General features: G+C 36.5%; 4 protein-coding genes across 6 annotated transcripts; 2 read left to right on the forward strand and 2 right to left on the reverse strand.

The window, feature by feature from the left end:
• The first annotated feature begins 5,302 nt into the window (after window positions 1–5,302).
• LOC121319885 (F-actin-capping protein subunit alpha-2) lies at window positions 5,303–23,683 on the forward strand. The gene is made up of 10 exons (XM_041257810.1): window positions 5,303–5,383; window positions 14,459–14,522; window positions 17,466–17,517; window positions 17,998–18,061; window positions 18,635–18,841; window positions 19,431–19,510; window positions 19,979–20,057; window positions 21,064–21,135; window positions 21,837–21,899; window positions 22,498–23,683. Exons 1-10 carry the CDS (start codon window positions 5,345–5,347, stop codon window positions 22,636–22,638), a joined length of 861 nt encoding a protein of 286 aa, XP_041113744.1. The 5' UTR covers window positions 5,303–5,344; the 3' UTR covers window positions 22,639–23,683.
• A 3,142-nt stretch (window positions 23,684–26,825) lies between these two features.
• Window positions 26,826–61,008, forward strand: LOC121319886 (suppressor of tumorigenicity 7 protein homolog). 3 transcript variants are annotated; one of them, XM_041257814.1, is made up of 15 exons: window positions 26,826–26,987; window positions 42,250–42,332; window positions 48,386–48,545; window positions 49,604–49,658; window positions 49,805–49,920; window positions 51,831–51,906; window positions 52,113–52,267; window positions 52,596–52,693; window positions 53,303–53,417; window positions 53,543–53,615; window positions 53,886–53,988; window positions 54,364–54,514; window positions 55,339–55,431; window positions 57,182–57,321; window positions 60,827–61,008. In XM_041257814.1, exons 2-15 carry the CDS (start codon window positions 42,255–42,257, stop codon window positions 60,920–60,922), a joined length of 1,509 nt encoding a protein of 502 aa, XP_041113748.1. In that variant the 5' UTR covers window positions 26,826–26,987; window positions 42,250–42,254; the 3' UTR covers window positions 60,923–61,008. The 3 variants fall into 3 exon arrangements, with proteins under 3 accessions (XP_041113748.1, XP_041113745.1, XP_041113747.1); XM_041257811.1 differs by lacking the exon at window positions 26,826–26,987 and adding an exon at window positions 34,647–34,832; XM_041257813.1 differs by lacking the exon at window positions 26,826–26,987 and adding an exon at window positions 34,869–35,160.
• A 181-nt stretch (window positions 61,009–61,189) lies between these two features.
• LOC121319887 (protein Wnt-2-like) lies at window positions 61,190–70,541 on the reverse strand. The gene is made up of 5 exons (XM_041257815.1): window positions 70,180–70,541; window positions 69,143–69,369; window positions 67,207–67,484; window positions 66,514–66,778; window positions 61,190–63,175 (listed from the first exon to the last, which is right to left on the reverse strand). The coding sequence occupies exons 1-5, from the start codon at window positions 70,260–70,262 to the stop codon at window positions 62,961–62,963; spliced, it is 1,068 nt and encodes a 355-aa protein (XP_041113749.1). The 5' UTR covers window positions 70,263–70,541; the 3' UTR covers window positions 61,190–62,960.
• A 4,450-nt stretch (window positions 70,542–74,991) lies between these two features.
• asz1 (ankyrin repeat, SAM and basic leucine zipper domain containing 1) lies at window positions 74,992–103,735 on the reverse strand. Its single transcript, XM_041256309.1, has 13 exons — window positions 103,634–103,735; window positions 100,737–100,833; window positions 99,989–100,111; window positions 97,707–97,818; window positions 86,917–87,028; window positions 83,344–83,478; window positions 82,971–83,092; window positions 81,235–81,310; window positions 79,675–79,731; window positions 79,048–79,160; window positions 77,101–77,206; window positions 76,767–76,880; window positions 74,992–75,126 (listed from the first exon to the last, which is right to left on the reverse strand). The coding sequence occupies exons 1-13, from the start codon at window positions 103,733–103,735 to the stop codon at window positions 74,992–74,994; spliced, it is 1,404 nt and encodes a 467-aa protein (XP_041112243.1).
• Between the last annotated feature and the right edge of the window lie 505 nt (window positions 103,736–104,240).

The raw sequence follows: 104,240 nt of genomic DNA on the forward strand, positions 1-104,240 counted from the left end.
AAGCCACTAGCTTTTTCAGAAGACTGTAATAACAATATTTGAGAGCACAATGGGATAATTATTTTAGTACCATGATAAACAGTGCACTTGCCTATATCTAATTACAATGCCAAGTTTATGGCTTTGAACACTGGTCATTGACTTGATTTACAATTATCTGGCCCCTAGATTAATAAAATAAACTAATATAAAATCTACCTCCTTTTCAATGTATGAGCTGTTGCAAAACATGGAATTCTGTCAAGCTCATCAACAGGTCTGGAACAGATTGTGTTTTAAACATTCCTAGTTGAATAAGTCACTGTCTCTACCACTTGTACTTTTTCAAATGGAAAAGGGCAAGGCTGCATGCACTAGATAGCACACGGCCTGTAAATGCCTATCCGTTATGAGTAAGCCATGTGTGTTTTTGGCAGGCAACAAAGACTGACCCTTGTACTATTCTGCTGAATACTGGGGTGTGTCCCAACCTCAATTGTAATGTGGAGAAAATAAATACCTGTAGGTTTCCATAATAGTATGACTAGAATATGCCAGGATTTTCAGCCTTTTAATGAAGAACAAAATGTAGTGCCGTTACCTGATCAAAGAATATATAAATTATTAAAGAACTGAGGAGCTCGATAGGGTATGAAATATAAGAGTTTTATCTTTGTACTGTATTCTGTGTACCTGGGTAACTGACACTTGCCAAAGCTATGGTAGGGCAAGGAGGACAATATTGTGACATACAATTTATTCTCATTAAAAAGTGTTCTAGACTCAAGCTGTTTATACAAATGGTGAATAAGGGACATTTTGAAACAGTGAATTAATTTCTCAAACATGTCTGCCCCCATTTGGCCTGGATCACATCCTGCTGTTTGGACAACATGGACAAAGTGTTGTTGCATGTAATAATCACAATCTGCACACTACTACTTCTGACTGCAGCATTTCAAATGGGGTAAAATTTGAATCTCTTAGAACGTTTTTTGTCCCTTTTTTTTGGTGAATTTAGTTGTTTGTGAAAGTCAAGGAAGAGGCACTGACAACAAACAATTATATTGTTGGCAAGTCCAATGATTATTAAAGAAGGGTGAACTATCCTGCTGCTAGCTGTTCATACATTGGAATAATGTATGCATGTTCTTAGTGAAATCAGTTGAGTGTTATACCATATATGTCTTACATTTAGATTTGTTATCCCTATTTTAAAGTGTAATCCTGTATCCTGTATTCCTGTATTATGTACATCCAGAGCTAATAGCATTGTGGTTATTGAAGCTCAAACTCAAGACAATAATTATGGGAGGTAATTTTGATGCCACTAGAACAGAAAAGTAATGTGCAGAAGTTTTAATAATAGGACACATAAGCATCCGTGCCTCAGGGGTTTCTGTTTAATGAAATGGGGGAGGTGATGATTAGATCCCCAGAGAAAGATTTATTGTCTTCTAGACTACAGCATTTTTATTTATTTATTTATTTTTTTAAATGAAAATGATGATTAAAAACCCCAATGGTATGGGGTTGGAATGTTTTTTAATTGTGACTAATAAAGCCCCTTATCTATCCAGATGATTTTTTTAGGTTGGTAAGTGTATTAAGGCTAATTTGTAAAGAATAAAAATAAATGACTAGTACTGTAGAATCCCACAAAGTTATTAACATATACATATATGTGTGTGTGTTAATTGTATACATGTCTGCTATGTCTGTTAGTTGTAGACATGTCTGCTATGTCTGTTAGTTGTATACATGTCTGCTATGTCTGTTAGTTGTAGACATGTCTGCTATGTCTGTTAGTTGTAGACATGTCTGCTATGCTTTTGCATCAATACTGTTTTGCTTGGTAAGTTATGTCACCAAGGTAAATATGGAAAAGGTTAGTTGCTTTTTAGATAAAAGGTTTCACTCAACATCCATTACCAAGCTTTGAAAATCAGGCTCAGACGACAGGTAGAATGAAACGTTCAATGACATTGCTGGGATGCCATGAGGATAGTGATCTTGTGAACAGTGTGTCTTGAATGTGAAAGCAATGGATATTTCTTATACCTGCCCTTATGTTTAATAGTACTGCAGTGCCCAAACTATATGAAGTTGTTATGTACTGTATCACGTTACAAAAGCAAACAGCAAATACAAAGTTGCTTATTGCTTCGCATATATTTAACTGTAAAAAAACATTAAAATCACAAACATATGTATAGATTAGAAGATACATAGAAGACACTGAAAGAAGCAGCTATTAGAACAATATACTGATTGACTGAAGGATGGACTTTCATATGCAGATTAAACACGCAGCTTCTGCACTCCTGCGAGCTGTAAACTTTGAACAGATAGCTAACTAGGGACATCTACTGGTAAGAACATTTTCTGCAATGCATTATTTTGGGAACTAAAAGAGTCTCAATTGAACAGGTCTAGACTTGGTACTAAAGGTGTTTTTCTTTGGCGGCTCTAGCAACAGTTCACTTAAGCAACATTTTCCATACCCCTGGGCTATCTTTTCAAGTGCAGGCTTGGAAAATGAGACTCTAATCTCTAAAAGGGGTTTATGAACAAAACATTGATTTCATCAGCCAGGGTAATTAAAATAAATATGAAACAAGACACAATTGACAGTGCATGTAACATGTACAGTATGTTTACAACATTTCTGTCAGCTTTTACCCATATTCAGAATCAGTCTAGTGTTCATATCAAAAGAATAAGAACAATATAGTTAAAAACAGGTAGTGATTGTATTATATTGTATTGGGTTCATTAAAAAAATGTCGAGTGCTGGCTGGTATTACACCGTGTAACAATTTTTTTTTTGTTCCTGGGTAGTAAGTGTTATTTGCTTATGCCTCAAAAGTATAGAAAATGGCTATTATTCCCCATAAACTTTGCTTTTGTGACCAGGACAGGTAAATTTCAAAACATCACTATTTTACCAAAATGCTTTTATATATATATATATAGCTCGTTGGTCAAGTATTTTTTATTTATGTGTTTGTCCTATGTTCGTTCTGTTGCTAGAAAGACACTCTGGGTATATTTGTAGAGAACCACGCAGTTTCTGAAAACTGAATTGCAGCACCAAAGCACAAACATGTTAAAAAGCGTTTACGTCCCACCGCTATTGGTTACAAGAAAGCAAGATATGGCTGCCAAGAGTGCCTCTAGCAACACACAGATTGGCTTGTTCAAATTTAAGGTGCTATTTATGGAGGTCATTTGTGCCCAAACTGCCCAGCTTTGTCAATTTTTTGCCACTTCGTTAATTTCTCAAATCGACAAACTAACGGCCAGATAGTTTTGGCACAAATGGCGCTCGATAATTATTTCCTTGAAGCAGTTTTGAGTGACGCATTATTTTCATTGATTAAAATATTAGTGTGTGCTCCCAATGGCTAGAAAGGTTGCCGTGTTTTCGGTACATTGCGAGATTGACAATTTAAAGTTTATCTGGTTGTTGGGAAGTTTGTCTAGTTGGTTGGAAAGTTGCAGGTCCGTACAGCCTTTCATATTAATGAATTGACAAATTAATTAATGAATTATTAGATTAATTAACAAATACGTTTATAAATTATCGTATGAATTGACAAGTTTTTGAGAGAGAGAGAGAGAGAGAGAGAGAGAGAGAGAGAGAGAGAGAGAGAGAGAGAGAGACACACACAGACAGACAGACAGACAGACAGACACACACACACACACACACACACACACACACACACACACTCTGATTGTCTGTCTGTCTGTCTGTCTGTCCTGTGCAATGTGATGCTTAGCTGCGATTCGTTTTCATAAATCGGTGTTTTTCTCGAGCAGTGGCAAAGCCTTTCCGATCCCCGGCGGTATAACGATTTATAGCTGTTAGTTTTTAGTACATTTCATGTATTGTATTTGATGCCATGCTAGAAGAATTGGTAATTCTATTTATAAATTAACTTTTTGGCAACAGCAGTTTTAAAAAAAATATATATTTTCCTAATGTTAACATTAGAGAAAAACAATCCAAGGAAGTACTGTTTTAATACCGGTGATTGTTGGGAGGGAGGGGGGGGGGGGGCGTTTGTGCTTGTTTCTTTTTTTCTAAATCGTTTTTGGCATCTTTAAACAGATTGTACAGTGGTAACAAGATACTGAAGTAAACTTCAGCTACGTTCCAGCATGAATGTGACAGCGCGGCTCCTCGTTCAACCTTGAGTCTGAACACTAGAAGCAATTTAAAGTATATTCACGTAAATTTAAAGCGACGTTGAATGAATGACAACGATGAATATATATGATAAGTGTATTGGTTTGGTTATCAGACAAACAAAAAGAAGCCTTTCATGTTTTTTTGCCCCGCCCCAAGTGTAAAACTAAGAGTTCGCCAACAGTATATGGACAATCTGTGTTTTCTGCAGCCAACAGATTCCTCTGGTCGCTGTTCATGACTAGGAAGTGTTTAACTGAGCGCATCCTTTTGATATGTTTGATTGCTCTCGCTGCAGTATGGGTAATGCCATGGCCTTGCCCTGCTATATGTGCACAGAAACATGTCCGAGAAGGAAGTGTAACAGCGTTTTGGTAGATCAGGCCATGTTAAGATGGACAAGTTTATTTATTTATCTATTTTTTTTTTAATTGCACACCCCTGTAACTAGCATCACTATGATAAAGAGACGATCTGCTACTACTTCATTTGCTTAAAATAAACAAAAGCAATAAAAAAAAAATACTGAAAATAATAAAAAGAGGAGCATTTTTATTTTAAAGCTAGTCTTTTTATAAGGGAGTTCAGCTTTAAGTACCATGAGCAACACTATAACTTACTGGAATCTTCGTAACATAGACGGTTTGCTTGCTTCACTAGTTAATTTTGTACTTAATTATGTGTGGTGTATATTTTTGTGTCGTAAATATGATACTGCAAAGGTGTGTACTAGTGGTTATCTATGTTGAAGACTAGATATTTAATAAACACATTATTATCATCATTATTTATAATAATAATAATAATAATAATAATAATAATAATAATAATAATAATAATAATAATAATAATAATAATGCATTATAGAACTTGGTTTATACAACACTTTATACGGAGCATGTTTTACATTTACAAAGTGGAAACAGCACAGAGTACTGTTTCAGGTTTGAATACAGACTGGCTTTTCCTTAAGACTGGAACAATGACAACTCCACACGGGATTGGGAACTGCACAAGGAAAGCGTGTCAGTTTTTGGCAGAATTTTTTTTTTACGTGGATACGCACGTCCCGTTCACTGTTCGCGTGGCTCCCGCGCGTGCCCGTGCGGGTAACCTCCCTTCTGATGACGTCGTACTCGGCTTCAATGAGCTGTCGTGCCGGAAGGAAAGATGGCGGATCAAGAGGAGCAGTTGTCTGAGGGGGAGAAGGTAGGGGATGCTAAGCGTCTTATATGAGAGCAATGCTTGCGAAAAACTTGACGTTTAGCAGTATTGCACCCTGGTTTGTTGTGACCTACAGCATGTCATTTAGAAAATACTTATGTTTGCAGCAGTTAGCGATTAAACGGAAGGCCGGTGGGCTTGGACATCAACTGTTATTATTTTTAGCTACTCGGTCCCTGCCCAACTTCCGTTCCTGTCTATCTGGGTCAGAGACGCCTCTCCTTGTATGGTCCGATCTTAACAAATAGGACCCGGGCTGCATATATAGCCGCCTAGTCTATTTGCAGCCCCCGACTGGGTCAGAGAACGTCGTTATGTTCGCTTTATGGGGTTTCAAATGAATCGATATGTTACAATGTACGCGTTTTGATTTAATGCTAGGTCGTGAAGCTGTATTTTTTTCAATGAACTAGATAGGCTGTGTATTTAAACGCGCCTATTTGCCAGTGGCACTGATTGTGACCGTATATGTACATTGAAAATACCTGAGCAAGGTGAAATTCTTAAATGTGCCTGTTGATTGCACAGAGACTCATTTGCTTAACCGCACAGGCCCATTTAGTACTCTCTCTGGCACTGCCTGTACTCAACTACAGAGAAAGTCGATCAGACACGAGCAAGGGAAAGGGGATTTTAAATAGCACAGATCTGATAAGAACTATCTGAAATAGGGTTGTAAGGAGCTTGTGTGCCAGTAGGAGGAAATAAGTTTTCTTGCGTTGTGAGGGTGGGAGTAGGGGTGGGGTAACAATGCAGCCTTGAATCACACCAACAGTCTCCACTCCGGATTACAGACCGGTTAGAGATGATTTGATAACAGTATAATCAGGACACCATGTGTTGCCATTGTGTATCAGTGGAAGTATGATAGTGTGTTAAAAACTTAACATACTCCAATATGCTTCATGAAATGAGGGTTATTTTAAGTAGGTCTTTCTGCTTTGTGGCTGCACGTTTCCAGTATATAGACGTGAAAGGGCTGCATCCTTAGTTGACGTGTTTTTATTTTAAGTCATTGAGCCATTAATAATATACAGCAAGAATAGGAGACTTGTTTTAGATTTTAGTCTTTGCTCAGAATGCCAAATAATTTAATTCTCATAGGAAAGTGAACACAACAAGAACAGTGACCAATTTAAAACTACAGCTTTTTTTTCCATTTATGGAGTATTTGAAATACTCCCAAAATGACACAACTACTCTGCCAGTATTATCTTAATTAGTGTGTGTGTGTGTTTTTATATCTGTTTCCTACCAGGTAATTTGAACTATTTAAGATATATTTGTCTAATGATGCTTTTTTAGAAAATCTAGACTGAAACATGTTAAACTAAAAGCTGTGGCACATAAGCCATACAAACAAATGACTTAGTTCTTGTTGCATAAATTGCTGGTATGAATTCTTCTCTTACAATAAAATAGTGTTAATAATCTTTGATCATTTTAACACTAACATTTTTATACATAGCATTTATCTTGATAGTTTGATATGCACCATTACTGTGGCCTGCATAGTGATATTGTACATATCCTTACCCAGTGTCCAACACCAACTGTAGCAATCAGGTAAAGATTCTGCCAATTTAATTTAGAGGGTTTGTCTTGGAAGGACATTGTTAGAGTAATCTAGGTAGTTGCAAACTTTAAGACTACATCATTGATAGATCCGAGCATTAGGTGAAAATAAGTTATAATCAAATAAATATTGATTACTGTGTTGCTGTGCAGTTTCATATTGACAGTGACTGCATGACTATAGACATTAAATTCTTACTAAGTATAATATTGGAAAAAGGTTATTTTTTACTGTTCTCTCAGCAGATTCAATGTAACTGGGCCTACGGAATTTAATCAAGGTCACGCTAGCAGTGCAAGAGGGAGTCTTTTTAGTGCCATGGTTCTGAGAATAATTGCTACTCCTGCTACCATGTGTTTGATGGACACATGCAGCCTACTGAACTTATTCAGAGTCACTCAGCTGAATTGATTTAAATTGCTCTCTGAAATTCTTATATGTGGGTTTCAGTGCGTATTGTTATGCTGTCTGGACAGCTGAAAATTCTTATAAAACATTGAGGAACATATTTCCAAAACCAGAGTACACAGCCAGTATTATACAGCAGTGTTGGGTCATCATTTGTTAGCTTAGTCTTTCTATTTTTTCATTATGGTAAATGTTTTCTCATACACTAAGTGGAGAAAACATTTAAACCAAGACCAGTGTGGCTTTCATAGGGAACAATAGTTTTAGACTAAAAAGTAAACCCCTAAAACGTTTATTGAATGAAAACAGAGGAGATCTCATACATTTAGGTTTGGATATTTGGGTTAAACCAAGATACAGCACAAGTTCTACTCCATAAATGGAATATTTTTTAAAGTCAGGGTTAAAACCGTGTTTAAACTGAAAATGCACTAAGAAAAGTAGATTTTCACTGTTAACTGTTGTGAAAATAACTCTAGTGCTCCATTGTATCTGCAACATAGGATTTCTTTTTTAATTCATATATTTGTTTATTATTGATTTACGAATAATATTGTTCATTTCTTATGTTTTGTCAAGTTAGTCACTCGCTTTAAATCAACTTGCTCTTTCAGCCTGATATCTGCTATTAACTGCTGTGTTGCTGCTACAGTTTCACATTATGCTACTATCCTGTGTTATGCACTTTCCACTGTATTTAATGTACTATTTCATGTATTATGCTACTATCATGTATTATGCACTTTCCACTGTATTTAATGTAGTATTTCATGTATTATGCTACTGTCATGTATTCTGCACTTTCCACTGTATTTAATGTATTATGCATTTTCTTTAACTTACTGTATATTATGTATTATGCATTTCTTTGTATTTGAAGTATTATGGATTTTCTTCTTGTTGCTGCATCTTTTTTTGGCAGCTAAATGTTGTAGCTGTTTTAGCAGCAGAAGATGTGTGCGCAATACACCACACAATTCATCACATGGTTACAGGTGCATTCAGTTGATTAGACAGTACGGTTGATCAAAGATCGGATATTAGGGCTGCTGCAATGGACCAATTTTTTTTTTTTTGGCTGGGCATTTTGAACTCCATTTCCCCAACATCCTCTGCAGAGAAAGAATGCGCATGACAAGGCTTCCTGCGTCAGTTCGTATCTGGTTTGTTGTTACATACACACACTTCGTACATCTTCTACAATGTCCAGAACGAACCTCAATGTCTGCTGCCAGCTTGGAAAAATATGTCTGCCTTTAGTGCAGTCAAAACAGACTTTATTCATTTTAAACTATGTTGGTTAAAAGGGAGTTTTTATGTTTAAGTTGGATGTACAAAGTTCATTTCAACAGAGTTGACTGTGCAGTGCAGCATTTATTTTTCACAATTCCTTCATTTGACCTGGCATGGTTTTAGCGAGTAAATGTCTTTTACTAGTGTCACAAGCTGTGACTATAATATTTTGTTTTATTGATGATAGTACTGTTAATATTACATTACTGTTCATGTTGTTTATGTACACTGATTTTTACTAGTTTATATTGTGGAGTACAAGTAGGAGAGTTGTTTTAACCAATGTTTAGATGTTTCATGGTCCTGAAAAGTGTTTTTTTTTTTTTTTTTTTTTTTAAATGCCGAAAACCCGGAAGCCCTAAGTATAATGTGAAAAATAAAGTAAAGGTTGTTCATAAGGAGCCATAAGTGTTATATACAGTATGTTTGCATCAAAACCAAAAAGATCCATATATAGATACAAGATCTATATTTTGCTGTTAGTCTTTTGTGGATAAAAAAAAAATAAAAAAAAAAAAAAAATAAAAAAAAAAAAAAATTAAATAAAATAAAAAAAAAATAAAAAAAAAAAAAGACATTTCTGTTTTTAAGAACAGTACCGGCATTTCATTAAAAACTAAACAGGGAAAGAAACACTTCTGTAAGACGAAAAATTCTTGTCATGGCGTAAAGGTAATTTTTATATATATTTCTATCTTTATATATATATATATATATATCTATATTAGTTTAATATATTATTAATATAGCTATATATATATATAAGATGTCAACATTATAACTCACCAGCTTTATTGTTTACAAATGTATGAAAAAAAATACAATTAAAAATCAAATAAACCTTGAACATAATGTGTTTCAAATAGGAACTATTAATGACCTTCAAAGTGATGGTAATATTGAATAGATTTTACTGGAATTCTTTTGTTAGTTAATTGTACTTTAACCATGACCTGGTCTGCTCTTGTTATTGTACTGTAACTGTAACATCTGTCAGTGGTGGCTTAATGGTTTATGTTGTTGTTTAGTTTTTTTTCTTCTCACAGAGGTGCCACTAGGAGTGTGATAATGAAGTCAGGGCTTGAATTTCATTCCTGTGTGCCAGTGGGATTTCCCTCCTATGCTGCAGCCAATGGGGGGGGGGGGGGGATTCCAAAATTTTAGGGGGGAATGGCAAAAAAGACACTTTTGCATATAAAAAACAGTATATATTTTACTGCATCATCATTTACACTGGTGCTGCTTTAAAATAAACTGCTTTCAGGAGACCTAACAGCTGTTCATCACTGTGAGACAGAGCTCTCTCCATTGATTTTGCCATTGCCTGACAGAGTTTTTGGTGCAGCAGAAGGAGGTGCTTTTCTAATTAACCATTAATTCTTTACACTTAGCCCTATATCATTTATGTATGTTTAACTACTGAGTAGTTTGTACTGCATGCATGTAACATATAAAATGAATGGCCACAAAGTCTCCTTTCATATTATGTAAGTTGCTACAGGATCAGGTATATTATGTGGTAGAGATGAGAATATATGTAAATAAATAAATGCTTTTAACCAAACAAACAAAATTTACAAACCAGTATATATATATAGATATCTATATCTATATCTCTATATATATATATCTCTATTATCTATCTAATCACTAATCATAGATAGCAAATAAATAAATAAATAAAACACTGTACAATTGAACCTCAATACTATACAGATAGGTGACTGAAAAGTAAAAAACACATTGTTTTGCTTTTCAATTGCTACAGTACTATCTTTTATCTTTTTTTCTGTCTTTAAAAAATAAAACAAATCAAAATCAATCAAGAAGGGATTTGTGACTATTTACTTGGTCTAATCCAACAAAACACACTCAAACATTTTAAATAGCTGTTGTCTTTAAAAGTTTTAAATACCGTATTCCTTCAAGTTTAAGACGTCCCTCGAATTGGTTGGTCTTCTCAGCAGTAAGTCACGTTGCTGCTTGTGTATTCGGTTATGATGTCATTGTTAGTCTTTTATCGGCAGTCAGCCACGTTGTTTGTTTACTCGGGTAGTCTTTTGTTGTCAATTTTAATACATTTATCACTACGGTATTCAGATTTAAGACGCAGGCTATTTTTGGTTTAAAAAGTGCATCAAATTTGAAGAAATACTACTTTTTTTCTAATCCCATTTGTCTTTTATTTCCTTTTCTGTGTCCTGTATTTCTCCCCAACATTGTCTAAAATGAACATTCTGTGATATTGCCACCCCTATCAAACATTGCCATTATCTAATTATTATAAAGGAAAAAGATAGTACAATTGAAATAATTGTATATACAGTCAAAATGAAATACTTACAAAGAAGGGAGTATTTCTCTTAAAGAAATGACTAAGAGCTTCTGAAATAGTAAAAGGGGCAATTGATACATTATTGAGAAATTCCTCTACCCTGTGGAGTTTTAATTAAGCATTGTTGAACAGGACAAAACAACTGTATGGATAAGGGCTGTTTCATTGTACAGTATTATCTTGTGGTTGGAAATCAATGTATGATCTGCAGTGTGTGTGCGGTTCTACTGGAGATGAAAATGCTGATGGTAGGCTTTGGTCTTTTAGGATAGTCTGTTTTACTGTGGGACTGCCACTATCAGGTCTGCACTGTCCATCATAGGAACCTTACACTGCAGTGTTTAATATGCATGGTTACAGTAACAAATGCCACCTGGTCTGAGCATACCAATAGACTGCTTTCTATACCTGCCTGACCAGAGATGCAGTGATTTGAACTTTGTAACTTTGAAACTTTTTTTTTTTAAACGTGATGATTTTGTTCAATTAAAAAAAATCATCTTTATACATAGTTTATTATTATTAATTCTGTATTACTCATTTAGCAGACACTTTTATCCAAAATGACTTAGAGACTAGGGGGTGAACTATGCTTTTAATTTACTTTTTCTTGCCTGTAGCCTATTGTACAGTATGACTCTGTATTTAGCCAGATGTGACCTACCAGGGCAATGAATTGTATTTCAGAGATTTTTTGTTATCAAGATAATCATTACAATAATCAGTTATATTGAAATATCATACCTTATACCTAGTGAATTACAGGTATGTTCAGGCTAAGACACCAGTCTGTCCTTTCCTATGTATCAGTTTGCTTACAGGGCTAAAGAGTTAACATGCTTCTGCACCAGTTTCACATGGTTTATATATATATATATATATATATATATATATATATATATATATACACACACACACACACACACACACACACACACACACACACACAGTACTGTGCAAAAGTTTTAGGCAGGTGTGAAAAGATGCTGTAAAGTAAGAATGCTTTCAAAAATAGACATGTTAATAGATTATATTTATCAATTAACTAAATGCAAAGTGAGTGAACAGAAGAAAAATCTACATCAAATCCATATTTGGTGTGACCACCCTTTGCCTTCAAAACAGCATCAGTTCTTCTAGGTACACTTGCACAAAGTCAGGGATTTTGTACGAATATAGTCAGGTGTATGATTAAACAATTATACCAAACAGGTACTAAGGATCATCAATTCAATATGTAGGTTGAAACACAATCATTAACTGAAACAGAAACAGCTGTGTAGGAGGAATAAAACTGGGTGAGGAACAGCCAAACTCAGCTAACAAGGTGAGGTTGCTGAAGATGCAGTGGTCGGCCAAGGAAACTTACTACAGCAGATGAAAGACACATCATGCTTACTTCCCTTTGCAATCGGAAGATGTCCAGCAATGCCATCAGCTCAGAATTGGCAGAAACCAGTGGGACCCTGGTACACCCATCTACTGTCCGGAGAAGTCTGGTCAGAAGTGGCCATCATGGAAGACTTGCGGCCAAAAAGCCATACCTCCGACGTGGAAACAAGGCCAAGCGATTCAACTGTACACGAAAACACAGGAACTGGGGTGCAGAAAAATAGCAGCAGGTGCTCTGGACTGATGAGTCAAAATTTGAAATATTTGGCTGTAGCAGAAGGCAGTTTGTTCGCCGAAGGGCTGGAGAGCGGTACACGAATGAGTGTCTGCAGGCAACAGTGAAGCATGGTGGAGGTTCCTTGCAAGTTTGGGGCTGCATTTTTGCAAATGTAGTTGGGGATTTGGTCAGAGTTAATGGTCTCCTCAATGCTGAGAAGTACAGGCAGATACTTATCCATCATGCAATACCATCAGGGAGGCATCTGATTGGCCCCAAATTTATTCTGCAGCATGACAACGACCCCAAACATACAACAAAAGTCATTAAGAACTATCTTCAGCATAAAGAAGAACAAGGAGTCCTGGAAGTGATGGTATGGCCCCCACAGAGCCCTGATCTCAACATTATCGAGTCTGTCTGGGATTACATGAAGAGAGAGAAGCAAACTGAGGCTGCCTAAATCCACAGAAGAACTGTGGTTAGTTCTCCAGGATGTTTGGGCCAACCTACCTGCAGAGTTCCTTCAAAAACGGTGTGCAAGTGTACCTAGAAGAATTGATGCTGTTTTGAAGGCAAAGGGTGGTCACACCAAATATTGATTTGATGTAGATTTTTCTTCTGTTCACTCACTTTGCATTTTGTTAATTGATAAAATATAAACTATTAACATGTCTATTTTTGAAAAGCATTCTTACTTTACAGCATTTTTTCACACCTGCCTAAAACTTTTGCACAGTACTGTGTGTGTGTGTGTGTGTGTGTGTGTATATATATATATATATATATATATATATATATATATAATATATATATAATATATATATATATGTGTATAATATATATGTATGTATGTTGTACATATCTTTCTCAAGAGAGCCTGTGTCAACAGCATGGGAACTTGAAGAGCATTAGTGTAGTTGCCATAGCCGACACTATGAGCAAGTACTTCACTCAGCTGCCAAAGTATGCATGTGCTTTTCACAGAAGTTACATCATGTAAGAGTCATCAGTATGTTATCACAAGGATCAGCAAATAAAAAAATAAGGACAGGACTTCTGACAGTGCAGAATGGACATGTATGCTATCTTAGTGTCTCTCAAGCCAGTCAGCAGTGTCAGTCTGTCTGCCCTCAGGCTCCAGCTACACAGGGGATTTTCTTACACATTTGTATGCCCATCTATGGGCAGAACAGAACAGGCTACACTGCAACAGTGACTTCACTTTCAGACTGCAAACAGGACTTGCTACAAAATTTCACAGCAATAAATACAGAGCTGTAGACTACGCCAATGTATGAAAGGCGTTAGCCCCCAGCTGAGGTTGGTGATATTTTGGTTTTGTATCTGCCCCCACAAGAACAATCTGAAATAGTTTATCCTTTGTCTCTCTTTAAACTATGTTGTTGTTTTGTATACTTGTATTGTGCATCTTGTTTAATTAATAAAATTGAACATTTTAAAAAGAATTCAACAAAAGCATAAAATATGCTGCAAGTGGCAAAAATAAGTGATGAAGAAAAATGGTGATTTTTTTTTTTTTTTTTTTTTTTTTTTTATTGTTTAAATCAAGTATTCACATTTTATAGTAGATTTATACATTGCCCAGAGGATAGGGTTACATTATTAAGCAATGGTTACTTGTAAAAGAAACCTTTATTTCTGCAGTATAATGTACAAAAGCTACTTGAAGGATGCATTTTTTTAATTTGAACTACACTATTGGACAATTTTGTTTATTGTATTTCTCTGGATTCTATAAACCAATTTAGGAAAAAAAGAGTTCATGAAAAGGGGTCAGTATGCTAATCAATTTCTCTTAATGTTGTCTAATTGCAGGTACGCATAGCAGCTAACTTTGTCATTCATGCTCCCCCTGGAGAGTTTAATGAAGTTTTCAATGGTAAGTTCTGAATATACATATTTTACATTTTTGTTGTTCATTTAATGTACACTTTCATTAACTGTACCATATCCTCTAAATTTGAACCTCACATCTAAGACGGGGTTGTCAAGCAGTGCTATACTGTAGGGCAAGTTCCTACAGAGATTTTTTGATGTATTTACAGAAGCAGAACGACATCTAAGCTTGCTTTTTGATAAACTAACTGCTATTTTTTTTGATGGAGAATATGATTGTGCTGGAAATGTAGCAGTGAGATTAAACATGAAACAGCCCAGAGACTTGTTGTAAGACAACAGGCCTCAGAATGGACTTTGACAGGAAGTGTTTTAGGAGATTCCGCGTTGTAATGCTTGTTCGACTGAATGAGTGGCTACCCCTTGAGGTTCGTGCTGAAAAGTTATTGGAGATCTATCAGCAGACAAATCCATCACAATAGGGAGCGATCACTACCTCTAGCAACGTCTTTGGAGACAAAATTGGGAATACTTCCATACCAAAGTGAAGAACACAACTATTTTGTATTAAGGACGAATACAAAAAAATTACCAGTTATAATATAACCACTGTTTGCCTTATTGATGCTTCCCTGGGCTAGACTTGCTGTTGTTTGCCTTAACACTCCATGTGTGAAATCAGGGAACAAGTTCACCTAACTTCTAGGTCCCAAAATAAGGTGGTTGTATTGAAATTAGTGTATGCTCAGTAAACATAATGTAAACCATATGTTAACAGTGGCAATTTACATTTTGGTTCTACAGTGTATTGCAGATAGACAGTTTATGTTTAAAATCAAATTGTCTTTGTGGTGGATCAGTTTGAGTGGTATGCTTCATCACATTCCAATACAATCAAGTAGAAAAGTAAAGTACCAAAACCTTTCCCTAATGGTTGATAACACAGAAAAATAAATTGCACTCCTGTAACACAGCTTAAAACATCAATGATCAGTTTTGTTTCATTTGTGCATAACAACTGATTTGAATGTATACTGCAGCGCTAATGTTTATAGTTAAATGCAGTATTAACCTGAATGTGAATAGTACATTTCTTTTCAACAGAGTGCCTCAGTTGAAATCTGGCCAGGTCATGCAACTGAAATTATTAAAATGGTCTCAGTTCAGTTGCTATATTGCTAGTGTTTTAGAAAGAGAGGGTCAGGAATTAATATTACCCTTAATAACCACCATACTAGGATCTAATCATCTTAGTGTGATGGCCCTTAGAGGAAACAGTGTAGCCATCGCTGCCCTGCTCTTTGGATAAGTAGAATTAAAAGCTGATTTTTGCCTTATTACAATACATGGATTTTCCTGACTGTTCTTGGTCACATTTTGCACTTCTGATACTTTTTTTTTCTTAATAAGATATACAGTGGCTATCAAAAGTATTCACCCCCTTGGACTTTTCCACCTTTTGTTTTGTTACAACCTGGAATCAAAATGGATTTAATTAGGAGTTTTTGCCACTGATCAACACAAAAAAGTCCAGAATGTCAGTGAAAAATAAGATCTACAGATTGTTCTAAATTAATTACAAATACAAAACAGAAACTAATTGATTGCATAAGTATTCATCCCCTTTGCTATGACACACCTAAATAAGCTCTGGTGCAACCAATTGTCTTTAGAAGTCACATAATTAGTTGAATGGAGTCCACCTGTGTGCAATTAAGGTGTTTCACATGATTTCACAAAAACTACATCATGAAGACATAAGAGCATTCAACGCAATTCCGGAATAAGGTTCTTCAAAAGCACCAATCAGTGGTAGGATATAAGAACGTTTCCAAGGCATTGAATGTACCCCGGAGCATAGTAAAGTTCATTATTAAGAAATGGAGAGAATGTGACACAACTGTGAATCTGTCTAAAACAGGCCTTCCTCAAAAACTGAGTATCCGGTCGAGAAGGGCAATAGTCAGGGAGGCTAACAAGAGGCCTGTGGCAACTCTAAAGGAGTTGCAGTCTTCCACAGCTGAGCTGGGAGACACTGTGCATACGGCAACAATAGCCCAGGTGCTAAACAAAACTGGCCTTTATGGGAGAGTGGCAAAAAGAAAGCCATTGTTGAAAAAAACTCACATCAGATCTCAGCTAGAGATCTAGGCATGTGGGAGACTCTGAGACCAAGTGGAAAAAGATTCTATGGTCTGATGAGACCAAAATGGAGCTTTTTGGCCTCAACGCTAAGCGCTATGTTTGGCGCAAGCCTAACACCGCACATCATCCTGAGAACACCATCCCTACCGTAAAGCATGGTGGTGGCAGCATCATGCTATGGGGATGCTTCTCTGCGTCAGGGCCTGGAAAGTTTGTGAAGATAGAGGGCAAAATGGATGCAGCAAAGTACAGAGAAATCCTGGAGGAAAACCTGCTGAAGTCTGTAAGAGACCTGGGACTTGGGAGAAGATTCATCTTCCAGCAGGACAATGACCCCAAACATACAGCCAAAGCCACACTGGAGTGGCTTAAAAACAAAAAGGTCAGTGTCCTTGAGTGGCCCAGTCAAAGCCCGGCCCTCAATCCAATTGAGAATATGTGGAAAGAGTTGAAAATTGCTGTTCATCAAAGGTCTCCATCCAACGTGATGGAGCTTGAGCAATTTTGCAAAGAAGAATGGGCAAAAATTGCAGTGTCCAGATGTGCAAAGCTGCCTCTACCAAATATTGGTTCAAGGGGGTGAATACTTATGCAATCAATTATTTTCTGATTTGTGTTTGTAACTAATTTAGAACAATTTGTAGATTTTATTTTTCACTAACTTTTTTTGTGTTGATCAGTGGCAAAAACTCCTAGTTAAATCCATTTTGATTCCTCCTTGTAACACAATAAAATGTGGAAAAGGGGGGTTGAATACTTTTGAGAGCCACTGTAGCAATACATCCTATCCTTTTGTACTAGTTTGTATACCTTTCTAACAGATTGTCTTTTAACATTTCAGATGTGCGATTGCTGCTCAACGATGACAATCTTCTCAGGGAAGGTGCAGCTCAGTAAGTGTTTTACCATTTTTGTATTTTTCACTATCTTAATGTGGACATTTTAATGTATATAAAATTAGACTTTATTTTTATTAGGTATATTGCCAAATTGTTGTAGCGAACAGTTTGAGTGGCCTGGGACAAGAATGTTGCTGATGTTAACCTAAAATATCTTCTACTGAAGGACATTAGTAAGGAAAAGAGGTTCCACCGAATTGTTTGGATTCATTTTTAGTACAGTATAAGGACTTTAACTGTAATAATGTTATGACCACAGAAACGTGGAGTTCTATTACTCTTCATATTCATTCTTTATATTTCCTATACATTTAATATTTGTTTCATGTGTTCAAGCTATATCAAGCGCAACCTTAGCTGAGCTCCTCAAACTGTGCAAAATGATGCATCACATAATGAGACACCCTTAAACACAACATATTGTTAATTTTGCCTTTTGTAAAATACCGTATTCTTTTGTTTTCTTTTTCTTAGTGCATTTGCACAGTACAATGTGGACCAGTTTACACCAGTGAAAGTTGATGGGTATGACGACCAGGTAAGTGATGAAATAGATATAAGACTTCAGTGGTCTTCAGTATTGATCACTAGGGCTGTGTCTGTGTCATTTCATGTGCCTTGATATTACGAGTTTGTTAGAGATTTTTAATGAAAATGAACTTTTTCTTTTAATGGTTAAATGTGATTTAAATAATTTTATGTAGGATTGGTGGGGTGCTCAATGAAGACCACTGCGTTACACCATTAGATTTTATCTTCCATTCTTTTTTTTGAACAATATTGCATAAGGTAGAAAATACAATTTTAATTGGATGCTTGATATGACCTAGAAACATATGTTCTATTAATTTAATAGAATTACTACCGATTTGAGTGTTGAGTTGTACTATATGGACTAGTTTGACTGTACTATCCTACTTTAAAGGAATTCTCTGCTGAAAACTTTTAAACAAATTATCAAAAAATGTTCTAGCAATACAAGTACAGAGTAAAAAAAAACATCATCAATGCAGTCTCAATTTTAGTGAAGTGAATGATTTTAAAAACATTAAAGATATTTTAATATCAGATCTTACTACTTCCTACTAAAATGGTGCTGCTCATTTTGTAGGTCTTAATCACGGAACATGGTGACCTTGGAACTGGAAGATATCTGGATCCAAAGAACAAGATTTCCTTCAAGTTTGACCACTTGCGGAAGGAAGCAAGCGACCCTCGCTCTCAAGATGTGGAGAATGCGCTGGAGTCTTGGAGGAGTGCTGTGGACAGTGCTGTCAGGGCTTATGTCAAGGAGCATTACCCAAATGGTGTCTGCACTGTAAGTATGACGCAGGCTTATTTTAAAGTCTGCACCTTTAAGGGTACTAGCTAGATACTCATCAGGTGTGTATATCGGTGTGTGAGGCGTCTGTTTCCCTTCATTCAAGTGAGCCTGGATTCTCAAAGCTACAAGTACATTTCTACTTTGAGAATACCCACCCACCCACTAAAAAAAATAAAATCTTGCGGTGTTTTGGTTACCATTTGTGTATTTTATGAACTTTGTTTAATGTCAGGTTTCCATGGAACCTATTGTAGGTACATGACTATAAAAAAAAAACCAAAAAAAAAAAAAAAAAAACTTGGAGAATATTCAGTGTAAAATTCTAGTGTAAAACATTTGCACAAACAGACTGCTCAGCCTATTGTAATTCAATCTGTTTTTAACTGCTGAATTATAAAACTAACACTGTGATGCATTTCAGTTTGCAATTAATGTTCATACAGAAATATATACAATATGTATACCTCTCAAAACATTCGAGACAACAATTGACTGTTCTTGCCCTCTGCTCTTATCCATGTTATATGATGTTTATAATTTGATTCCATATACTTATGTAGATGTGCTTTATTTCTCCATCTAGATATATGGGAAGACTATTGACGGACATCAAACCATCATTGTGTGTATTGAGTGCCATCAGTTTCAACCAAAAAATTTCTGGTAAGTTTCAAATGTTAGTTAGACATTGTCTGCTTTAATAGAGGGTTAGATCAGCTGTTCTGTCTCTAAAATACCTGCACAATGTATGCTTTTCTGAAGAATTGTATAACAATGATTATCTGTGATTCTATAATAATGATGAATATCAACATTTAAGCATTTCGGTTTATCAAAGGACAGAAAACAACAGCTTCTATTTAATAGCCAGATAACAGACACATTATGGCTTATCACGTTTAAAAAAAAAACACACGCTTAACCTTATTTTCTTGGTTTGTAGCTTCTTTGTGGCTAATAAATTGTGGCAGTGTTTAATATCATTAATATGGTGTATTGTCCCTTTTAATTGGTTCCATTTGTGTTTCCATTTTAATGTCAAAAGCACTGCTTATAAAGTTTTCAGACTCAACTGCATCATGGTATATGCTTGAACATTAAGCTAAAACAGATTTTACTCCCACATTAAAGGAATGGGCGCTGGAGGTCAGAATGGAAATTTACCATCACCCCAGCAACAACTCAAGTGGTGGGCCTTATGAAAATCCAGGTAAACTTAATGTGCATATATTGCAGATATTGGCTTGTATCGCAGGGCTACACTGGCACACTTTGTAAAGAGGTCATATTTATATGAATTTAGCATTCTCAGGGAACTGGTCCACAAAGATTTCTTTGAAACAGTATAATTGTAAATTGACAGCTGTGCAAAAATGGTAGGAATGCAGCATTTTAGACCACTGTGAATCCTAATAACTTTTTCCAGTAATGCAGACCCCAAAAAAAGAAGGACTAGATGGTCAGTTTGACCATCCTCTTCCCTGTAAAGGTCAGCCACAGCTGGATTTTATTGGAATATTTTACAGCACTGGGGACTCAGCCTGGGTATAGGCCCCAGTGCAGACATTATTGTGGGCCCCCCTCCCCAGACTTTAATGTAACACTTTTTTATGAACATAAAACACACCAAGTCAAGTGTTCATTATTTAACAATATTTTTATTCTCAGAAGGTTAGCATGTATGAAACAGTATACCACTAATAAGATTTTTTACTCGCCTACTTGACTTGCATTTTGCGGCCATCTTTATATCCAGTGCCACACTATTTTAATCATAAGCTAAAAAGTTTAGTCACCAGTCCCTCCAGGATTGTGCGATAGTAGAACAAGTAGAAATTGTTTTGCAATATTGAGCGACCCCTAGGCTAAAGCACAAGTGGCTGCAGAGTTTGAAACAGAGAAGCTGACAAAACATAAAACAGTGTCTCCTACCAGCCTCCATGCAAACACAGTGCTAGGAGGTTCATTTTACATTTTTTTAAACATAATTAAGACAATAGCGATACCTGTGAAATGATGGAGGATCAAATCTTAATTACTGGCAGTGGTAGCTACGATGATATGAATATGAAGGGTGTAACATCTGTAAATATAAATGGAGGATATTTTTGTTAAATAATTTTTTCCCACTTTCAAACTCCTCTGGGGCCCTCTTGAGTGCTTGATAAAGAAAGTATGAACTCAAATGGGTATTTATACAGTAAATTTCATTGTAGGTTCACTACTATGAAGATGGAAATGTTCAGCTTGTGAGTCACAAAGATGTTCAAGATTCTATGTCTCTTTCTGTAAGTATAATATTATTACCAGCAAACCTTTTTTTAAGATTGTCTGTACTTAAGAGTGCCTTTTTTTTTTTTTTCTTTGCACAAAAATGAAACCACAAAAAGCCTTGTCACAGGTGTGGTACTTTTGCCCAGGGTTTATTGAAATGGCATAGTGGTAGGTATTTTTATATTAGGCAAGCTCTGTATACTTGAGTAGATTTTAAGACTGGTCTCAATTGTCATTAGGCATCACAAAAATCTGCATAGCAAGAATTCATCTATTAAAAAAGCAGTCATACAGAGAGGTCCTGTAAACCGTGTCTGTTCTTGTAAGGGTCTGGGCCTGAAACATCCTGAGGAGAATTTTCCTTTTTTTAGTTTTGGAAAGTGAAAGTGGGTGTTTGTTTTATAGTAATAAAACTAAACTAAACAAATGTCACACATGCAGGTCTGCTTGTTTTCTGCTAAAGTGGAAGCTCTTTTGAATAGGTGAATTATGTTGTGGGTTTTAATATTCGCTTTAATATTGCAATTGTGGCAGTCAAATGGAAGATCATCAGGAGTGTTTCATAAAAAAAAAATAACATGAACTGTACATGTATGTGCTTGGTAACCATATTGTTAAGTTAATTCCACAATGTTTTTTTTTTTTGAGTACCATAATCTGATCTAATGTATATATTTGTGTTGTTAATGAATTACTAAATGTAATTTATATTTAGAACGAAGCTCAAACTGCAAAGGAATTCATCAAGATCATGGCGGCTGCAGAAAACGAATACCAGGTCAGTTGATCAAACCCCTTATTTTCACACGCTGAAGAATTCCACTGTAATTCAGTTTACCGCACTACAACTACCCTATAACCTAAAATGGGGGTGTTCCCTCCAGACCAAGGCTGAGGCAAGTTAGTGGGGCAGTGTTGGAAATTGCGGATTGTCACTGCCCATGTTATACCTACTCTGGACTATGATTTTTAGTCAACAGTCCCGCACTAAAAAGAAAGAAAACAGTCTTGGAGCTGTCATCAGATGTTAATGCTTTTCAATAAATTCAAGTTATACAAAGGCAATGACAATTTAATGTATGATCTCCATCAACTCAAGCCTACCCACCATACAGTAAAATGTACAAAAACCCAGGCATTTCAGATATTCCTTGTCAAATCCATAGCTCAGCATTATTAGTTTTTTTTTTTTTTTTATAACTGGCTTCATATTCCTCCGAGAATCTATTAGATTTGAACTTATTTAAGCGTCACTAAGATACTCACCTGACCTGCTCTGTGACTACACTGTGTGATGCATACTATATGTAAGTTTATGTTCTTTTGTTCATTTTTTAATACTATTTACATTTTTTGTTTGTTTGTTTTGTTTTTAGACTGCCATTAATGAGAACTACCAGACCATGTCGGACACTACTTTCAAAGCCTTACGTCGACAGCTACCAGTTACTCGCACCAAGATTGACTGGAATAAGATCCTAAGCTACAAGATCGGAAAAGAGATGCAGAACGCTTAAAAAATGAACATTGCATGACTGGATTATTGTGTTGTCCTTGTGTAAATTAAAAAATACATAAAAGGTTTGGTCTCACACTATGTAAAACATTTATTACACTAAAGATACCTACTTTTAATAAGCAGATTTTATACAGAGGATTTCCATTAAAACTTACTATAACCACAGCATTGGGTTTTCATCATAAATTATTATTTTTTTGTTTCTTAAACATCCGTATTTAATCTTAAATGAAAAAAAGATGTTTTCCTTTTAAAAGAAATATCAATATTGTCACACCTATAGTTTTTAATTAAAGTGGTGGGACCACACCTTTTAAAATATTGTGATATGGAGAGGCAATTTAGATATTAAAAGAAATTATTTTAAATTAACCAATAGCGTAGTTTTTGTTTTTAAAAAGGAAAACAAATAGGAATATTCTGAAATGTATTCTTCATTTAATTTCATTACTGTGAAAAGCAGCCACCCCAGCCATCACATAACGTCTTGTCATCATTTTGTATTCTTCATAGTATGTATGCTGAGCAAAATATAACATCTCTCTCTTTGCTACAAAGATATGCACAGGTTATAATTTTGCTTCATGACATGATCATGTATCCTAGCAAAGAAAGGCAAGGTTTCATTAATGAGGTCTTTTGATCTGTATCTTAATACATCTTACTAAAAACACAAAGAAATATACTGCTTTAATATGTGCTTATGTTAACTGCTTAAAATAAGTTTGTATTACATTTGCCCTTTTAACTGTTTATTTTTATTAAACAGACATGACTGTATTATAGCAAGGCACATTGTAATATATAATACCTGTATTAAAAATCTTGTCTGTCCGTTTGGTGACTTTTCTTTGCACTCTTGAAATGAACTGTAATACAATATCAATTGTGTTGCATTAAATGATGGATTTTCTATTTAATTGAGTAGTAAATGACTCTGTTCACAATGTATATATTTTTTGCTGGAAAATAACATTTTCCACTTTACCCACCCATCCACTGATGTCTTATTGGATCTGTTAATAAATATGATAGTAACTTGATAGCTGTATTTTTTATATTTATTGTTGTTTTGTTTTAGAAATAAAAATTGGTAAAAATGTTTTTTAGTGAATGTTGTAAACTAACTGTAAATCATTTATTAGAATGTGTGGCAACACTGCCTTTTGAAAAGGTCTTTAAACTGTCAAATTACAAATTCACCAAGCCAAGATTCTGCCATGCATAGCACTTTCTTTGCTATACACATGACTTATAATTGTGTAGCGCATTCAAAGCTTGTTGTCTTGTCTTCACTCTGTAATAGAGCTCACAGCCCTGGAGGAAGGTTTCTTGTGATACAGAAAACAAGCACATCTTATCAAGCAACCCCAAAAAGAAGCCCAACCCTAACTAATACAATGTAGTAGCCAATTTGAAATGTTTATATATACACACAAACACAGACACACACACATATATATATATATATATATATATATATATATATATATATATATATATATATATATACACACACACACACACACACACAATGGCTTGCAAAAGTATTCAGACCCCTGACCAATTCTCTCATATTACCGAATTACAAATGGTACATTGAAATTTCATTCTGTTTGATATTTTATTTTTAAATACTGAAACTCTGAATCCATTATTGTAAGGTGACATTGGTTTTATGTTGGGAAATATTTTTAAGAAAAATAAAAAACTGAAATATCTTGCTTGCATAAGTATTCAGCCCCTGCGCTGTGGAAGCTCCCAGTTTGCACCGATGAAAGAAGTTGCCCTAACGAGGACACAATTACCTTACCATTGGCCTCCACCTGTAAACCATTAAAGTTGCTGTCACATATTCTGGATAAAAACTGTTGAAGGATCATTGGTAAGGCTGTGAATCTGAAGGAAAATGAAGACCAAAGAGCATTCTACAGAAGTTAGAGATAAAGTAATACAAATGCATAGATTAGGGAAAGGGTACAAAATAATATCCAAGTGTTTGGATATCCCAGTGAGCACAGCTGGATCAATAATCAGGAAGTGGAAGCTATATCACACCACCCAGGCACTGCCAAGAAAAGGCCGTCCCTCAAAACTCCGCCCTCAAACAAGAAGGAGACTTGTGAGAGAAGCCACATAGAGGCCAACAATCACTTTGAAGGAACTACAGAGTTCAGTGGCTGGGAGTGGAGTAATGGTGCACGAGTCAACCATATCAAGAGCTCTGCATAACACTGGCCTGTATGGGAGGGTGGCAAGAAAGAAGCTGTTACTCAAAAAGTACCATCTGAAAGCACGTCTGGAGTTTGCCAGAAAGCATGAGAGTGACCCAGCTGCGATGTGGGAAAAGGTTTTGTGGTCAGATGAGACCAAGCTAGAGCTTTTTGGCCAAAACTCAAAGTGCAAACTTACTTTGTGTGGCGTAAACCAAACACTACCCATGCCTCAAGACACACCATCCCTACAGTGAAGTATGGTGGTGGTAGCATCATGCTGTGGGGATGCTTCTCATCAGAAGGGACTTGGCATCTTGTTACAATTGAAGAAAGAATGGATGGAACAAAATATAGGAAAATACTACAAGAGGATCTGCTTCAGTCCGCTAAAAAACTGAACCTTGGGAGGAAATTCACTTTCAGCCGGACAATGATCCCAAGCACAAGGCCAAAGCAACATTGGAGTGGCTCAAGAACAAGGTGAATGTCCTACAGTGGCCCAGTGAAAGTCCTGATCTCAATCCCATTGAGAATCTGTGGCACTATTGGAAAACTGTGTTCCACAAGCGTCGTCCAACCAACCTGAACAACCTGGAGCAAATCTGCCAAGAAGAATGGACCAAAATCATTCCGACACTGTGTGCAAAGCTGGTACATACTTACCCCAAAAGACTTAAAGCTGTTATTACAGTGAAAGGTGGCTCTACCAAAGATTAATGTGTGGGGGTTGAAAACTTATGCAAGCAAGATACTTCAGTTTTTTATTTTTCTTAAAAATATTTCCCAACATAAAATCAATGTCACCTTACAATAATTGATTTCGAGTTTAAGTATTTTAAAATAAAATATCGAACAGAACGAAATTTCAATGTACCATTTGTAATTCCCTAATATGAAAGAATTGGTCAGCTGGTGTACTGTAGCTCATGTGTGGGGCAATAAGTGAGTAACTGCTGGACTCCCTGGTTGTAGTATACCTAATAGATGAACACTTTTTTTGTAGACCAATTGTGTTATTTAGGATTCAGTGTAGAATATATTTGGATGCATAGCAACCTCTTGCAGTTGGGATTAATAGGAGTTAAAACAAGACTCAAGATAATCCCAGTTATTGTGAGAAAATAATTGATAACTGAAAATACTCCAGAAATTGGAAAATACATTAACTGTGCCAAATAACTGGTTAACTGTTGCCCTCTTTGATCTGTCACTCTAAAAGACAGAACATTGCATGATTTTCAGCAGCAATTAAAACAATCTATAATGCATACTTGGCAACATTTGAAAACTTAAGTGGGGCATCAGTCTGACCATAGGGACCATTGGCATGAATGATAATGTGTAGTCAATACACATTGTAGTAGCTTCATGGTTCTCGATAGTGGTTATTAATGAAAATATACAAAAACATCAAATCTTCCAAACAAGAATAAACAACCAAGTTACAGATTCAGGTAATACTTAATGCAAATAATAATGTCACATGAAATGTAATATCCTGTTAATTATTATATATTTACAATTCTATATATATATATAATATATATATATATATATATATATATATATATATATATATATATATATATATATATATATATATATATATATATATATATAATTACATTTAAAAAAAATCTTGATAACTACAGCTTTGCCTAAATCCTATTTTAGCACTGTAATAAGTAAATGTGAAAACTAGTTTTTTTTATACATTGGCGTAATTATATTTAATGAGATGTGGCCGACCACATTGTACTGTGTAGGACAACAGAGCCAACATAATGAAATGTTTATAGTATTTAAAATATTATTATTGGTTACATGTGACCGTGCTCATTATTTTGGAGCAAACAGCTGAAACTCCGACTCTCGAGCGATGTTCCTATACGAAAAAAGTAAAATCAGACTCAAGAGTTTGCGTGAATCATACCCATACACTGAGGGCAAGTTGTGGCAGATGGCAGCAAAGAGCACAAAACATGGCTGAAGCTGGGACAAGCTTTTAGAACAGCTCAAATCGTGCATCGTCTGATCTTGGACGTACGTCTGGACTGTTGTTCTTTGTTATGCTTTTTTCTGGTTTACATACTAAGAGTGCCATTAAAAAGCAACTATAATTTAACAGCAGGTAAGCACCAATGTCTTAATGCACGTTGATTTTGCTGTTACGAAAAATGTGTTACCTTTCTCTCAAAATAAAGTGAAAAATAAGAGACACGTCTACAGTTTAAATTTAATTCAGGCAGAGGCAGAAGAGCAGTAATGTTTTCTACAGTTTTGAGGACTTTATAGAGTTTAGTGAAAGTTTACTAATTAACGAAGTCTCATTGTTTAATGTTATATGTATTGTTTTATTTTTAGATATTTTTTGGAGTTTTTTAAAGGAATTATTATTTTTGAACGCAGCTGCCCAAAATACACCCTCTGGGTCCTAAAGTCTGAATAATTGAAGCTTATTATAAGGCCAACAAGAGGGGTGTTGCTGCAGAACGAAGCAAGTGTCATATAGCTGCAGAACAAAGGTGCACACACGGCAGTACTGCGTGCCCAATTTCTGTAGCGATTGATTCACCCTCAACACCACCACCACGTGTTCAGTATAGTTACATATGTGGTTCTGCATGGGCTCAGTATGTATTTAGAACGAAGTACGATGTTTGTTAGCAGTCTAACAATAACCATTTTTGCTTATGTGTATGTAAGCATACTGGAGAGAGTTTCTCAGTATGACATGGATACAGATATTGTAGATTGAAAAATGGTGGGGTGTAGTTCCCTGTCAGGATGTAGGGAATCTGGATAGGTCAAAACTTTCAGAGCTCAATAATGGTTAAACTTACTGAAGGAGGAAGGAATGCAAGCAAGCCACAGTATTGTACATGGAGTCATGAAGGTGTAACTCTTTTGGAAAGAAAGCTCAGAAACTGAAGTTGAAGGATTGTGAGTTAAAAGTAATGTGTTTTTGCTGGAGGAAATTGTGGCTGACCAGTCAAAGGCAGTAGCTGTAAATGTGTCTTCATTTCCCACTGCATTTGTTAAATGGCTCACCAAAACAAGGTGGCACTAGCTTGCACTGGGTGATACATTTTTGCAGCAACCCACAATATAGTTCACCCTGTTTTTCTTTTCTTTTTTGTGTTTTTTTTTATAAACAGAAACCTCATTATTTATGACAAACTGTTTGTCTCCCAACATGTCTGTCTAGCAAGGGAGTAATGTATAAATAAAGAACTGTATAGTATGCAATAAAACAGTAACTGTCCTTGCTAAAATCTGAAATGTGCAGTTTTCCAAGAAACATATTCCAACAAATAAGTAGATCCTAAAAGACTGAAAATCAAACCTATTACTCAACTGTGGTAATGTCATAATAACTTTTTGAGGCTTACATTAGCCAGGTATGTGTGTGCAGGTTTATTGGGCAAGAGGAAAACTGTTGAAAACTGTACCAGTCAAAATATTGTGAACCTTTTATACTTCCTCTGTGGAAATGTTTCTCCATACACAATACCAACAAAACTCTCTGGCTACTGCAGCCTGAAACAATTTACAGCTCTCATCACAGAGGAATGCATTGGAACAGTTTCTCCAGTAATTTTGAATCTTTATTTTTGTAAGCCTGCTTGGTAAGTCTCTTATTTTAAAGGACATAAAACAAATAGAATGTTGTGTTTATTGGAATTTTTTCCTTTTACTGGCCTGTGTAGGTTCGCATCCCTACTTAATGCCTGTTTTCTCAATGTCAAATATATTGGACACTGGGTAGCAAAGGGTTAAGGGCCTTGGGTTTATGTTTGCAACATGGCAATATTTATATGCAAACCATTTCTGTTTACAGTACAATCATTTTTGACATGCAGTTCGCTTCAGCTGTTCAACCTTATTAGTCTGAACTTGGCTTCTGTCTGTTAAAGCTTTCTGGTAAAGCAGCGCGGTGTGCATGTTTAATTAGTGAAGGATATTCTCCCTTTCCAGCTCTCTCACTCCTGAAGGGAGTATCTATCAAAGAGTATGATGACCCCCTGGGCCTGAAGCACAATCTGGAACTGTGCCACGTCCTCAGTATACGTTTAGCGCCCCATGCCAGGACTTGAACTCATGACCCTGCAGTGCAGGGAATGAAAGCACTGAGCCTCAACACTTATTGTGTCGAGCAGCTAAACCTGCTTGCACTGGCTTCCTTCTTTCAAAACTTTTTTACAGAGTGACTCAGAAGTTGCACACAGTAATGCACTTAACTGTGGCTAACCAAAAAAAAAAAAAATTGTGCAAAAATTATTCCAGGCTTCCTGTAAAATGGGCGTGATCAAAAACCAGAACAACAGCGAGTGGGAGAAGTACAGCGTGGAAAAGTACAGAGCAGTTTCGAAGCAGAAAGGAGAAATTGCATCTTGAATTGCTTTAATCAGAAAACAGAGGACATTGGGGAAACACAGCCGCGTGTGTTTTTCTGATAACAAACAAGCTGAAACTCGGAGCAGCTGATTCAAATTCAGCGCCGTTTTGAGACACGGGCGAGGGGAGGAGCCGACAGCACAGCAGAACAACGCAGTTAAACGAGGCAGTCTTCCCAGCGACAGCGAGTGGGAGAAGTACAGCGTGGAAAAGTACAGAGCAGTTTCGAAGCAGTTTGAAAGCAGGTTGACGGCTGCAGAAGAAACTAAACTTCAAAAAAAAAAAAACCCTCAACATGGTCTTCAAGCCAGTAATCTGTGACACCTGCTTGATGTGGGAAATCCGAGAAAACCCAGCGGAGCTAAACCAAGTGTGCGTAAAGTGCCGCGCGATCCAGGATTTGCATAAACTAGTAAGCATGCTAGAAATGGAGCTGGAAGAAGTGAGACAGCAACAAGATCTTGAGGAACTGTCACACCCACAATTCATGGAAGTCTGCATCACCCCTAACAGACTGAAAGCCACCAGGGAGATAGAAGGTCAGAACAGCTGGGTTCAGGTAGGCAGAAGCAGGGAAAAAAAGAAACTTCGTCAAACACAACCACCAGAAATCAAAACAACCAACAGATTTGAGTCACTTCAGAATTGTGATGAGCAGAACCAACAACAAGAGAATGAAAGGAACAACATCCAGGACCCCATTGACAGTGGTGACCAGACAGCAAAAAGAAGGGAGGTCATGATTGTTGGGGACTCCATATTGAGAAACACAGCAAGTTCAATTCGCAGTTTGGACCCCCTTACTACAACAGTGTGCTGCCTTCCGGGAGCCTCGGTCAAGCACATCACTGAAAACGTGGACAGGCTCCTAGAACGAACAGGAGACGACCCGGTAGTAGTCGTCCACATCGGTACAAACAACATTGGAAGAGACAGACCAAAATCCCTGCAAAACAAATTCAGAGAGCTAGGAAGGAAATTAAAAGAGAAAACCAAAACTGTGGTATTTTCTGGTATACTACCCGCACCTTGCAAAGGACCATATGGACAGCTGGAAATAATAAATCAAAACCAATGGTTGAAGACGTGGTGCACACGGGAAGGCTTCACCTATCTTGATCATTGGACCACTTTCTACAACGAGGACTATCTGTATAGACGGGATGGACTGCATTTAAATAACAAGGGAACTAGTCTACTTGGAGAAAAGATCCTCGAGCAGGTTCGGAAGCATTTAAACTAGAAAGGAAGGGGGGAGAAATCAACAAAAAAACAGAAGGGAGACCGCATCAAAACAAGAACAACAACTCAGGTAAGACAACCATTAAATGTATTTATCTAAATGCTAGAAGTATCAGAAACAAAATTCTAGAACTTGAAGCTACTGCACTAACAGGTAACTATGATGTGATAGGTGTTACAGAAACGTGGTTATCTGAGAGTGATGGGGACGAATATAATATTTGTGGGTATACACTGTATAGGAAAGACAGGCAGGACAGAAGAGGAGGAGGGGTAGCGCTATACATAAGAAACAGTCTTGAAGCCCAGGTGTTAAACCTGGACAAAGAAAATAAAACCGAATCAATATGGGTCAGAATAACAGACAAAAATTCAAAAGGCATAATAATAGGAGCATGCTATAGACCGCCAGATTCAGACGGTGAGCAAAATAATCTGTTATACAATGACATTAGAAATGTGTGTAGCAAAGGAGAAGCCATACTAATGGGGGATTTCAACTTCCCCCAAATAAAATGGGAAAACCCGGTGGGTAGCGCGAAGGATGAAATAGAAATGGTGGAAATGACAAATGACTGCTTCCTAACACAATTTGTGAAGGCACCGACTAGAGGGGAGGCATGCCTTGATTTAGTCTTTTCAAATAACGAAGATAGAATAACTAAAACAGAGGTCAGAGAACCACTGGCAAACTCAGACCACAACATGGTCTCATTTGAAGTGTTTTTTAAATCCTCAAAAGTAAAGACTAAAGCTAAGGTTTACAATTTTAGAAAAGCAAACTATGAAGGCATGAAACAGAGACTAACAGAAGTAGATTGGAGTAAAATAGAGAAAACACCCACAGAAGAAGGATGGTTGTTCTTCAAAAACGTAGTACTAGAGGCGCAAAACAATTACATCCCTAAAGTAGACAAATCTAAATGTAAAACTAAATTGCCAAAATGGTTTAATAGATCAATTAAAAAAAATATTCAGCGAAAAAAGGCACTTTACAGAGCATTAAAAAAGGACCAAAAGGAAAGTACACAGAAAGAGTACACAGAACTGCAAATGCAAGTCAAAAAGGAAGTTAGAAAGGCCAAGAGAGAAATAGAAATGAACATTGCTAAGGGAGCTAAAACCAATTCCAAAATGTTTTTCCAATATTACAACAGCAAGAGAACATTCAAAGAGGAGATTAAATGTTTAAGAGATACAAATGGCAAAATCGTAGAGGAAGAAAAAAAAATAGCAAATATGTTAAATGATTACTTTTCACAAGTTTTTACAAAGGAAGATACTGACAACATGCCCCACATGTCATCCAGTTCCTATCCAGTTTTAAATAACTTTAGCATAACTGAGGCAGAAGTGTTAAAGGGACTAGGAGCTCTTAAAATAAACAAATCCCCTGGGCCGGATGAGATCCTCCCAGTAGTACTCAAAGAAATGAAAGAAGTAATTTACAAACCGCTAACCAAGATCATGCAGCAGTCTCTTGACACAGGGGTGGTACCGACAGACTGGAAAATTGCAAACGTAATACCGATCCACAAAAAGGGAAACAAAACTGAACCAGGTAACTACAGACCAGTAAGCCTGACTTCTATTATATGCAAACTTATGGAAACTATAATAAGAGCCAAAATGGAAAATTACCTATATGGTAACAGGGTACTGGGAGACAGTCAACATGGTTTTAGGAAAGGGAGATCGTGCCTAACTAACTTGCTTGATTTTTTTGAGGATGCAACATCGATAATGGATAATTGCAAAGCATATGACATGGTTTATTTAGATTTCCAGAAAGCTTTTGACAAAGTCCCGCACAAAAGATTAATTCTCAAACTGAACGCAGTTGGGATTCAAGGAAACACATGTACATGGATTAGGGAGTGGTTAACATGTAGAAAACAGAAAGTACTGATTAGAGGAAAAACCTCAGAATGGAGTGTGGTAACCAGCGGTGTACCACAGGGATCAGTATTAGGTCCTCTGCTATTCCTAATCTACATTAATGATTTAGATTCTGGTATAGTAAGCAAACTTGTTAAATTTGCAGACGACACAAAAGTAGGAGGAGTGGCAAACACTGTTGCAGCAGCAAAGGTCATTCAAAATGATCTAGACAAGATTCAGAACTGGGCAGATACATGGCAAATGACATTTAATAGAGAAAAGTGTAAGGTACTGCACGCAGGAAATAAAAATGTACATTATAAATATCATATGGGAGATATTGAAATTGGAGAAGGAATCTATGAAAAAGACCTAGGAGTTTTTGTTGACTCAGAAATGTCTTCATCTAGGCAATGTGGGGAAGCTATAAAAAAGGCTAACAAGATACTCGGATACATTGTGAAAAGTGTTGAATTTAAATCAAGGGAAGTAATGTTAAAACTGTACAATGCACTAGTAAGACCTCATCTTGAATACTGTGTGCAGTTCTGGTCACCTCGCTATAAAAAAGATATTGCTGCTCTAGAAAGAGTGCAAAGAAGAGCGACCAGAATTATTCCGGGCTTAAAAGGCATGTCATATGCAGACAGGCTAAAAGAATTGAATCTGTTCAGTCTTGAACAAAGAAGACTACGTGGCGACCTAATTCAAGCATTCAAAATTCTAAAAGGTATTGACAGTGTCGACGCAAGGGACTTTTTCAGCCTGAAAAAAGAAACAAGGACCAGGGGTCACAAATGGAGTTTAGAAAAAGGGGCATTCAGAACAGAAAATAGGAGACACTTTTTTACACAGAGAATTGTGAGGGTCTGGAATCAACTCCCCAGTAATGTTGTTGAAGCTGACACCCTGGGATCCTTCAAGAAGCTGCTTGATGAGATTTTGGGATCAATAAGCTACTAACAACCAAACGAGCAAGATGGGCCGAATGGCCTCCTCTCGTTTGTAAACTTTCTTATGTTCTTATGTTCTTATGTTCTTATGTAACATTTGAACTTCTCAGTCTCTTCTGGTTTCTTCATTAAGTAGTTTGTAGATTTTTTCCATTCCATTTTGTCTCTTCTCTTTTCTGCGGCATGTAAGCCTGCTTCAGACGTCTTCAATTTTTTGTCACAGCGCCCTGTGGGGAGGTGTGATGCTGTGTTTTCTGCAACCTCTCTACTTACTCTTCAGGGTGCTTATTTTGCTTTGACTGTTATCTCCTATAATGATAGAGTGAAAAACACATGCGTGTGCATGAATTTGAAACATAGCGTCTTTGTGTTCTCCTCCATTTTAAATCCTGTGTCTTTGTGTTCTCCTCCATTTTAAATCCGGTGTCGTTTGACTCGAGTTTCAGCAGTAAGGTGCCATAGAAAGCTGTTTGTGTAATATAACTGATAAACTATATTCTACAATGATACTGCACTTAAATTTACCACCTCTGTTTGAAAAACCAAGCAAACCCATTAATAAAAGACTGATCGCTAAAAGATAAGTATTAAATGAATATCCACTATGTACAGTAACAGTTCGGTTACTATATTTAATCTACTAAATGTGCTAGTATTGTAAAGATAAGAAGCTATTTCCATGTCAATGACAGAAGGAACTACAAATTGTAATTTTTAAAACTCAACTCCTCAGGTTTTCAATTTTATTGTTATTATTTCTTTCTAGGTGTATCTAGTTATACAATTATACAGTACATGTATATTTTAATAACATATGTGATAAGTATACTATTAATTGCTGCCCAATTTAAACAATTTAACAATACCTTTACATATATTCTTATGTCTGAGAAAGACTACCACGTTTTTGCTGTACTGTTGACCCCACTGTTATGTGCCCCCTAAATATTGGCCATTTCTTGTTTCAATGTTCCTTGCTGCCAGATGTACGGTTCTAGTATTCCCTGAATTGGCTCCTGTGGGGGTTGTGTGCATTTTCATTTTTTGGAACAATAAAATCCCTCTTTGATTTGCCTGCTCCCATTGAGCCCTGCAAGCTTCTGGTTAACAGCACTCAGTCTTTGCAGTGTCTTTACGTCATTCAGTGTTTGCATAGCTCATGCTATTGTCTTACTTTGGAGCCGGGCTAGTAGATTGCAGTATCTGGTTTCTGCTACCTAGTGCTGCTTCACAGAAAGAGGAGCTAATTCATCCAGTCCTCTGTATCCCCCAGCCCCCCCCCCCCCCCCCCCCCCCCCAAGGAGTATTTATTCATATTGGTTTCAAGCGAAAGCTGTTTGCAGCTTGAAGATTAGGAACAGAGAGAGCATCTGTCAGCCATGGAGCCTGGGCTGCATTGTCTGCTTTGATGACTCCTATTGTGTAGCTGCCTCATCTCCTCCCCCCCTCCCCCCTTTTCACAACAGCATCTGGGCCAGCCATGTTCGGCACTGAATCGTCATGTAAGTACTGCTCTCCAGTTTTGTGTGTGTTAAGTGATGCTGTGTTTTTTGTGGTGGTTCTTTTTGCTTCCTTATGACCGATTGTTCTGCAGGCTCTGAGCTCTGCCGTTTTGTACAAAGAGCCAATGATGCTAGTGGATGGCGCAAAATTGATTTTGCACATCCTCCCCCCACCACCCCCCTCCATCTTTCAGTCTGACAGTCTATCCCAGAGACTGCCTTTCACTAGCTTTCCTCTGCTTTCCAAACACAAGGATGAGAAACTAGCTTTGAATGGTTTTGTTCAAATGAGCTCTGTATGCATTTGATCTAGAAGATATCTTTACAGGTATGTTTTTTTATTATTATGATGTCTCTGCTGTTTATGTCTCTACCTCAAGATAAGTGAACATTTGCCTTGAAAGACAGCATTTTTCCATTAATTTCGGAGTGACGGGCCCCACAGTAAGATTGCTGTAATACCATGATAATATCTAATTGCTAAACTAATAAATCTCCATCAGAAAGGAGAGCAGTCCCTGCTCTGTGGGCTTAAAAAAAAAAACACATTACCAGACAGGAATCGGTACCAGGATGCAAAGTCACAATCTCTTAATGCTGCTTAATGTCAATCACATGTGTGGCCTGTCTGACGAGAGATGCAAAAACAAAGATGAGTTTGAATTTGATTCCAGAACAAACCGTGTAAGATACTGAAAAATCCTGCATACAAGTAACATTCAATCAGAAGCTGGTATTGAATTTGTGTTTTGCTTGACGTGCCATGGTTTCTGTTACGAATTGAATATTTGAGTATAGTATCTCACAAGGCAGTGTGTGTTTTATTTAAAACAATTTTAAGATTAAAATTAAATGTATTCATTGTAGATGAGATGGTACAGGGCAACAATTCATTTCTTGAGTCATGTGCTTTTGTCCTCCTAATACAATTTTTTATTGATGACTAACTGTAATTTTCTTCCGGGGGGGGGGGGGGGGGGGGGGGGGGGGGTTTTTAAGCTGTGTGCAGCTATAATATGCACCATTCTTTAATACTTTCAGATCCGGGTGAACCTGTTGGTCGGAAGCTTTCCAGTTTCTTATCTCCTCTCAAATCTATACTAATGCCCATTTCTTCAAAAGCCTTAGAACACAAACTTGTGTGCCATGTGTTTAGCATGGGTGTGTTGTACTTATCTTAGTCGGGTAGAATGTGATTGTTATTGGGTGCTTTGAATTGAACAAAGGAGTGGTTCCAGCAAGTGATGGGATTTTATAGGCTGACAACTTCAAGTAAGAAACCAAGCGATCTAATCATGGTCCCATATCTGTTTACTTTAGAATGAGTACAGGTTTCTTCACAATAACAAGAGGTGAAGGCAGGGTTTAATACATAGGATTGTAATGTCATGGAAATGTTGAATCCAGTTAGAATTTATATGGTGAAATGTTGATAAGGCTACTAGAATAATGGGGAAAATAATAAAGATGAAGTGATTTATCCAACAATAAATTATTGTCAATGGCCTCCTATTTTTTAAATTTGGTTGGCTGTTTCTGTAGCCCTTGCACATGTATGGCAGTCTATTGTTTGAAGCTCCAGGAATACCACAAAAGCATACACTGTACCCTGACAGCTGATTATAGGTGAAAATGCCTCATAAAACACAAATATTCAGAGAGAAATAGTAAAAAAACAAGCAATATAAAACTACTGTAGCAAGGAACTGCGGTACTATAATTAGATTTTTCCTTCCTGCATGTATTTCCTTTTTACCATTAAAATGTTTATTGTTCTCTGAAAATGTGCCTTGGCTTTGTATGGCAAAGTGTCAAAATAGGGCTCTGTTTAGGCCTGTTAGTTTCACATACAGTAAAGCTCCTTTTTCATACTTCATGTCAGTGAATAAAGGACAGGTATTTCATTGTTATTACTTTGCATGTCGTCTTGGTTTAGCAACCCACGTGGGTGGAGTGCAATAAATAAAGCAGGCTGTTGTTAAATGTAGTGTGCAAATGTATAATGCCACCAATGACAGATGTACAGTACGGTTGATTCACTTCAAATGTACTCTTCAAAAGTGAAACAGAAGGAGCTCAAGCCTACCAATACGTTTCCTTTAATGTTTTGCATACAATAGTATGCATGGTATGAATCTACTGTATGCCACATAGTTATTGACAGCTAAAGAAATAAGGCACAAAAAGATGGCCATATTATACAGAATGGTTTGGAAAGTACAGTGAAATCTGGATCATTTTACTGTTTAGTTTACAATAGGCAGTTGAGTTATTAATCAGTTATGTATTTCTACACAACATGGATCTCTGTTCTTTGGGAGTTTATTTGTTGCAAATTGCATGTACAGTATATGTCAGAAGACTTCATAATGTAACTTCACAACTTTACTACTTATCATAATTATGATATTGGGCAATGTGCCATATTATTTGTTTTTTAGCCACATCTTTTTAGGGACATGCATCCTTTGTTTACTGTATACGGCAGTTTGATAAAGCCACAAATGCTTTCCTTGGTGGAGCCTGACATCAACCAGCTGCTCCTGTTGCCTTGGTTACCAGACTGTCAGAGCTGCAGAATGGTATCAGTATTAGGCTTGCATTGTAACGGCTAGATTCTGGAAATGCAGCAAGGCTGTAAAGAAAAGCCTACAGTCTATTTTAATTATCTTGAAACCTACCGCTGTCCTTTTAACGCCATTTAATCCCATAAGGATTTTTTTTAAATGTAATTGCTTGCTAGCATTTCACTACTGTAAATACAATAAATAACTGTTTCTTTTTGGTTTTTTTGTGTGTGTCAATCAGTTGTTATATTGTTGAAGCTGACACCCTGGGATCCTTCAAGAAGCTGCTTGATGAGATTCTGGGATCAATAAGCTACTAACAACCAAACGAGCAAGATGGGCCGAATGGCCGCCTCCTCATTTTTAAACTTTCTTATGTTCTATGTAATGTTCTGTAATCAAAATCGCCTACTGACCTTTTCCTCATGACACACCTGTGACGTGTGTGGTGATGCACCTATCTTGTGACCACCTGTGCTCATGTTTCTGATCATACCTAAAAAAAAATTTTTAAATCCTACTGTCATGTAATGGAAATCAATATCACTCATGCAAAGGACTCTCCCATTACACAACAGGTTACGAATTTGTGCCATTTCCATCCGTCTGAAAATATTGTTCTAAAAAGTAAAGCTTAAATTAGGCACATGTTTGTTGAACCACAAAGCTAATTGAGGTTATGTTTGTCAAACACAATTAATAAAGAACAATAGCATTTTATAAGTCCCATAGTTCTGCTCAGTGGTACTACAGTATAGCATTGTGCTGTATTACTTTACATGTGTGATTTCTGTGGCATACAAATCGTGCTGGGATGTCATACTGTACCTGTGTGGTTTGGGCACATTCATTTTGTAGGACTATTTGCACTTTTTAAAGTTTCATGCAGTAAGAGCAATGGCATTCAATTGGATACCCACATCATAGAAAGAAATATCTGAAATAGTCTATTTTTTATTATTTGTGTTTTAAGGTAGTTTTAATGCAGTTCATTTCAATTTATCCCTTGACAACTTTTTGTCAGATTTTGCACAACTTGCCATGTTTGTAAATGCTGAAGTGGTTGGTTTTAACCTGAAGGGTATGAATGCTGTCGAGTAAAGAGGGGTTTCTGTGTTTTTGTCTGGATGTGAGTGAGTGTACTGTAGATCAAGGGTTTTCAGCCGGGGGTACATGTACCCCTGGGAGTACTTCTAAAGCTGAGTCCACACCTGAGCGATCAGTTGTGCAACTTAGTTTCATGCAACCGAGTCGCTTATATGTGGACGTCCCTGCAACAAGCGCAACTGCTTGCAACTGGAACAGCCAACTCTTCCTTGTTTATTACTGGACTCATTACCACCTGACAAAAAAGAGTGTCATTTCAGTTGTCAAAAACTAAATAAAACTAGAGTTGCCAGCAACTTTTCGGCTTCCAGTACCAGTACCAAACACTTTAGCTAATAGTGCAGAATGCCTTTTTTACATAGTAACCATGACCCTATGTGCGCACACTCAGGAGTTAAGCCAGTTTTACATTTGACCTTTTTTATAGCACATACACAGGTTACTATATGTGTTCCGTAGTAACCAGGCCCTATCTACTCTTTCAACTGGTCATATCAGTGAAGCACAGTGTTTATGCTTTTTTTAGAAGTAAAAATGCTCTGGTAAACATAAATAGTCATCACAATACTCACACTTTGATGGGTTTTGTTTAATTTATTACCGTGGCTGCATTTTATTAACAGCAATAGCGGCTGGTTGAATATGTTTTTGGTGTTTGACACATTTGGTGCTCTGATGAATGTTTTGCCAACGAAACATTAATTTCTCACTTTTTTTATTCTTTAAAAAAAAAAAATTGATTTGGCAAAATACAGTGTGCAGGAGTGTGTTATTTTTTCATTTTGTTATTTGGTCTCCTATGCACCTTTGGTGAGACTGATGAGTTTTAATTTATTTTACTTGCAGAAGAAAAGCGAAGGAAGAACACGCGAGTACAGCAAGTGCAAAGCAAAGTTATACAGGGTCCCTTTGGATTATTTTTATGCTGGCTTTAATAAAAAGTGTATTGTTAGTAATTATAGTTTTATCTTGAGGTTAATGTTTTCTTATATTCTAAACATTTTAAACGGCACACAATTATGCTGAGGTGGGAAATAAATGATAAACACTTATAGTGCAGACTATTTGTGTTATTTATAATGACTTTGCCCAATAGAAAGTGAATGCAAGTGTTTCCAAAGAAGCGTGTGTTTTTTTTTTAATTCTGTGCCTTCAAAGACATGCAATTAAGTTTTAAGAATGCCTACTGTTTGGGTTTCTGTCTCAGCAGTTTCTCAGTCCCAGACTATTATATTTAAATTATATTTTAAATAAACAGGGGGGGGGGGGGGGGGGGGGGCGTTGACCAGGTTAATCTAAATTTTATTGCAACTGTGATACCATTCAGTGAGCGAAAGTTGTAAAGGGTACTTTGGCTGAAACCTCCCGACAGAAGGGGTACGGTTGAAAAACAGGTTGAAAACCCCTGCTGTAGATCATAAGACATGCCAAACAATGGTTGAGTTAAACATATTGGATCTGCTGCCCTGTTTCTCATAGATATGCAGGCACACAAAACCATTAGAAACTTGCATTGAGAATCTATTTCATGCAACAGCATGTTAAGATTAGTACTGGCATGGTGTTGGTTTTGCAGCTTAAATCCTTGGATGTGGCCAGAATCACAAGAATAAGCTCAATAGTAAATAGAGTGTGTAATTGTACAGAGAGAGGGGCTATTGCATTCAATACATTTACTGTACTATCATGTTACTCTAAATTGTTGAAGATCTTTGGTTTCAAAGCCAAGCGATGACTTGACATGACATTAATTCTATAGACTTGTACTGTAGTTTACAGTAACTTTCAGCGTTTCAATCATTAACCTTTGGGACTAGTATCTATTTTTCTTTAGTGCATGAGAAATTTGAAAGAGCAAAAAGATAACTATTGTAGATGTCCCATTTGTGAATTACACACAGAACTCCTGAAACTATATTCTAGTTTGATGCTGACCTGAACTAGTTCATTCCCCATTTCATTCATATCAACATATATAGACAGATTGGAATGTTGGAGTAGATGGATGGCTTGCATTTTTCCACTTCAGGCTGTTGGCCAGTCAAACTCTACACAGTATTTATGGAAACTTACCCATGCTTCAAATTCCAGGAAATAAAACCGGGCAGTAAAAAGAAAACTTACTGTTCACAGCAGCATCACATGCATTTAATATTTGGCAGATGCAAGCCAAGTTTCCTTTTTAAGCCGTTTGTGGGGAATTGGTTTTTGAGGTGATCAAGCATGCTCAAATGGGTTTAGCTCACAGCATCATATGAATAATCTTGTAAAATACCACATGCCATTTGGCCAAGGCACCCAGTCATAACCCGGGGAGGGGCTTTAACCATTAACAATTATCAATTAAAATAAGCTTTATTTAGCACAGTTTGCAAAGTAATGAAATAATGCTATAAGTTATACCTGGGATGCACTTCCATTTACTATATGCACTTCGGTCACAGTATTTTTTATTATACTTTATAAAAATTTAAAACAATTTGTGTGAACTCTAAGTTGCCCTGCCAAAACTTAAAACAAAAAAAAGAAACCCAAAACATGTATGTATTATAAAATGGATATAGGTAGGAAAATGCATGTGGTATAATTATGCACAGAGCTACTGAGGAGATGTGCCATTTTAAAGAAATGCATGTTAAATAAAGCATGTATCATTCAAATTAAACTACATCTGATACTATACTCGGTTCAAAACAAGGCCTCAGTTTGCTTACCTTACCTTCAGGTAGTCTATGACTTTCACGTCCTGTGCATTCCCTTAGCAATGTCTTCTGGTTCAAAGCATGCCAGTCAAGCAGGGAAGCAGCTTATTGGTTAATGGCAAGAAAGACAAGCATCTGCAAGCCAGACGCATGAACTCAGTTTTATGCTAAATGTAAGGGATTATCAATGGGATTTGTTTTTCAGAGCAACATTGTGATTCTCTTGTCACTTGCTTTAATAGGAGCTTGACAACAAGCTCTCCTGACAGTCGCAGCCTGTTCGTGCACGAAGGGGGCAATGGAGATTGTGAAAACTGTGTGGGTTTCCATGCAATTTACATTCAAATTCAGATATTCTACGATGAGATCTTCCTTGAAGCCAAGTTGTCTGTTTTAATTGTACCATTTTTCTTATTATCATTAGCGTACCTTGTATATTTGGTTTAACAGTAGAATGTTGCTCAAAAGCAATATTGCTCAGAGGTTACAGGACTCCCTAAAAGTTCTGTCCCCTTTGTATAGTATGTTTATGTAATCAAATTCACATGGGCAATTCCATCTCGGTTTCTCTTTTTGTTTTTGCTCTGGTGTGCTTGTAACGTTTCCTTGACTCCTTAGCTTTTAATGGATAAGTGACAGCTTTTCAGCAAGGGGGTGTTAACAATCATAGTTGTATAAAAATGAAATTAAAATCATTAAAAATTGCTTAGTAGTATATCCTGAATATTTAAATGAATGAAGTACTCAATTTATTTATTTAGTCTTTCATTAAATAGCTTCAGCCCAACTTGATTAAGCTAATAATCTTCTAATTACTCATCAAAATGCAAGGAATCTTGGTATATGCTATACATTATTTACCACCAGGGTTGAGGCTTGAGGTTCTCACAATCTAGTTTACACTGATGCAGTGTTGTAAGACCTTTGTTTTAATTTGGTCATGTGTTGCATAGACCGTTATTTGTAAATAAAACACATGTTCAAAGCCATATATATTTTCTATGTCTTATTTGATAGCTTTCCCCTCTTTTTCTGTTTCAGTGAGCATGTTTCTGAACACGTTGACCCCCAAGTTCTACGTTGCCCTGACCGGAACCTCATCTTTAATATCAGGGCTTATATTGGTAAGTCAGTTTTGTTTAGTTGGATTACACTCTGTGCCCACAACCTTCTGAAGTTAATGTAAGGAGATGGCAGTGCTAATGCAGCAGCATTCATTTTAGTGCATTGGTTTGCCAGGTTTCAAAGTATTTTACTGAACATCAGAGTCCAGTTAAAAAAAAAAACAACTTAAGAGTTGCCAATGTTTTATTGCTTACTATTTTGAGAATGCGAAATTTATTTTGGACTGTACAAAAAAAATATATGTCACCATTATGTTCTCACTGTTAGTTACTTAAAATCCAATATGTTTTTGCTCCTCTTTCAAATTCTGAATTATTTATTTCATGACGTAAAACAGTGATGTTTCCAAGTGAAGGAAAAGAGAGAATATTAAGGTGTATACTGGTAGAGACAACATAAAATCAGATGAACGGGTAAATGAGAATCCTGTATTGAAAAGCTTTTACTAGCTCTGAAATGCATGCAGCCAGTCGTTGTTCTGAGTCGCCAGTAAAGATGAAAAGCATGCAAGCTTCTGCATTATCATAAGCAGTGCTGTAGTGCTGACAACCTGGGTTAGTGTCTGGGTGATGTTACCTCAGGACACTTGCCCATTCTCTGTATAATTCAGCTTCCCCTAGTCTATTCCCTGTGTGGTTTGTCTTGATAGGACTGCTTCCTCATTAGCCAAGTAACATTTACATTTAGCATGGAAAACATATAGCAACAGCAAGCCATTCAAAGATGATTATGCTCCCAGAGGTAACCTGGAAGGCTAAATATAACTGAACATTGAATTAGAAAGTATCTAATCCTCAAAACAGAAATAAATGTTCCTCAAGCATCAGTGTTACAGTTTTATTAATGATTTGTTTTGCATTACAAACACATAACCGCATACAGATGAGGTAGTCCTGTCCATACAGTAAAGGTGGTGGACTTGCCTCAAACCCTGTATAAATTCTCTATTAAAGGCCACCCCGTGTATGTAGATGTTCCATGTTAAATCCTGGGTATAGAATACAGAGAACCTGTCTATCAAGACCACTTTTACATGGTTCTGTGAGGCTGGTAAAAACAGGTTTGAGTGCATTAAAGTACTTTATTGATCAAATGATAATGGAGCTCAAATTAAGTTGCCTTGTGATTTACGCAATTTAAGGTCATTTATCACAGACAGGCGGAATCCCTGGATGGGTTTATATAGAATTGTCAGTACATGCATAGCAACCATCTTGCTCCTATACTGAAGCCTGGAAAGTTTTACTAATAGTACTGTTCTTACTAACAGCTGTTTTGTTCCAGTATATTATGGATTAGGAAAGACTAGTCAGTGCCTGCTGCTGATTTCACAGAATATTTTACCTTGACATAAAGCTGCTGTAGTATATAGCACAGCACTGGCACCCAGTGGTCTTCATTCCTAAATTTTGACGCAAAAATACATGATGTTTTTCATATTGTCAAGGATACAATATGCGCATAATTTTTTTGTGGGGCTCTTAACACGTTTCAGTATATTATTCCATTTTGATCCTTTTTAATTTTTTTGCTGGAAAGGTGAGACAATATTCCGCCATTCACTAATGAAATCGGACTCCATCCTTGTATTCCTGCTGAGGCCCTCCCAATTGAAATGTATTTCAATGCTGTGATGCACCGTCTGCAGATAGTGCAGCCCTAAAAGTCACAGACTTCCTGTCTCCTAAATCTTTTTATTTTTATTTTATTTTATCCCGGAATAACATTGTCTTGACTGTAAATCATGACTAGAATAAAAATGCACAAATGAAATATCTCTGAATGACCAGGAGAGTTTTAGTTTGGATGGTAAATTGTTGTTGTGTTCAGATGTTTTTGTTGCTTTTGCCATGCTGTGTGGAAGGAAGTCAGAGCTCTTTGTTTTTTTTAGTTTTTCTACAGAATTTGAATTTCACATTTGATTATCTGTTTTATTTGAATGCCAGTGTCAAAACACTGCCTGTGATGCACACAATTTGTGGAGCTTGCTGCAATGTTGATGTTGATTTTACCCGTGTTAAAGAAATACAGCAGAACAGGGAGCATATATTACAAAAACATCCAGTGTCCACATCCAAGTGATTTATAGGTCTTTCAGAGAAAGGGGTCTTTGTAACTACAGTGGTAGAAATACTATATTTAAAAAGAAATCCTCTTGTCACTAATAAATGGTTGGTCTTTCAGATAGATAGATATGTGTACAGTTGTAGTCAAATGTTTACATACCTCAATGGAAATGTACAATTTCTCGAAAACGGATAATTCGAGGAAAAATCTTTTATAGCAAAAGTTTTGCTTTTGTGGATGAGGAAAAAGTTACAAGAACTTGATGTCTACAATTATTTATTTCAGCAATTTTTTTGGCAAAACTCCAAAAATGCTAATTCAAAAGTATTCATACCTTGACAAGGAAGATGAAATTAATGTTTAGTTGAGGCACCTTTAGCAATAATAACCTTTTTTAAATGATTAGGATATTTGTCAATGAGCTTTTGGCATGATTCATTAGTGATTTCTGACCATTCTTCAACGCAGAATTGTTCCAGTTCATTCAAATTCCAAGGACTTCTCTTGTGTACAGCCTTCTTCAACTCATACCAAAGATTATCAATCAGATTTAGATCTAACTTTGACTATACCGCTGTTCTTCACTAATTTTGAGAAGGGGGCCACTTGTGGCTCACGAGCCTTGCAATGAAGAACACTGGACTAGACCATTCCAGAGCCTTGATTTTATTCTTATTTAATCATTCTGAAGTAGATTCAGATGTGTGCTTTGGATCGTTGTGTGTTGGAACGTGCAGTTGTGCCTTAAACCAAGCTTTGTAGTGAAGGGTTTCATATGATTGGCCCATATCTCTGTGCTATGGAATCCTTTTACCATGTATTGGAACTAAATTTCCTGTGCCATTAAAGTAAAAACAGCCCCATAAACGGATATTACCACCTTTGTGCTTGACATTAGGTATGGTGTTCTTTTCTTCGTACGCCTCACCAGACTTTCTCCTTGTGTAACATAAGAGCATAAGAAAGTTTTCAAACGAGAGGAGGCCATTCGGCCCATCTTGCTCGTTTGGTTGTTAGTAGCTCCCAGTAGGATCCCAGGGTGTCAGCTTCAACAACATTACTGGGGAGTTGATTCCAGACCCTCACAATTCTCTGTGTAAAAAAGTGCCTCCTATTTTCTGTTCTGAATGCCCCTTTGTCTAATCTCCATTTGTGACCCCTGGTCCTTGTTTCTTTTTTCAGGCTGAAAAAGTCCCTTGGGTCGACACTGTCAATACCTTTTAGAATTTTGAATGCTTGAATTAGGTCGCCACGTAGTCTTCTTTGTTCAAGACTGAACAGATTCAATTCTTTTAGCCTGTCTGCATATGACATGCCTTTTAACCCGGAATAATTCTGGTCTCTCTTCTTTAACAAGTTTGCTTACTATTCCAGAATCTAAATCATTAGTGTAGATTAGGAATAGCAGAGGACCTAATACTGATCCCTGTGGTACACCACTGGTTACCACACTCCATTCTGAGGTTTTTCCTCTAATCAGTACTTTCTGTTTTCTACATGTTAACCACTCCCTAATCCATGTACATGTGTTTCCTTGAATCCCAACTGCGTTCAGTTTGAGAATTAATCTTTTGTGTGGGACTTTGTCAAAAGCTTTCTGGAAATCTAAATAAACCATGTCATATGCTTTGCAATTATCCATTATCGATGTTCAGGCTTACTGGTCTGTAGTTACCTTGTTCAGTTTTGTTTCCCTTTTTGTGGATCGGTATTACGTTTGCAATTTTCCAGTCTGTCGGTACCATCCCTGTGTCAAGAGACTGCTGCATGATCTTGGTTAGCGGTTTGTAAATTACTTCTTTCATTTCTTTGAGTACTACTGGGAGGATCTCATCTGGCCCAGGGGATTTGTTTATTTTAAGAGCTCCTAGTCCCTTTAACACTTCTGCCTCAGTTATGCTAAAGTTATTTAAAACTGGATAGGAACTGGATGACATGTGGGGCATGTTGTCGGTATCTTCCTTTGTAAAAACTTGTGAAAAGTAATCATTTAATATATTTGCTATTTTTTTTCTTCATCTACGATTTTGCCATTTGTATCTTTTAAACATTTAATCTCCTCTTTGAATGTTCTCTTGCTGTTGTAATATTGGAAAAACATTTTGGAATTGGTTTTAGCTCCCTTAGCAGTGTTCATTTCTATTTCTCTCTTGGCCTTTCTAACTTCCTTTTTGACTTGCGTTTGCAGTTCCGTGTACTCTTTCTGCGTACTTTCTTTTTGGTCCTTTTTTAATGCTCTATAAAGTGCCTTTTTTCGCTGAATATTTTTTTTAATTGATCTATTAAACCATTTTGGCAATTTAGTTTTACATTTAGATTTGTCTACTTTAGGGATGTAATTGTTTTGCGCCTCTAGTACTACATTTTTGAAGAACAACCATCCTTCTTCTGTGGGTGTTTTCTCTATTTTACTCAAATCTACTTCTGTTAGTCTCTGTTTCATACCTTCATAGTTTGCTTTTCTAAAATTGTAAACCTTAGCTTTAGTCATTACTTTTGGGGTTTTAAAAAACACTTCAAATGAGACCATGTTGTGGTCTGAGTTTGCCAGTGGTTCTCTGACCTCTGTTTTAGTTATTCTGTCTTCGTTATTTGAAAAGACTAAATCAAGGCATGCCTCCCCTCTAGTGGGTGCCTTGACAAATTGTGTTAGGAAGCAGTCATTTGTCATTTCCACCATTTCAATTTCATCCTTCGTGCTACCCACCGGGTTTTCCCATTTTATATGGGGGAAGTTGAAATCCCCCATTAGTATGGCTTCTCCTTTGCTACACGCATTTCTAATGTCATTGAATAACAGATTATTTTGCTCACCGTCTGAATCTGGCTAGCATGCTCCTATTATTATGCCCTTTGAATTTTTGTCCGTTATTCTGACCCATATTGATTTGGCTTTATTTTCTTTGTCCAGGTTTAACACCTGGGCTTCAAGACTGTTTCTTATGTATAGCGCTACCCCTCCTCCTCTTCTGTCCTGCCTGTCTTTCCTATACAGTGTATACCCACAAATATTATATTCGTCCCCATCACGCTCAGACAACCAAGTTTCTGTAACACCTGTCACGTCATAGTTACCTGTTAGTGCAGTAGCTTCAACTGTAGTAACAACTATCAGTGTGACCAAATAGCTCGATTTGTGGTTCATCACTCCTCAAAACCTTTGATCAGAACTCGTATCCATCATTCAAATGTCGTTTTGCAAAGTAAGTGATTTGTCCTTGTGACGTTTTCCTTGGCCTGCGACCATTGAGACCTTCACCATGCAATACTCGACCTATGGTTGAAATGAAAACCCCAGTCCCACTTAGTCAGTTCACTTTGAATATCTTTGGATCTCGGATTGTTATTAACCTTCCTCACAATTCTTCTACTTGTTCTTGGTGAAAGAACCTTATTTATTCCAGGCTGAGGGAGCGTTGTGACAGTACCATGAGTCTTGTACTTCTTGATAATAGAAACAATAGTTGAAATTGGGATACTCAAGTGCTTGGAAATCTTTTTGTATCCTTCACCAGCTTTATGACAAATAATTTTCTGCTCATGGTCTTCAGATAGTGCTTTACTTTTTCCCATATTGATTTATTGAAAGCAATCCTCCTATGCCTCACCCTTTTATACTCGCTAAGAATGTTCACCTACAATCCAGCATTTTCTAGACTTTTCTTGAACTAGGATCTGCATTATCATACTGAAATTTCTAAGGGTATGAATACTTTTGAATTAGCATTTTTGGAGTTTTAGAAAAAAAAAAATGCTGAAATAAACAATTGTAGACATCTATGTCTTAATGCTTTTCCTCATCCACAAAAGCAAAACTTTTGCTACCAAAGACTTTTCCTAAACTTCTTTGTTTTCAAGAATTTTCTAAAAATTCTAAAATTTCCAATAGGGTATGTAAACGTTTGACTACAAGTGTGTGTATTATTATTATTATTATTATTTATTATTATTATTATTATTATTATTATTATTATTATGTCTTCAGATATTTGAATGGTGGTATTTCCGAAAGTATGGAACGTCATTCATTGAGCAGGTCTCTGTGAGTCATCTTCGTCCTCTGCTGGGTGGAGTAGATAACAGCAATCCAAGCAACCCCAGCACCCCTAATGGAGACTCTGATTCAAACAGACAGAGTGTGTCAGGTAAGGGTAATACTGTGAAAAACTAAGTCCTTACTTACTGCACCACTTTGAGAAAAAAAAAGACATTTAGGTATTTATTTTGGAAAGATTTTGTACTTTTTGTCCCCACTTTTCATTTTCTTTTGTCTTCACTGTGTAGTAACAACTCCAAACTGCTTTTACCATCTATCAAGCAACATGCAAGAACACCTGGCTATATTTTACACATATGTAACTGGAAACAGATGTTTTTTTTCTTTTTTATATAAAGGAACCCCTTGTTTGTGGTTTCACCATATTGCACTCCATAAATTCACACAATTCAATGAAAACATTCCATGGAATCAGTTTTTCAGTGCATAAAAAATACAGTATTTTAATTTCATGTTATTTTTACAGTGATAAATGTAACAGTTAAATGAGCTTAACAAGTTTAACAAGATTCCATTGGGTTTAAGAAGCTGTATCCGTTGCATGATCAGCTTCTGTTTGATGTTGGAACTATATGCTGTTTAAAATCTCTCTCAGACCCCAGCATATGACTGTCAGAGCTGGGGTGAGCTTGTGAAAACTTGTGATTCAGTACAGTCCTGCTTTCTGCTATTTGGCCAAGGCAGGTTCTGCTGAAGGGAGTCTTATTTTATTGCGGTCAGTGTTCAGCTCAGGGGGATATGAATCCCTGTGAACTGAGCTTGAACAAATGAGCTCCCCATTATAAAACACCCAGGTGAGCCACTCTGCCGGTGTGCTGCAATTCTTCCATGTTGACTTTCTGAGCTGCTTAAAGCATTATCTATAAGTGTTATGATATGTAGCGCTGGACATCTTCTAATCAGTTCCATCTCTTCACCGCCTTTAATTCCAGATTTGCAAGCTCTTAAAGAATGTGATATCAGCATGCAGAGCCATTAAATCATTTAGAGAGATACAAGTTTGGGGTCATACACATATTCAAGATACATATTGCAAAAAAATAAATAAATGTAGAATTAAAAGCTATAGCCTACCAGAAGAAAGAGGCAACAATGTTGGGAGAATATTACATTCTTTATTACACATTTTTGTTGTTCCTTTTACAGAATGTAAAGTGTGGAGAAATCCGTTAAATTTATTCAGAGGAGCAGAATATAACCGGTAAGTATATTATACAGCACAAGTCTCACAAATTCAAGTCGAATAACATGGAAATAATATCCTGACCTGGCTTTTTTTGCTGCTTTCTAATTTGGGATCTTGTGAAATGTCAAATTCTGACTTCTTCCTGGTATGATTGCTTTCAGATACACGTGGGTAACAGGAAGAGAGCCACTCACATACTATGACATGAATCTTTCGGCGCAGGATCATCAAACGTTCTTTACGTGTGACACGGACCACTTAAGACCACCAGATGCTAGTAAGAAGAAATCCCTGAATGTGACGTTGTTGCTGGTTACAGCATGAGTGGTTCACCATGTATTGTCATTTTTTATTAATTAACAACAATTTAACATTTAGTTAACAAGGAGAATCTCATTCAGGTTATTATTTTTTATTTCAAAGGAGACCTGGTCAAGAAGGTTGCATACAAGACAAAAACACACACATTCAAATGAGCACAACCAATACAAACAAGTTAATCAAATTACAAGGAACAACTTAGGAGCACCTGTCAAAACAAATACATCTCTCAGCTACATACAGTGGGTTTTAATTTTTTGTTTGAACTCCTTTTAAAGAGATCAAGACAGGAAGTTTCAGTTCTTCCTGACGCTTATTCCAAGACCATGGAGCTAGAAAACTGAATGGCTTTTTTCCCAAATTCCCTGTGAACCCAAGGAACTGAAAAACTTAGTCTGAGGTCTAAGATTCGAAGTACTACTAGAGGTAGTTAACAATCTGTTAAGATCATTTAGGGTTTTGCCAAAGAACAATTCTGTACCAGTCAGCGCTGCAGATAAGCTGTGTAAAAGGTGTTTCACACACTGAAAAAAATATGAATTACGTATGATGTTTTGATTTATTTCGTAACGAATATGCATCGCAATTTTCTGCACAGCTTGAGCTCACAATATATCAAGCTTCTTGTACTTCATTGGTTCCTGGCATCTCAATGGCCGATTGTGAATATACTGCATGAGGTAGCTAGAGAAATTACAGGACAGCTTGTAGCTTGCCTGGGAATTGCCAGAAACAGGTGACTAATAACTCTGACTTTTCAATAAAAACTTATATATATATATATTTTTTAAATAAACATATGGTTGAATCCACTCACTCACTTGCAATGCATGCTTGTGACTGGTGAATAAGCAGCTAGATTCTTGATTTTGGATTCTGGATTTCTCCACCTAACATGCCAGTTTATCTAGCTGTCAACTGAAATTTTGGAAGGTAAATTGATATAATAAATGCAATGTTCTGTGTTTGGAGAGAGTTAGGTTGCTTTTATATGCCTGTAGCAAGGTGATCAATCAGGAATCCAATATTATCATTTCTTCAGAAATTTATAGTATGTCCATTCAAGTCTTTTGTTAAGTATATTCCATCTGCAATGCTGGAACACATTTTTCTTTTTTTTTAAAGTTCTGTTTCTGTGTTTATTTGCTTCACAACCATATTATTTATGGGCAATAAAGCAAATTATTGTTTTTATTGTAAGACCAAGTTTTTGTACAGTGGTTCAAAGTAACATTGCAGTTAGAATGTAAGGTTGTTGCTAATACATGTGCCATAAGTTAACATCAAAGTATGTACAGTATTTAATGGAAGTACTCATGACTTCAAGGTAATGGAGAGTAAAGTACTCGATGTCCCAAAACCTTATCTGGAGCACTGGTACCAGTAATATGTAGTGAAGTGCAAGGATTAGAGATTAGGATTAAGCAGCAGGAGACTGCCCTGTTAAAGAAATAGGACCCCACAGAAACACTGCAGTGGCATCTTGATGGGGTTCTGAAGAGCACTGCCTTTAGCATGCCTTCCCTTTGCACTCCAGTGGAATGAGATTAAGCCTCAGTAAAGTTCTTGACCTTGTGAGAGTGCAGCCAGTCTTTGTCTTGATCACACTGTTGATAACTGGGAGTGTGGTTGCTGATCCATTTTTTATTTGTCACGTAACTGATCTAGGCTTGTGATAAGAAACGTTTTGACCAACAGAAGGGTTGTTCCACTGTTTTACAGTATGTGATTTTAATGTGTTAGCTGATTTATTATTTTATTTATTTGTTCATATTTACTATCCTGTAGGGAGTATTCCCAGATTATTGAATTGTACTCGCAGTTTATTCCACAGTTGAGACTGAAGCCATGTGTTTTTGATAACAGTAATGCAGAAAGCGTGGAGAGAGAGAAACCCGCAGGCTCGGATCTCTGCAGCGCACGAAGCCTTGGAGCTAAATGAGTGAGTAGATCTCTGCTGTTCAGGTGGTCTTGTAAAATAAGAAATATCATTAAATATCCTCAGAAATCTTAAGTACCTGCTCAAAAGCAGTCACTGTGTCCAAAACTTGTTTGTCATGTCTGCATCTGGAAGATATACAGTTTTTGCTCAGTTTTGTGTGGAAGGGTTTTTAAATTTTCTCAAGTCTGCTTGTTGTTGTCTCCCAGCTGTGCTACTGCATGCATTCTCCTGGCTGAAGAAGAAGCCACAACGATCGTGGAGGCTGAGAAACTATTTAAACAAGCACTGAAGGCAGGAGAGGGCTGTTACAGACGCAGTCAGCAGCTGCAGCACCATGGAGCCCAATACGAAGCACAGCACAGTGAGTAAATTATTAGCATTGGTGATACTGACCAAGGGCAAAAAACAGGGAGATTCAACATGAACAGCACGTATAGATCAAGGAACTCTCCTACTTGAAAAGTGTAAATCAAGCAATATATTTACTAATGCATTGTACTGCAGTGTTTTCAAAACACACCTGGTGCAGTGACATTTCAACAGGTGTTCTTATTCAGAATGCAGTAATTTAGATCTGAAGTCTGCTCCGCTGAAAACACAGGGTACTGTAAATGGGTCTGTGGGTGCAAAATGATGTTCAAAACCTTAAGAAATAATGTGCAAATTAAGTCATTCGTTTCACTTAATAGGAAGGGACACAAATGTACTGGTTTACATTAAAAGAAGATTAGCAATGTGTGCAAGAAAACTCGGAAGAACGAGGGAAGCAGTGAAAATGTTGAGAGATGTAAGTAATCCTGATGCCTTTACATAAATAACATACTAATGTTCTCACAGATTTGTTGTTCCCTGATCTGCTGTAATGCTTCGTATCCCATTCAGACCTGTCATTCACACACTGTCTCAGCCTTTTCTGAAACAGAGGGTAATTAGGATGGTGAATGCTTATTTATTTATATTTATACAGTAAATGTATGTTTATCATATACTATATCATCTGGCTTGCTGTTTAGACCATGAATATATAATAATAATAATAATAATAATAATAATAATAATAATAATAATAATAATAATAATAAATATCCAAAAATGTCTTGTCTAATCAGCTGTTAACTTAAAAATATTGTTCAACTTTGCCAAAAAGCCTTTACTTTTTCTAAATAATCTCTAGATCTGAAAAACAGTTGAACATGAACTAGCATGACCTGTTCTATTTTAAGGAAATTGGTCATTGTCCATTTTGTTTTTTTACTCATACGCTAATGTATTAATTGTATTTGTTTTTTCAGTGCCATTTGGACAGTCTGCTGTAGATTAAACAGGAGTTGTGTTGCTGTAATACTGAGCTCATCTTCTAAGGTTATACATGTAACAGCAGTTGTATGTTTTCCAGTTAATGAAGGAGTTCCCTCTCCTCAGCATGTTCAATATCCATGAGAATCTACTGGAGGCCTTACTGGAGCTGCAGGCCTATGCTGATGTGCAAGCAGTATTAGCAAAATATGACGGTAAGTCTAGGTACAGTAGGAAGTACTGCAAACATCAGGTCTTTCAAATAATGACCATTGTGCCCCACTGTTACGTGGAATAATACGATACTTTGTATCTATTTTTTTTTTCTTTTTTTTAACAGATATTAGCTTGCCCAAATCGGCAACGATATGCTACACAGCAGCCCTCCTCAAAGCTAGGGCCGTCTCAGATAAGTAAGTACTGAACTCCCTGTGCTTCAGCAGCACCTTTCAATAAAGGGAATAAACGCAATACAATGTAAACTTCATATTAATAAAAGGAACTGATGCTGATTCGAATGAGGGGTAACATTAAAAGAATCACTATAATGACGTTTATGATTACTAAGTACATATATTATTCTATTCTGATTTTCACCAATATAGGTTTCAAATACGAGGTGTGTGGTAATATCTGTTTTGTTGCTGTTGGTGAGCTAATCCAATCCAACCCCACTGTTCCAGATTCTCTCCAGAGGCTGCGTCCAGGCGAGGTCTCAGTACTGCAGAGATGAATGCTGTGGAAGCCATACACAGAGCTGTAGAGTTTAATCCACACGTACCAAAAGTGAGTACCTGACCACTGAGCAAGTTTACTAAAACAAGAACTACTTTCTTTAATGAAACAACTAACTCTGTCTTCATGACTCTTTCATTTCAGATGTTAAATATATTTGTATACAGTACCTGGAATAATATTCGGGATCATGTTCCCAGTCAAATCTGTAAATGCAATCCACACACTTATTATTGGAGTATGATCAGCCTTCTGGTACCTAGAACAGCCAGCTGGTGAAAAGGCTTTAATTTAGTTCTGGGAGTTATTTTTATGATTATTATTTTTAATATGATTTACCAGGCTTCAAGGAAATGTCAAGCATTGGAAGCATAGCATTGGCATACTAGAAACAGTACTAATGTAAGTTTGTTTTCTCCCTTGCAGTACCTCTTAGAAATGAAAAGTTTAATACTGCCCCCAGAACATGTTTTGAAGAGAGGAGACAGTGAAGCGATAGCATATGCATTCTTTCACCTGCAGCACTGGAAACGGGTGGAAGGGGCTTTAAATCTCTTGCACTGTACCTGGGAAGGAAGTAAGTATGCATTTGTTTTTTTCATTTTATACCCTGTGGAGATTTTTAAACAAAATGTGGAGTTTTATTGGGTGTAGAGCTCTCAATCAGTGTTAAGACTGCATTTTCACTTAGCCTCTGCTGCACCATTAATTCTCTACCATGAGTCAAGTTCATACAATTGTAAGTTAATTCATTTGATAATGAAAATTCTAGATAACATTAAACAAAGTGACATTTAACTTCGCAATTACAAATATTAACTTAAGTAGACTACAATTTTTTCCATTCCTATAAAGCCATTCAAAAAAAAAAAAAAAACAATGGACATTGCCTTCCTCCATACTGGGGTGCTCAAAATGATAGAAACGCTACGCACGTAACATTGCTTAAAGCTTGTATTAAGCCAATCGCCCCTTGACAACACCTAACTCTGAATTACTTCATAATCAAGAAGCAAAAAATTACCCTATCAACAATTAAGAAACAGATTTAAATTAATGCCTTTGATTGAATTTAACAAGACCGTTCTAACTAATGCATCCTCCTTGAAACAGCGGTTTTACCTATATTTTGCACGTCTTTTTTTGAGGGCTACACTTCCGCTGATCACCAGATGGAGGGACTGCTAATCTGGTTAAGATTTGCTTTAGGCTGTCCTTTTAAAATACTGTTATAAAGTTATGATCTAATCCCAAAACCATGCAGTTGGTACATTTTGTAAGAGTTATTGTTCAGTGTGTGTGTTGTAAGATACTATATAGTATGTTCCAACTACTGCAATTTTTTTTGTTTCTTACAACATCTGTGGAAAGTTATTCATTTCTCTTAATATTTTCTTCAAGCTTTTCGAATGATTCCTTACCCTCTGGAAAAAGGTCACCTCTTCTACCCTTATCCAGTTTGTACAGAGACAGCCGACAGAGAACTACTACCCAGTAAGACCATTCTTTTATTAAAGACCAGCATGCTATGCTTTGGCGTACAGATCTCGCACACTACGGCAGTCTTCTCAAACCCCTGATTTAGGCTTTTTGACATTTTAATCTGGTGTCTCTACATTAATTGCACTTGCTTTGTCAGTAAGAATGAACAGTCTGTGATGTTGTTCTCAAGTTGTTATGGGTGTTAAATCTACACTGAACAAAAATATAAATGCAACATGCAACAATTTCAAAGATTTTATTGAGTTACAGTTCATATAAGGAAATCAGTCAATTGAAAAAAATATATTAGGCCCTAATCTATGGATTTCATATGACTGGGAATACAGATATGAATCTGTTGATAACAGATACCTTAAAAGGTAGGGGCGTGGATCAGAAAACCAGTCAATATCTGGTGTGACCACCATTTGCCTCATGCAGCGCGACACATCTCCTTTGCATAGAGTTGATCAGGCTGTTGATTGTGGCCTGTGGAATGTTGTCCCACTCCTCTTCAATGGCTGTGCGAAGTTGCTGGATATTGGCGGGAACTGGAACACACTGTGGTACACGTCGATCCAGAGCATCCCAAACATGCTCAATGGGTGACATGTCTGGTGAGTATGCATTTTCAGCTTCCAGGAATTGTGTACAGATCCTTGTGACATGGGGCCGTGCATTATCATGCTGAAACATGAGGTGATGGCGGCGGATGAATGACACGACAATGGGCCTCAGGATCTCATCACGGTATCTCTGTGCATTCAAATTGCCATCGATAAAATGCAATTGTGTTCATTGTCTGTAGCTTATGCCTGCTCATACCAAAACCCCACCGCCACCATGGAGCACTCTGATCACAACGTTGAAATCAGCAAACCGCTCACCCACACAACGCCATACACGCTGTCTGCCGTCTGCCGTCTGCCCCTGCCCGGTACAGTTGAAACCGGGATTCATCTGTGAAGAGCACATTTCTCCAGGGTGCCAGTGGCCATCGAAAGTGAGCATTTGCCCACTGAAGTCGGTTACGATGCCGAACTGCAGTCAGGTCAAGACCCTGGTGAGGACGATGAACACGCAAAGTCGGTTTGTGACAGTTTGTGCAGAAATTCTTCGTTTGTGCAAACCCACAGTTTCATCAGCTGTCCGAGTGGCTGGTCTCAGACTATCCCGCAGGTGAAGAAGCCGTATGTGGAGGTCCTGGGCTGGCGTGGTTACGCGTGGTCTGCGGTTGTGAGGCCGGTTGGACGTACTGCCAAATTCTCTCAAACGATGTTGGAGGCGGCTTATGGTAGAGAAATGAACATTCAATTCTCTGGCAACAGCTCTGTGGGCATTCCGAGAAGTCAGCATGCCAACTGTATGCTCCCTCAAAACTTTAGACATCTGTGGCATTGTGTTATGTGACAAAAATGCACATTTTAGACTGGCCTTTTATTGTCCCCAGCACAAGGTGCACCTGTGTAATGATCATGCTGTTTAATCAGCTTCTTGATATGCCACACCTGTCAAGTGGATGGATTATCTTGGCAAAGGAGAATTGGTCACTAACAGGGATGTAAACAAATTTGTGCACAAAATTTGAAAGAAATAAACTTTTTGTGCATATGGAAAATTTCTGGGATCTTTTACTTCAGCTCATGAAACATGGGACCAACACTTTACGTGTTGCGTTTATATTTTTGTTCAGTGTATATTGGTGTTAATCTATACTTCAGTAACTTTTTTCTTTTTTTCTCTCTCTCTCTTGTGTATTCAGCGTTTCATGAAGTTTCAGTTTATCCAAAGAAAGAACTGCCATTCTTCATCCTGTTCACAGCAGGCTTGTGTTCCTTCACTGCAATGCTCGCACTCCTCACACACCAGTTCCCAGAACTAATGGGGGTCTTTGCTAAAGCTGTAAGTAATATCATTTAATTAACCTTTCTACCTTTTGTATGTACTGGTTTTTAACCTGCTTTATAGACCCAGATTACACCAGCTGAAATGTCACATGCACTTTGTGATGTTCTGCTTGTATCCAGTTATACTTTTAAAGAACTTGAGGGTTAAGGGTTAAAAAAATAAATAAATAAATAAATAGTAAGTGATATTTGCTATGCTTTTTTCAAATGTGTAGTAAAAGGTACCTGGTTGCCTAAACAATTTTCAACTGGGATAACATTTTGCTTGAAAAAGTCAAATGCAAAAGAAACTTTGATCATTCAAACAAGTAGAGTAATAATGAATTTAAATCTGAAATATGTAAACACAAATATAAAAAGAAAATTGAAACATATTGAGCTGCAAAACTGTTGTTTTTTGTAAACACACACACACAGACACACAATGGTTTGCAGAAGTATTCACCCCTGTGCAAAGTTTTGACATTTTGTTGAATTACAAATAATGTATGCACAGTTTTTCAAACAACCTTTTTTATTCAAAGCTGTAGTGGTTAAACTGAACACTGCTATATGAGGAGGAGGTTAAATGTCAGCAAAACTTGCAAAGAAATATGTACAAAATGAAATTTACTGGTTGCATAAGTATTCAGCCCCTTAAGTCAGTTCTTGATAGAATCACCTTTTTGCAGCAATTACTGCTTTGAGTCTTTTTGGATAGGTCTCTACTAGCTTTGCATAGTAGGGTGGTGACATTTTTGCCCATTCTTCATGGGAAAATTGCTCCAGTTCTGATAAGTTTGTTGGGGATCGTCGATGGACTGCAGTCTTCAAGTCTCTCCATACATTTTTGATTGGATTCGAGTCAGGGCTTTGACTGGGCCACTCAAGAACATTAATAATCTTGTTCAACTACTCCAATGTGGCTTTGGCTTTGTGCTTTTGGGTCACTGAATTTCCTCCCCAGTTTCAGAGTCTTGGCTGACTCAAACAGGTTTTCCTCAAGGATTTGCCTATACTTTGCACCATCCATTCTCCCCTCTGTCCTGACAAGCTTCCTAGTCCCTGCTGAAGAGAAGCATCCCCATAACATGATGCTGCCACCACCATGCTTTTTTCTACAGTATCATCGACATGCTTTTTCGCAAACTCCATATGTGCATTAAGATGAGGCTTTTTGAGTAATGGCTTCTTTCTTGCCACCCGTCCATACAGGCCAGCTTTGTGTAGGGACCAGCTTATTGTTGATGTGTGACTCCCATGTTAGACATACAACATTTCAGATCTCTCAAGGTCATTGTTGGCTTCAGAGTGACATCCCGAATTGATTTCCTGCTTGCCTAGCTGCTCAGTTTGGGAGAATGACCTGATCAGGGTAGTGTTTGGGTAGTGAGATGTATCTTCCACTTCTTAATGGTGGGCCACTGTGCTGAAAGGGATAATCAGCACCTTTTAAAATTTTCTTATACCCTTCTCCTGCTCTGTGCCTCTCTGTCATTTTTATCCATGACTTGTTTCAAAAGCTCCTTGGTCTTCGTGGTTGCTTTGTGGGATTACTATGTGAGTTGCACGTGAAAGTCTTTGTACACCTGAGGGGAATTATCTACACGTTAAACCACATTGAGCACACACAGGCTGAAACTATTTCACTAACTTTGAGACCTTTCAAACAAATCATTTGCACCTGAGCTGATTTAGGGTTGCAGTAGCAAAGGGATTGAATACTTATGCAACCGAGATTAATCTGTTTTTCTCTGTAAATCTTATTTATATTCTATATGCATTTTTTAACTATCAATGTGGAGTAGTTTGTGTAGATTCCCAAACAGCCCTGGTCCAAGTTAATGATTACAGTAATTCCAGGAGTTGTATCTTATCTATTTTAAGAAACTTACCTGGAAGCACTGAATCATAAAGTGTATTCAGGAAGTGTATAATGACTTGTTAAATAACTCTGTGTTACTTAATACATAACAATGAGATGGACTTTCTGTAAGATTAAGCACATCTTTCTTAAAATAAGTTTCATATCCAAGTAATTTAATTCCTTCCTTGGCCTTCAAAGCATTGGGACAATATTTCTGTGCACGTGCAAAGTTTTTGCTTTCTTGAGTGGGAATTTCTTGAGTGTTACGATGGTGGGTTGCCTTTTTAACCTACGTGTTTGAGCCTCACCTTTTTATTGCCTCTGGCCACAGCCTCATTTATATCTGAAGGCTGGTTGGCTTGATATTCTTTGCTTTTTGATCCTTGACAATGCTAAAAGGCTCCTTGACCTGCGATTGCAATGCCCATCTTAAACAAGATTTCAAGTACATGGGCCCCTATCCCTCACTGTAGATGTTCCCATAGTATGTCAAAGTATTGGGACTTTAGAGTGACAATAAAACTTAATGTCTGAATAAAGTACTGAACTCTTATGTTTAGAGAAAAGAACATCAGATGTTATTGAGCAGATAACATCTGATGTTAGGGTTAGGGTTAGGGTTATATAGAAAGAAACACCCTTGTGATGAAAGACACTTTGTCAGAAGATACATGAGCAGGATGCTACACACTGAAACACAATTGCAGTAGCACTGGGAATCTGTAGAAAATATTTTTACCACAGACTATTAAATACAGTGGAAGCAGTCATCTGGTAAACGCACTGATGTATTGGTCAAATGCTGTAGCCTGTTAGTCGGCCCTGTTTTCAGGTTATTATACTTGGTTGATGTATCTTCAATTGAGGGGCTGTCACCTCTTCTGTCACCCTGCTCAAGATGTGACGCGTTAAGTCGTGGGGCAAGCTGAAGTGTTCTAACCTTTCATTCTTGACGGGTAAACACATAAAAATAACAGGTGTAAGCCTGACACGCAGTAATGTTTGCTGGAGCTTTGCATACTCCTGTTACTTGAATGAAATTCCAACCTTTTAAATGGGCGGTCTACTGAAGCACAGTATGCCGATTTTTAAGTTTACAGTAGCTAATGTGAATATATTCCTGTGACAGATGTATAATCCAGAGGACTAAATAACAGAAAGTTCTGGGTGTGAATTTATGATCACTGTCTTTCTTTGATAGCTTTGCGCAAATCAACTTTAGTTCAACCCCATGGTAAAACTGGATGCAAGCTCTGTGATGCTTGCAAGATGTGACAATATGAATTCTTCTACTTCTAAATAGAGTCACTGAAATTAATTACATTTATAACTTATTGAAAATAAAAATAAAAACTTTTCACTCAAGGGGTAAAAAAAAAAAAAAGTGCTCTGCATGCTGCTGAGCTAAGGGTAGGCATTGACAGCATCTCAAAGCTGCATTGCCTACAGCTGTTGCTGTTTTTGCCAGTGTCTGAACCAACTAATATTGGTTTTGTGGGGGGAGAAAAAAGGGAAACATTAAACCTAACTAAATACAAATACCATAGTTTGAGTCACTGCATCAAATACAGTACTTTGACCCCCTTTATTAAATGCTTGAGAGAGTTGTATGAAAAGACACACACTTATAAATCTTTTGTGGATTTCTTGGCAGTTTCTCAGCACCCTGTTTGCACCGTTGAACTTTGTAATGGAAAAGGTGGAAAGCATCCTACCCTCCAGCCTGTGGCACCAGCTGACAAGGATCTAGGACTTGAAGGGACTGCTGCCACATGACTGCCATGACGTTTGTGCCAAGATCATGTGTCTTGTGGACCACAAGAAACCATGATGGAGAAGGGGGGGGGGGGGGGGGGGGGGTTACTGTCGATTTGTAAAGACTTTGTTTTGTTTGTTCTCATGTAAATCTGTTTTTGTTGTACAAAAAAGGTGATGTTAAGTTCTATTTTATTTTGCCTTCAGAAAAAAAATGCTCAAAAAGCTAAAAAAAATTAAATAAAGATTTTTGTGTATTGGAGCAACGTAAGTGTGTGCCTTGTTCATTAACTGTTAACCAGGTCCTTAATTTAACCTGTGAAAAAACTAACGCTTGAGAGAAAATCTTTTGTTTTATCAGCGAAAGTAAATTTGCATTGTTTGCTGCCAACAAGTACCAACAATTGGCTGCACATTTGGAAAAGCAGCTAGAGAATGTGCTCCCTGCTCTGTATCAAGGTCACATTTTGAAAGGTAGGGGCTGATCAAAGAAGAGACAGCGACTGTAGGGGATGGGAAACAAAACACATTCAAACTCTTAACTTTTTTGATTCCAAGACGCTTTCTTTAATCACAAAGGTCATTGTTTTAATTAGTTATTTAGCAAAATATAATAAGCGTGTATTGTTTGTGCTGTAAGATTCATAAAGATCTCAAAAGGTTTGCAAAGTATTTAAAGTACATTTTAGGAAGTAGGAATGGATATTCGAACACTAACAAGAAGATATAAGCAAGCTACAATAGGTTTTATGTTTACTAAAAACTATCAAATTAACAACAGCAGCTTTTGTGAGCACAGAAATGCATCAGAATACAAGATAATGATCATTGCAGTACTAATTACCTCTATAGTTTTATGTTGTTTCAAAATCCCTGAATGTCATTAACGTCAAAAGGCACATCTCATCCCAGAAAAGAGCTTTAATTCACTTGTCACCATCACAAGGCCAGTAGACCAAATGTTTGTGTAAAGTTGTCTAAGTATGTGGTATGGATTCAAAGCACAGGGTTATTTTTTTCAAGTGCATGTAGAGTGACTTCATTTGAAGTGTTAATAACCTGCTGTGCGAACATGATACTAATTAAATGTTAATTGGTAACAAAGGATTTTTACATGATTTTAATGTTTTCAGAAAAACTTCCAATAAACCCTAATCAGATAACTGGCGGTGGTATCTGGTCAGTGTCTTAAGATGTTATGAACATATCTACGTTTTTTTTTTTTTTTTTTTAATGTGCAATTAGTCTGCGTACCTATTCTCACATTTAATCCCCAATCTAACCAGACCAAAGCTACAAAACAAATAGTTCATTCCAAGTGTTCCATTTAGTTTATTTTATTTGGCAAAAAAACAAATAAATGTACTGTACATTTCAATTGCCATATTTAAAAAGAACACAGTCTCAGACAAAGACAACATGTTACAAAGACAAAATATGAAAAGTATATATTATGTCTGTTTGCTTTACAAAAGACTTTGTAGAAAATTCAAAGTGAAGGTCATCTTCTCAACATGTTGCAGCTGTACACTGACCTCACATTTGTATGATGGCTTAAGGATGGACATACGCTATGTGGATTGTAATGGTGTGCTTAAATTAGCAGATCCAGTTTGAGAAAACAAAGGTCACTGTATGTATGAACACTGCTTTCTTTTTTTCATTTTCCTACAGTGGTTATAGTTTCAAACAGTTTACATAAACAATGTTTCTAATATTTATTTAAAGTTATGCAGCAAGTATCTTTACACTTTAGAATAGTTTAAAGATATCCTACTCAGATTTGAGCACGATTACTGGTTTAAATAAATAGTCCCATGACATTAGGAAGTTCAGGAAAGTTTCAAAATATATATGTATTTTTTCCTGTTGCTGGTATAACAAATAAAAAAATTAAAAAGTGGTATTTATCTGCAATAATATAATTTCCATATGGCTAAATACCTTCTTTATATCTTCTTTATTATATGCAGTCTACATGGTGCAAAATGTCCAATGTTCTAAGTTCTGCTCTCACGTCATGTTTGATCCAGTCAATCTGTATTCTTTAGAGCTTTGCAAGTCTGCACATCAACCACCTCGTGGCAGTCTTTGCAATGGACAGCACAGCACCAGTGAAATTTGCACTTGCACTGTGTCATCCTCGAGATGCTGGCAGTGTCATATCCCCTGCCACAGCACATCACTTCACAGCTGTCCACGCCACGGGATGTGCGGTTACAGGTCCGGCCAGCAGTGCCCAGAGATCCTAAAGGAAAATACAGAGACTTTAAATTCAGAACTATCTTAATACTGCATAGCTCTTAAGAAACAGATTTCTGGTGTGATTAAACCCCCCCGCTTAAAGGTTGATTTTAAAAAGAATGTAAAGTTGAGGCAGGCGCTACACTCTGTACTACTCAATATATAAGTAGAGCCCCATGTTTTTCGCAGATACGAAATGCAACGTATAAAACAAAATGCAAATATAAAACGAAAAATTATAAAGCAAACCTAAAATGACATTTTTTAAATTGGGAGGTTTATATAAAAAAATACTTTAAATAAATTCTTGCAATCGTAGTTGTGAAGGCTCAGCCGTTAACATAGACAAGGTCTGAAGGGAAACGGAAGCTTAGACAAGAACTTACGCAGATGTATAATTTAGAATGAGTCATTTGGGTATTAAAATTGTGATTGTAAAATGCCTAAACTGCACAGAACAATTAAACAACGCTGCAAAGAATTTCTCCTGACTTCTTTTGGCCAACTGTTTAATCCACTGGAGATAGCTACTCAGGCATCTGTGGATACAAATATGTTGAAAGAATGTATTGTGAACGTGCCACTGCTGAGGGAAATGGAAATAAATTATTTTGTGTGGTGGTACATGAAACTAAGCAACAGTGAAAGATGCAGTTAAGAATACTTTTGACGACTGTAGATATTATTGACATGCTCCTTATGAACACGTGTAAAATTCTTTCAGTAACCTGCTTTTTGAGTTAATGCTGAATTGTACAGCATTCTGAAATAAGCCATTTTTTGAGTTTGTTGATTTACTATCCTTCATGCTGATTTGATTTCCACTGTGAAGTATCATTGTATTTTCATAGAGGGCATGGGCAGTATTGACTGTAAATAGACAGTTAATTAAAAAAAAAAAGTGGGGGACTTCACGTATGCGTTACCATTAATGAGAAATTATGGTAACTAAATTATTTTTCTACACTAGGTGTATTTGTCAAAATGAAATGTTTAATAAAAGAATAGGTGTGTAGTGAAAACATGTTGTATACTTTGTTTTTATTTATATACACCTATTTGAGTTATTTGCATAATGTGTCTCTGTAATAAAATGAAATTAAACATTTTTTTAGTGGATAAAACACATTTCAAGGGGCTACATATGCAATAAAGAAAGGTCATTTTTTTAAATTGCTGTTTTAAATGCAGGAATCCAATGGTTTGGTGTAAATGTATGATTTAAACAATGAATTGTGATAAGAGCCTCTTTGCATATGATCATCCTCCTAAAGTTTTACTTACCTCAATTACCACTTGTCTTGGACACCCTAATGTTACCTTAGGTAAGACAGTTACAGATTAGTGTTACTCAGGGTCTATGAAACCCCACAAAATACAAAGACAACATTTTAAATGATAAATCTTAAATATTTTAAATCTTTCCAAATGCTTTAGCCAGGCAAACCAAGATTGTTGCTTGATGGACATGTACCACTGGGAATACAGCAATTCCCATCCTCAACAGGCGTGACCTTCCCACCAAAATATTCCTGCCTTGTGATGGACGCAAAAGATAAATTATGTTATGACCTTAATATACATTTAATTTACTCTCCAAAGGGCTCATTTATAATGACCATGATTCAGATCATGTTTCATCATCTCCTGTTATGCTACAGGTTGTGCGTTCTATGTGTAATTTGTATGAAACAGTCAGACATTCGATAGTTGATATTATATCTTACCATGCAGCTGTTGGACGTATCTTTCTTTTTTAACTCAAGCAATGGTAATAAAGCTATTCATCTGTGCCTATTGGAAGTGAACTATAATCATGTTTCTTCCTGTGGACATACTGTTGTCATTAGGTATTTGAAAAGCTAATAGAAATGTTAATATTCAATTCTCAGATAAAAAATAAAACCATATAAAAGTCAGGGCATGGTCATCACACTCTAAATGATACAGCAGTGTGTTTGGTCATTTGGATGCCCAATGAAATCTCTTTACTCATGGGGCTGTGTATGTTGCTGTCGAATATTCTAGGATCATACTGTCCATGATAATGACATAGATATCCACCTATAGGGGCAGTCTTTGAGTCTCCAGTGCAGATGTTTTCTCCTCAAGGCGGTAATAATGACAATAAGGATAGCCTGTTAATTTCCTTTTGTTGTTCTTATTGTATTGAGCAACAGTGTTAATAGTCTGAATGTTACAGTTTGAATTAGAAGTCGGCACGGGTACCCAGCATGAAAAATACCCAGATCTTTTTCACTTAGTGATTTAAAAATAAATAAATCACATATTAATTTTTTAAGTGTGTGATACATATTTAAATACTATATAGTGCACATACACTTAGTCCCTTCAGATCTGTTGACTTGTGTAACCTTTTTCAGTACTGGAAACACTGAAGTAATAGTAACAATCTTCATTTAAATACAGTTATTAATGTTAAATGGGCATCATGTTGCAAGATTCTTTGCGACATACATTGGCCATATTCCGTTGTTGTTGTTGTTGTTGTTGTTAACATGGCTGTTATGTTCAGTTTTTAAACTAATGCAGTAGTACAGCACTGCTATTATATTATGGACTATCGCAAAAGCTACCGTAAATTGAGCAGCTGGGTTTTGACGGCAGTTGCAAAAGTGTTAATGGGACATGTGCGTCTGTTTGGTTGTAACAATAAAGTGCCATTCCTGATCACTAAATTCTATCTTGTGAACAATGGCACCCAACCAAAGCAATGTGTGTTTTTTTTTTTTTCCAAGAAGGAGAAAACAGAATTTGCAAACTCTGCCAAGGAAATATTTCATTCAAAGGAGGATGCACACTTACTTAATGTGCTCCACTTTATTTTATTTACATTTTATTTATTTTCTTATTTATTTTTTTAAATAAAGGCTACTTATTTGATCTTTTTGGTACGAAACTATATCTGCGTAATAACTGTAGATAAAGCATTCCGTATTGGAAGCCACACGGTTATTACTAATGGATCACACAGTTATCACGGACATGAACCCAACCGGATGTTATGTTGTTTTCTTTCCGATTTAGTTCCCGAGAAGAACAGTGGCTGCTCGCTGTGTGTTATTGTTTTCTGTAAAACATTGATATCCTGTCAGTTAAGAAACAGCTTAATCATGCAAAGCTTGTTTTAACATTGTCTCTGTTACAACGGCTAGACACCCACGCTTACAACTGTACTGTCATATTTTCTTTAAATTCTCAAATTAATAAATTGGTACCCGGGTAGTAAAAAAAACACAAGGTCGTTCTTCCATAAGCTGTGTTAAATATCACTTCATCAGAAATACCGCAGAACTAAAAACCAATGTTTCTAAGACTCACCTGCTTCACGGTCCCTGACGCAATAATCTGGCGAGTTCTCAAAATAAACCAGATCATGTTCAGTGGGCTGCTTAACCTTCTTGTAGGCAACAGTGAAACCAGTGCCATACTGGTTCATGAGAACCTGGATGGCTCCATTGTACTTTCTCCATAAGTAATCTCCGGTCTTCCGGAAATCTGCCATTGCCAGCCAACAAGTCCTTACTGTACAAGAGCCACTTACGCCATGACACTTGCAGTCTAGTTTCAGAAAGTGTTGCACTGCCTGCCAAAGTTAAGAGCTGAAGTTACTGCATGGCCTTCACATTACACAACATAGTGCATAGTAGATATTTCACCTACTTTCATGCTAATCTTTTCTCCTTTCACAGAGATCTCCCAGTAAAAATAAATAAATAAATAGATAGATAAATATTTAAATTAATAAATTAAAATGTATTATTTTCTTGCTTTCACTTTACAAAATGTTGACTTTAGGTACTTGCAGGCACCGATAGCTTCAACTGTAAGATAAAAATCGTGAAATTCTGAATTCCGACAATGCAGACACTTTCAGTGGTAGACATTCTTGGTTCCACAGCTGATAATGTCAAACTCCTCTTCAATACATCTTTCTTTTTTTAAGATATCTATATAAATGTTACATCACAAGGCTGAGTATATACCACCCTAAATAGAACCCCTCGGACATACCTTCCTCCCAGCTCTATTGTTGTGAAGATTCATCAGGGCCCTGGCATCCCTCCCTTTTCTCTCCCTGGCGTCTACAAAGGCTTGTGCAAACTGGATGCCGTAGTCTATGTTGTCGCTGCAGCCCCCCCAGTCAAAGGTGCCCTTATTGTCGCTGGAGGAGCCTTTCTTCTTGGGATCACAGGAGCAGGATTCCAGTTCCCCCTGACTGCAGGCTCGGGTTAGCGAATACACCACACCCGCGGAGGAGATGGCATAGACAAATGCAGCTTCACGACTACCTTGAACAGGGAAGAAATACAAAATCACTTTATTAGACCGTTAGGACACATGTAGAAATTCTTCTGCAGCACAGAATAAAAGTCTTGGGTTTGCCTGTAGTTTGATATTGCTGGCTTGTCCAATTAAACAAAAATTACATTTTCATGTAACAGCCTTTTATTTTATATATTCATTCACTAATCCTTTATGTATGTTGATTGTCAACAAAACAATGTGCACTGTTATCTTAGCACTCTGACAATGTAATTGATCATAAATGCTAAGATCATAATAAAGATATGCATTTATTTGGTCTAGAAATGCTAGTTTTAAACTTAAACATACATTTGTTCACAGGTAACATATTGAGTTACATATTGAAAACTGGGAACTTCCATTTTGCAGGACTTTAAATATGAATCTTTTCCTTTCTAAAGTCATCGTGCACTGTAAAGTCTGTTAGATACCTTTCTATTCTATTATGTTCCTTTTATTTTTAACCCTGCATGTGATACAGTAAAATGTTAGAGGATAGCACCCTGTACTTTCTTCAGGGTGCCCAAGCATCAAGGCTTTTATAAAACCCAATTAAATGACTCTGTAGAACATCAGCAAACAGTAAAATGCAGGTGTGAGGTTGACTTTGCTATTGTAGTACATTTCACTTGTTCTCCTTGAACTCTTTGTAAGGTCTTTCCAATTATTTTAAATTGCCCAGCTGTTTTTAACCCATTTTTTGTATTATTTAGAAAATGTCTTTCACACGCAATGTAATATTCTGATAAGCCTTGTCTAATATTAATAATAAAGAAAGATCAGAGATATAGGTGTAAGTATACTAGTTGCTGGGATCTCAGGATTCCAAAGATTCAAATCTTCACTTGAGGAAATATATTTAGGGTTTCAGTGAATCCACTTTGATGGTCTTTATCTTGAACAATAATGCTTGTTTTCTGGAAATGATTGTGGTAAGTGTGACAGGATTATAGCCCAATATCACATACACTAGGTTTTACAAGTTTCTGTAAAAAGAAGTGTCATTCTTATCCTTTATAAAACCCAAAACCATAAATGAAAACACCCATCCTGGTGCACTTGCTACAGGCTTGCCATTAATTCCCTGCAATTGCTTTAAATTAGTGTACTGACATTGACACTAAGTACATTCTTATGGCATTGTGGAGTATTGCTGGCAGTCACATCTCTGCTATAAACCACTTTAAAAGGGCTTGTCACTACGGGAGGTCTTAACACTTTGTACAGAAGATACTTGCCACCACATCACCACCACATGCCGCTGTGAAATGCAAGGTTTCCTTCAGCACTGGAACATTGGTGTGTTGTCCTGGCCTATATTTTCACATCAGAATGCATGGAGGGCATTAGCCTCAGAAACAAGCAGATGTATTGCTTTAGGAGAGAAACAACATCAGACAAATTTCCATGAGGTGAATTTAAATTTAAGGGATAATTGAAATGTATGCATCAGGAGACTAAACATAGTGATACATTCACTGCAATTCTGTCTAAAGCTATATATTGTAAATAGGGTTTTTTTGTTTGTTTTGTTTTGTTTAGTTTTTTCTCAATTATACAGAGTTGTTGAATTAAGTGTCTTTAGTGTTTGTACTGTATTACTTGACAACAAAATGCTAAGTAATAAAATGTCTGCACTTACTCCTGAGCAGAACCCTGCCAAAGAGGGTGTGGTCTCGAGGCATCGTGTCACAGTTCCAACGGTGATGCTGGAACTGATGCTGACATTCTCTAATCCATTCAGTAATCCCAACTCCAATTGACTGCATCACATTGGGATGCTGGTAACACAGCTGCCGCTGCTTGTTCACTAATCCGGGAATGTTATCGCACATCACTTGGGAACCCAGAGTAGGCCTACCCATGTACCTGCATAGAAAAGTGAACGTCTGCGTTTACTGTATGTATCACACAATTGTGGCTCAAGTAGCTACAGAAATATAAATTATTAATACAAATTGTTATGTACGGCTATCTACAGCATATTTATATCAATACTCATCACAAGTGAAGTAATTTATTTTATACAATAAACAATTTTGTGTTAATTAGCCTATTGCACCAATCTTTGTAATCTTCTTTATTAAATAAAATACTATAATGTTGGAAATTACTTGGTATTTATAATGATTTAATGTTTATTATAGTATGTATTTTTAAGTAAATTACAATCTAGGTTTTACATTTTAATGAATCCTGAAAAATCAATATGCAAACATATTCTTACTAAATATTACAGGTGCATCACTACATGGTCATCGTTTATTATCATTTTTTATTGTGTGTGTGTGAGATATATATATATATATATATATATATATATATATATATATATATATATATATATATATATATATATATATATATATAGGTTTAGTGTTGTAAGAAGTAAATTCATTTGTGATTTTAGATTACTTGAAATGCAGAATATCTAGCAGAATAGTTACATAGTTATGTTCTCTCTTTCATGTTGTTACAAATAAATAATATGCACAATAATGTAATACATAATGTTATTCTTAGATGTTAAAGATTGTTAATTGAGCTATGTGTGTGATTACTACAGAACAACTATTAGAATTAATTTAGTGTAAAATAACAAGTTGTAATATAGTTGAGATAATGAACGTGTGAAATGACCATATCTTTGCATTTTAAACAAACCACTGAAGTACTCACCACCAAGACGAGCCGACTCTGGATGTGAACCAGCAGATCAATAAAGACAGAAAGAACGAGATCCCACACGGCAGGAAGTTCATATTATATCGCTTGTACCTGGATCAGCATTCGATCACACTCTTGTAATTAATTCCATTGGTCGAAAAATATATCTCATTTAGAAAGATCGCATTAAAGCATCTCCCGCTACCTTCTGAGATACAGTTGTATGTATTTCAGATACCTTGATATTGTCATTAATTCAAATTATTTAATGACCTGTACTATTAGTTATTAAATAATACATAAATTAATTAAATATACGGATTTAACACCCAATTAGTTTCAAGTGACTGTGTGATTTCCCTCACCATTCTAAACGCAAGACGATAATATGCTATCTGAAGACTGGTATACCAACGATCTGGTGTCAGATACAAACTGCTTACACAGGGGGTGGACCCAGTCTTCACCTTGAGTGGAATGAAGTGAAAAAATTAGATGTCTATTAGTATCTGTTTAGGCTAGTTTGACACAGGAAAGTTTGGACGATTTCCAGGCAAATACATTTTTTTTATTGAGGTCCCGTCTAGCATACCGTACCCCCCCCCCCCGACCCCTTTTAAAAAAAAAATACTATAAAGGTATACTGCATTATAACTGTAGATTCATATTTTTACTAATAATCCAAACAAGTGAACATTTGCAAAATATGTATATTTTGTATTGTACAGATACAATTAATAATAAAGTAGTCTATTATGCATGTTATATTTGATTACAATAAACCAAGATGTTTAAACATCCTACTATAATCCCAAACATTTTTTTAAAGAACCCTATGCATTTTGCAAGAAGAGAAAGGTGGGGGGGGGGGGGGGGGGGGGGGGGGGGGGGGTCTTGCCTGTAGAAAGGATGATTACCAGCTACCAAATTGTAATCAGCCGTTCTTGTCTCCTACAAAGATGAAAAACACCATGTCATCTGGAATAAAGAACATGTTACCTATATATCATTGTGTGTTAATATCATATTCTGACGCTTACGTTATTTTATATATTTCTTGAAACATACAAAAGTACATAGGCTACAACATAAAACATTTCTACATGTACTGTTTTTCAGTTTTTATATTGTAGCGATCTCGGTTCCCGCTGGTAGGGCGGGCGGTAACCTGCGACCTCTCACACTAAAGCATAGCGCTGATACCGCTGTATAAAAGAGCCGGCTCTTTTGCAAGGAGTGTATATCGGGTTTATGTCTTCGTATGTGATTAACCAGCCCTGCTGCTGCCTTCCCCCGTGCACGCTACACTCGCCCCTACCAGCCTCAAGCACGCCCTACAGTCGACGAGTGTGTGCCAAGGTACCTGCATCCCACTGCTAAAACCAAAGTTGTGATCTTGGTTCCCGCAGGCAGGCGCATCACACAGGGGGAGGCAATCCATACACAGGCGGAGGGCGGGCGCGAACCTACCAACCCTGCTGCTGCCTTCCCACGTGTACGCTATACTATGTAGGCCTATATTATAGAAATATATTCTGTGTTGCCAGGGAAAAAGCATGTTACAACTGTATATTATATTCTTTGTGTACCTAGAGTGCAAAAAAATATATTCTTATATTAGTGTTGAAAAAATAAAAGTAGTAATATTGTTGAAATAAGGCAGGTGGCAGATCAGTTCACTGGTGCTGCAGGTTAGTAGTGGTTTAGACATGAACTGGGATAGGTAGGCATGATCCTGTGAATACTAGGAAAGCAGTTGTGTAGGGATACCTTGCCCCGTAACATTATACGCTCTTACAGGTGCAAAATCACTGTTTAATTTAGTACTACTGCTAAAATATATAAAGTGTACCAGCAATATAGTCTGACTTATTGTCTATAATAATGGAATTCAATGTATTTATTTACACAAAATGTGAGCACTATTTCATTAGTATAACATTAACATTTGCATTGTATATAAAACAGGTTACTTATATTTATATAGCAGATAATACATTGCCTAAATATGTAGGAGATTATTACCATTAACATAGCACAGACACCACCTATTCTAAACTAGTCGTATCCAAATTATGAATTAGCTTTAAGTCCCTTCGGCTGAATAATACTGCACAATATTAATATGCAATGCTTAAAACAAATGTTAAAAACTTAAGTGCCTCAAATAAAGGTTGAAGTTCAACATTAGCCTTCTCTTCAAACTGTGAAGTACAATCACAGAACAGCTATGAGAGGACACAAATAGCTGTTCTGAAAATTATTATTATTAATTTCTTAAATCAGAAAATACTTTCACAAGTTATTCAAAAGAGAACTCGTTTGTAGTGTACAATTAATTTGTAGGAATCACTAACTGAACAATCAGTAAATACCTTCTAAGACAGGATCATCTAAAAGTGGACCATAACTTGACAAGGTCACTCTATAATGTCCCCTTTAGTTTAACTCTGTAAAGTGGCTTCAAAAGTACAGTGTCAATGTCACAGTTGAAAATGAAACCTGCTCTCACATCACCTCCAACGCACAACATGAAAAAGCATGCTGAAAAATATTTTATTTCAAAAGAACAAACTCTGCTACTTCATCATCTCATTCTGTAACCTCACTGAATATGATTGTTTTATTTTAACCTTGAAACTAGATCTGTAGACTATGGAAGCCCATTTCCGCCACAAAAATAAAACAGACAAACAAAACACGACTTACTCTCTCGTAATTTCAATTTACTATCTCAGAATTTCAATTTAGTATAGTAAATCAAAATTATGAGACAGTAAGTTAATGTTTTATTTTTATTTTATTGTATTTTTTAGTGGCAGAAATGGGCTTCCATAGTAGACCTTGTTGTTTCAGTTATATTTGAAAACAAGTGCGTCAGGATTACAGGTAACACTTTAGTTTAGTGGACCAATATAAATGATTATAAACAATCTATAAATATTCATGATGCTATTAACAATTATAGAATATTAATATAATTATTATTACACACTTCTGTCATTGTTTTTTGCGCTATTTTTTATAATCGCTTATAAAATGGATATAGTCTGTCTTTCTATACCTGTGTGTCTCTGTCTCTCTCGCCAATTGTATGGGGTTGTTTTGTTTTTGCAATACAGCTACTGTACACTTTTGCCATTGATTTGCGTTTGCTACTGTTTATAATAACTTATAAAATGGATCCCGAAACTAAAGTGTTACTGGATTATCTAAGCTTTAACATCGATCCACCTGAAGCTTGAACTTGAAAAAAATCTACAATATAAAATTGAAGTTATTTTTTTATTTTAATTTTTTTTATAATTTAATACAAAAAAAGCAACAAATATTTTAGCATGATCAAATGGAGAGGTAAATAAACCCAGGCTAAAGTGGTGTTCTGGACCATTGATTAACATAAGAACATAAGAAAGATAACAAACGAGAGGAGGCCATTCGGCCCGTCTTGCTTGTTTGGTTGTTAGTAGCTTATTGATCCCAGAGTCTCATCAAGCAGCTTCTTGAAGGATCCCAGGGTGTCAGCTTCAACAACATTACTGGGGAGTTGATTTCAGACCCTCACGATTCTCTGTGTAAAAAAGTGCCTCCTATTTTCTGTTCTGAATGCCCCTTTGTCTGTTTCTTTTTTCAGGTCGAAAAAGTCCGTTGGGTCGACACTGTCAATACCTTTTAGAATTTAGAATGCTTGAATTAGGTCGCCGCGTAGTCTTCTTTGTTCAAGACTGAACAGATTTAATTCTTTTAGCCTGTCTGCATATGACATGCCTTTTAAACCTGGAATAATTCTGATCGCTCTTCTTTGCACTCTTTCTAGAGCAGCAATATCTTTTTTATAGCGAGGTGGCCACACAATATTTAAGATGAGGTCTTACTAATGCATTGTACAGTTTTAACATTACTTCCCTTGATTTAAATTCAACACTTTTCACAATGTATCCGAGCATCTTGTTGGCTTTTTTTTATAGCTTCCCCACATAGTCTAGATGAAGACATTTCTGAGTCAACAAAAACTCCTAGGCCTTTTTCATAAATTCCTTCTCCAATTTCAGTATCTCCCATATGATATTTATAATGCACATTTTTATTTCCTGCGTGCAGTACCTTACACGTTTCTCTATTAAATGTCATTTGCCATGTGTCTGCCCAGTTCTGAATCATTTGGAATGACCTTTGCTGCTGCAACAGTGTTTGCCACTCCTCCTATTTTTGTGTCGTCTGCAACCTACAGAGTGAGCTGAAACCAAGAGTAGAAAAAAAAACAATGATTAACCTACCCAGTGCAGTTGAAACCAAGAGGAGTAGGAAAAAAAAAGTGCTGGAAAGAACTCATCTGCCAGGTGAAATCTGCCATTTATTAATGATTGCAAAATAAACCAAGGCAACAAAACATTAGTAGAACCAAACTAGCAGCACAAACTTCACTGCAGCATGAATTCAAGTAGAAAACCATAGCTTTATACTGAAAGGGCCATACTATTTTACTTTCTATATTGTTATCTCAATAAAACAAAATTGTAGCTTTCTTTTTTTTTTTTTTTTTTTTTTTTATATAAATTGTTTGGCTCATTGTACCAAAAGCTTAAGTTTAATTCTAGAACTTTTCTTTACTACTTCAAGTTTAATTCACGTAATCTTTATACGACATCAGAAACTCAAACTGTTTGCAACAAAACTGGTATAAAAATAAAATAAAAATAAAAGAAATATAAAAGAAATAAAAGCATATATTCCCAAAAATTAAGACTTTATGCAAGTCTTTTATAAACACAAAGAAAACTGCAACAAGCAACATATGGGAAGAACCAACATTTTCAGCACAGCTTAAGCTTTCTTTAAAGCATAAAAAAAGAGCAATCCGATTCCAAACAAGCCCCCTGCTATTTTCAGGATTCTTCTGTTCTGATCAGAACAAGCTACAGTAGATGGCACTCTGCAGGGGTCGTCTCTCTGATTCATCTAAAAAAATAAAAATAAATAAAGAAAGACGTGTAGACACCAGTGAGAACAAATACAATAGCAATGTGGATAGCACAGAAATGTTAGGGTTGGGGTGTCTTAGCTTAAATCCCCATCTGGGTTTAAACAAATATTACAGGGCATATAGACCACCATAGGTAAGCAAATTGCAGTTATTAAATCTTGGCCTCAGTATCTACATTCAATTTGTTGTTACAGACTTGCTTGTCCCACTGTTCCAGCTGAAATGTGTATTTGGGAATCACAACCATCATAATTTTAGTTCTAGTAAAATGAACCAAGACACATGCAGCATTCTGCTTCTCAAAGTCCTTGCTGGTGTTATTGGTTGAAAAAAGTTAGGAAACCTGTGCATTTTCTTATATGGCTTTACATATGGCTGCCAAGCAAGGTCACTGAAAAAAGGTTACATTTTAGTGATATCTAACTTAGTCAAAGGTTTGGTTTATGATGTTGTTGACGCCATCATGTGAATGGTCAATACTGTACGAGAAACAGCAGATACCAACAAAAGAAACTTGCATTAACTCTGGACAGCTATAGTAACTTTTGGCCTAAGATGTTTAATGGGCTGCATGTCCTTACTGCAATTGTTACTTCATAAACACAAATTATGCTTAATAAGAACGGAGAGAGGAAATTGTCATGCACCAGTTATATCCATCCCAGGTCTAATGTTAAGGAAAAAAAATGTTAATTTACTTTGACTTGTTTTCATAGAAAATGCTGTGCCAGCAACCAAGTGTCCATTTGTTTTTACTTTCAGTGAATTCATGCTGTCTTAACTGGGTGCTAAGATAGGAAGCTGACTTGTTTACACATAATGAGTTAACAGGATTAGCTAACATTTCATAATGTATCCATTAGTGGGCCCAGATTGTGGACAGCATTGTTCACATTCTAACAAGAATCTGTTATTCAAACAGAAGGTCTGTAAACACTTAATACCGTTCATTCAAATCAAACATAATATGAGGCATAAAATCTTCAACAACCTTAACCTGCTCAAGCAGCTTAGTGAAAATAAGCACCAGTTATAAGATACATGATTAAGAATGTTTTATATAAATCAAGATAAAATCAAGAATGTTTTTAAAAGATAGAAAAACAATGCCTAAACAGCTGGGCCCACTAACAGGGCTGCCAAGTTCCACATGGCTCCATTCACCAACAGATTCCTAGCTGACACTGAAGCTCTCTTGGCTAAATCCTAGCCCCACCATCCCTTCTCTAGTGAATTATTTAAAGAGACACTTTGACAGGAGCGTGTCACTCTGTTTTTAGTTTCTATCTGAAATATGTGCTGCTAGCATACTTAATTGTCAGGTATTTTTACACTGTCTGCAAAACACATTCTGAACAGTTTAATCATCTCTCAGTACTAGCACCGGTGTCACATCAATTTACACTGCCTATCAAATGTTCCTACTTTGCGTACTGTGCATGACCAGACTATTTTACCTGCACTGTGGTATGCTACCTATTTTTTTTTGGATGAGAAAAGTATGTGTTTTTTAAAGTTACATTTTATTCCACATGTAATAATAAACATAATAGTAAGACGGTGAATCACACTGTCACAATACTTCTCTCGGTTAACAGGTACCTATTCAACTTACCTGGTTCAGCAAGTTACTTAAGCAAGTCGCCTCTTTGTGCAGGTCCCCAATTTGCTCAACCAACTCATCACAAATGTACTGCGATTGCATTTTAGGATCCCAATCCAGTACCAGCTAGCAAAAGGAATAAACATTTTGGTTATTGTCGTTTTACTGCATAGAAACTGATCAAATAAAACACAATGTACTTATTCACATCGAAACAAATTAAAAAGTAGACTGACAGCTACTAAATATTGATTTAAAATCTGCATTTTCTTTCAATGTCCATGAAAGAGAATCCTTGAAGCTTCTGGAAATGCACATTGGACTAACCTGTTGTAATTATAATTACCTCACATGCACTCCTTGGCAGCTTGTTTATTACATCCTGAACAGTCTCTGTCAAGTAACTGCATTGCTGCCTTAGACTGATCAGGAAATTGTAAAGTTCTTCACTGCTACAATACAAGACAACACATAAAAACAATCATGATAGCAAAACTGTTAATAGAAATATCACTTTTACCAAACATCTGCAAGCTCGTTATTTTTCAGGCAGCCCAGAGATAGATGGGTCAAAATTTATGAAAAAATGGTTAAATTTACAGATTTTTTTTTTTTTTTTTTTTTGGATGAAGGATCTGTACGTGTAATAACTGGAGATTTTGCTTATTGTCCTTATTGGTCATTATACTGCATATACAGATTGCTTTTGAATGACCCTAACACACTTTCTCCTTAAGGAACTGTAAAACAGAGAAGTGTGGAGGTACCATCTGTTTCCAGCTGCCCTCAGAATGTATTACTTTGAATTTAAAAGTATGATTGCTCCTAAAGGCATCTGGGAGTCTGTTTATTGGGGAGAAAAGTGACAGAACATGCAAAGACTGCTATAAAAGCAACCTGGTTATACCATGGAACCTGGCTGGACCATAATCTTACTTTTCAATGTCACATTGTTAAAAAACATATGTAGGTTTGTTCTTTGCAGCAGTAGTATAAAATTACCTCGGACAGGAACCTTATTTTAAAAAAATGTGTGGGTTTTATCCTAGAGTAATTGCTACCTCTTTTTGCATCGCTTGAAATATTTTTTTTAACACAGATATATTTGAAGGTTTCTTCCTAGTTTGACTGAAAAAACATCTACATTTCAAAAGCTGAAAGCCAGGCTCAAAGTTATCTGTCATTTTTCATTTGTGCCTAGGTTATACCTTGATCTTTTGGGACGGAAACTACTGTCTAAATTCACGTTTGAGCTAAAGCTTTTGAACATCATCATTCAGTCTCTTCAAGGAGGATAAGGGTTTAATGCAGTTCTTATAGTTGAGTTAAATGTTTAATTGTGAACAACATATTATAATATACTGCAATAGAGACAGCCAAGCATGATAACATATTCATCTTTTGATGAAGTTTTGATAAGTCGAAAACACACTTTTTTATTGTTATAGTTTTTTCTGACTCAAAGACTAATTTAGCAGTATGACTCCTGGATAAACAGCTTGCCAGTACATGTCTTAAGATCAGATTGTAGGGTCGCATTCCTGGAATAAACAGCAAGATGTTTTTTTTTTTTTATTTCGGTATTTTTTTTAATATTGCATTTTTATTGCATAACAATGGGACTTCCCCAATTCTTTACTTTCTTACTTACATTGCAAAAAGAATGCTAAAAAATAGCAACACAAAAGCACAAACATTTTCCTACTGAGCTTTTTGTATTAGCTTTAAAACTAATTTATCGCCTGAAATTTTCTTAAAATGTTAACGTGCAATTGAATACGAGGTAGAAAGATGTTACACCCCCAGGTTATCTTACCTGAGAAGCGAGTGACCTCAGACAACTTTAGTAAAACATCACAAAACTATCACCAATTGTTTATTTTCAGATGCTTTCACTAAAAATTCAATACCTGTCAAAATATTTCTTTAAGGAGGTCTAAATAAACAATCTTTTCATACTCTGCAGGTTTTCTGAGCATGAAGAAGAATATGCGCAACTGACTAGAACAAATGAAAAATTCTGCCAACTTAATTCCATGTAATTGGTAGTAAAAACTGAATCTGATCAAATGTAAACATGAAATTCAAAGTAAAAAAAAATAAACAATTATTTACTGTTAAGCAACTTAATATCAGCAAATGCAAACAGTGGCAAGATTTGCAAACGCAAGCAGCGGCATACCTGTGCCTTACTAGTCTGCCATTATGGTAATGTTGCTGCTACTGTGACAACGTACATAAGCCATTTCTCAATGGATAAACCAAGACTAGTTTTCATCGACAGTTTATTTACCTGTGATCAAAGTTTCCTAGTTGTGTGAACTGTTCTAGTTCTACCTTATCCAACTGCATGTCCTTAATCGCAGTCAAAACCGTTTTCTGGTCTTCTGGGTTTGTGATGCCAATCTGTTAAAATAGATTTTTTAAGATTAAGTCTGCATCCTCTTCCATCTAAAGCTTGTAGATACAAGTACGTAATAACAGACAAATCAAAGCAGATATGTAGTCTGCTTGACCAATTACAAGATGCACATTACATGCATAACATAAGCTACTTTAATGACATGTCACTATCACCCAAACGTATACCCGAAACAGCGTTCACAAATTCTTTATTGCTGGTGTATGTGATTTTAAGATCATGTGTATTGCATTTTACAATCCCATAATTTGGCACGGAACAGGTTTACAAAAGGAAAGACCTGTACATTTCCATAGTGAAATGTCTACAATGTATTGTGCAGTACACACATATACTCTACATTATGGTGTCTAAGAACAGCACTGTTTTCTTTTTTAGTAAGTTACCTGTTAAAAACTGAACAGCCTAAAGAAACTTTTAAAATAGCAATAGGCTGGCAAGCTTAGTGCCTGCAAGATTTACAATGCAATGCCCAACAATGTGTCTTTAGTACCAAACCTTTTCTAGGTCTTCCTTCTCCATCGCCAGTAGGTTGGTCCAGGATATGTCATTTTCCTGATTTAAAACAAAAAGCATACTAAGACAGCATGTACTGTGCAACTGGATACCTAAAGATACAGGTATAGTCAGTGTTTATAGCACGGGGGGGATTCTTAATCAGGAATATTATAGGGTTAGGTTGAACAGACTCAAAGGGAAGGGTGGTTTAATACTTTAATACTTGGGAATAAAGACAGGTCTCCACACAGGTTCTCAGTCAAGTCACATTATGCATATGAAAAATGTTTTTCTAAAAGTCAAGTACAGTAGACTAATCCGAGCCCTGTTAGTCCAAACTGACCTAATCCAAATCAACCTGTTATAATGAAATTTATGATGATAAAAACAGAAACACAGCTTTAATATCTCAATTCTGTGATCAGGGTTATTACAAAGACTAGAACAGACATTTTTTGAGTATGGCACAGATGATTATCTGCACTCCAAACCAAAAAAAATAATTTAAAACTGGTTCCAGTCACAAAACTATTTGGATTACAAAGACTCTACTGTAGTCAACAACATTGTGGTTCAGCTCTTGTAAGGTTGAAATCAGTAAGAAACATCCCATCTTCTACATTCATACATGTCTGGGATAAAAGCTGTCCCCCTACCAACACATACTTTTTAAGGAAAATATTCAAGTTTCATCAATTTACTACACTGGCAGAACTATAAAACAGTCAGTACAAAAATAAGCTTAATGTTGAAATCCCTAGGTTACTGACTCAATCTAGTCTTGCGTGTTTAAATTAACTTGGGTAATGTGAAACCTTGTGACGGGGTGCCCCCCCTTGTGGATATTTACGTATGATTCTTATTATATGTATGTATTTGTGTGCAGACGGACGAAAGCCGTCCGACATTATTATTTATTATTTGAGATCGTCGAAAAGTCGGTCTCATAAAATGTGGTTGGCATGGATGGGGTTGAATCTCCATCCTGAGTAGCTCATGGGAATGTGGCTGGAGCCTTAATAAAGTAATTGTTTAATAGGTAATTAAGGCTCCAGACACAGTATAAAAGACCCACTCCGGGCTCAGAGTTGAGAGGAGAGTTAAGGAGATTAAAGAATGACAGCGAATGCTACCAGGAAGCGAACCCAGGTATTCGTTTTACAGTTTTTTTTTTTTACAATTACTTGTTAGTGTTTATTTTGTTTTGGCCAGTGTGCCCCTTATTTTGTGTTTTGTTCAGCTGTTTGTTTAATTAATAAATGCACTGAGTGCAGCCATAGTGCCTCAGTTTCACCCTGGACGTTGTGTTTATGTTTAATTTCCCTGGTCTGACGTCACCCTGGCAGTCCTCACTGGCACAAACCTCCATCAGGGTAACCAAATCAAATCAGGAATGGAGCTGAGGGCATACTCCAGTTGGTTGGCTTGTAGAGTGTAGTACTGTTCTACAACCTGCATTCTTTATTTTTGTTTTCACTTGAGTACATATAATCTAACAGGGCCAAAAAAGTGTCCAATGGTTTTCTTCATTGGCAGGTGTGTGAAATGTTGAATACTCACCAACATTGTTTCCGTAAGGTGCTCTAACTTGAGGCCATGTAAAAGCAGCTCCATGTCACCAACAAATTTACAGCAACTGGAAACAACAGATTCTTTCATCGTGAAGGTTATGTCAATATACAGTAGGTTGGTATACAGTAGATGGTGGAAAATAATTAGGACTGGGTATCTGGACACTTATAGATTTCATTTATTCTCATTAATCACGTATGACAGTTACATAAGTAACAGTGGAAGCAAGGAGGCCTTAAAATGGCACACATCAACTGGTCATCTTCCAGTACCCAGGATGTAATATAAAACAAAACAACCACAACACATCAAACTACATACCAAAGGCTAAAGGTCATTTTTATTGTACACAAAAACAATGAGCCAAATTTACCCCAGTGCAACTACATACCAAAAGTCTAGGGGAATTTTTATTGTATACAAATACAATGAGCCAAATTCACCAAAAATTTACTCTGGTGCATAGTGCTAATAATTTTGTAAAAAAAACAAACAAAAAAAACAAAACAAACAGTCAGTCTATGAAGTCAGGTGTTACTACAGCATAATCTGCTGGTGTTGTGGGTGTGTAGTATGGTCTGTCACATACCTCACTCAATCAATCTTTGATACTCTTTAACATTGCAAAGCAACAAGGATGTTTATTGCATAGACATGGTGTAAGTATGTGAAGAGAGGAGATCTTCCAGTTTATATTGATAACAAATATTTGTGGACTCCCTGAGCACAAAGTGACAAATTCTGGCTCAAATGTGAATTTATAATTACCTTTACAAACAGCATAAAATAAATAAATAAATAAATAAATAAATAAAATATTTAAAAAAAAAAAAAAAAGGAATGCAAACAGATGGAGGAAATAAATTGCTTCATTTAAACACCACTAGATGGGGCCCAAAGCTAGAATTAAGACCACAACTAAAAAAAAAAAAAAGATAAAAAGTAAGTCAGCAACCAAGATAGAATAGAAAATACAGTAGAACCAATCATATCTGATCCTCTATTAACCCTCTAACTGTCAGACACCTGACGTGTTATTTACACATGCTGCCACCAAATGAATGGTACGTATGGAAACTAATCAATGCACATTTTATTACGGATCTAAAAAAGTACATTCGGGTCTTCGTAGGACAGAATGGATTCAGTTGCAAATAATTTAAAAAAAAAAAAAAAAAAAAAGATGGTGCATTTGGGAATACAGTTTGACTTTTTACACGCTGTCACTTCTCGTAAAACAAACTGCCCAGTTTAACCATGTTCAATAATAGAATTACTGTACTGTTAAAATGCTATAGCCAACCTCCAAAGCCAATTTGTGTAAACACTTTTTTTGTTGTTGTTTTTCTGTCTTGGGTAAATACATACTTGTGGTGCAAAAAAAAATGTTGGCTGGACTGAGAAAGTACGTTTTGAAATGATGTTGTGTAAACTGCCAAATACTGTATTACAGTGCTTTGTTTTGCAATAACTTGCACTGGTTTTCTTTGTACAGTATACGCACAGTACCATGCTTTCGTGTTTTAGACACACTGATGTATCTGACTTTAATTTATAATGCCCAGACATTAATAAAGCAACTACTGTACAACGTAGTATAACGGCTCCCTCTGACATGCAATGTTTTCACATATCCAATTAAATCAGATATGACAGCTTGTACTGTACAAACATGCACAAAACAAAATATGATTCTTTAACAGTGAAAATAATGAAAAACTAACCTTTCGCTAGGGTCTGGTGTTGGCTCAGGATCTCTTTTAAAAAACTTAAAGAGCGTCTCCTCCTTGGACAAGGGTTCAGGCTTTCCCCTGTGACTTTGTGGCGAGGCAAGAATTGCTGAAATCTGATAAAGGACAACAATTAACATTTATTCATAATTAGTATGATCATCAAGGCAGTTAACATGCATGCTTATAGCATCTTGGGTCAGGTCAAAGTGAAGGGTGGCTTTAGTTTTTGTTTAAAGTTTCCATGACATTGAAGGTTGCAAGATGAAAATGGTACATGTGATTTTAGCAGTTGTAGTGGTGGTGGTGCATTAGCAAATACGTTCAAGCTTTCCTTAGAGGGATGCTTCATTAAGTTTCGCTGTACCTGAGAATGCCTGTGCATTTTAGCAATATCAGCTGCCATCTTCCCTTCTTTAGTTCTAGTCGTTATGCTAGCTCCAAGTTCAATCAACTTTAAAACTGCAGCTTCTCGTCCATACTGAACTGCATACATGAGTGCCTATAAAAATACATATATCTTAAAACCTTTTTATATATATGTCACAAAGATGGCCGAAGTGGGCGGCATCAGAACCAGGAAAGGAATACACACAGACAGGACGGATGGAGTGAAATGATGAGACGCTTGCTTTCGCCGATTTATTGTAAATAAAATGGTTTTAAACAGACAAAAGGCAGGACACAGCACATTCACCAAAATAAATAGATAAACAAAAAAATGACTATACTTAACAACACGGTGCACGGACAGACACACTGACAAACACGGTGAGTTTTAAAAATACACAAGTATCGTGCTGGTCCCACCAGCACGCAATAGCAATTGTTATTAGATTTCTCCTCCTCTCTTTCCCGTTTTCCACTCACCGAATACCCAACCCAGACAGAGTGAAAACATGCAGCTGTACCGAGACTCGATTGCTAATCAATCATTCAACTGGAGTCTCGGTACAACTGCACGTGAATTAATAAAGTGCAATTTCCCATGCTCACATATTATTACTTTTTACTTGCACGTGAAGTGCTGTGCAATCCTCGTGCCTAAATACACATATATTATAAACACTCGAGTTACACAGACCCGTTTATATCCCGTGTACCAATGACTATACACCAACATTTAACACACCACACGCAACAAATAACAGAAAAATACACACAGGGGCGGGCACTTTGTCACTTAATATTAATAAAAAAAAAAAAAAAAAAAAATCACACATACACAAATAAAGGCCATTGCTTTCACTTAAGTGTTCAGGGGATAAGATCAAGCTGAAGACAAATGTGGGCATATCTGTATTCATGGGGGATTCTTTGTTATCTATCTAGATTGATCTTTTTACTGTGTAGCCACTAAAGGTGCAAACCCACATTTGATCAAGCAGAAGGAAAAGTGATTTGCCCAAAATAAATCTTACTCTATCTCCCAAACTTGGGAAGAGTGCTTTGATGGGGGAGGGGGGCTGGTATTATAGATCAACACATAAACTTATTCAAAAAATTGAATACAGAACATTTTAAACTTTCATTTATTCAAAAAATGCATTTTAAATGAGATGCATCTGAACACGAGACCCATGCTCAGCTTTTTTGACTGCGGTTTCATGTTGTTATTATTTCCATGTATAATGTTTGGTCCTTTCATTGCTTGGATTACTGTATGTGTCACACACACACACACACACACACTGTGCAGAAGTCTTAGACATGCTGCATTTTTCTATGCATAATGAGCATAAACAATTTACTCAAAGCCTCCACTAGTGTTTTCTACTATTATATTATATTATATATTATATTATTACTATTATAACAACCTTGACTTGCATAAAGAAGGAAAAACACTGAATGAAATAGCTCACATCACTCAATTTTTAAAGTGTGGTATCCAAAGCATAATCAACAAGTACAGAAAAATATCATCTTTAATTGACAAACCCAGCACTGGAAGACCCAAAAAGCTGTCAAATAAGGATGAGCAATACTTGAAGATAATATCCTTAAGGAATAGAAAGAAGACGAGTGTTGAATTGACAACAGAACTGGCAGAAGGCACAGGTGTCGTTATTCATCCATCAACAATCCAAAGCACCTTTGACCGTTGTTCCATAGTCCAATTCCTGTGTTCTTGTGCATATTTTAGCCTTTTACTCTTAACAGAGGTATTCTTACTGCAACACATCCTTTAAGTCCTGATTTCATGAGTGACCTGTCTGTCTGTGTTGTGTGTGTGTGTGTGTCTGTCTGTCTGTCTGTGTCTGTGTATATATATATATATATATATATATATATATAGAGAGAGAGAGAGACACACACACACACACACACACACACACACACACACACACACACACTGAACAAAAAATATAAATACAACATGCAACAATTTCAAAGATTTTACTGAGTTACAGTTCATATAAGGAAATCAGTCAATTGAAATAAATTCATTAGGCCCTAATCTATGGATTTCACATGACTGGGAATACAGATATGTATCTGTTGGTCACAGATACCTTAAAAAAAAGGTCGGGGTGTAGATCAGAAAACCAGTCAGTATCTGGTGTGACCACCATTTGCCTCATGCAGCACTACACATCTCCTTCGCATAGAGTTGATCAGGCTGTTGATTGTGGTCTGTGGAATGTTGTCCCACTCCTCTTCAATGGCTGTGCGAAGTTGCTGGATATTGGCGGGAACTGGAACACGCTGTCGTACACGTCGATCCAGAGCATCCCAAACACGCTCTATGGGTGACATGTCTGGCGAGTATGCAGGCCATGGAAGAACTGGGACATTTTCAGCTTCCTGGAATTGTGGACAAATCCTTGCGACATGGGGCTGTGCATTATCATGCTGAAACATGAGGTGATGGCGGTGGATGAATGGCCCAACAATGGGCCTCAGAATCTGGTCACGGTACCTCTGTGCATTCAAATTGCCATCAATAAAATGCAATTGTGTTTGTTGTCAATAGCTAATGCCTGCCCAAACCATAACCCCACCGCCACCATGGGGCACTCTGTTCACAACGTTGACATAAGCAAACCGCTCGCCCACACGACGCCATACACGCCGTCTGCCATCTGCCCGGTACAGTTGAAACCGGGATTCATCTGTGAACAGTGGCCATCGAAGGTGAGCATTTGCCCAATGAAGTTGGTTACGACGCCGAAGTGCAGTCAGATCAAGACCCTGGTGAGGATGACGAGCACGCAGATGAGCTTCCCTGAGATGGTTTCTGACAGTTTGTGCAGAAATTCTTCGGATGTGCAAACCCACAGTTTCATCAGTTGTCCGAGCGGCTGGTCTCAGACAATCCCGCAGGTGAAGAAGCCGGATGTGGAGGTCCTGGGCTGGCATGGTTACACGTACTCTGCAGTTGTGAGGTCTGTTGGACGTACTGCCAAATTCTCTAAAATGACGTTTGAGAGAATGTAGAGAAATGAACATTCAATTCTCTGACAACAGCTCTGGTGGACATTCCTGCAGTCAGCATGCCAATTGCATGCTCCCTCAAAACTTGAGACATCTGTGGTATTGTGCTGTGTGATAAAACTGCATTTTAGAGTGGTGTTTTATTGTCCCCAGCACAAGGTGTACCTGTGTAATGATCATGCTGTTTAATCAGCTTCTTGTTATGCCACACCTGTCAGGTGGATGGATTATCTTGGCAAAGGAGAAATGCTCACTAACATGGATGTAAACAAATTTGTGCACAAAATTTGAGAGAAATAAGCTTTTTGTGCGTATGGAAAATTTCTGGGATCTTATTTCAGCTCATGAAACATGGGACATTTTACGTGTTTATGTTTTTGTGCACTGTGTGTGTGTGTGTGTGTGTGTGTATATATATATACACACACACACACATATACACACACATATACACATATATAAAATAAATAAATTCCTTGAAATTAACTAGTTGTATACTTACTGTATAACCATTTCTATCCTGGCTATTTAATTCTGCTCCATGGGAAACTAGTATCGTTATGACGTGTTTGTGCCCATCTCTAGCAGCAAACATTAGAGGAGTCATACGGGAACTGTAAAAAGAAGCAAATATTAAGTATACACACAGTCAAGAACAATTAAAGGATGTTTTTGGTATGGTATGACTGTGCATATATAGTACATGTGCTGTACAAACACACGTTATTGTCCTCTAAAATAAGATTACTGTACCTTCAATATATATATATATATATATATATATATATATATATATATATATATATATATATGAGACACACACACACAGTAGTCTGAAAAGTTTAAATACATGTACACAAAGTATTATGAGTTTACACAAACGACACATCTGTTTTTTACTGCTCTGCTGTCTTTCGTCTCCTTTGCAAATCATGTGATTTGTTTCTTGGCATTTCTTAATAAATCAATGACAGCTGATTTCCTGATACCGTAATTCCAAGCCACACTGCTGAGTATGATACCGCGGTCAAGATTGAAAAATATTCTTTAAAAATGTTTTGTTCCAATTGAAAGTGTAACACGTTTGCTCTTCCCAGTTCTTACCATTTCAGTAAGTTAACCTTGAGTTTTTTAAACTGGATTCTTCTTGCACTGTAGGCATGGTTGAGTGATTGCATACTTCCAGCTAAAAAGTGGACTGATAAATTTGTAAGTTTGGTATTCATAACAGTTTCTACTGTACTTGCACATCTTAACAAGAAAACAATAAATCTGTTGACATGAAGCTTTGATTGCGAAATGTAACATACACAATTACCCAATAGAGGGTAGCAGAGACTAATGCAAGCATACTGTTTGAACCATCGATTTTGAGAAGTCTGTCAAAGGTAATTTCTTAGAAAGCAGATGTGTCCCCATATACACAGAAAATACATCTGTATGTTTTTGTGAACAAAATCAGCACCCTGATGTCATAAGTCAAATGGACTGGTGGATATTACCAATACTCACGGAACTGAGAGAATACTAGGTCACAACCACAAACTAAATTTGAAGACCAGAGAAAACAAATAGTCTTGCAAAGTTGTACTTGTAGACAAGTTTACATCCCTACTTTAAACAGTTACATTTCTTATAGGGGGTCAAATAGCTCTTTGATTGCTTACCTGTGGAACAACTCTGTTGGACACTCCTGAATGGCTAGAAGTTGCTAACAACTAAGTGTTTTGTAAATTAAGATAAATAACAGTCCTTAAAGCCTATTTTGAACAGAACATCAAACTCCCTATAGTCTGCACCTTTCCTAATTATGAGATACGAGTTCTTAAAAAAAAAAAAGCAGCACAGATTTTACTTATGCCCATATAATATTTAGTAGACCCTGACATTGATGTGATAGTCACATGAAATGTTTATATCACGTGGACATCACATTAAAATGACCTATACCCCACTTGTTATTCACTTTAATCCTGGCTGTAGAGCAGGGGAGTAGCAACTAACTAGAAAATCATATCCACCCTTACTTTACTGTGCATTCGGGACTCGAGTTACAGAAGCTTGGAAACCGTTAACTTTACTTTGAACAGGACCGTTTTGTTCTGTTTTGTTCATAATGGCAGAAAAAAATTGTGAAAAAGAAAATCTTAAGATGAATATCGAACCTTCTTACTGGAGTGGGACAGTAATGTATTTTTTTTAACGCAATGGAAAACCCCTGTGCCTTATTTGCCAGTGCCCGCTTGCTTAAAACACATTATTATTAAGTATTTAAGTATATTTTTCACTTGGCTAAGGGCAAAACGTAAGGGTGTTGCACAAAACATCTTAACCGCTCTCCTTAGCTAAGGGAAAGCACTAAGTATGCATGGACTATTTAAGATTTCAAGCAATAGACAAGTAGTTTACTGTACTCTGTAAATCCTATGGCAACATTTGGGCAGTTAAGGAAAACTACAGTATGGCTGATAAAAAAAAAAAAAAAAAAAAAAAAAAAAAACCCAAACTGTACGGAGGGGGAAAAACACAATACTTATGGAGGAATATAATAAAAGAAAGCAAATAATAACAGGCAAACTATGTCCGAATTTGACAACTGCCATGAAGCAGAAGAAATTGGCAGAAATAACTGAATGTGTGAATGCAAGAAATTTAACGGTAAATCGCAGAATTCACAAGATTAAAAAATAGATATATATTCTGATTTCAGAAGAGCATCACAAAAAACAGGTAAATCTACAAAAAATGTACACTAAACATTTGTTTAAACAATGTGTATGGCTGTGTTCGTAAAAAAAGTGACTTAACCATTAATCTCACTTAAGATGTTATGCAACCGGCCAAATGTGTGTTTTTTTTTCAATAAAAAGCCACCAGCTGCAAAAAAACAAAGTGCTGCTGCTGTATTTGAAGAACAGAGAGCAATGCGCGATTTCTTCTTGGTTGGGTTTATTAATCTGCTTCCAGCATTATACATCATCCATTATATCCAAAGGATTTTCTCTCTGCAAATCCTTCTGCTAAGTGTGGCTCTGTTTAAATATGGTGTTTTTGCTATGCAAATGTTAGATACTATGTTCATGAATACATCTTTTGAGTTGTATCTGAAAGTTTGTAATTCATTTTCATATCGGAGTCGATTAAAATGTACCCGTCAAAATGACTGCTGTCGGTAAAAAGCAAATGGATAAACAGATGTAAATGTTGACCAAATCTGCCAAATAATCTGAGACCGTGACTAGCCTACTCTTAACAAGTGCCCTGGAACAGTGCCCATGAAAAAAAAGCCAACTCCGAAGGTGAGTTTGTGAAAACTTGCCTTAGGGATGTTATTGCTGTCCTATGTCCAAACAATCAACTGCAAAAGCAAATTTCAGAACTGCAGCACTCACATCACACGGTATAACGTATCCATCTCAGATCTAAACAGTGACATGAACTACAGCTGCATTCAGAAAAATGTGCGTAGTAAAGAATGCCAAAAGTCACACTGAGTACAGATCCTGTCTGTATGTGGCATAAGAAAATAAACGGTTGTTAGCTACTAACCCAAAAAAACTAAAACAAAACTATGCTTTTATATAAAGTGAAAATGTATTTGTTTGGATATCAATATTACTCATGTACTGGAAAAAATAAAGGTCAGCTTCATTTAACATTAATTGCAGTAAAAGATATCAGTGAAATGCTAAATTAAGCACTTTTTAAAGTTTGTGGCTCTTTGTCACTGTTCCTTGGCTCTTGGTCTGTGAAAGGTTGGTCACCCCAGCTGTAGAGGAATCATATTAAAAAAAATGTATGGCATTATCCTGTCTTTGCATTGCCTGTCAATAAAAACCAGATGGGAGCAGGATATAGGCCTTCAGCTCCCAGATAAAATGTGGGAATCCATTCCCTTGTTTTTTTTTTTTTTAACAATTATTGTTATTCATTTTCTAATTTTCTCTTGAACTTGGCTCACCGCTGCAACCCCTGAACTAGCTCAGGAGAGATTCACGTCTTCTGAAACGAGTGCCGTCAGCCGTCCGCTTTTATTCACTCTGCAAGACCGCTGTACAACAATATCCAGAACTTGGTTTACGAGGACAACGCTCCGAATGGAGTGCCTTATCAGATGCACCACTTGGGAGCCCCTTGGGAATCCATTCTTGGTAGAATACACTCCCCTCATCAATTTACGGCCGACATGGGCTAACATCATTCATAATCGTACACCAGTTCCATCTGTCGACTGTCAAATTGGCTAAATTTTACCTGGGTGTGGAACCCACCTGTGACAGGTGCAAACGAGAACCTGCCTCACTCATATATGTACTGCGCTTGTGAAGGGTTGCTTCAATTCTTGTCTTGTTTTTAAGACACTCTCTACAGCTCTAGAAGTACCCATTGATCCTTCCCCACTAACTGCTCTCTTTGAAGTTGTGCCCTGTGACACTCTCTTAACAAAGTTACAATCTCTCCCTGCCCTTTGCCCTTCCCCTCACATACACTTGTTAGGGATCTTCTATATTTTCTAGTAAACACTCTAAGGGGGTCCAGGGAAAAAAATCTTTAACGTGTGGCAACCTTGACTAGCTCAGGCTGACTCCAATCCCATATCTTTACAATCTATTGTGATTAAAAAGTGCGTCTCCTCCCTCTCTCTTCCTTCTGTTTACTTCCTTTTTTTTGTGTGTGGGAGGTATTATTGGTTGATATGTTGATGTACTTACAGATGCATCAATGTCTCTGTTATATTCCACCTTTCTGAAAACTGGAAAATTCAATAAACAAACTTTGGAAAAAACAGCTATACTGTTTAATTATTCTTAGTATATATATATATCTTTATATATATTATATCTATATATAGATATATATATAATATATATATTATATATATATATATACACACACACACACACACACAGTGCAAAAGTTTTAGGCAGGTGTGAAAAAATGCTGTAAAGTAAGAATGCTTTACAAATTAATTTATCAATTAACGTGCAAAGTGAGTGAACAGAAGAAAAATCTACATCAAATCCATATTTGGTGTGACCACAAAACAGCATAAATTCGTCTAGTTACACTTGCACACAGTTTTTGAAGGAACCTGGCAAGTAGGTTGGCCCAAACATCTTGAACTAACCACAGTTCTTCTGTGGATTTAGGCAACCTCAGTTGCTTCTCTCTCTTCATGTAATCCCAGACAGACTTGATGATGTTGAGATCAGGGCTCTGTGGGGGCCATACCATCACTTCCAGGACTCCTCGTTCTTCTTTACGCTGAAGATAGTTCTTAATGACTTTTGCTGTATGTTTGGGGTTGTTGTCATGCTGCAGAATAAATCTGGGGCCAATCAGATGCCTCCCTGATGGTATTGCATGATGGATAAGTATCTGCCTGTACTTCTCAGCATTGAGGAGACCATGAATTCTGACCAAATTCCCAACTCCACTTGCAGAAATGCAGCCCCAAACTTGCAAGGAACCTCCTCCATGCTTCACTGGTGCCTGCAGACACTCATTCGTGTACCGCCGAAGAGCTGGAGAGTGAACAAACTGCCTTCTGCTACTGCCAAATATTTCAAATTTTGACTCATCAGTCCAGAGCACCTGCTGCCATTTATCTGCACCCCAGCTCCTGTGTTTTCGTGTATAGTTGAGTCGCTTGGCCTTATTTCCACGTCGGAGGTATGGCTTTTTGGCCGCAAGTCTTCCATGAAGGCCACTTCTGACCAGACTTCTCCGGACAGTAGATGGGTGTACCAGGGTCCCACTGTTTTCTGCCAATTCTGAGCCGATGGCACTGCTGGACATCTTCCAATTGTGAAGGGAAGTAAGCATGATGTGTCTTTCATCTGCTGCAGTAAGTTTCCTTGGCCGGACCACTGCGTCTATGGTCCTCAACGTTGCTCGTTTCTTTGTGCTTCTTCAAAAGAGCTTGGACAGAATGTCTGGAAACCCCTGTCTGCCTTGAAATTTCTGCCTGGGAGAGACCTTGCTGATGCAGTATAACTACCTTGTGTCTTGTTGCTGTGCTCAGTCTTGCCATGGTGTATGACTTTTGACAGTAAACCCACCCAGTTTTATTCCTCCTACACAGCTGTTTCAGTTAATGATTGTGTTTCAACCTACATATTGAATTGATGATCATTAGCACCTGTTTGGTATAATTGTTTAATCATACACCTGACTATATGCCTACAAAATCCCTGACTTTGTGCAAGTGTACCTAGAAGAATTGATGCTGTTTTGAAAGCAAAGGGTGGTCACACCAAATATGGATTTGATGTAGATTTTTCTTCTGTTCACTTACTTTGCATTTAGTTAATTGATAAATATAATCTATTAACATGTCTATTTTTGAAAGCATTCTTACTTTACAGCATTTTTTCACACCTGCCTAAAACTTTTGCACAGTACTGTGTGTGTGTGTGTGTATATATATATATATATATATATATATATATATATATATATATATTATATATATATATATATATATATATTTTAGGGTGCGGTGTAATATGCAAGCTGATTTTCACTCACTCAATGTCACCGCGGCCAACGAGCCCATCTGGTGGTAGCTGCCTTGACCTCTGGTGCAGTGGATATCAAATTGTACAGTACAGCACTGTACACAATATTCTTTTATATTTAATGTATTTTCCCAATGACCTAGAACAATTACTCTGTCGAGATAGCTGTGCTGTTGGAGGAGGATATACAAGCTTAAACAAAGATATATTAAAAAAAACAATAATCAGCTAAGAAACTAAATATGCATCACACAGGCTCAGGCCTAAAAAGCTGAAGCTCACCAAGTGGAATATGGGTGATCTAGGCAGCTGCCTGTTTGCTACTGTAATCTTTTGGGGCAGCTAGCCCTGAGAAATACTGTAAACTGTTTTGTGAGTTTTGCCTTTGCATCCAGTTTTTACAAAAAGCAAAACAAAATGCCCCAAGACATGAAAGGCTTTTGGTAAACTGAATACAAAAGAACAATGACCATCTTATGTCAACACTAGAACAGACAGTCTGTTCATTTGGCATGAAATGAGGAATCAAAGGAAATGTTAAATGATCTTGGAGAAGAAACAATATGGATGTAATGCTGTCTGGAGGAGAAACAAGTTTGTGAGGACCCAGTCATAAGTTACAAGAGTGTTCACGTCATAGACAAACAAACTTTTTAAACAACTATAAACTGGTCATTCGCTACAGGGATAAAAGACGCAATGTACACTCATAAGGTAAATGTGGCTATTTGACTAATTTTGCTTCATTAAGTCAAAAGATACCTGCTGAATAATGTTACATTACCATATAAAATTAGCATATACTTACTGAAAAATGAACAAAAATGTAATTCTGAAATCTAACATTAAATACTGTACTACTATTATGGCTTCTGGTAGATTTTTGCAATATCATTTTGTAGTTTATTTGGATTACATGATGTTAAATAAAATATCTAAATTATGTTCATATAGTTAATTTTTTAAAATTAGGTCTCAATCCTTAAATTGTAGGTGATGCTAAACGTTTGGCCATAGGTGCACACTAGATCCTATTTATTTCCTTCATTATATATTTTTACTAAATTTATGGAAAAAGAGCATTTTTTTTTTAATCTTAGTTAGATATTAGTAATTTATCAAAAGCATACGCAAGTGTATGCTGTGAGGGAGTTAACTTAAATGTGCTGTGTAAATGACACCCAAGTATAAATTTCAGGCAGTACAAAAACATATTAAAAATTAAATAAATAAATACATAAATAAAACAGTATCGTGGGGAATCTAAAACAAATATGACATTGAAATGTATCAAAATAGCAAACAGCTTGTATTACCAGCGATGCTGTATACTGTCTGTATTACTGCAGTTACCTGTTGTTTCCAAGTACACGCTACGAAGTGAAAAGTACACTTGTTTTTGAGTGACAGTGTGTCCAGACTCTACCAATATGAGCCCAGAGAACACAAATGTCAAAGCATGTGGTCCTTATCCCTGATATGGCCAGAGGTAAAGCAGTACAGCAGTAAGAAATTCAAAGAACACATATCCATAACAATAAGACAACAACTCTGTGTACTGTTTCTATACATCTGTAGCTTCAGAAGTTAAATGACCTCAATATGGGGTCAATGTCATGGTTAGCACCACATGTAGCAGACAATGTTCATTTAGCCCTGTGAATATGAAGTCACTGTCAAATGGTTTCTGAGATGCAATGTTTTCACACTGTGGCAGCTTTGTAAAAATACTGCCAGGAAAGGGTTTATCTTTCTTGTACGACAACCATGATCAAATTTGACCTAACGAATCAGAGAATACATACGTGCACAGAGCCAATATTTTCAAGTGTTTATCATCCACAAATCAAAAAGTCACATGGCCACCGTCTTAAGTCATAGGTCAAAATGAAGTGTGCCATTAGATCTTGCCCGGGTTTCACTGAAAATATGAGGCTGGCATGTTTGAGATGTTAGCAGGAGTAGGTGCGGAGGTGGCAGGTTTGTAAATGCTTAATTAGAAAATCCTCTAATTTGCTAATTGTGTCAAACTGTGTCCATTCAGCAACAATCACAGTAAAGCAGATCTCCTTGACCTGACTCAGTATACAAGACCTTCAAGGACAGTGGTGGGAATTCAACACACATAGATACTGAATGTATACCAGCACAGTGTGGATTGCATAAAAAACTGCTTTTAATATTTAACAAAATGTCTACATATGTATCATGGTAGAACTATCCCTATAATCACCAACTTCCCATTTGCAGGAATACATACTGTACAACAAAGCAGAAAAAAATGGAAAAATAATGTGTTGTAATTTAAACCCTACAGCCTGTTCAGCAACATTATGCGTAGCACGCAGATGCCGGTGTGACATATGAAACTACCACTAGAGTGTTGCAAGCTAATCAGAGTGGTCCCTCTATTTTTTTTTTTTTTAAAAAAGCATGGTGGTATTGCAGCATTAGAAAAGAAAAAAAAGTGTTCCTTTATAAAATGAATAGGTAACTGGGCACATGCTAAAGCAGTCTGTATGCATTGTGGGTCAACATTCACCACATGTTTTACAGATGCAAAAAGGAACATGATCCAAATTATTGTATATTAGGAATAACAAAACTGTCTAGCACACATAGCAGTCACTAGTCTAAAGAGGAAAAATGGTAGATATTTGAGAGCACTGGTAAATAATATTTCTTAATAAATACATGGATAAAACCTTCACAGCCCTCTTAAATGGTTAAACTCGTTCCAGCCTACTGTCATCACCATTAGTGACATGAACAATATAAAAAAAAAAGGAAACAAACATATTTGTCCAAGCCAACTCTAAATTAACTGGCATTTTCTTTTCAAATGACACAAGCTGCGTCTACTATGCCACAATTCACCAACAAAAAACAAGGATTTTATTGTTTACATTTTTTTTTTTCCATGGGCAAGGGTCCATTTCCTTTTTGTAGGGCCACCCAGAAGACATCTCCTTCGTTTCCCAATACAGGTGTAAAGGTAATGTTGCAACTACATGACGCAATAATATGTCGCAGGTAAACAAATTATTTTTGCAACATTCTGTTCCCTTGTGAAGTTTCTACAAAATCCTTTTTCTTTGCGACATATTACAAAGAAATTCTTAGCCTTTATTAAATGCAACAATTTTCCCAGGTTGTCATTCACTAAAGTAAACAGTCACTATTTACAACAATGTGAGGGGCCAGTCACACCTAAAGATTAATTGCATTTATCTTATCAGGAAACAAAGTCATAAATCTGTCATGGATTGAATAAGGGGTCATTGATTTAACATCAACAGAAAGATCTTTTAAGGGAGGTGTTTGAACAAGATGTGAATAAAAAAACAAAACAAAACAAAAAGTCATGAGGTCTAATGGTTTCAAAGCGTATAAATCCATAGCCAGTTCTTTTTAGCCTACATAATAAACATAAAAATATTCAGTGCAAAACAGAAGCACAAAGGCAAAAAATAAATGAATAAAAAACGGCATCCTTATTTAAAATAAATACATCTTAAAAAGTACCTATAAGGAGGAAGAATACATGTTCTCAAATTCAAGAATATGCTGCAGCAATTAAATTAAATGAAATAATGGAAATGCTAAGCGAGAATCTAGAGAAATTCATCAAACCTTTTAGATTTAGAAAATAATAAAATACACTGTTGCACATAAATGGCTTTTTGACAGCCTTGATAAATGACTCACGCTAGCACTATCATGATTTATTAAGGCACTACAAATCTTAAAATAATTTTTAGACTTACTATGTACACTTGCCTAAACATAATTTATTATATTATGAATATTATTTTTTTTTTATTGTAATAGTGGCATACAAACTTATTAACAAATATATTGGTGTTTACTGTCGAGATGGAAGTATACCCTGCTCGCTTTGATGGAAATTAATTTATTACAGCATCTGCTAATCCTATTATTATTATATTATTATTATCAAAATCTCCATAGCTAATTTGCTATAAAGTTATAAGCAACAACAAAAAACGCTGACGAGCAACACGGCTTGCCATGAGAAATGTTGAACAGTAACACGGCTTGCCATGAGAAATGTTGAACAGTAACACGGCTTGCCATGAGAAATGTTGAACAGTAACACGGCTTGCCATGAGAAATGTTGAAGAGTAACACGGCTTGCCATGAGAAATGTTGAAGAGTAACACGGCTTGCCATGAGAAATGTTGAAGAGTAACACGGCTTGCCATGAGAAATGTTGAAGAGTAACACGGCTTGCCATGAGAAATGTTGAAGAGTAACACGGCTTGCCATGAGAAATGTTGAAGAGTAACACGGCTTGTCCACAGATGATGAAGTTCTACATTATTCCAGATTTTTTAAACCGATTTCCGTTTTTTTGTAGCTGCTAATTCATCTGGGCTGCGTTACAGCACAGGAGTAGCATACGTTTGTTTATCAAGTTGTGTTTATTTTTTGTCTGTCTGAAAGGAAGACAATCTGGGTATAAATACCAGACTATTTTTTTAATGCCTTGAAGAAAAGATCAGATAGCATCCCACATTCGGTGGGAAGTTTTTTCCATTCAACAAACATGCGCAACTTAAATGTAATAATTTGTTAATACAGGCAAGACCAAGAAATGATTATATTTTATGTCTGAAGGACACTGATTGTATGCCCTATAAATAAAGTAACATTTCATTTGGAATTTATTTTAAGAAATTGCCACATAACCTGATAAAATGTGTATGTAAAGATTATGGTTAAACAGAACGAGCACACTCTGACTTACTTGTTAGAAACATTAGGATCCGCATTCCTAGACAACAGCAGTTCTACACACTTGATGATTTTCTCTTCTGGTGCTGAAGCTGTGCATGCAGCCATCAAGACTGTATACTGATCTGCAAAAAGTATTGAAGAAACATTTAAGAAAATATAAATATATATATATAATATATATAATATATATATATATATATATATATTATAATATATATCATATATTATATATATATATATTTCAACATATAGATATATCAATAGTTAAGTTCGATTTGTTTAAAAACATGCTATTGGTATATAAAAACGTACTGCAACAAATTGACATACCTGCAAAAATTGCATATTAACCAATTAGTATGATTATACCAGAAACGTTTAACACAACATAATATATGGATCATGTGGCTGTACTGCTAAATTTACAGCAAGTTCTGTCAGTGCCGCTTATCAGGATACTGATAATTGGGAGATGTGCTTAAACGGGATACAACTGTGGGAGACTGTTCTTCCCAATGCTATATTACATCATTTAATTGGGACATCACATTGTTTAATTGGAATACAGTATTTTTACATGATAAATGGAGAGATGGCTTTTCAGAGCAAGATAGGTTTGCCTAGCGCAGTGCAGCGAGTATGTGGTGCATGACGTCCGTAAACCACGCTGAACTCGAAGAAGCCAGAGTCTCCTGTGGTTTCTCAGGCTGCTGTTGCAAAGAAAGTTGGCGTGTCGACATCGCAGGTGAGAAGATGTGATTTAATTATTTTTCATTTCATGTAGAAATAAAACAAAAAACAAACAGCAATTAATTTTATTTAAGAATAAAAAAAAAAATTGACTTTTTAATCAATGTGATGTGATTTAATTCTGCTTCTTTTCAAATGCCTTTTGTTTAATTGGGCCAGCTGTTTATTCTGGATATTTTTAATTCCCCCGAGGCGTCCCGATAAAGTGCCGCCAACTGTATCTGTAACCTTCCCTGGCAATTTCATAAAACTTGAATATTAAAGCACGAAAAAAAATATTCTGTTAGTCCAAAAAAAACATATTTTGCACCTAGTCTCTAGAATTTAATAAACCATGACAGTGAAAACCTTATTTTTCTTTTTACACAAAAGTGAAAATTCCATTATTCAAGTTGTAAAGTTCAATCACTATCACACCAACAGTGCTTTATTACATACCTGTAAACATGTTAAATAGTAAAATATATATATTTTTTGTACGCTAGTGTGGCTCCAATATTCTATGTGATGGAGCAGATAACTGAAGTCTTCCTTGTACTGTATTTTGAAAAAAGACTACTTAAAAATATGTGAACACAAAGGCTGGGAGTCATTGGAAATGCATGTACACAGTCAAAATAAGAAAATAAACAGTCTCTGTTTAGTGTTGACAATATGACGATATAAACCCCAGTTTGTGTACTTGTTCTATCAATCATCGCCACATTCTTTTCTCGCAGAACAGAAATTAGGAAGTTGCATTTCTGTATTTTGCTTTTAATTATTTCCTTTTGAAGCCTCAAGCTCTGGTTGCCCTCTTGTAACCATCTGTGCAGGACATGAAATTGTCTTCATCATTTCAGTCACTATAAGCCAATTAACTCTATGTCTTTGCACAGTTCACTGAGACCAACAGATGTGGTACTTTTTTTTTTTTTTTAAGAAACAGGAATTGACTTGTAAACAGAAAACACACTGAATTGAAGGATGTTTCTAATACATATTCATTTGCGTCATACCCATTAAACAAGCAGGAATCATTACAACTCTAAATCGTATCCCAGGGTTTGTACATATTTTTTTAATTAAAATAAATATACTGAGGAAATGCTCATTATGTTTATTTATTTATTTTATGTGTTATCAAAAAAATTAAATGCAACTGAGAAGTAAGGATGAAGTAAAATGACTGTCATTGGATATGTCCAGTGGCTAAGAACAGTGACAGTGAAATGGTCCATTTCTACTGAACACTATCTGTAATGTAACTATTGAAAGTATTATAGAATATACCAATGTACCAACTTTAACCACACTGTCTGAAACCTAGTGGTCTGTATCAAGTCTTCTTTTTCACTGAAAATCAGACTGACCCTAAAAGGTACAGATGTGGCAGCACAAGTAGCACCACCACAAATCAGCTTTCATTTCTAGAGTAGCAACTATTGAAATGTGAAATGCTTTACTGCATTAAAAACATGTTAGAAATGCAAGAAAAAAAAAAAAAACCTAATAGTGCAAATGGCTTAAATTTACCAGAAAATAAACATAGAAATATCTTACCCTTACTGAAGTTTGCACTTGCTCCTCTGTTACAAAGGACCTGTGCCAGCTCAAAATGAGCAGCATTAGCTGCACACATAAGTGGGGTCCATCCAAACCCAAAGCGAACATCTACAGCCATACCTAGAGCACAAAACATCAGGATTTTGTTTTACCTTTCATAAAATATGCTACACATCAGAATGCAACAAATGTCAACAGCCTCAACCTTAACATTAAACAATACAATGCACATTGTATTTCATGTATTGTCGAAGAGCAATGCAGTAGAAGGTATCTAATAATTAAATGTAATTATAAATTGTATCTAAAATAGGGTTGCTTTCTGAACTGTGGCAGAACAGACACATTCTCACCTTAACATACCATTGATGGAAAACACTTTTCTTAGGGCACAAAACACCTAATTCTTTAACAGAACGTATCCCCTGATAAATAATGTAAACAAATACAAATACCAAAGCGTTAACACTTGCACTACACTAGCATACAGTACTACCAATATCAAATTAGTGTTGCACACTACCTAAACGGCAAGTGTGGCAAGTCTATTAAACAGGTCAACTTTATTTTGTAGCTAGGTTTTAGCTACTGCACCAATTAAGAAAGTAACCCCTGACAGTGACGTACAATGGGTGGTACAGAGGTGGATTTCATTTTTGCAAAAGTGCTTTACCCCCAAGGTTTTAGCCCAATTACTTTGAAGAATAGTGCTGAGATTCTGTTCTGATAATAATACAAACCGTACCAGAGTTCAAGAGATTTTCAACCAGTTGAACATCTCCTGAAGTTATAGCGTCCTTAAAAACTGATATCTTATCTTCTGGTAAGGAGGTGACTGGTGGCTGTAAAAAAGTACAAGGCAGACAAATTCAGACAATTACAGTGAAAAGAGATTCACATTAGAGTTGAATAATTTAGGGATGAACAAGTGAATACATTCACTTATTTATACTGTGATCATGGGACAAATCTTTGACTGAAGCAAATGAGTGGAATGCTTTATGAAAAAAAAAAAAAATGAAATGATCTTCCATACCAGTCTCACCCCCTCTGCTGGTCAACAAACCAAATCGCCTTTAAAAGAACTATATACTGTAGTACTGTACTGTTAATTGCAAAATACTTGGAGCACTGTATTGAATTTTGGGAATTACCCTGAATTGCACCAAACCCCTACAGTTATCACAGAATTATCACTGAAAATAAGGAAAATCCTCGGTGCTGTAAAATGTGCTAGCAAAATCTAGAGATGACATCATGGGGGTTTATGGGTTGATAAAATAAGTTTCACTCAAGCACATAACCTGGTGTAGCTATCCACCCCCTTTCTACTTTGAGGCACTTGCGCTCCAGACAGTACTGCAGTATATCACCACCATTTTGTTTGGTTTGCAGAAAATGGCAATATGCCACTATGGGACAATGGCAAATATGGTTGTATGTGTTTGGGGCTGCCCTGCTCGCTGGCATGAACTTTACTATTGGGAAAAATACAACGTCTGGTCACACCAGTGTGGTATCGAGATCTGTTCCCTATAGAATTCAGTGCCCCTGCGCATTGTGAGCGTGTGCAGAGCTATCTTTTACCAGCCACTACATGTGCTCTGCTCATTTTGTCAAATTGGTAGTTGACTGCAATTCAACAGCTCCAGAGATAAACCCACAGTGAACTCCATACATGTTAAATAATGCACCATAAACACACAGCATTGAAAGAGTAAGTTGAAAGGCACAGAAGTTGTAAAGTTACAGCATAAAAATCGACACGGCAGCAGTGAAAATTATTATTACCTATATTTTATTTATATAATTGTAATATCAGCGCTGGCAACCTATAAAACACATGCTTCTATAAATACATTCTCTTTCATGATGAGTACACATATCTATGTAAATTTGCTATCACACTGTCAATTTGCTATTAGTGTTTGGAATCACATATTTGTATGTCACGGTAAAACATTTTGTCAAAGTTAAACATGTTTACGTATATGTATTTCCAGCAGGCATTTATAAACACTGCATAAACTATCATGTGACTCTTGTATCAAAAAACCAAGAGGAAACCATTTCTCATGGCTGGAATATACAGCATACCCAGCCGTATAAAAATGGTTTCCCCTTGGTTTCTTAATACAAGAGTCAAATTACAGGCTATGCAATGTATATAAATGCTTGCTGGAACGTCAGGAGTGGATAGTGTGCATTTTACATTCCCAAGTGCCCTAGAACAGGGTTTCCCATTCCTGGTCATGGGGGACCTCCATGTCTGACGGTTTTCATTCCAACCGAGTTGTCAGTTACTTAACTGAACTTTTCAATAGCTTAATTAGACTTTAATTGTTTTCAGCTTTTGAACAGTTAGCGATTTCAGGTTAACTATACAATTGTGTAAGTAACTTGAAAATCGGCAACTTTTTAGGAGCAGAGAACAATTTAAAAAGTTCAAATTAAGCATATTATTAGCTCAATTAAGGGTTTGATTAAGTAATTGAGTTGGAATGAAAATCAGCAGACACAGGGGTCCCCCAGGACCAGAATTGGGAAACCCTGTCCTGGAAGACACACTTCCTTGGGGAACCACTTTCCATGCTGCAATACAGCTGTGAAAAAATGGTTTCCCCTTGGTTTCTGAATAGAGGAGTCACATTATTGGCTATGCAGTGTTTATAAATGCCTGCTGGAAATACATATACATAAGCATGTTACATGTATGTCTTTGACAAAATGTTTTACCATGACATACAAATCTAAGTGAGAAGTGGGATGGCAAATGTACAAAAATATGTGTACTCATCATGAATGAGAATGCATTTATATAAGCATTGGCTTGTCTGCTGTGGGCGTTTATTTAGAAAGAGCAGATATTACAACAAATATATAATAATGTTTATAAATTCCTGCTGGAGGTACATATAAAACTTAGAAGAAAAGCGCACCACTTACGATGAAAGAACACTTATTAATTGTTACATTTAAAAAGTGAGTAGTCTGACGTTTCGGCCAGCTGCCTTCATCAGAGAATACAAGAAAAAAGACCTTAAATTCCAACAATTCAAACATCGAGCATGTGTTAGGATTACCAGCTCTGGGCGTTTATTCAGAAAGCGCAGATATTACAATAAATAACATAATAATTTGCATTGCTGGCTTCTCGATTTAATGCTATATAGTTTTCAACATCCATGCTTCTTAACTTACTCTTTCAATGTTACGTTGTGTATTTTTGGTGCATTATTAAAAATGTATGTAGTTCGTTTTGTCTTTATCTCAGGAGCTGATGATTAATGGCACCGCTACGCGTTAGACAAAGTCAGCAGAGCACGTGTAATGACTGGAAAAAAGATAGCGTTGCACATGCGCACAATGAACAGGGGCACTGAATTCTACGAGGATCATATACTACACCTGTCAGGAATATATTTTACAAACTCCAAAGCAGAACAATGTAATTATACTGAAGAAACATAAGTTTTTTTTATTAATTTCTACGGCACCAAACTGAAATATGAACGGAAAGTGTACTTAAAGGTGCACGGTAATTTACGTAATTATGTTATCAACGATTTAGAACAAGCTCAGTTGTACTTATAGCATGAAATTAGAAAATCGCAATGTAATAATAATATTAAATGCGTTTACCGCGTGCGTGTGTTTTTCAGAACATCCTATATCCCACGCATCGTCGCTATCGTCGCTTTCTTCTCCAGCTGGAAATGCCGCTTCGTTTATTTTACTCGACATGCTGACACTAGGGAGTCTTCGTCGTAAACACCATTACGCCACAAAATAGCAAGTGTCTCTAAACGTCCCAATTGGAGAACGCATGCGCGTTCAACCATGTTGCCTGACGGAGGCAATTAGCCACGGACGTCTATTTAAATTGACTGGGTGTAAATACAACAAGTACAAAAAAATAATAATAAATAATGTTGTTTTTATTATTACTGTTTTAATTTTAAATTAAGTGTAAACAATACGGCACGACAGGGCACGGGTTGTGCCGGATTTTGTTACTTAATGCGTTTGTTAGGCACGAGGTGCGGCCTTAGTTCAACGGATTTACAAACGTTTGATAAAAATGAGACAAATGCAATAGTTTGTAAAGATGTGTGAACATTTTGAAGTATAACTTTCCACAACAGAAAAAAATGGCATTTGTTATTGCTTTTGTTTCGATGCAGTCCTTATTTTGGGACTGGGGTGGGGGGGGTTAGTGAAAACTCGCTTAACCATTGTTGGACATTAT

The sequence above is a fragment of the Polyodon spathula genome, chromosome 8 (genome assembly GCF_017654505.1).
Source record: "Polyodon spathula isolate WHYD16114869_AA chromosome 8, ASM1765450v1, whole genome shotgun sequence".
Taxonomy (NCBI): Eukaryota; Metazoa; Chordata; class Actinopteri; order Acipenseriformes; family Polyodontidae; genus Polyodon; species Polyodon spathula.

Bases quoted from the DNA above. Each gene is read 5' to 3' on its own strand.
- LOC121319885 (XM_041257810.1), top strand. From the start codon at position 5,345: ATGGCGGATCAAGAGGAGCAGTTGTCTGAGGGGGAGAAG. The intron at 17,518-17,997 runs GTAAGTGTTTTA...TCTTTTTCTTAG, and splicing joins CTCAGGGAAGGTGCAGCTCA to TGCATTTGCACAGTACAATG. The intron at 19,511-19,978 runs GTAAGTTTCAAA...CCCACATTAAAG, and splicing joins TTTCAACCAAAAAATTTCTG to GAATGGGCGCTGGAGGTCAG.
- LOC121319886 (XM_041257811.1), top strand. From the start codon at position 34,811: ATGTTCGGCACTGAATCGTCAT. The intron at 48,546-49,603 runs GTAAGGGTAATA...TTCCTTTTACAG, and splicing joins AAACAGACAGAGTGTGTCAG to AATGTAAAGTGTGGAGAAAT. The intron at 49,921-51,830 runs GTAAGAAGAAAT...TTTTGATAACAG, and splicing joins CTTAAGACCACCAGATGCTA to TAATGCAGAAAGCGTGGAGA.
- LOC121319887 (XM_041257815.1), bottom strand. From the start codon at position 70,262: ATGAACTTCCTGCCGTGTGGGATCTCGTTCTTTCTGTCTTTATTGATC. The intron at 67,485-69,142 runs GTAAGTGCAGAC...TCCCTGTTCAAG, and splicing joins TGGCAGGGTTCTGCTCAGGA to GTAGTCGTGAAGCTGCATTT. The intron at 66,779-67,206 runs GTATGTCCGAGG...TAACTTTGGCAG, and splicing joins ACAATAGAGCTGGGAGGAAG to GCAGTGCAACACTTTCTGAA.
- asz1 (XM_041256309.1), bottom strand. From the start codon at position 103,735: ATGTCGAGTAAAATAAACGAAGCGGCATTTCCAGCTGGAGAAGAAAGC. The intron at 77,207-79,047 runs GTAAATAAACTG...CTTGTATTGTAG, and splicing joins CTAGGAAACTTTGATCACAG to CAGTGAAGAACTTTACAATT. The intron at 76,881-77,100 runs GTAATTATAATT...TCCTTTTGCTAG, and splicing joins TGCCAAGGAGTGCATGTGAG to CTGGTACTGGATTGGGATCC.